The following is a 138,650-nucleotide window of genomic DNA, read 5'->3' on the forward strand; positions in this document are numbered from 1 at the left end:
TGCAGACAGGCGTTGCAGGAGGAGGAGGTATTGCGGTCCCGGAAACTCTTGCCTAGCCCTATTCCCAGCAGGCTTACAGAGAGTACGACTTGTTCTCCATTTCCTTTCTTTCTTTCCTTCCTTCCTTCTTTCTGACCCTCCCTCCCTCCCTTCCCTAACACAAAATGCAACACAACAGCTTAGGGTTTTGGTTTTTGGCTTCTCCTGGCTTAGCTTCACACATTCAGAGCCAAAGAGACAATGGGGCTGGCTCCAGCAGGCGCAAGGACGGCTTTCTTCCCTCTGCCAGCCGTCTCAAGCATCCCGGAAGAGTGCGGAGTGGGCAGGACGTGCCTGCCACCCCCTGGGCTGCGCTATTCCCCTCTGCTCTGCTTCCTGGAGTTTCCCCCAATGTTTAGGGGCTGGGAAATAAAAGACAGTTCCAACCACCACCTTTCACCGAGACACCATGTGAAAAACAAATTTTGTGTGAAAAAAATGCAGTTAAGGAAAAAAGACAAAGATGGAGTTCTGTGGAAACTTCATCTCTGGACTCTGTCTCCAGGGTGCATCCTCCTTCTCCCTGGGCCATAACAAGAGCAAGCCTTTCCACCTGGACCACTGCTTTGGCTGGAGGAAACATGCCCTGCTCACCCTCATGGCAGTGGCACCAGGAGAGCTGCAGAGAGAGGGTGGGACCCACTGCCGATGGCACCGGCACGGGCACGAAGCATCGCGGGACACATCCACACATACTCGTGACCTTTTGGCCAGCTTGGCAAAGCTGCAGGAAAGCAGCGAGATAGAAGAGGCCCTGGGGTTCCTGGTGGACACCAAGTTGACCAGGAGCCAGCAAGGTGCCCTTGCCCAAGGGCGGCGGTGAGTGGTGCCCTGGGCTGCAGCAGGCAAAGCTTGCTCCCTTCCCCTCTGCCCAGCACCGGTGAGGCCATGCCTGCAGCGCTGTGCCCATCTCTGGGCCCCCCAGCACCACAGAGACAGGGGCATACTGGGGAGAGCCCCCAGTGCCCCTCCCCCACCCCTCTGCCCCCCGTTGGGCTCAGAATTCCATGCTGTGTTGACCTGGCGCTGGCCCGGCAACGGCCCCAGAGCCTGCAGGGACGGTGCCGAGCCAGCACCCAGTGGAGTTGGGGAGAGCCAAGCTCTTGCCCAGCACCAGCCATCGGCACCAGGACCCCCTTGGCAGCCTCGCTCGCGGCGCCTGGGCACTGCCCTGAGCCCACCAGCCGGTCCCACGCGCGGCTGCTCCTGGGCGCGTCGGGATGGGCCAGCTAAACTGCTGCCGCGGCTCCAGGTGAGCACCCCCTGCGTGGCTCGGGGATGCGCCGGCACAGCCAGGCCCCGCGGCACCCGCCTTGCCCGTGCCCGATGCTCTCTGCTCCGCAGTGACGACCCTGAGCCCGGGCAGCAGTGCCAGCCTGCCCCGACATCGCCCGAGCCCCGGCTGCGCCAGCGCGTGCGGGTGACCCAGGGCCGTGCCACCAGGAAGAGGGACCTCCTCCTCTTCAGCGACGCCTTGGTCATCGACAAGACCAAGTAAGACCCGCAGAACCCTATCTAGCACTCCCCAGTCTATACCGTCACTTGGTGCTGTTCTGTCCCAGGAGCTGGACTTTGCATTTGTCTTTACTGAACTTCATGAGGTACCTGTTGACCCATTGCTTCAGTTTGTCTAGGTCACTGTTGATGGCAGCATCAATATATCACATAGCGACTGCCTGCCACAGTTTTATGCATTTGCTAAGGGTGTTCCTGTCATATTCCCCAGGTTGTTGATGAAGAAAGTAAACAGCACCGACCCCAGCATCAGCCCCACAGGAACACAATTTGTAATTAGCCAGAAATTAGATTGTAAACCACTGACCACTGTCCTAGGAGATCAAAGAGATCTATTCAGTCAGTCCATAAAAGAATTTTACAGGAATGATACGCAAAATTGTGTTAAAGCCTTGCTAAAATCCTGTGAAACAACAACAGCCACTATTGTTGTAGCAAAGAGAAGTCATTTTAGTGCCAGATGAACCTCAGTAAGTTTTCTGCAACATTCTGCATACAGGCCTGTGGCAAGCAGCGAAAGTCCCAAGGCAGAAGGTCCAGTCAGCAGACAGGTGCTGCCTTTCCCCCACGGAAGGCAATCTCTGACCTCTGGCACCCATCGCTTCTTCTTTGCAACACAGGTTCTACCCTCTGACCACGCATGGCCAGCTACGACACCTCCCTCAGATAGCCTGGAACATTTCTCTCGGAAGATTAATTCTTACTGACCTGGAACAAAACTTTGTTTCTATGAACTCCATGCTTTGCCTTGGAAAAATGATTTTTCCTTCAGTTTTAAGGAGTCTGAAAAAAAGGTTAGAGGACAGGTGAAATTAATTTATTTTTGGACAGAGTGATACGAAAAAAAATACAGAGTGATCAGCTAAGCTTCGAGTTAATCTCTTTATATGAGCTTTGCACATGCCAGACACCTAGATACTGCTGTCCATTCTGGGGACATTCTGAAGTTAGTGATCAGGATTAAGATGTTTCGATAATGAGTCTAAAGAACTAGGTGAGTAAATAATTATGAAAGAGACATCCTGCGTGCAATAGCTAGAAAAGTATGGGGCTTACAGCCATCACCCCTGAAACTGAAATATTATAAGATTTTTTATTATAAGATTTTTTTTTGAGAAATTAATGAACCAGAAATGGATTACAAATGTTTTTCTCATTTAGAATGAAAAATAACTCTGAGGACAAAAATCTAAGACTACAACAGTCCTAATCTCATACATTAAAAGAAAATTTGTGGGGTTTTTCTTCCTTTGCATATCATAAAATATTTCTCTGAAAAAAAAGCATGAAAGAGATGTTGAAACAGTTCAACAAATTCAGTTCTGAATTTGTTAAAATGTTCAATGTTAGGGAACACTGGGAATTCCTAGAGTTCTTTACCAAGTGAAGACATCATTAATCTTAGATTATAAAAGATCATTGTACTTGAAGGAAAATTCCCAGTCATTATTTAGACTCTGGCAAATAACTCAGTTGAGCAAGGCTGAGATTGTGTGTCCTTCACCAAATGTGTGCAATCAGCTTGCACTTTTAAATGCTACTCCAAGGAAATTCAAGCTACCATTCATTATGGACTTTACTTATTCTCAGTAACAAGGAGAAAGTCCATCACCTAAGGCAGCATGTCCTAGGATTTCGGTGAGATCCCTACCTTTTCCTTTGTAATATCAGAATTCCTTTTTCTCTTTTCAGAGAAGGGAAGAATTGTGACAAAATACTGTATATTGCACTTATGTGAGGATGGAAATGAGCATTTCCCTGTCAGCAATGGAGTTCTTCCTCCTGCTAGCTTATATTAAGGTCTTAAATTTACAGTTAGGACACGTAAGTATCTATCAGTATGACAGGCTAAGTTCCAATTACAGTGTGCGGAATGCTGATGTGTGCTGTCAGTGGAGCCTGAAGAGCACTTCAGTTCCCCCTCTATTAAATGCACATGAGCTGATTCTGTTTGTCAGAGAGATCCAGTGCCATTTGAAAGGTCCTAGGATCTCCTGGTTGACCCCTTGCTGCCACCAGGTAGCGTACAGACACCCTCAAGTTCCTATACTCCCTCTGTCATCCCGCTGCGGATGTCTGCGTCTCCCTGTGGCATCTCAGATGGCACTCAGGAACCACTGTGCTGATGGGCTGGTTAACCACATAATCCTCAGATTCCCAGAAATCACACAAAACCATGTTTTCATTGGCTGCAGTGGAAGCTGGCTGCAGTGAAAGTTTATGCACTTAAAATGTCTGTAGATATCTACCCCAAGCATCTTAATGGAGGTGTCTTTGGTGCCATCGGTGTCTGGGCTACCCTAATGCAGAGTGACGGAAGTGGCACTGCAAACATTACCTGTGGTAATGAGGCATCAGTGACATTGGCTTCAGCCACCTTCCACTAACAAGAGCAGTTCCAAAAATAGGCTTACAGCAGAATCACCAAGCAATTGAAGAGAAATCATCTGGGGGAGCATACAACGCAATTCAGCAAGACTGAATGTCAAGTTCTGCACATAAGTAAGAGCAATCAGCTGTATAATGACAGGATGAATAATTGCTATCTCTGGTGTTACAGAAAAGGGTCTCTGAACTACAGTGAGTCACAAGTTGAAAACGATTCAATGTTATGCTGCTACAAAACACAGAACATACCATACTGGGATAGATAAACAATAGTTTTGTCTGCAAAACATATGAAGTAACTCTTTCATTCTACTTGTCAGGAATATGACCTCAGGGGGAGTATTGTGTCCATTTTTGGGCAGTGCAGATCAAGAAGAATGTGGGTCTGTCCAGACAAGCAGCAAGAATGACTGAAGGTCTTAAAAACATGGCCCATAAAGAAAGGTTGAATGTATTAGGACTGGGTAATCTCGATAGGGCTGAGGGGAGAAAGCTTGACATGCCTTAATCTTTTCTGCCTTTGAGAGTAACAAAGTGAGGTGCTGATCCCTAGTAAAAACTTTTGGCCACTATGGTTGATTTCTCCTATGTGTGTGCATCAGGAGCAGGGTCCATGCAGCCAGTTCATCCCTCACTACTGCATAGCTGGGAATTCAAATGTTTCCCCGCCTTTCCTGGCCACGGATAAGACGATTTGGATGCGACATCCTAGTTTCAATCCATCTGTTCTTTCAGGCACTATCAGATGCATAGCTCATTTAACTGACAGCAAATTCTCAGAATAATTTGGATTCCTCGCATTCTGTCATAGCCTCAGTCATCTTTTCTCCTTCCCCACTTCACCCACTGACACAGACTTAGGTATTCATCATGTGTTCCTCACCTCATTCTACCGTGATACAGCTGTGCTCTCATGGATTGCTTGAGACCATTTGGCTGCAAAAGCTGGCTGGCAATCCTGTACAGCTGTAACCTTGGCCCGCTGACTTTCTAATGAAAGCCATGCCACCATGGGTACCAAGGGGAAAACAAACACCCTTTTGTCCATGGGAAGTCTGGCAGGGAATCAGATTCACTTTTGTTTCAATAGCAAATTTCCTTTGACAGCAGCCCTCCCTCAGTCACTCCTTTGAATTTTTTCAGTTAGTCAAGTTGACTGAATAGCCAAGGGCAGAAGAGCTACAGTACTTTGGGCTACAGCTGCTGATTATTTGAAACAAAGAATCTATGAGCAATTAGCAAAGAAAATCTGCTAAAAGAATTCTTAGAGTACTGCCTTACTGGGAGGTGGTTTCATTCCTTGAACTGGTTTCTTTTTCGTATGCACACACATTCACTAGAATAGCCTCAAGCAGTGAGGAATGTCTGGCATTTCTGCTGTCAGTGTGCATGTACCTTGGACTGCGATATTTTTAGCAGTCCATCACATCCAAGTATGCATGAATTCTCACGTAACCTCCTCGTGTGAACAGCTCACAGAGTCAGGGATGTGAGGGTTTATCAGATTAAACACACAACTTGGTTCCTGCTGAGTGTCCAGCAAATATTGAAGATGTGAAGTTCTCCACACAAACACATGCTGCATATTCCAATCCAGGGGCAAAATATGCTGGAAGACTCAAATGGAGAAGAGAAGCAGGAAAGGCTATGGTAGCTGGGGTATGACATAACTCTGCAGCGCAGAGATAAAATTCATTAGACTGAAGACTGCGTGGGGAAAGTTGGATGTTCAGTGAGCTTTAGGCAGCCCCACGTCTTTTGTAAGAGTATCTAAGAAGGTGTTCCTTTCTTACAGGAAATCTTTTGTAAATAGGAGATTTCTGCTGGGTCTGCTCTAGTTGCTTGACCCATTCCCAAGAAATCACAGAATCACAGAATCACAGAATAGTAGGGGTTGGAAGGGACCTCTGTGGGTCATCTGGTCCAACCCCCCTGCCGAAGCAGGGTCACCTACAGCAGGCCGCACAGGACCCCGTCCAGGAGGGTCTTGAATATCTCCAGAGAAGGAGACTCCACAACCTCCCTGGGCAGCCTGTTCCAGTGCTCCGTCACCCTCAGAGGGAAGAAGTTCTTCCTCATGTTCAGACGGAACTTCCTGTGCATCAGTTTGTGCCCATTGCCCCTTGTCCTGTCACTGGGCACCACTGAAAAGAGCTTGTCCCCATCCTCCTGACACCCACCCTTCAGATATTTATAAGCATTTATAAGGTCCCCTCGCAGCCTTCTCTTCTTCAGGCTGAACAAGCCCAGTTCCCTCAACCTCTCCTCGTAGGGGAGATGCTCCAGTCCCCTCACCATCCTCGTAGCCCTCCGCTGGACTCTCTCCAGTAGCTCTTCATCTTTCTTGAACTGGGGAGCCCAGAACTGGACACAGTACTCCAGATGAGGCCTCACCAGGGCAGTGTAGAGGGGAAGGAGAACCTCCCTCCTCCTGCTAGCCACACTCTTCTTGATGCACCCCAGGATCCCATTGGCTTTCTTGGCAGCCAGGGCACACTGCTGGCTCATGGTTAACCTGTCGTCCACCAGGACACCCAGGTCCCTCTCCGCAGAGCTGCTCCCAGTACTCCCAAGTCTGTACTGGTGCATGAGGTTGTTCCTCCACAGGTGCAGGACTCTGCACTTGCCCTTGTTGAACCTCATCAGGTTCCTCTCTGCCCAACTCTCCAGCCTATCCAGGTCACGCTGAATGGCAGCACAGCCTTCTGGTGTATCTACCACACCTCCCAGTTTGGTGTCGTCAGCAAACTTGCTGAGGGTACATTCTAACTCTTCATCCAGGTCGTTGATGAAGAAGTTAAACAAGACTGGGCCCAGTACTGACCCCTGGGGGACACCACTAGTTACCAGCCTCCAACTAGACTCAGCGCCGCTGATGACAACCCTCTGAGTTCTGCCATTCAGCCAGTTCTCAATCCACTTCACCGACCACTCATCCAGCCCACACTTCCTCAGCTTCCCTAGGAGGATATCATGGGAGACTGTGTCGAAAGCCTTGCTGAAGTCAAGGTAGACAACATCCACGGCTCTCCCTTCGTCTACCCAGCCAGTCATGTCATCGTAGAAAGCTATCAGATTGGTCAGGCATGATTTCCCTTTGGTGAATCCATGCCGACTACTCCTGATAACCTTCTTTTCTTCCACTTGCTTCATGATGGCCTCCAGGATAAGCTGCTCCATCACCTTTCCCGGGATGGAGGTGAGGCTGACCGGCCTGTAGTTCCCTGGGTCCTCCTTCTTGCCCTTTTTGAAGATTGGAGTGACATTGGCCTTTCTCCAGTCCTCGGGCACCTCTCCTGTCCTCCAGGACCTCTCAAAGATGATGGAGAGTGGCTCAGCAATGACATCCGCCAGCACCCTCAGCACTCGTGGGTGCATTCCATCGGGGCCCATGGATTTGTGGATGTCCAGATTGCTTAAGCGATCCCTCACACAGTCCTCCTCGACCAAGGGAAAGTCGTCCTCTTTGTAGGCTTCTTCTTTTACCTCCGGGGCCTGGGATTCCTGAGGGCCAGTCTTAGCACTGAAGACTGAAGCAAAGAAGGCATTCAGTAGCTCTGCCTTCTCCGTATCCTCCGTCACCAGGACACCCGCCTCAATAGAAGAAGAAATAAATAAATAAATAAAGCCTTATTTCTTCTTTCTTGGCCGGACTATCTGATAAACAGCCTTTAAGTGCCTTGACAGTAGAAGAAAAACAGGGCCAGCTTTACAAAGAATGCCCGGGGATGTTCAGCTTCAGAGAAAGCCCAGTTTGAGACACACAGTTATCCACATAAGAAGGTGAACTTCAGAGAAGGGGCAAGTTTGGACTGGAGACTTTCTGGAACTTTTTCAACTTCCCTTTATTTCCAAAAGGATAAGAATACCATTTATTACAATGCCAAAACCTAGCAAATGTAAGGAAAACATATAAGAAAATATCCCAATGCTAGGTATAGCTATTTTACTGGTTGAGCCACAGAACAATTTTACCACAAGTTTCCACTTAAAGAGCGCACTGTTTTAAAGATAGGGTAAGAGTCTGTAAACTACTAAGTGATTTTAGATCCCTGAAATTTTGCTGGCCAAGCAGAGGACAATTTCAAGTGCCTTGCATCTTTGCCCCAGTACTGAAACATCCAAAATCACTTGACATGTAAATGATAAAGTCACTGAAAAATAAACAGGCCTGTATTTCACCAGCGTACTTTTGAAAAAACTGATTTTTTGCAGTAAAATAGGGCAGAACTAAATGAGAACCATGGGTCAAGTATTTTTAATTTTTTTTTCATTGAAGTGCTTAATCAGATTTTAAGTACCTAATTTAATCACCAAATCTTGGGCCTAAAGCCATTTGCTGAGTGAAATCCAAGTTTAGAACATAAATACAACGTTCCTGCATAATGCAGCTTTGATCTAATGACTAATAACAAGGAAGGATTCTTGTTCTATTACTCCCAGAACACAAATGAAATGGCTTTTGTGTTTACTTTCTCTAATCTTGATTACATCTGTATGTCTTGGAGGTCTAGGAGCGTAAGACAAAAGTAATTATAATTCTTTTAGCTTAAGGGCTACCCTTGCTTATGGATTCAGAAATTTTAAAAAGGGTTGAAGTGACTTCTTTCCTATTTTTTTCTCCTTTTTTTGTTTAAGTTTCTTTTAAAAGAGAGAATGAAAAAAACGGGGAACAACATGAGCTAATGAGATGGCCAGTGCTACTTGTTTCTTCTTGTAAACTTGTCCAGAATTCAGAATGCATTTTTCCTTAAGAGAGGAGATAAAGTCTTAAATAAATACAGATAACACGGTGTCATGCTACTGGAATTGTGCAGGCTTGTAGAGCAGCCTGCAAAAACACTGTGGAAGAATATGCTGAATGTCTTTCTAGTCCCTATGGTAACTGCTGGAGCAATAAGTTATTCTGAGGACAAGTGGAAAAAAATGCTATGAGAAAAACAGACCCTTCCTGACCACAGCAAGGAAAAGACTTGATCTCTGCAGCCTCCTAGCAATAACGTACACTGTGATTATAACTTCAAGTATGCAGAGATCCAAGTGTCACAAAGGGGATGAAAAATAAAGAGCTGGCTCAAGGCTCTGTGGTTTTATGGTGGGACTTGAAGTACAGAGGTAATTTTCAGGCTGTAATTAATATTTCCCTGCTACTGCCAAGGCTTCCACAGACTAATCTCTCTTCTTTCAGTGTTCCTAATTGGATATCTTCTGAACAAAGTCCCATGGCTCTAAGTAACACAACGATCACAATAAAATTACCACATAGTAGCAGTTCTCCAAATACTTCCTAAGCATTGTAGGTGGCTCTGCTGTTGTTCCTTCATTTCCTAAATTCTCACTTTCTCCCATGACTGTCTCATCCTCATTTTGCTCAGCACCCAACATCAATCATCTTCAGAGATCCAAGCCAGTGCCAGGCATGAGTGGGATTTCCTTACTCCAGGGTAGAAATACCTGTTAGCATCAGCATAACATATCCGCAGCATTCCCATCAGAGCTTACTAAACTGGATTTCTTGTCACAGCATTACCTTATGTGAATTTTCACAGGTGAAAAATATGGATTACTCATAACTGAAAGTATAAAAGATCAGCTTGGTATACTGAAGACAGGGAATCATGTTTTTTCTGCTGTAGAAGTCTCAGAAAGCAGGAAGGAAATGTTTGCAAGGAGCACAGGGGGAAAGGAAGACCTTCTGGAGCATGAATTTTCAGCAGAGAATTGGAGGAACTAGCTGAGGAAGATGAACACCTGGCATAGTAATTGAAGTTCATACATGATTTTACATTTGAACATCATATCTGTACCAAACATTTTAAAACTGTGTATGTTAAATACAGTTTCTAAAAACATGTATCTATTCTCAGCAGCCATTGCCCCTTGAAATATGTCTCTCCTATTACCTGAAAAGGAGGAAGAAAACATGCAGTACACGTAGTTAGTTAAATAGAGAAAATACATTCTTCCTTCCTGTATACAACTTACAGAATTTCAGTAACTGAATTACCAAAGCTTCTGAGACCAGAAGGGTTGCAAATTGCCTTCCACCTGCCCTAGATAAGGTAAACTGCTGTCTAGGTAGTTTTTGACTGATATCTCCTAGGCAAAAATCTGTGCACACGTGCTCCACAACACAAATGAGACGGACACAGCTCCAGGACACATGCAGCCCACTACAAATGCGATGCACAGGTTGACCTCTCCAGGCAGAAATGTACATTTGAATTAGGTCTGGTCCATCCAAAAACATGAGCTGTCAGCCAACTATATGCAAAGTACAGCTAATACAGTAGTCCTGGTATACATAATGCTCTACCAGCCTCCATTGTAGTAGCTATAGTTAGTGGCTAACATAAGACAAATTGTCCTCACAGATCCCAGTAGTCCTCAAATTCCATTCAGTTAAAATTTTCAGGTGAAAAAGAGGACGTGTCCAGGATGTGCCCATGCCCAGCTGGTGAAGAACTCTACCTCTAGGGAATATTAACAGCATGTACCAATTTGCTCGCCAAATCTAGAAATTGTATTTTTCATCTCTTATCACTCATGAGGCAGAAATTTTTAGCCATTTTTGCTATTGTCACTCTTATCTTGATGCAGGGAACCCAAATCCCCCGTGTTTAATTTTGTAGCATTTATTTACTTGCCAGCACCCCTTCTCCCTCATAGGAGAACACAAGTCTCAGAAAAGTCATGGCCCTGAAGAACATTGTTAGCAGCAGCAGGAAGAAGATGGGTGGAGGATCGACTTTTGACAAAGCTTCAAAGCAAGGACATATGCACTGTTGTCACCCTTTTATCTCCTTTCCCCAGTATCAAAACTCAGATCTTGCTACTCTTAGCAGGATGCTTCAGGCATCCCAAACAGCATGAGGTCTGTCAGTGTACCTTACAAAATCAGTGAAAGTCCTTAGGTCTGCAGGGTCATGGGGGAATGAATAGAGTCACTTCAATCACATGAGCACATAATTAATCAGGCAGTAAAAAAGTGCTGGGCTCACAAAGTTGTACTCTTTCTGCGGTTACACTGGACTGCCTCACTCCCAACAAACTGTTGGGAAAGCATGACAAAAGAAGAGAAAGAGGAAGGTCTCTGGATTATGAGACTTCGCTGTTAATTGATATGAGGACTGAAAATATTGATAACATCCTGGGCTGTGCACCCAACTCAGGTATCCAAGTGGAGGGCTGTTTCTCACTCCTGCCTGTGCTGAAGGGGAGCCCTAAGGAAGTCGTCCAAAGGCAGACTGAAGATCATTGCTCCCATCCCTGCCCAGTTACTGCTCCCCACTTGGTCTCTTCCTGGCCAACAATAGGAGAGGAACTAGTGAAGAATATAAATGAGGGAAAAGAAATACAAAGAAGACTGAAAAGAGGTTACAATAAAACAGAAATTGGAAACAGGTATAAGTTAAAAACAAGAAACATTCTAAATAGAGACAGGCTGGCATCAGTTCAAGCTATGGGACTTAATTTAGAACGTCACCTTTGAAAAGAAGTCATAAAATGCTTTGGCTGTATCAACAACTTAAGCCCTACTATACTGTAAAACCTCTGTTTCTCTAATTATTTTTTGCCCATTTTCTCTGTTTTCTTGTGCATCTTGTCATTTCCTTCAGGTCCTATCTCTCATAGATAATTTTTCTCATGTTCAGAAAGGTATTATTTAGACTACAAAAAAACCTTTTTTTAAATTATACTGAGAAGCAATGGTATTACTCTGGATCTTTGACAAGGGGTGAAATTTTTAAATGCTACCTTAATACAACAAAATTATTTGACATGATCATTTTTACTGTATTATAGCTCAAAATAATAACAAGGCAACTGAAAGTGTAGACACTTCCGAAGAGATAAAAATGCTTAAACATTGACATCTATAAAGAGGAATAAATGAGAAGAACTAACGTAGGAAAAAGACGTTACCATAACAAAACAGCCTGGTATCTTTAAGGGGAAATTTTTTGTTGCTTAAATGGGGATAAAATGTTGTTGAAAATTCTTTAAAAAACTTTTATAAAATGCTCTGTCACATAAAACATGAATGATGTTGGCTATGTCCCAGGTAGAAACAAGCTAAAATATCCACCATGAGGTCATAACGATTTCCCAGGACCTCCTTGAAAATGTGAAGTGTGTCACAAGGGGAATTTCCTGGTGAAATGTGTAAATATCTTCAGTAAAGTAAGCAAGGGAGTTAATTCTGGCAGAAGGGGTCTGCTTTGAGTTTTTGAGAACTTGCTCTCTCCTCATGCATCTTTCACTGACAATTTAAATCAATGGATACTACAACTCAAACCACCCGAGAAGAGTAAAACCTGGGGGTGGTAACTTCTTAGCTCATTCCAAACCATAGATCCTGGGCTGCCAGGAACCTCATCCGTCCCTTTTTGGCTCAGCACAGGACATTGTTCAACCCAGCTGTCTACCCTGCTGCCTTCTTAGCCCTTTGCACACACATACACACAGAGGAAAATCTAGCTACAGCTAGCTAGTTTAGAAAAGAAAATTTGTTCCAAGCTGTTATGTTTCTCAAGTGAATATCGGATGAATTCATAATTGTGGGAAGTCTTGAAACATTTCCAGCTTTACACAACATGTTTGTTTTAGGGCTCTGGTGACATCTGTAATGTGTGGGTCTGCTGAGATTTGGAACAGATACATTATTTTCCTCAGCCACCTGGAAGAAAGTAAAACATTGAGAAAAGCTGGTTTATAAGGACTCCCTGGTGTCCACAAACTGGTCTGGTTAATAAGAGAGAAAATATTTCTGATTTTTGTCAACTGCAAAACAAATGGCTAAGCATATAATTGCTGCTTTCTTTCAAGGAAATAAAAACATCGAGAGACTTGTAAGGCTTAAAATTATGACACAGTAGCTTGCCTAGTGTCCTGTTTTGGGGGGACATGAAGGATTTGGGAATGTATTTTTCAGACCTCTCCTGCAAACCAGAAACTGAAGAAAGCAATGCCTCAAACCCGTGTGCAATTCAGTGTTAACTAGACAGCTTTAACAGGAGTTAGAGGAAATTCAGGAGGTTATTTCAAGTTCTTAAATTCTTTTACTGGGGAAACGATAAACTTGAAGTATACACTCGAGAGCAAAAGATCTCTGCAAAAGAAGTGGCCAAGTTCGAACTGCAGCAGTACATGGGTTTTTATCCAGACAAAGGGATATTCAGCTTGTTGTAAATGTCCTTAAAACTAACAGGCAAACTACTTCACATATACAAATATAACCAACCATATCATTTGCTGCAGTCCTCCTTTGCTTCCCCTCAATATAATGAAATGTGGCAAGATACTTATAATCCCCATTTCCTCCCTTGAAAGACAGGCATCTGTCTTTACACTGAGAAGAGGAACCCTGTGTCCTGCAGCCCTGAGCCTGTGAATAGACTGAATGGACTTCACCTACCAACAGTGACTTTGTAGCTGGAGCAGAGCCTGAGGAGATCCTGCTGAGCCACAGAGGGCTCACAGGGCTGGGTTTGCTGCCCTGTTCGTATGGTCGCAGGGCTTCAGAGGGTGGTGGCATCCGTGGCTGGCTCAGGATGGAGCTTCTCTTTCGTAGCTGTCATTTCTTAATGACCGTGTATAATCAATCTTCCTGTATGCAGAGGCCACAGGTAGTTACAGACCAATCCACAGAAACTGGTTATTTAATTCAAGCCTTTAAAGCACCCCTATAGTGCCTCTCAGTTTTGTGCATGCTGTACCACATATTCAATATCTACCTCATTTTTTTTGTTTATGATTCCTCTTCTTCCTCTGTCTTGGAGGTTAAAAAAAAAAAAGAGCCTTCAGCCACAAGGCCTCCCATGTATACTATCCTGGAGGACCGAGGCTGGACATGCACAGCCATCATGTTCTTTATTATCCAAGCAAACTATCCCAGTATATGGAATTGAGGACTGCAAGGGACAAGCCTGCTGGCTGACTTACCTTTGACTTTTGCACTGATAAGCTATCAATAACCAAGTTGCTGCACTATATCCCCAGAATATCAGATTAGCAATCAGGTGAGAAGAGCTGTTTGAGCAAATGACTGTTCCTTGCCTTCTTTTTTGTTCACGAAAATTGAAAACTGACTTCAGGATTTCTCAAGTGGTCAGGGAGAAATTTTTTACTTTCAAAAAGTGTTTTAAAATGTCTTTACAGGCTGACCAGAGCGTTCCCGCATTAAGATATAAAAGGTATTGCCTGATTTTTTTTCACAAATTGACATGAAACGTCATCACTGCTAGGTAAATTAGGTAAAGTGTTTCTTAACTGCTGCTGGGAATAGGGAGGAGATAGTATGTACAGCAAAAAACACTTGTCAGAGACTAGAGATTTTGTCCAAGATACACACATTTCAGCAGCAAATGTAAAAACCAGTTGCCTCACCGAACAGCCTAAACTGCTGGCCAAAAAAAGCTATGTTTGGGTGTAAAAGAGACAACTCTCTGGCCAGCTGTGTTTACAGGCTTTACAACCCCGAGTTTACCTCTCCTTTACATGCTACAGATCAGCTCCAAGACACATATGCTCAGATTTCCAAAGAACTAGATTTTAGCCCTATATCTTCCATAGAAATTATTTTTTGCGTTTCTTTGGAACTATGAAATTTCAAAGAAAACAATCTGTGTCTCTTGTCAAGAGAATATCAAGTTTGGCTGAAGTCTTCATTTGTCTCTGTATTTTAGAGATTGAACGGCAATGATTGAAATATGATTTTGTAACAAATTTTTATGCATTACTAACAAAATTCTTGCATTGCTCTTGTGTGCTGGCCACTGTGTAAGACCAACTCTTTACCACGGTCAGTTCACCTCATCTTTGAAATATCGTGACATTTACATGGCAAGTGCACTTCTTAAAAAATATAAACCAAATAAAATGTTCTTTTTTTCAAGCCTGCGCTCTGCAAAGTGAGCTAGAATATAAAGACATCTAGTTATAACACTAAGAAAATAAAATACGGAATACATTCCTCTCACTTCACCCTGAAAAATCTAAATCTTTATTATCTAGCAGTGTATAATTAGCTACATCTGCAAAACTGCATTGCTGCATTTGAAAATCCCAAAGGTCCTAATGCTATTTCTAACAGATGTGTTGCTGCTCTTACACAAAGGGGAATAACAGTTTGATCAACTTTTCAGCCCACTAACCACCAGAAATACATCAAGTTATATATCCAACATCTGGTGGTGATATCATGTCCCAGTTTGTTTTTCAGTATCTTACATGGACCTAGAACTAGGTCTGGCTGTGAAGCTCAGGAGAGAATTGCACTAGAGTTCACTTCTTATTGCCTTTTCAGAAATGCTATGAAACATGTCATTGAAATGATAATGTCCTTATGAAGTCTATTATTTAGCGAGCCATTTGTCATCCTTGTATCATGGATATAGTCCAGGTATCACGTTTACAGGAAATGTCTGCTTATGTTAGACTCAAAATTGCTCTGCTGGGGCTTGTTGACATGCTTAATTCTTCCAGCTAAGCCCAGTTTGGAGCCAAAGTGGGAGTGAGATGAGCAGACTGGGAGAAAAAGCTAATGGGAGTAGAAGGATTAAGATGAGGATTTAAGGATGCAAGGAGGGGAAAAAGAACAAGCAACCAAGGTGGCAGCACAGTAGAGATGGCAAGCTGAAGGGTGCATCAGAGAAGCGACAGCAGGGCTAGATCCAAATAGGGATTGTCAGCTAAGACAGGAACTACATAGAACTGTAGTCCTCAAGCAGCTCACATAATTGCCAGTTATCCCAGGCATCATCTAGCCCATTGGTTTTTAGGTATCTAAAAAATGCAGACCCTTAAAACTGATTGGCCTGATTGTGTTAACATTTTGGAAAGCGCTGGCTGGAATGCGCTGAGAGTGTGCGGGTTCTTTCTAACAAAAAACTCAAGTTTGCAGGTATGGAGCCTGGCATTGTTTTATTTACTGTCATACAAAGCTTCATCATCCTGATGTCTTGGAGTCGGCTGCACGTCAGCAACACTGCCCTGGCTTACAATCAGCTGTTCTTGCATTTAGAGCAGTCTGGCCTTGGGATAAAGTTGTTCTCAAGTCACTACAGTGACAGAACTACTACCGCTGTGAATTTTCTCTGCCTTCATTCCATAAATATTTAATATTAGACAACACCTAGTTCTCAGCCCCTCAAGTACTCTTCTTCCACTTTACAAGTCATCAAATTACTGTAAAAGCACTAAAAATATAATATCTCAGTAGGGTTTTAAATTAAATGTTAGCAAGTAGATGAAAATTAGCAGTGGCATGCCTTTTCCCAGTTATATATGAAGGAAAATGTGAATTCGTAGAAGTGATCATTTTAAACAGATGGATAAAGTTTACGCTCCATGCTGTTCCTTGGAACAAGGAACGGTGCTTTGGACTCCATGGCAAGTGGATTATAAAGTCCAGACAGTGATGATATTTAATACATAACCTTATTCTCAGGGTGTCCCTTTGGGTTAGTGTAGGTTGCTCACTGCTCAGCATATTCTTTTTTATATATCCCGTTTTCTGTTTCTTAACTCTTATTGTGCATTCTATTAAGATTAATATCCAACATATAGATTTCAGACATTTTTGCAGAACCCGAGTGCCTTAAAGATAAATATTTATTTAAGGAAGTTCCTCCATTTTAAAACAGTTACTTTTGAATATTTTCAAATTATTAGCCAGCTGGAGTGCTGACTTCTGTAGATTCCTAGAACCTTCACACTTGGAATTTGGAACTCTTATTTACCCACAGGCCAAAAAGTTACAGTACCTTGTGAGCAATCACTTTGGGCGTAAATGAACATAGGTGGACTATAGATGGATCTTGTTTAATGTCATTAATGATCTGGATGATGGGGCAGAGTGTACCCTCAGCAAGTCTGCAGATGATACAAAAATGGGAGGAGTGGCTGGTATGCCAGAGGGTTGTGCTGTCATCTGGAGGAACCTCAACAGGCTGGAGAAATTCGCTGACAGGAACCTCATGAAGTTCAACAAGGAGTATTGCAAAGTCCTGCACCTGGGAAGAAAAACCCCAGGCACCAGTACATGCTGGGGTCCACCCAGCTGGAAAACAGCATTGCAGCATCGGACCTGGAGGTCCTGGTAGACACCAAGTTGACCATGAACCAGCGTTAAGGGACTGGAACATCTCTCTTGTGAGGAAAGGCTGAGATAACCAGGAGTGTTCATCCTAGAGAAGAGAAGGCTCGGGGGGCATCTTACCAACATATATAAACACCTGAAGGAAGGGTGCAAAAAGGACAAAGTCAGGCTCTTTTCAGTGGTGGCCAGTGACAGGACCAGAGGCAATGGGCACAGACTGAAACACAGGAGGTTCCCTCTGAACATCAGGAAACACTTCGTTACTGTGAGGGTGACCCAGCAATGGCACAGGTTGCCGAGAGAGACTGTGGATTCTCTGTCCATGGTGATATTCAAAAGCCATTTGGACATGGTCCTGAGCAACTGGCTCTAGGTGGCTCTGCTTGAGCAGGGTTGGAGCAGAGGTCCCTTCCAATCTCAACCATACTGTGACTCTGTGACCAAACACCTGATACACAATATGCACGGCTGATATACTAGCATCAGTAGCATATTTTCAGCTTTTCTTTTACTTTGGCAAAATGCAAAGGCAACCTAGGTTCAAGGTTTCTACAGATATGAGTAAATCAGATCGACTCACCAGAAATTTCACTATTGCCTTGAAACTGTAAAGATGCTTTTTGTATTATAGCATCTAGTATCTGCAAGCACTACTCGGAGAGTTCAATGTCCAGTGATGTTAGAGGAGTTCCTCGAAGGGTGAACACTGGACATTCATACTATCATATAAGATCGAATAATAGCATGACTTCTACGTTTAGCAGCTAACAGTGATCAAAACCAGAAAAGCTGCCACATTTGAAAAGGCAGGAAAATCTTGTGGTGTCAGTGAAATTTGTATTCAAATATCCAGATTCTTTGCTTGAAAGAATACATGCATTTATCTGATAACCCTCTTCCTCATGCTCCTCCTGCTCTCCCCTCTTCTCCTTAAACAGCAGACTTAGACCAGCTATCTACATGCAAAGGTCTGTTGATTTTCAAAGACATCTTGTTCCTCAGTGAGAGTTAGGGACACACATCTCTTTTGTAAGGTCCTACTGATTGTTTCATTGCTTATCTACAGAAATTATTATCCTGTGTTAATAATAAAGTGAACCCCTATTTCTATGAGGGGTTTATATTTTTGTAAAATGACATCAGTATTGTAAAAAGAATTGCCAGTGCTGCACTTTGGGAATGCCAGTGAGGACCTCAACACAGCTAAAGCAAATTACGACAATAATGCTGGTTTTCATTTGGGGATGTCTTCTAAAACACTGTTCTGTAATGTGGAAACAGGAACTGTGGAAAATGTGTCATGCGATATGTGTTTCGCCATTAGAAAAGCAGACGAGCACAGTGACAATTCAAGGAGTTTCCATAAAGACTTAAAAGTTGGACTGCTTCTCCCTCATGCATTCCATTGTAACAACAGTGTGCTTATTCCACCATGGGGTACTTAAATGTACAATGTCCACTGAGGAAGACTGGAATACCACTCCAAGACTCTTCTATACTATTAGTTATGTCCATAGGAAAAATTGTACCTAAGCAGAAAAAACCCCTACACAAAAGCCCCGACCTTAACCTGGTGTCCTGCAACTGTAGATTCTTGTTTCTTGGCCTCTGAGCACATCCTGACAAAGACAACCTGTGGTGTTAATAGACCAGTTCCGGCATGAGGCAGCTAGAAACATGATCTTTGTGATCAAAATCCAGGTCTGAAGCAAATTCTAAAAGAACAACAGGGCAGTGCTTAATCCCTATCTAACCACAAATTCCTGAGATACTCAAAGCGAAGTCACTGTAAGGTTTTGATGTTGCTATTTTTTATATCATGATAAAAATATTAATGTTTTTACTGAACTGTAATAGAACATCTATGCTGACAATTTTAAAAATAAACGACAAACACAGACACAAGAGTTACTAATCAGGAATACTTGTACTTCCTGCAGAACTGGTCTTACCCAGTGCTAAGGCAACTCTTTCTTGTGGACATCCCCGAAAAACAGAAAACTTGGACTGTTTTATGTGGAAAAAGCAAACCGTGAAGGTCCAGAGTTGTAAATAAAGGAAAACCTATGTGGTATTTCATCTTTCATGCCAAGAGGGTTTTCTCTTGCCTCTTTCTCTGACTATAACTTTAGTGGTATTTCTTATAAAGCAGACATATTTAGACAGATTACCACTCATTTGAAAAATAATATATTTATTCTGTGTCTAATATAGTAGACAGCATTTTCTGTTAAACAGCATCTTGATGATTAGAGATCCTATTAGGGATATATATTAATATAAATTTACTTCTGATGTTACAACATCAAGTAATTAATTGTCGTTCAGAAAATTTGTCACAGTGTAACAAGGTCACGGATGATTACCACCCGAATGTTCGTAAAACCACCCAGGCAAACGAGGTCAGGAATTTGAAGACTGACAGAGAGTAAGAGCATCTCTAGGAAATGTCCTACTTAGTTTTACCTCTGCTCAACCCTTTAAAGGCAAATCTCGAATTGAACCTTTTCAATGGAATTAAAGCTGTCAACCCCTTTTAGGGGATGGGAATGAATATGTAATTCATGCCTATAAAGATATAGGTATCTTCAGTGAGGAGAATCTGAACTCAGCAGTGGAATCCTGCTCTTTATTGGGTGCATTTGTGAATGGGGCATCTCTACAACCTTATCAAAATGCCCGTGATGCAGAACTTGGAAGAAATAAACTCCCTACTGAGGAACATTGGACATTGCATGGCTGCGGAAGCTCTAGTGTGTGGAGAAAGTGGAAGCATGTCTCATCTGATCCCATGTCTGCCTGGGAAAATCTAAGGAAGGGAAGGATGACAACAGACTGTGAATTTAATGTTTTCCAGACAAATTCAGGCCTAAGGTTGTCTGAAAGAATAGAAATTCAAATGAAAGATAGGCTTGAAGACTCATCCAACATCTCAGAAAGTTAAATTGATGAAAACTTAATTCTATCTGCTTGTGTATGTCTTGTCTGACAACGATGATTTTAAGTTCACTGGGGTTCAGCGAAATTCTGGGATGTTCTACCATTATTTTCTGTATTAACTGACATTTTTTCTTCAGTTTAATTTTGGGTGAGTAATCTGACATTCAAGTGATTTGAGGATTTAAGGGTATAGGCTATCTGACAGTACTTCGATATGCCCAACTATGGTCTCGCTATTACTAATTCTCCATATGCCTATTTCCATGTGCATGACAGGAAGGGAGACAGAACAGAGAATGTCACTTCTAACCCTTCATCTCCCCTGCAGAGCAGCTGGTGGGAAATGACAGGGACTGCAATGGCATTACCAGCCACCCTCAGTCCTGGCAAACTTCTATAATAATCAGATCATCTAAGACTCAGGTTTCCCTTCTGGTTAAAAGTTCATGGAGATGCTGTAAATGGTAGATTTGTTTTCACTAATCAACCAAATTCCTGTTTGAAATAAAGGCAAAGATAGTAAAAATGAAAAACAAACAGGAAAGGGAAGGAACAGAAGGAACAACAGGAAGCTTTCTCTGAGACAGAAAAGACCACTGGTGAGTTTCAGTAGATTTTTAGAAGACTTTACAGACGCCTGCATTAGTATGTCTTTTTTCACAGATGGTAGACTTCAACATTGAGAGATTAAATTAATTGAAACCTAATCCAAGAAAAACCATCCTCTTTCTTACATTCCAGGCCATCCTGCCTTCATTTAACTGTTCAAGATTAAACCAGACAATGGTTAAGAGATTTTTTCCCCTCTTTCTGGCTTGGTCCAGAATATTTTTTTAGGATCAAGATGACAAATAGTATCAATATAGAATCCAGCAACTCCAGAGACAGGAGGACCAGCAGCTCTGTTAGCCACGCACCCTTTGTAACCATCTAGCAGTCCAGATGGTTTCTTTTGTGCACTTCTGATAAACAGTCTCTACAAACATGTTGCATTCAAACCCTTTTAAATTACTTATTCAAAACACAACCCGTTTTGGTGTGTTTAACAGCAAAACATCCTCCTAAATTCCATTTAACTGCTTGGACTAACGTAGCTTGACTGGAAGAGTTGAATAGCATTTTCTCTCTTTCTTATTCTAGCTTGGACAATTAATTCTACCTCTGACTCTGCTTAAAAAAAAAAAGTTTTATTTTAGTTACACCATTTATATAAAACACACTAAATACAGGATATTGTATACTGACTGCAGAGTACTCCCAAACAGCACATTCCCACAGAGATCTGTGCTGCCTTCGGGTCAGGGAAACAGAATTGTAATGGAGAATAGAAAAGCCAGTTTTCAGTGACTAAAATATGGATCAATATGTAAAAAACACATTACTATCAGATACTGGGAACAAACTCCTATCCAGGATAATACCGTCATGTTAATATCATTAGCAAAGTAGTATACAATTTGGTAACACAGTAATAGCAACTTATGACCTAAAAAAAACCATTTCAGATACTGCAGATAGTCCTTACACTATGGTATTCCTTTCACAGAGGACAGAACTTTCCAGATACCGATGAATAAATCAGCATAAAAATAAAGGCAGGTATGATAGGTTTAGATATGCTGCAGTTCTTGCAAATAAAGAATTTATTATTTATTTATTTTTGTGTACCTTGCACTTAATTTTATGGAAATTTTACCATGAACTGAACAGATGAATCTCTTCAGTTTCCTTCAGGGATTGTTCCACACTTTGAGGAATTGAATAGAGTTGCTCAATGCTCAGTAACTCTTTTTCTCCTCCAAAACTGACTTCTATTTAAACCACCTCAAACAACTCCTTCCTTCCATTTTTCTAATTATTTCCTTCAAAATAACTGTGAGTTGTTGTCTTATTTGGTCACTTCACAATGGTGGTTTTGCAAAAGCTCCTTTAACCTCCGTCATGAAACCAGCCCCTGTGGTACTATAAATGTTCTTTTTCTATTAGACCTACCCCCTTTGATACAATACTTTGGACAGGAATTTAGATCCTTTTTTTAGGTGCAGGGTTGCCAGAGTCATCTCAGAGAGAGGCATAGGAAATATCATACTCGTTGTAGAAATAAGTACATGTAATCACTACAGTCACAGAAGTTTCCTTCCCGCCTACAGCTGGAAATTCGTGTATTCCACAGAGATATTTTAACTAATTGGTTCTCAAGTTTACAAGACAAAAGGGAGGTATGGTACTTCTGCCTGGTTGCCAGAGATTTTACTGAGGGCCTGAGAGAAAAATGTGTTCATGTAAGTCATGATCCTGTGCATGCTTCCTTGGTGTGCTGTGCCAAGACTGATGTAACAAGCTTTGGGAATCTTCACTGAAGACCAAAATGTGCTAACTGAGATCTGAGATAGCAGCCATCATCCTGACAGCCTGGCAAGCTGCCTAGGAGAATTCGCTGTATCTGCTGGGAGGGATATGGATATTCTCTAAAGAGTGAACAGTTTCCTGAATTCTGGCCAAAACCCCATATGTTCGTGTTTACATGGATTTTAATTTCATTTGTAGCTAGGCACTCACAGGGATGGACCCTGTATAATAAAAATGACCTAGAAAAAAAAAATTAAAGTATTTTCTAAGATAATTTCACAAAGGCTTTTATTATAAAATGACAAACCTGATGGTCTCCTGCAAAAGGAATTCCTTCATGGAAATTCTGTCCCTAAACTGTAGTCACATACTATCCCTAGCAATCTAATTAGGAGAGATTTGTAAGTAAATTGGTAATAAATGTTCCTTGGGACACTTCTGTTTTCAGGAACTGCAATATCATTTTTCTGTTTATTCAGTTCTGTTGTACTGGGCACATGTGTAAACAAACAAGAGTCAGGACACGGGCCTGGGATGTTACAGAGAGTAGGATTTCTTTCTAATAAAAATACACTGTTCAGTGCTGTCCTTCTGACTTGAAGCAGACTGATATTATCGAAACTGATCTCCTGATCTTCTATCTTAGACACCAAATTCCTTCTCCCTCTTAACACACAAAACCAGAACTACAGGAATATTATTAGATTATCTGGGACGAAATCCTGGCCCAATGAGGATCCTTCCCAGGACTGACCATGCAGTATTGATGACATTACCACTCCTGCTTAGCAGAGATGAGATTCCAGCCCTGTCTTCTATCTCCTGCTAATGGATTTTTGTGGGATTTCAGAATGAAAAAAAACCACCTAGTTAGATGAAGATAGGAAGGCAAAACAGAAAAATAATGGTCCATTTAGGGAAGCAGTTTCTACAGCACTTTTGCAAGGTCATACCTTATTAAAATCTTAAATCATAAGTGCTTAAATTTTCCATAATCCTGTTGGAAAATCAAGAACATGATTTTAAAATAGCTGAAGTGAGCTGGCACAGTCATTGCTGCCATCAGCTTTCTTTAGACCAGACTTAGAGCTACTGTCTTGTTTGCTTTGCAAGAATCTATGAAAGTGACACTATACCATTTTCTGTAAAGCCTGGGATGAACACTCTAGTTTGTATTATATTACTAAGCAGTCAACCACTCAATGTTTGGTTTACAAAATAAATGTGTGATTGTTACAGTATTTACATTTTCTTTTTCTATTCAAAAATATCCTTTTTATTTTGACAATTTAAAGCAGTCATTAATAAAAAAATAACAAACTATGCAAGCAACTTGTCTGTGTATAAATCTCCAATACTCCAAATAATAAATATTATGGATTTTAAGGTGCCCATAGTCAGATACCACTTCTAGTCGGAATGCTTCTAGAAGACAAGTAAGATGGCTTGCAGTGTTTCTAAAGGAGATGCAAACCCATTACCAGTACTTCTGCATGGACCAAAGAGTTACTCCTTTCCACCCCCTTGCAAACAAGTAATTCTCACAAAACCCACCAAGACTTGTACTTACTTGCAGTGTTAGTTTCAACAGAGACACCAAGGCTTGAATGAACTCAGGTCTTCATCTGTGTCTGAATAATTTTCCAGAGCTGCAGTGGAGTTCACTGGCACTGGGAAGTTCTCACATTTGCAAACCATGGCTGTTCAGTAGGCGAACAAGTCATTTTATTTTCCAGTGGTGCAAATCCAACACTAAAATACACAAAATTCCCAACCACAGCTATAGCTTAATGCAGCCCAAACTTCTAACATAAACATTTTCCTCAACCGTATTTTTCTGCTCTTTCCTAAGTGTGGGCTATTCTTGTTTCAACTTAATTTAAATTAAAGACAGAACTACAGGCTGCAATACAGACGAGCTTGTGGCCTGAAAGGGAAAGGAGAGACAAGATTACCCCTAGGAACAAGCCACCGACACAGTACGTTACTGCAGTGTAAATCCTGACTTTCCTGTCAAAGCCTCTCTCTTAAATAGCGCAGCGAGTGAAGCAACAGCAGCAGATGGGAAAAAAACAAGAGCAACGGCCAGCCTTTTCCCTTTTTGTGAACATCTTCTCACCACAGAAAGGAAGCAGCAGCTCAGCCTTTCTTTCTTTTTCCTTTACTTTCTAGCTCTCCAGTGCGATCAGTCACAGTTCGTTAATTTTTACTACAAGGAGCATCACAGAGGGATTCACCAGTGGCTGCATCAGAATGTCTACACCAGATTAAATAATTTGAAACCTTAGGTAAATTATTTTCTTTAATGAAAATTAAAATAATTAGAGATAAATCTGGATTGCTTTCTAGACTGAGTTTATCTGATCAGTATAATGGAGTTAAATACAAGATCATGTATGGTGGAATAAAGAATGTGACTTCTACTTACAAAATTGGGGACTATAAAATAGCTAAAAGCAGCTTTAGGATCTGGCTGAATATGAATTCTAGGTGTGATTTAGTGAATAAGAGTCATCTTAGACTCTGTATGTGCGGTCACAAAAAATTTTTAAAATAACAAATAAGAAGCATGATCTAGTTTGCAAGTAGAGGTGAGACTAAGGGCCAGGATGAGCACTGGAGTAGCTGAATACTTCACAGAATCACAGAATGGTAGGGGTTGGAAGGGACCTCTGTGGGTCATCTGGTCCAACCCTCCTGCCGAAGCAGGGTCACCTACAGCAGGCTGCACAGGACCGCGTCCAGGTGGGTCTTGAATATCTCCAGAGAAGGAGACTCCACCACCTCCCTGGGCAGCCTGTTCCAGGGCTCCGTCACCCTCAGAGGGAAGAAGTTCTTCCTCATGTTCAGACGGAACTTCCTGTGCCTCAGTTTGTGCCCATTGCCCCTTGTCCTGTCGCTGGGCACCACTGAAAAGAGTCTGGCCCCATCCTCTTGACACCCACCTTTCAGATATTTATAAGCATTTATTAGGTCCCCTCGCAGCCTTCTCTTCTTCAGGCTGAACAAGCCCAGCTCCCTCAGCCTCTCCTCACAGGAGAGATGCTGCCCTTCGTCATCCTCGTAGCCCTCCACTGGACTCTCTCCAGTAGCTCTTCATCTTTCTTGAACTGGGGAGCCCAGAACTGGACACAGTACTCCAGATGAGGCCTCACTAGGGCAGTGTAGAGGGGAAGGAGAACCTCCCTCGACCTGCTGGCCACACTCCTCCTAATGCACCCCAGAATGCCATTGGCCTTCTTGGCAGCCAGGGCACACTGCTGGCTCATGGTTAACCTGTCGTCCACTAGGACACCCAGGTCCCTCTCCACAGAGCTGCTCTCCAGCAGGTCCACCCCAAGCCTGTACTGATGCATGAGGTTGTTCCTCCCCAGGTGCAGGACCCTGCATTTGCCCTTGTTGAACCTCACCAGGTTTCTCTCTGCCCAACTTTCCAGCCTATCCAGGTCATGCTGAATGGCAGCACAGCCTTCTGGTGTATCCACCACTCCCCAATTTTGTGTCGTCAGCAAACTTGCTGACGGTACACTCTAACTCTTCATCCAGGTCATTGATGAAGAAGTTAAACAAGACTGGGCCCAGTACTGACCCCTTGGGGACACCACTAGTTACCAGCCTCCAACTAGACTCAGCGCCGCTGATGACAACCCTACTTACACAGGTAAACTATTGCAGGCTGAAATTCTTTGTGAGAGTAAGAAACTCACTATTGCAATTTACATTATGGTGATGCAGAAGTAATATTTTAAAATTTTCAGTCAAGGCCATATGCCTTTTTAAGATATTATTTGAACACAATACAGTGTTAATGTAAGAGACACTGGATTAATGGAGCTTAGCATGCTGTGCAGATGCTGTATGGGACTGCAGTGACTTCTCCAGGCTTTAAAAGTCTATTCACCTAAAGCAATAGGTAGGAGCTATGCCTGTTTTTATCAGTCCTAATGTGCAAACTCCTTGATCTTAAAAAAGTAAGGCAACAAGTTTCCTGAAAAAATCTGAAGTTCGAATGGAAAATATTTGCTGCTTGCAAGGTGAGATGTGGGGTAACGATAGCGTTCCACTGCAGAAAACAAGGAAGAACATAAGATGCAGGTTTTAAAATCCACATTAACATTTGTCTGCGCCAGAAACAAGCTGTCATTTTCTGACCTCAAGGCAGGTGCTGTTATTGCCTGAATTGATTTTTGATATACAAGAAAATCCAACTAATCCCATGGCAATCTTTAAATACTCTCAATATAAGAGAATAGCCTGACAACTGCTAAGGCTGTATGCTACCATGCCAAACCATTTTAGCTGAAATCTGCTCCTACAATGTCTCCAGTCTGCTGCACTGCATTCAACAAGGCCCTTTCTCCAAAGCTTATTAAAAAAAAATAGTCTTCCTTTTCTATGACAGCATTTGAGGTTTTAAATAAAAGCATTGGTCGCAAAATAACTCAGTTTCACCCAGAGAGAGAGAAAACCCTTGATTAGAACAGCCTGAGTGTTCCCTCAGTAACTGGAATTGTTCTCTATATATGATAGCTGTCACACTTGCCTCCCATCTGTAGCAAGAAGATGGCTTTCTGCAGCAAGAGTGACTTCGGAAAGAGCGAGCCTTCAACTTGGTGTCTCCTTGCAAAGTTCCTTGGAACTGTGAAACCTGTATTATGGAAATTCATAACAGACAGTGCCAAATATGGCATCTAGGTGTGGGAAAAGGAGAGGAACCCCAATATGACCCTTTGGCTAACATTTCCAACTGGATGACACTGAAACCTCCTCCAAAGCATCCCATTCAGGCCTCTAACTAAGACCTCGTTCACCAGCTAGGACCTGCCACTCTGAGCGGTCAGGTTGATGATTTGCCCAGTAAACTTTCTGGTTTGTAGTCTTGAGTTCATATTTATGTCCCTTACCTTTGAAAGAATCATAGAATCACAGAATGGTAGGGGTTGGAAGGGACCTCTGTGGGTCATCTAGTCCAACCCCTCTGCCGAAGCAGGGTCACCTACAGCAGGCTGCACAGGACCCTGTCCAGGCGGGTCTTGAATATCTCCAGAGAAGGAGACTCCACAACCTCCCTGGGCAGCCTGTTCCAGTGTTCTGTCACCCTCAGAGGGAAGAAGTTCTTCCTCATGTTCACACGGAAGCATGGAGAAGAAATAAAGAAATAAAGCATGGAGAAGTAATAAAGAAAAGGTGATCTTCACTGAAAGAAAGGCAATGCCTTAGAGTGGAGGTAGGGGACTAAAAGCCTGCCTTACTACCACTCCAATAAATGGTGAAATTGATCCCCACTGCCTGGGGACTCTCTCTTGCAGTCTATTATATTAAATCAGTTCTCATATTCCTGATGAACTGTTGCACTCTGCCTGAAAAAATTCAGCGTGCTTGATGAAATCTTTCTTTTTTTTCTCCCCACCAAAACAAAGTACTAGCTTCTTTTCCTTTCTCAGGACAATTCCTGATTACCTTTTTCGCTCTGGCTACTTTTTCATGCTAATCTCTATGAAAAGACATGAAGCACTTTACCGTGCTGATGCCTGGAATGGCTGCAAGCCAGGTTAACAACAGACAAATCTCATAAAGAGATAAGTAGGTAATGAGATTTGTTTTGGCAACATAGTAACTTTTTTAAAGCATGTGACTTGTGGGAATGTAAAGTTGTATCACTAAGGGAAGCATCAAATAGGCACAAACTACTGAATGCAACACTTAAATTTATTCCTTTATCCCAGGAATTGCTGTTCTGTTCCACTTCTGAATCTGAACAGAGATATTCAATTCCCAGCTTTTCAGCTAAACACAGCTGGTCAGATCTTTTTGTAATCTAGACATATCTGATCTGTACTCTGCTCTGTCTGTCACCAGGCTGGAATGCTGAAGCGCAGCGAAAGGACCATTCATACCACTGCCGGGTGGACAGCAAGGATGTTGGGACAGAAAACAGAAGGAAAAGGATGTTGGAGGTGCAGAGGTTTCCTTGCCATGTCACAGCAAGCCAAGTGTGAATAAAGGCAAGAAAAGGAACTACTGCACGAAACTAAGCAGCCAGCATAACTGCAAAATAACAGTCTGATATTGCTAGGATGTCTGCTTTAAAATATGCTATTAGCAGACAATGCTGCCTTTTCATGACTCATACAATCTCCTGACTAGGTAAATCAGAATGCAAAGCTGATTAGGACAGTATTAGTATCTAGTAATTTATTACATGTTCAGTAATTTATTGGTTCCCATTAGTTTTAATAATGTTGATTCCCTCCACTGAGAGTCTGACAGACTTTCAGCACGAATGAGATATGTGCATATGGTCATACTGGTTTTTTATATATATACTCTATCTAACCAGCTTTTTTGTCACATATTTGATCTCATTTTTTCTTAATTAAAATTAGTGTAGTGAATTTTGAAATATACTTCACTGAACCTCGCATTGTGGATGAGAGAGACCATGAGAGGATAATAAGCAGTCTTTCTTTCTACTGGTAATTTTATAGCTGTATTATCCTGTATATGGAAAACATTCAATCTATTTTAACAATATGACAATAGAATAATGCAGAAGTTTTGAGAAAATTAATCAAGTATGTCAGTTTTTGATACCTTATTCTACTTTCCAAACTAAAGTCATGGAACAGTCCCAACATGCCTAAAAATCTCACTGCAAAGACTACTGATTTGGTAAATACTATAGGAAAAAACCATGAAACTAGTAGAGGGTTAAAAAGAAAATACAACGAAAAATATTTTCAATCACATAATGACATGTACTATGGCAGCAAAATATTATTTTACAAAACAAAGTTATTGAGTATGGGAGGTCAGTCCCTATAAAGACAACTTTAATCATACTGTAGCCAAGTGATTCCTAGCTGTAACCAGTCAAAAGGAATACAATTCATTTACTCAGTTTATTTCAAATACAACTGAACGTTTCTCAAAATATATCGGTATCAGTGCAAGAGTTTTATTCTATATGTCTAAACTTTGTGTTTTGGTTTTTTTATAACCGTTAGCAAACTTCTTGACAATTAACTGTATTGAACCCTGGCTATAGTCTTGTTTGGACTAACACAGTTATTTCCTGAAACAAAAACTTTTCCTCAAGTCTCTGCAAAAATGTTGTTGAAATTTAAATATCTGTGTATTATTAGATTAGTCTTAGGAACTTAGGAACTGACTATGTCTGTTAAAAGAAGCATGCATTACCCATTTAAGTTACTAGAAAAATGTGTACCAGTACTTTGCCAAACTAAACTTATCTGTATTTGGAGGAAAAAAAAAAAAAAAATCTGATTGCCCTAAAATTTTTATAGAATAGTGACTCAATGCTACCCATCAACATTTTGGAAGAGCAACAGGATATTTCAGCAACCTGCTGGAAAACATATAAATTAACATATTACAGTTCTGCTTTTCTAGATTTGCCTTATGCAATACTCAAAGTCAAACTATAGTGAAGCACAGTCAACTGCAACTTGAAAATGATTCTTAACTCTGCATCTTGGAGTCTACCTTCCACTTCTCCCATTTCACTGTAAGGCAAATTAGAATTATATATTAATTGCAATGATATTGTAACACAAAATGCTTTACTGAACGAAGATGTGAAGAAATAGATGAATCTCAGGTGGATCTAGCAAAGCAACTGTACCAGTGCCCAGAACCCAGTACCCTAGAGATCCTAAGACTTCCACAGAGGATGAGAGTAAGTCAGCAGTTGTTCAAATCCTATGACGGAGAAACAAGATGAGGTAAATAAGAGGGTTTCTTTTGCACAAGAGTCGTTTTGAGCTGAGATTGCATGAAGCTGTATATACATGATTGATTAGGTCATTGTTTAGTTCTCAGAAACAGTCTTGATCATGACATTCCTGCATAAGATAAGTAATATAGATCTCTGATGAAAGCCTACACACTGTAATCTTCCACAAATAGCCTAAACAATACACGTATCGAGAAGAAATCACTCAGAATTTACTTGGAAATGTGGCCCACTTTATTTTAACTGAAAAGCATTCATTATACAGTGCAAACAGTTCTTTGGTAAATTTACTGATTAGAATAAAAACAATAAAGACTTGGTTTTAGGTAACATTAAAAAAGAAAATAAATATGTAAAATTTGCAACATATTACAGCAATATTCTCACAGTGGATACTGAGGAAATTGTCATCTAGCCATTGGCCACTGTTTCAGAAATGTTAAAATCAATGCTGATTCTGCAGACACTGCAGTAAAACTGAATTAGTACAATCCATGATTAATTACATTTTAAACTGTGGATAACGACCTGTTTTTCCTGAATGATTTATGATCAGATGGATGGCAGAAAATAACTCAATATTACACTTGTTTAAGCATATCCAGACTCCTAAGCCCATTTTATATACCATATGAATAAACAGTGAACAATGAAGAAAGCCTCCCACTTTACTCTGGAGGCTGGAGAAAAGGAACAATCCGATATAAGGTACTATTTTATAATGTATAAATGGAAACTCTCCTCTCCTATAAGCGGAAATCTTGAGAAAGTTTATTTAATATAAAACTGGAATAAAAGAATGCAAGTAGTAATCAGCTGGATGTATTACTGCCTTATTTAACTGTTTAGACAGTTAAATTCTATTTGGCTTAGCTCTGCAATCCTTCCTCTTTGAGGAATTCCTGCTATAGGTCAACGGGAGTTCCATCCGAGTTGGAATTACAGGACGAGACATGTGGTTTGGACTCTCAACAAAAGTCAACAAAATACCAGAGTATCAAAGAAATACAGGAATGACAGCCTCTAGGAACCATATGATACTCAAACATGCTCGCCACACACAATTTCTAAAAGTATTAACACAGAAAATTATACAAGCCAAAACAATGTATATAAAATCAATTAAAATATTCTTAAAATATAAATTGTAGTTCCATGTGTACCTCTACCAAACACCTTTAGCACACCACTCACATGTACATATTGCTCCTGCCATAGTATGAAACAAGTTTCTGTAGTAAGCTTTCAAGATACACCAAAGTTTGAATGTGTGTCATGGTATCATTTTATCAAATTAGAAATTCTTAATGTTAGTAATCAGAGAAATTATGTGCCAAGATATTGTAGTGGAACTCGTATTGCTGTGCTAGGTTAGTTATTAGACAGGTATTTGATCTACCTTACAATAATTAGGTATTCAGTCTGTTTGCATAATCTGAAATGTGTAAGATGAGAACGTTCAATTTTGTGCAGATTTCTTTGATACCCAAATGTCTGTTCCCTAAATTTGAACAATAAACTCAGAAGTCAGTGAACTATATAACTAAAGAAAAGCTCTGGTTCTAGTTAGTCCTGTCTTGGAACTTCTGGACAGAGTGACAAATTCTAACACATTAAGTATTCAGGGAGAGAACCAATTCTGAATAAACACAAAAAAGCTGTAAAATGAGGTATGATAGTTGTCCTTCACTGAACATACTATATAATTCGTGGTCAAAAATATGCAGTTTGTAGTCTAAAAAGTACACAACTTTGAAATGCTAGTGTAGACATATACTCTATAATGTTAAACATTTATTAAATGGGAAATAAACTCCATTGGCAGACCATTTTAACATGTATGATAAAAATACTGAGGTAAAAATATATATGCATTAGACGAAACTGGAAAAAAAACCTAAAAACTCAAAAACCTTGTCAGAAAAAGTAGTCAATCCACAATTAACCACGACGCTTGATTTTGACTGTTTTTTTGTTTTTTTTTCAACAGACTGTGCCACAATATAATCAGGAACATATGTCTATTGACGATATGCACAATTAATCAGTAGGAATCTTTGTATACAAAATGGCATGTGACATCTTTTCACATTTTCATAACAGGGCCATACAAATACTTGAGCTGATCTGAGATCAAGAGAAGCACGCTTTAAAATTGGACTGGATGGTCATGTTACAATGACTTCAAATAAATGAAACAGAAAAAAAAAGTTGTCAAGCAATTACATATGTTTTGACAAAAAAGATTATGTTCATTTCAAGATCAAATGCTACTCTGTCATGTATGTTATCCTGGAACAAGGAACACTGTCAATTACATCTGTCATATACATTCAGTTGCTTTTTGTATCTTCCAATTACATTTATTTATATTTCTTTACTAATTCTAGATTTTTTGGTTTGAAAATATTTGTTAATTTTGCTTCTTGAATAATGAAAGGGTGTTCAAAGGTGTCATGTAGTTTTCTTTTTTACCTTGCTGGTCCAGATGCAGAAATGATAACGCGATTCAAGAGAATTTCCATGCATAGGTGGGCTTGCAGAAACTGGCCCTCTACAGCATTGCTTTGAGCACAGCGACCTTGTGTTTTCCTTTTCCCTGCATTTACTAAATAATAAGAAAGAGCTAAATATCAAGTCAGACTGGTACTCAAAAGGGATAGTCAACTCTTAATGCTACTAATTAAAGACAGGAAACAAAGTGTTCATTTTAGAGTAAGTCTCAAGCCCAGTCATTTTGGGTACCTAAAACTACCTGACAGTGTTCTTTTAAAGTAGCACCAGTTTGAGTTTGTCTAACCTGAGAAGTTTAACGCACAATTAACATTGACCTGTTTGCTAATTTCCCTTTCGTTAATTTTTGCATTGTGATTACCTTCATGGGCAGAAAATAAAATGACGCATTATGTTATACTGTTACAGCACCATTAGAATGTTGTAAATCTTGATTTATTGTTGTTGTTAAGACTGTAGTTACCTGGTTTTGCCATCAGCAGGCATTGATATGATTTGAGAAGTATGCACCTAAATTCTTAAAAAGCTGACTTATGGCTTCTTTTTATTAATATTTGGTTTTAAGCAGACGGGACAGCAATCTCCTTTAACCTTCACAGCTGCTTCGCAGTCAGCCGGCGGGCATGAATCTACAAAACAGGTAATCTGACCGACCTGTGCCAGGGAAAAAAGTAACAAACACAGAACATACTTAGCTACATTTTGCAAACAAGAGATATATTTTTCGTATTTTTGAAGCACATTTTCTCATTCATCCTCTCTAAGATCTTGGCTACTAAAATTAACTCCACATAGTTTATTTCAGCATAAACTGATACTGAGAAGGCTCTTTGTATTACACCATCTTTAATGGAGCAGTACACCATTTTATCTAATGTTCAGGCACGAAACTCTGGGATACCAAGTACTGACATATTTCTTTAACTAACTTTTTTAAAATTTCACCATGACAAAAGAAAACGAAAATCTAGCACTGTTGGATGAGCTTTTACTGATTATTATGCATTTGAGTAGACTTTTTCAAGAAGTCTTACTTCGCAGTTAATTTTGCCAGTACAACTATACATCAATAAAAATAAAGATACAATAGAAGTATATTAAAGCTGGATTGAAAACCGGTGTCAAGGGCAGGGGTATCTGAACAATATAATTTTTTGCACGACATAACTGAAGGTCCATAAAAAAAAAATTAGCAGCTATTACTCAGAAATTAGCAGGCACAAAACTTGAACTGCTGTTTTAGGAGCAGAACCTAACACATTTTCTATATCAAAATGGATTTCCACATACTTACTTTGCATTCACACACAGTACAAGGGTCCCTTTTCCAGGTTTCATTGCTGGAATATGATTTACCCTTTTCATCAGTGCAATCAGTTTTACTGAGGTGTGATTCAAGTTTTTTTATCTGAAACCATTAAAAAAAGTCAATAACTGAATCAAAGAAAGGTTTTTATTCGTGCAAGGTATTCTATCTTTTCTCTCATGTTACATAATGCATGATAAATAGTTGTCTAGGTTTTTCTTCTCACTACTTTGTTTTCATAATGCTAAAAGATTGGAAACAGGTAATATGTATGGAAACAGCCTTGAGAAAGAAAACTAACCGAAGATACACCTTTCCTACCACTGGAATACACAACTAGATACAAAGAGAAGCAAACTAAATGTGACGTATATGGAAAGAAAACACTAAACTTTCAAAAATGTCTGAATGAAAAGAAGGTAAAATAAGAAAAATAATTAAAAATGCTTGCTTGGATTTTTGACTGTGTCTGTTTTTTCCTTATTGATGAAAAACAGGGGTTATAAGACTAGTTTATCTTGCTGATTGCATGCTTCTTGGGAACAGTAGTTATGAAGGCACAATCTTTAACAATCCCTCAGTCTTTTTTACTTCCAGAAGGACAGAAAAACTGGCTGAAATGTAGTAAGTCTTAGTTTAACACACCGTTTCCGCTATCAAAATGGGAGCATTGAAGATGAGTACAATGATTAAGTAATACCACTAAAGATGGAATCAAGTTACTGTGCAAATATATGATTTGTACCTATAAATTACATGGAAAAGCTGCTCTGGAGGGACTTAATTATTGTAGGCAAACATTTTGGCCTAATTTGGATTTGTCTGTCCTGTATGGTATACATTTTTAAAACTGAATTCCACTATGACTGAGTTATTCTGAATAAAAAGTTTATTTACGCCACATTGTAAAAGACTTCTCTAAGTGATCTAGATCTTAACTATCTTTACAGCTGTAGTCTGGCATATTACTTCTTATAACGTCTACATTTTAATCATAGTTTTATATACACTCTATAAATCTCAGGATTTTATTAACTCTACAGACAAATTTTTAGAGAAAGACTAATCCCATGTTTAGTACACAATGGTTACACAAGTATTCAGGTTCAAAAGTCAAGAGGGTCTAATCGTAGAACATTTCAGTACAATTTTGAAAGAACATAGAAATAAAGAATAATAACACACCATGTTCTGTGTTGTGTTTTGTTTGAGATACTATGTGGTGGTTTTTGGCTGCAGTGGATGTCTAAATATTAAAAACATAAGAGGAGTGACGTTAGGAAAACATTATAGTTTAAATCTACAATTAGAAATTATCCATTATAGCACCTTACCTGGTTTCTGAGGCTTGAAATAGTTTTTTGCATTTCCAGAACAAATTCTTTGAAGTCATTCACTGCAGGCACGTTTCTATTTTCATGAGATGTGGCATTACGAAAATATTTACTCTGTTTCACAGAACTGCAACAAATGAATGCCAAGTTAGGATTTCTCTTTTTTGGCCAGATACTTTAGAACACTTAGCAAAAATATAAAAGAAGAGCAACTAACAAATGTAGGAACTGTATAAGCCACAACAGCACAGGTGAGGCAAGCAGTTGATTACTGTTTATATAACTAGCAACAGGGAATTTCTTCTACTTTGAAAAATAATCTATGTATTTCATGCAGGGGGACACACAAAGTTGTCATCAGTGACATTGAAGAGCATCACCTTAAATTCACTGGGAAATCTCTTGAGCCTCTAATATGAAAGCAGACAAAAGTGAGTCTTAAAACGTGTTACTTCCAAACATGAAATTCACATTTCGCATTCAGATTCATGGTTTCTCCCTCTATGTGCTCATTAGCAAAACGTGCATTTAAAGAAATAGTACTTTAAGTTTCATAAAGAAACTTTTAGATATGAACATATTCCTGTGTCCCATTTTAACTAACATTTGAAATCAATACTGATCATCGTACACAAAATCTAGAGTGTTTTGCCTACAGAACATTCCAGCTGATATCTGATGAGAGATGTACAACACTAAATCATGTTAACCAATTCAATCTGTTGATGAGGAACAGTTATCATAGGAGCTGTCCATAACTAATAATATATTATTTGGCACCACTTAAGAAAATCTGTATTCAAAACCAAGGATAACACTAATTATTAAGTCACTTATTACATTATGATCCTTGAAACCATACAAGCATTCCTATTTTGTTAGCATATCATCTCCAGAGCTAAGGGACATCCAAAGAATGAACTGGCAAAGAAATCCTCTCTCATATAATAGGGGTCACAATTTATAATCTTTCTGCATAAATTAAACCAGCACTTATTGGCAGGTGTTCAAACTACTTAGTTTCCCAAAGTTTTTCATCTAAATTAAAGAAAAAGAACTCTAAACAACATAACATGCCAAAATTCAAGTAAACCAGCTGCTATTGTACAACAGAAAGTTTAATCTTTCCCACCTGCTCAAGTTATTGAACACGAGAAGGAAAAAAAAGGAGAAAAAAATATTCTCACTACAAATGCAACTTAAATACAACAACAAGCATGAGAACTGATGAGTGTTACAAGACTGAGGTTGTTTTAGCTTTATTTAAGCTATAAATAAGGTATTGTAAATTTACTATTTTGTAGTCCTAATTAGTAATTGGACTGTTGTAGATTTTTGAGCTTCATTTCTGAAACACAGTTAAAGAGCGATTTAAGGAAAACAACTTGCTTCCCAGATATAAGTGTTTATTTTTTCTTGGTTTCATTTTCATTTATTTTAACCCTTCTACAGTTTTAGAATTAGAGGACTAGCATCTTTAAAAAGTGAATTGCTGTTTTCTAAATTTGAAACCTTCTAACATTTCACTTGCAAAGACAGACAAAACATCCTTCTTCAAGGACTACTTCAAAGGAACCTTTCTTTTTTATGTTGTCTATAAGTAAGCTTATACTTTGCTGCTGTCTTCTCTTGTATGAGATCCGAAACACCTGAAAGTTCTGTTACTTCAGGACAGCTTCCTATCTATTAAGTGAAATATAATCGTGGTGTTTCTTCACTGCTATAACACTTGCATGAGTATTTGAAACCCCTGAAATAAATTTACCTGTCTGCATATCCGTCTAGCTGCTTTACTTGCCAGAGTAAGTTGACTGCCTGATCACCTCAGTCAAGTAGATAATTTTATTTGCTAAAAGAACACGTGCTATATGGAAAGAGCTATAATTCAAGATTTGCAGATTCACTCATCATGAACAAAGTTCACAAGAAACGTTTGGTCTGAGCAGAACTCCTTTCATTTCCCTAATTCACAGATGAGTTTTGATTCCCTAGAAATTGCAGGGACCCTCTGTAGTTGATTATTTGTGGCTGACACAATGATATACTTCCTTGCTACAGTATTTTGAGGATTAGGAAGTTATAAATAACACTGTCTGTTGCACTTGCGTTCTCCATTCTTGCTTGGAATATTCTGGTACTAGAAGAAATTCCTACTATTATCACAAATTTTTATGGCGATGTTATGAGCATTTGGTTTCCTCCTATTTCTAGGGGAGGACCTGGCAACTCCGAGGAGGAAAGGAAATAATCTAGCTTGGTTACTGCAGGCACAGTAGGAATGTGGGATTCCAAATCCCCCAAATTATGCTTCATTATTGATTTTTTTCATGAAAACCACAGTATAGTGCTTTTGTTCTTCCTATGTCACTCACAAAGGGTCTTACACAAATCTGAGCTTGAAAAAAAGTGGTTAGGAGATAGGCAGAGGTGTCAGAATGAAATACATCAATCATGAACTTGAGAAAGTAGACACTGGAAAAAAGTGGCATGCTCTTACAAGGAAATCAGTTTTATTCCATTTTGGAAAAAAAGTTTTTTCATACTTCTTTAAAAAAAGTAAATCTCACCTTACTGTTTTGGTCATTTTCATTTTCTTCAAGGGCTTGTCCTCCTGAAAGCTGTAGTCAAGAGAACGCCTTCCCCGAAAGTGATATGAAAATGCATTAAACTGTCCTCTAGTTCTACAGTCTGAAATTAGACAAGAAATTACACATTATAAACTACAGTATAATTCAGAAGTTATAATTTAATATGGTTTTACAGTATATTCTGAATTGGTAGAGGCAATTCATACATTCAGTCTGATCGCTCTCGAATCAGTTTGATAGCAACTGTATATGTCTCAGCGATACAACATCTAAGCCATCTGGATGCAGAGAATTTGATTGTTCAGAGACCAGCTTTTTGGTATGAAATAAAGGAATAAAGATTATTTTCACAAATATATCAGTGCTACTTTAACTATTCTTTTCACTTCTCAAATTTCCACTGTCTTGGCTTTTAATTATTTTCTGCTTTTGGAATGGGGTAATTACATACGGAGGAAAACAATGATAGAAAAACCAGCCTGTTGCTTCCTCATCTACTCCAGGCATTATTATTGTTTGTTATTTTTGGCATTTCAAAGAGAATCTTTAATTAAATCCTGGAGAACATTTGCAGACACACTTTACTGGTTGACCCAAATTTGCAAGATTTGAAGGTATCACCAGTCACTTAGACCCTAAGAATGAAACAGAATGAAAGTCTCAAGCCTGAGAATAATCATACAGAAAAATCTGATCCTAAGAGGATATCTTCATCAGATGAAGTATGTCTTTCCTTCAGTTCATTTTATTTAGCCTTCCAAACACAGTGAGCATTTGGAAGGAGTCCCATTTAAAATAGAAAAGGCAAACAAAACAAAACTGGAACACCACTTTGGAGAAAAGACAATGAGAAAACAGAGGTTTTCTCTTTTCGGTTTGAAGCTTCTGTGAACAGAAAGTTCTAACAGGCCAGGCTGCAGTGGGAACCAACAGCATGTTCAACTGTCAGAAGCAGAGAGTCTGCAAAGAAAACAGAAGGGAAAGAGAAATACAGAATCCCATGGACATACCCCAGCTAAATCTGGTGTAAGGAGAATGAGCCATGAAAGCAACTGAAAAGGGCAAGAAGTTATTTTCCCTAATGCTTCTCTTAACTGGCACCAAAACAAATTTATTCAGAAAGTCAATATCATTTTATAAAGTATTTTTCTGGAATTTAGCAGTAGCTAGATCAAGTACCTAAAGTATTAACACTAATAATTGCAAAAGTTTCAAGTCAAGAAAAGAGCCTCAAAACACTATTGAACTGAGCAACTTGAGAAACAAATGTAAAGTTCTTGTCTCATGTAAACTGAACAAATAATACCATTAGCTGCTCTGTGATTTTGCAAAAATAAGTATCTTGGACTACTTTTAATTGTACTGGACTTTTGCTTAAATTAGACTATTACAATTTCCCTGTTCGAAAAAAATAGTTTGTCCACGGCTTACTATCAATTAAGACAGAAAAAAAAGGCTGACAAAAAAAGGTACAGATTTTTCTTCAGTTCAAAACCGATACCTACAGATCATTCTTGAACACAATTTATTCACACAATTATCGTTCCCTTTTCTTTCCTTGCAGCTTGTCCCATTCTTGAGTAAATTTATTGCCTTCCTCCTATAATAACAGCACCACCAAAGAACTAGATGATATTTACTGCCAACATATTGTTCATTCATCTTGTGTGTTCTGCTGCTTCTCACAATCTTCAGAAACTAAGCTCTTTCAGACGGGAACAGACCGCTGTGTCTGTGAGATGCTTGGCATGAAGGCATTTTTGATCACCCTTAGACATTTCTATATTTAGTACAGTGAGAAAAGGGGTCACACTCTGAAAGGCCACTGGAGAAAGAACTAGTTTTGCTCAGAGGAATCATCTTCTTAAAGCAATCTGTGAAAGGTTTCTGCTATCTTCCTTTCTTTAGTAACTGCTAAGGTCATCTCACATAATATAGATTTTTTTGTGTCTGTGTAATAGCACAATGGCCCATTGTTTTTTTTATTCCTAGGCTGTTTTTTAGAAACAAAGGTCTGAAATCCTGTGAAGGTTTTATCACCTTAGACTGGTAAATATGAGAACCATATGTTCAGTGGCACCTTCAAGCACACAGGCCTGACATTTCTGTAGTTTTTAAAGACTCAAATAACTCAACTTGCCCATTGAACCACTCTGGTTCTTTGTTTCAGTTTCAGGTACAAGGAACAGGATTGTCACTGCTAAGAGGTGCAAGATGGAATGCTCCACTCTCACCTTCAGAAAGCCTAAACTGAGAAGTTTATATCTTTTTTTAAAGTGAAGAATACCTTAACAGATGTGTTAAATCAGAAAAATGAGCCTAAACTTCTGGATTTTTAGCCTACCTAAAATTTCCCCAAGTTAGTTACATCCAGTCCAATTGATTTTCTGCACAAAAACTGAATGTTGAAGAGCAACCTAATTCTTTTTCTCTATGGATGACATTTTCTTCTAGAATCTAGATATTGTTACACTGCAAGAGTCAAGATAATCCATTTGTATACTGCAACCATGTTCACCTCTTCAGAATATCCCCTAAGTGCCGGGCCCTCCACTTGGACCACAACAACCCCATGCAACACTACAGGCTTGGGGGAGAGCGGCTGGAAAGCTGCCCACCAGAAAAAGACCTGTGGATGGTGGTCAACAGCCAGCTGACCTGAGCCAGCAGTGTGCCCAGGTGGCCAAGAAGGCCAACGACATCCTGGCTTGTATCAGGAATAGTGTGGCCAGCAGGAGTAGGGAACGGATCATGCCCCTGTACTCAGCACTGGTGAGGCCGCACCTGGAGTCCTGTGTTCAGTTTTGGGCCCCTCACTACAAGAAGGACATTGAGGTACTGGAGCGTGTCCAGAGAAGGGCAACGAGGCTGGTGAGGGGTCTACAGAACAAGTCTTAGGAGGAGCAGCTGAGGGAACTGGGGCTGCTTAGTCTGGACAAGAGGAGGCTGAGGGGAGACATTATTGCTCTCTACAACTACCTCAGAGGAGGCCGTAGTGAGTCAGGTGTTGGTCTCCCAAGTAGCAAGTGGTAGGATGACAGGAAACAGCCTCAATTTGCACCAGGGAAGGTTTAGATTGGATATTAGGAAAAAATTCTTCCCTGAAGCATTGGCACAGGCTGCCCAGGGAAGTGGTTGAATCACCATCCCTGGAGGTATTTAAAAGCCCTGCAGATGTGGCACTTCGGGACTTGGTTTAGTGGGACTTGGCAGTGGTAGGTTTACGGTTGGACTCCATGATTTTAAATGTCTTTTCCTATCTAAATGATTCTATGATTCTATTTCCCACAAGGATTTAAAATGCACCTATAATGTAAAATGGATAGAAAAAAACCTGGAGTACTGAGCACTCCGAATTCCCAGTCAACAATCTCTCAAAAGCTGGGCAAGGAGAATTAACTACTTAAGAGCCTAAGGGAATGTGAAGAAAAGCACATATAATTTAACTATTGTTTTTATTTGATTATACTTCACTTTTCTGAGATTTAATGTAGTTAATTAAGTTGCTGTTACTGCAAGCATTTGTACGTATCTAAGAACTCCCAGTTGTGCCAGTGGGAGCAGTAAAATGGAGGACAAACACTGAAAATGTCTGAAATGCCAAAACATTTCTTTGAGTAGATGTTTTCACAAAGCAGCTACTTAAAATTTACACAACATAGGAAAAAGACTTTTCACCCCCAACGAAGTCCTAACTCAAAATAGCTGGTTTTGTTATTGCTAAATAAGGCTACATCCCTTCACATTACACTGCACCTCTTAATTTCTTCTGTTGAATAAGACTTTCTAACAAATGATAAACTAAATAGCAGCAAAAAATGTAGTATGTTGGTCTAAAACCCAACAGTAATCTGCTCAGATTGGAACAGATGCATTTTGCATAAAAATTATTTAAACATCTGGACAAAAATAATGGCATAGAAGGTAGTAGATACAGTGACAATCCAGACTGTCACCTCCCAGCTGACACGGTCCAGAATTCTAATAATAAAGATGTTCTCTGTAGTGGACGTTGAAGGTCAGAGACTGATGCTACCAAAACTAGAAGGTTCAGATCACTGGGAAAGCAAATATCTAGATAATTTACAGAACACAGCTATATAAATTGTTAATATATGTGTAGTGATAGCCTAAAAACATGTCCTGTCTTCATGATCTGTACAGGTTTTGGACAGTTCACAGGATGATAAAGGAGAACTATTAGGTTCTTAGCACCAAACCAAAGCAGATCCAACCTGCCCAGCAGAAAAATTGAACAGGACTATTTAGAAAAATTTGAATATTAAAAATATACACCTTTTGGAATACAAAAATCAAAGATCAGTGAGAAAAAACAATTTCAGACAGACTGAAAATCCATGGAAATTTTGATGTTTGAAAAGTAAGGACCTTAAGAACTGATCTGCCCATTAGACTGCAAAGGTATCAGTGTCTTAGAAAGGCACTAACACTCCACAGAAAAGGAAAGGCTCTGACTGTCTAGTTTTGCAGAAATCACCGAGACACCTCCACTAGGATGCTTTCCACCCACGTTTCCTTTACAGTCAATAGACAGAGACACAGGAAGCAGCCTGAACTGTCCTCCAGAGACATCTCTCTGCTGCCTGCAGCATGACTTCAAGAGGCTGAGCTCTTAGCTTTGGGGACTCATTTAGAACTTAGGTTTAAATGCAACAAATGACAGCCTATTGCTTCCCTGTCACTTTTCACTAGGGATGGCAACTACTGGCATGAGACGCCTGGTAGCAAAGACAAAGCACTGTCAAGAGATAAAAGGGGAAACACAAACCCCATTTTTAGAAAGGGTAAAAAGGAAGACCCGGGCAACCACAGGCCAGTCAGTTTCACTTCTGTGCCCAGCAAGATCATGGAGCAGATCCTCCTGGAAACTATGCTAAGGCATGTGGAAAGTAAGGAGGTAATTGGTGAACAGCCAACACGGCTTCACTAAACGCAAATCATGCCTGACAAATTTGGTGGCCTTCTACAATGGGGTCACTGGATTGGTGAATAAGGGAAGAGCAACCGACATCATCTATTTGGCCTTGTGCAAAGCATTTGACACTGTCCCACGTGACATCCTTGTCTCTAAATTGAAGAGACATGGATCTGATGAAGGGACCACTTGGTGGATAAGGAATTGGCTGGATGGTCGCAATCAAAGAGTTGCGGTCAATGGCTCAGTGTCAAAGTGGGGACAAGTTACAAGTGGCATTCCTCAGGGGTCAATATTTGTCGGTGACAGACAGTGGGACTGAGTGCACCCTCAGCAAGTTTTCCAACAACACCAAGCTGTATGGTGCAGTTGACACGCTGGAGAGAAAGGACACCATCCAAAGCGACCTCGACAGGCTGGAGAGGTGGGCCTGTGTGAACCTCATGAAGTTCAACAAGGTCAAGTGCAAGGTCCTGCACATTGGTCAGGGCAATCCCAAGCACAAATACAGGCTGGGCAGAGAACGGATGGATTAAGAGCAGCCCTGAGGAGAAGGACTTGGGGGTGCTGGTTGTTGAGAAGCTCAACATGACCTGGCACTGTGCATTCACAGCCCAGAAGGCCAACTGTATCCTGGACTGCATTAAAAGAAGCATAGCCAGCAGGTCGAGGGAGGTGATTCTGCCCCTCTACTCCACTCTGGCGAGACGCTACCTGGAGTCCTGTGTCCAGCTCTGGAGCTCTCAGTACAGGAAAGACATTGATCTGTTGGAGAGGGTCCAGAGGAGGGTCACAAAAATGATCAGAGGGCTGGAGCACCTCTGCTGTGAGGAAAGGCTGAGAGAGTTGGGGTTGATCAGCCTGGAGAAGAGAAGGCTTTGGGGAGACCTTATAGCAGCCTTCCAGTACCTGAAGTAGGCCTACAGGAAAGCTGGAGAGGGGCTTTGCACAAGGGCATGTAGGGATAGGACAAAGGGTAATGGCTTGAAACTGAAAGAGGGTAGATTTAGATTAGATACAAGGAAGAAATTCTTTATGATGAGGGTGGTGAGGCACTGGAACAGGTTGCCCTGATAAATTGTGGCTGCCCCCTCCCTGGAAGCATTCAAGGCCAGGTTGGATGGGGCTTTGAGCCCCCTGGTCTAGTGGAATGTGTCCCTGCCCATGGCAGGGGGGTTGGAACTAGATGGTCTGCAAGGTCCCCTTCATCCCAAACTATTCTGTGACTCTATAATAGATGAAGATCTCCTGATCTTAAGTTTATGAATTAGAACTGTATTTTACTGATCATGGATACCTGAAAAAGATAAAATATTCTTCTTTTGGACGCAATATAAATAAAAGTACTGTTGTTCTCAATAACATTTGTAATCATACAGAAATGCTGGACTACATTAAATGTGCTACTATTCAAAGAAAAAAGGATGTGAGCCTTAAAATTAGACCATGGAACTTTCTTTTAGCAGCTTGGCATTGTCTGAATTGTTATTAAGCTAATAGACACTGTCTTTAAATGTAAATTTAAATGTAAAAAGATACACTTGAATGTAGAAAGCAAAAATAAACATGACACAACAGAAGCAAACCACAAGAACCTTGTAAAAAGAAAGTTATGTTCAGGCATAAATTGCACCATTTTGGTATTTTGAGGAGTTCTTGGTAAAGAATTTCCATTTTCCTTGTCACAAAAGATCTTGCAGTCTCACACTGAGACTGCTGTCAACACTTTAAAACATTTAAGTCTTCCACAGCATTTACTGCATAGCCCAGTGTTGCTCAGCACTTTCATTGATGGTGAAAGGGCACAACAAGAAGTGCATAATAAGATACAACACTGTAAGTGAAAGTCAGACAATTTTTAACTTGGAATAAAGCACAATCGTTAAAACAAATAGTCGATGGTTTTCTGGAAGCAATGTTACCATCAAAGAGATTAATGTGATCAGTACATTAGCATCAGATGGCATAACTGTTGGTCTTGTCGTAAAATGCAGGAATTTGTAAATATAATACTGGAGGACCATGTATAAATGCACTCAGATTAAGAACGTGTCTTAACTCTTCTAATAAATTTTAGTGGATTTAAACATGTTTAATCATAATTTGTATAAGGCTGTTTTCCTGAATTAAACCAAAAAGAACAATTTCCGATGCAGGAGACATCTTGGTTGCTAACTGAGAACCAGTTAAGAAAAATTGTCTTCCTAAATCAGTTTAGGCTCATGAAGATGACTTGCGTCTTGTCTGAATCACTTCACATTGTTTGACATAAAACAAAAGCATAAAGAAATGTTTTATTTTGGTTTACAAAAAGAAGTGTGAAACTTTTAAAGATTCACAACAGAAAACATTTCAAATTCACCTATTTGGAGCAAAGCCATGTTTCCATTTGAGTCAATATATCTTTGCACCTAATTTCTAGTCTTTTTTTTCTCCTTCTTCATCTCACAAAAATCATTTGGCTTATCCATAACAGTATGCTTATATTTGAGGAAAGAGAATTTTATAATTTCTGTGTTTTGGGTTCAGAACTGAGATATAAAGTCAGCAAGAGTAATCATGGAATTGACTGTTCCAACGTCTGACCACTCTTTCAGTAAAGAAAATTTTCTTAATATCCAATCTAAACCTCCCCTGATGCAACCTGAGGCCATTGACTCTCATTCTATTGCTAGTTACTTGGGAGAAGAGACCAACACCTGCCTCACTACAACCTCTTTTCAGGTAGTTGTAGAGAGCAATAAGGTCTCCTCTCAGCTTCCTCCAGACTAAACAACCCCAGTTCCCTCAGCTGCTCCTCCTAAGACTTGTTCTGTAGACCCCTCACCAGCCTCATTACCCTTTCTCTGGACACTCTCCAGCACCTCAATGTTTTTCTTGTAGTGAGGGGCCCAAAACTTAACACAGAACTCCAGGTGCGGCCTCACCAGTGCCAAGTACAGGGGCACGATCACCTCCCTACTCCTGCTGGCCACACTATTCCTGATACAAGCCAGGATGCCTTTGGTTTTATTGGCCACCTGGGCACACTGCTGGCTCATGTTCAGCCGGCTGTCGACCAACACCCCAAAGTCCTTTTCTGGTGGGCAGCTTTCCAGACACTCTCCCCCAGGCCTGTAGCGTTGCATGGGGTGGTTGTGACCCAAGTGCAGGACCCGGCATCTGGCCTTGTTGAACCTCACACAGTTGGCCTTGGCCCATCGATCCAGCCTGTCCAGATCCTTCTGTAGAGCCTTCCTACCCTTAAGCAGATTGACACTCTCACCCAGATTGCTGTCATCTGCAAACTTACTGAGGGAGCACTCAATCCTCTCTCATCCAGATTATTGATTAAGATGTTAAACAAGACTGGACCCAAAACTGAGCCCTGGGGAACACCACTCATGACTGGCCACTAGCTGGATTTACCTCCATTCATCACCACTCTCTGCACCCAGCCATTCAGCCTGTTCTTTATCCAGTGAAGAGTATACCCATCCAAACCATGGGCAGCTAGTTTCTCCAGGAGGATGCTGTGGGGAACAGTGTCAAAGGCTTTACTAAGGTCCAGGTAGACAACATCCACAGCACTTCCCTCATCCACTAGGCGGGTCACTTGGTCATAGAAGGAGATCAGGTTGGTCAAGTAGGACCTGCCTTTCACAAACCCATACTGGTTAGGCCTGATCCCCTGGTTGTCCTTCACATGCCGATGAATCGCTCCTTAATCTTGCCTGGCACTGAGGTCAGGCTGACAGGCCTGTAGTTCCCAGGACCCTCCTTCTGGCCCTTCTTCTAGATGGGTGTTACAATGGCTATCCTCCAGTCACCTGGGACCTCCCCTGTTAGGCAGGACAGCTGACAGATGATGGAGAGTGTCTTGGCCAGCTCCTCCACTAGCTCCCTCAGCACTGCTGGGTGGATCCCATCTGGCCTTACAGACTTGTAAGTGTCCAGGTGGCATAGCAGGTCATTAACTGCTTCATCCTGGATTATGGGTGAAATGAAATCTAAAGGTAATCTGATATTGTTATTGTAGAAAGGAATAACGCTATGCTTTATAAGAAATATATTTCTTGCGTAAAGCTAGTATTTAAGAACTAGCTTTTTGTACCTAAGAAGTTGTTCTGTTCTTCATATGGAAAAGTATTTTGACTTGAACAAAACAGGAAGGATAACAAAAACAGATGTGTTTTTTCACAAAGCTGAAACAGCTGAGCCTGTGGATCACTTATTAAACTTCCATAAAGTGAAACGAACAGTATTCTGCATTCTAAATTTTAACTTAGGAGGACTTAAATCATAAAATAATCAGAAGCATTTTAAATGTGGAGAATAGTATTTTTTTTCTAAATACACTAACAACAAATATAAATTTGAAGGAGCAAACAAACTATTTAAAGTAAATTTATTTAACTTAAAGTAGATGCTGTTCCTGAATATATGCTGTGCATGTCCTCCACTTCAGAGTACTGGTGAGTCTCTAGTGCCACAGAATGAGAGATATTTTTTACATTAATTGCTTAACCTTGGATTCCCACAGAAAACATCACATCCATGCAAGAAAGCAGTTCAAGCCATGCATACTTCATTTACTCTTCATTAATCTCTGCACAGATTTCAAAAGAGTTCAGAAGAAGGGGATACAGATAGGCAATTTTTTTAAAGAACCTTAATTATTTACACTTTCTTTTGGTTGGCAGTTGTCTAACTGTACTGCATCCAGTAGTAGTCTCTGGTAGTAACATTCTTGAATGAAAGTAGAAGCTAGGCTGTTACATCTGCTCTAGAAGGCTCAGTGATAACGTAGCAATCTTTCCAATCTTTCCAAATCGATATAATCAATGTGTTTGTGAAACTGCCTGCCAAGCTGCACGAACCATGGCAAGGTGAACTTAGCCTGAACTGGTAGAATATGATTTATTGGCTTACGGTAAAGCATTTGAAGAGTGATAACTGATTTTCTCTCAGTACTTCTGGCATATGTCAGGGTTATTTTGAAGAGATGTGGGAAGACTTTGAATTAAAATTACAATGTGTCAACCACATCTAGAGTTTTATAAGCTCTTATAATCTATTTGACAATGGCAAACCTGGTAAATATATCATTTAAAGAATCTGAACAACCTAAAAAAAAAAGACTTGGTAAAAATTAGGGTAAGACCTGAATGAAATGATATCTGGGGGAAACTATTAAGATTTCATTGAAATTTCAAGTATTTATTTCTCCTAGTCTCACATAGATAACTGACATTTCGAGCCAAGTCTTCAAAGGAAGGATATTCTTGGACAGTGATTTATTATTTAAAGAGTTGTTTACTGGAGAAGACAATACAGTAGCCAGTTTTAAAGATAAATTGTGCAATATCTTTGCACAGTAAATCTCTGTCTACTTTTTTCATTTTTAATGATACCCGAGTTTATTCTCACAGTGAAGTCATACTAGTTGGACCCATTCCTCAACATTTACTGTATCCATACCAGCTTGAAGGAACATCCTCCATCGGTTCACAGCTCACCTACAGCCTTAAATTCTGAGCTATATCACCAAAGGACTCTGTCATTGGGGACAATTTTATCTTACCAAAAAAGTTAAACAGACACTAGGGCAAGAGTGTGGTCTCTCTCAGAAACAGAATCCACTGCTTCTCTATTCACGCATATCTTTTGACAGAATATTGAATAGCCTACTCAGCGGTAGCAAACTCAAGAGAATCAGCAGTAGAAGAAATTAAGAACTCAGATCCAGATATCTTTCATCAGCACATCAGTAAGATACTGGTATTAGAGGCTCGGTTCTTACTAGGTAAATCATAAGAGTCTAATAACCGTCAACTGATAGTACCATTATACTCTCTAAAATGAGCAAGTTTTTCCCAGTTAGCAATTTGTTTGACAGCAATTTCTAGATAATCAGAGTTCCACAGAGAACTTCCCAAAATTCCTGCATATACTTTTTCAGCCAGGGCTTGTCATTTGAGTTTTGTCAAATAACAGCACTGTCGAGGAGGTCTGAATGAAGAGAGGTCATTGTCCTACGAAGTATTTTGCTGATACTACTGAAAATCATACTGCAAATCTGTGTGATCCAGAAGATTCTCTTGGGAAGAATCTTCTGAGTATGTCACAGACACAGTGAAGTCTGATGTGATTTTGGCTAAAGACAGGCCATGTGGAAAATCTGTATGTGAGCTAAGAGCCATCATACAGGCTACCAAGCAGCATGGGATTCTCAGTGTCTGTGCTTCATGTAGCTAAGTGAACCATGTTTCTGGAGGAAAAAAGCTTACTTCTGAAGAAAAACAAATCACAACACTGTCCTAACTTTTGAAGGAGATGGTAGTGAACAAGAATGTTTATCCACAACAGGAAGAAAACAGGAAAACAGTTATCTATACCGTGCAATTCTGAAATCTATGCTATGTTTAGAATGTGTCTATTTCACATAAAATATGGAATGATTGCTCACTTAACAAGGGTTGTGACAAACGCTTTATACCTTATTCCCTTATTAATAAGCAAGGAACATTATTCTACCTCTCCCCTTCAAAGCCTTGCAATTAATGAAGACAAAAAGTTTATCACAAACAAATTGTTCAGTATCACAGCTGATCTGTAATGAGACAGAATCCAACCTTTGGTACAGTCAGATGAGCAGACAACATCTCAAGGAAGACACTTCAATAAATAAGAATCATTCTCACTCTTCTTCTTCTATTGGAAAATTAAATAGTAATGCTGTGGTCCAGATCTGAGTTTGTAACATCTTAACAAAAACCGAACAACAGTCAAATATCCTCCTATAATAAAAGGCACAGACACTAAACAAAGTGCACATTAATACACCCAAATCCACCTGCATACAGACCTTCACAGCAATCTTGCCACATCCTGAGGTCCAATTTAGGAATATCTTCACAGCTACTATATCCATGTGGGAATTCAGCCACCTTAAAGACATCATGTTGTACCCTGGTTATGTTGTCACCGTTGTCACACAAAACTCTGGCAAGAGATGTCTGCTTGATCTGAGTCAGCTGAGCAGGCGTGAACACACCCGGGTTCTCATACCATAACCTGTAATTTCGCAGAAAGTTTGCTACTGAAAAAACAAAACATGCAGTTTCCCAGAGATATTGCAATACTGTATTCAGAATGAAATTAATAATTCCATAAGTCCTGTTCTCAAATTTACATTGTATCTGAGGTAGTGATCCAGATCCTAAAATAGAAGTGCTTGGTGTTACTTCAGCCCTACTTGGTGTCCTCCTGACACTAAGAGCACCCAAGTCTTCAACAAGTCCTTTGACATCTCTTCTAATCGCATTTCAATGTCTTGGGTATATTTGGACATCTAAAATGGCACTAGACTACCAAGTTTTGGGTTCTTTTAAGGTAGAGGCTTAAATTGCCATATATTTCTTTCTGCAGGCAACTTCCCTATAGGTTTGAAAAAATTTTTATAGAATTGCTGGGATTATAAGAATGGTTAATCTGTATCTAAATTTATTATCAAGATAAGCGAGATTATTTAATTTACTAAGGAAATTTTTTTCTGTAAAACTATTTTAACGACTATACTAGCTGAGGGACTTCTTAATATATGCTCAGTTAATCCATTATATTCAAGGAGGAACTACTGTGGTTTCAAATAATTTATTTTGGATACATGAAGGGCTAAAAGCCTGTTATCAATAAAAAATATAGATAATACATTACTACGAAAAGCAAGCCAGCCCTTGTAAACGGAAGTGTTTTATGTTAGTGTCCAGGATTTGAAAACTTTTTGTGCTACTCTAACATATAAGAATTGCTCACTGTGATATTGTTTACATCTCACAAAACTGTAAAGTTCTAATTCTATATTGATAGTTTTTTCTACCTATTTCAACCAAAAATAAGTAGGAGTATCTTTAAACTTTACAAAAAATTAGTAACAGTTTTATATTGATCTTAGCAGAATGGTCAACAAATTTTATTTAACCTACTTATTGTATCGTTTTCATAAGGGATTGGACAGTGGCCAATGTATTTCCAAGTACTGGGACCAGAAAAACATTCTGAAATTTCCATCTTGACATGAAATTAGGCTCCCTTCAAACATCACTCCTTTTCCCTGCACAGGCACATTTGTTTTGCATGGGGCTGGCAGCTTTGATCCTCTGCCCATTGAAAAGGCTTTTCAAAGAAATGAGAGTTGTTTTCATTGTACCTAATAATATTTTACTATTTGCTGGCACATTTCTTCAAAACATGTGTACTCTTTGGACAGCAGAATCCCATTTCCTAAATATTCAATGTTTTTCTAAATATTGGGGGGGGGTGGCTTTTGCTGGAAAAATGCAAACAAAGACACACAGAAAAGCAGTATCATTACCCTGTTGTGACACAAACAGGTACCTGTCACCAGCAATCTGGAGCTCATACTGCATATATTTCTCCTTTTACTCCCTCTGCCTCCAGGCATGAGAGGTTTATGTTTCACAGCTTAATCACAGAATCACAGAATGGTAGGGGTTGGAAGGGACCTCTGTGGGTCATCTAGTCCAACCCTCCTGCTGAAGCAGGGTCACCTACAGCAGGCTGCACAGGACCACGTCCAGGCGGGTCTTGAATATCTCCAGAGAAGGAGACTCCACAACCTCCCTGGGCAGCCTGTTCCAGTGCTCCGTCACCCTCAGAGGGAAGAAGTTCTTCCTCATGTTCAGACGGAACTTCCTGTGCCTCAGTTTGTGCCCATTGCCCCTTGTCCTGTCACTGGGCACCACTGAAAAGAGCTTGTCCCCATCCTCCTGACACCCACCCTTCAGATATTTATAAGCATTTATTAGGTCCCCTCACAGCCTTCTCTTCTTCAGGCTGAACAAGCCCAGCTCCCTCAGCCTCCCCTCGTAGGGGAGATGCTCCAGTCCCCTCATCATCCTTGTAGCCCTCCGCTGGACTCTCTCCAGTAGCTCTTCATCTTTCTTGAACTGGGGAGCCCAGAACTGGACACAGTACTCCAGATGAGGCCTCACCAGGGCAGTGTAGAGGGAAAGGAGAACCTCCCTCGTCCTGCTGGCCACACTCTTCTTGATGCACCCCAGATGTTTAAACAGATTTGATATGAGAAAGTTGTTTGCAAAAAAAGCATACAAAAAGGCTTGTGTTACTGTCTACAGGAATAAAAAAGCCTTTATACTATCCTAAGTCGCAATTTTATAACTTACATAAAGCAAATCACATCAGATAAAGTGAATCAAATCTAATTTCCTAATTCTTCCTCTGTTTCCCTTTCACTAGGATGAGACTAATCAGCATAAGTCTTTGTACTGTCACACCATGCAAAAACCAGGATTCTAGGTGCCACAAATTCTGTTCAAATGAGGGAAATGTTGATTTTCAGATTCCAAACGAGTGTGCGGAAAGCATGCAAAAGATCTGACTGCTCTAAGAACAGCAATGACCGTTTTCTTATTTCAGGTTCTGTAGAGAATTTGAAAATGAGAAATTGCTTACAATGTTCATTTAAAGTAATTTAAGAACAGTTATCAAATTGTGTTCTTTGGGATAGTCTGCCTGCTTTTAACACTCTTGGTGCACAGACTGTTTGTACTGAAATATGTACAGGGGTTATATACACAGCGTGCTACTTTTCTAACCTACATTTAAGTAACAGAGATAATGGAAGTGTCTCAATCGCCACAACTCTTTGCCAATAAAATGATTAAAAACCAATGACAGGAGACTAGTAACATCCATTTTTCAGAAAGGTAAGTGACTTGAATAACTGGTAAAAGGAATCTTCTGTTGTTTGTGCTGGCTGTGGAGCTGAGTATGACACACTCACCATAAAAAGTAACAGATTTAAAAAATAATCATAGCTTGTAAGTATGTTTTAAATACATATTATTCATCTTTTCAATTATATATTAGAATCATAAATGAAAATAAAATGCAGCTTGATTTGAAAACAAGACATTGCAACTGTTACTAAGCATCCTCAATTTAAAATTACTTTTGGTTTCCATGGTATTTCAATTTACCTGTCTCCATGCCGAATGCGTCTAAACTGTGTGCTTAACAGACACATTAAAGTTGGCCCCAGTCGGCTCCCTGGAACTAAGTCTTCTACCATTAGAGCAGGAAATAGGTCTATGTTCAGTGGGGAACCATACAACCTATAACGAGAAAACCACAAATATTCAATATCAAATATTATACTTTACCAGTATGTGGTAAAACTAAGGGAAAGAGATCTGAACAACTCACTGTAAAAATGACAGTGACAGTGACATTGCTACATACTTTGTGAACAACCTGCGGGTGGATATGCAAGAAATCCTGCAATGTAAGTTGTATATGTGAGTAACATCATGGGGGTCTGCAAGTCTAGACCACAATTTCCTTTCTCCTAGTGGCTTTCTTCCAATTTCTTAGAACTGCTTCTTTTTCAATAGCTTCTACTTCCTGCCCCTCTGCATGCTTTTTCTTTTACTGTAGCTGAGAATAATTCTCTGTCTTTGACTTTGTGTGGATAAGCTAGGGGTGGCAGGTAGCTGAAGACTTATTTTCAAACACTGATGCCCTAAAGAAGAACAGATTTCTGGTAGTGAAGGATGTCCACATGAAAATACAGTGAACGATATTCCTGTTTGGTTTAGTGCATGGAATCGATGGAACTGAACACGTAAATACTCGCATGAGACTGGCATTAAATATGACCTTACATTAAAATAACATCCATGTTTAACAGCATTTATAAAATGAGACATTTCAAGCTAATAATTTCATGCACACATACAGTTATATTAACTTCTTTTTGTTCACAGAGACGTAGAAGTGGAGAAATTATCTGCATGTGGGAATTGTCCAAACCTATTTCCTGGAACGGATGGAAGTTTCTTAAAAAATCCCTTTACCCCTTCTTAACAAATGTTTTCTTCTAGATAAGACATTTAGTTACTAATTTTGCATGCACGTTAAGATAATTGATTGTTTTTCTTCACCTCAGGCTCACCTGCTAAGTTTCTCCCTGATTTCAGGATTCTTAATTTCATTTTTCAGATCTTCAAAAGTCTGAGCTGAAGAAAGATTACAGTAAACTCTAAAATCATGGTAGGGAGGAATTCCATGATCTCTGCCTCTCTGAATATTCATAGCTGCCAGATCTAAAGCCACAGTACGTGCCATGGAGAAGAGTCTTTCAGTTAATTCTGTATTGAGTAATTGTGATGGGACACGCATCTTACCAGCAACACCAAACAATCCCCTTAGAAGTGGATCAATGCCTCCTTCATTTACAATCCGAAATGGAGAGAAGAATGCCTTATGAAGAGGTAGATGGCCTTGTGGAATAGGTTCAAAGTTTTCATCCAGTCGATACAGAAAAGGATTAATGAGTGTATGACCAAACCTAAAAGCGGCAGTTGCAAACTCATTAGTTATGCCAGAATTAACACTGGGATCATAACCCTTATATTCGCCAAGCATCTTCATGCCTACCTCTCCAAAGATCTTAGGTAGCCAGTGGCTAAATGTTATGTGTTGCATTTCTGCACCAACAATTTTGCGTGTTTCATGATATATTGTGTCACCATCCCAGTGTGGATTGAGTTTCAGTAGCTCTGTGGCAATTCTGTTGTGTTCTCTAAACCACAGCGTGTGGATGCTGGTAAGCCCCAGCTGTTCGTTAGAACGCTGATCACCAGCTAAAAAGCAGGGAATTGGGCTCTCATTTTCATCTCTCATACATTCTGTTGGTGGGCCAGTAGCAAATGGAAGAAGTGGCTTGCCAGATCTCTGTACGATGCCCTGTCTCAGAAGACCCCTTTGACTTGCCAAGTCTCTGATTTCTAGTGCTTCATGGTCTGAACTGCCATACACATTGGATGCATCGATATATGAAGTCAGCTGGTTGATCTGTTCTCGTGGGTACACAGAATTCATTAGGAGAGATGTCATCCCACTTCCACAAACCGGACTGGAGCGTACAAAAAACATGCAGCGTGCACCATTTCGAACTCTGGGATCATTTGGTGGTATCATGATCGAAAAGCATGGAGGATCATTTGTACAAACTGAACTGCAATGCTGACCATCCGAAAACCTGGCCTCACTTAGGGCAGCCACGGTGAGGTCAAGGTCATGGTCAAGAAACTGACCCCACTGCATGAGCATGTGAGTGTACTGGTCATCGGGAGTTATGGTTTCCGTTCCAATCAGAGTAGTTGAAACCAAGCGAGGCATTGGGAGTGCGTACCCATTGGAGAGCCTCTTGGGTTCAATTCCGCGAGGCAAATTAAATCCATTTTCATAGACTGACTTTAAGAGACGTTCAAAGGCTGTCAGAGAAGCACCCCACATGGGATGCTGAAGGTTGTTGCATGTTCCATCGTGTGTCCTGTACTTTTGGTGGAAGCACATATCTGAGCAGTTGTTCACTCGTCGATGGGCTGTGCAGCCTGAGAGATTAGCTATCAGATTCAAGTACTGTGGGGATACAAGGTCGTTATAGTGATAACCTGAAACCAGAAGAGAGACAGGAAGAAAAATCAAAGACTTCATAGACTCATGGTCCCCACAGATCATGAATTGCTTTGAAATGTTATTTTATTTTATTGCATTTTCCACCAGATTAAATATCTCTATTGCTTAACGAGAACAATAATAATCACTTATATATGTAAGGGCATAAGGCCATTTGAGCAACAACCACAATTAAGTCAGGATGGAACTTTGTAAAATGCTAATTCAAGTACAACTTTTACAAAATGTTCACAAAAGGAACTCATTACTTATTTGGTCACTTAAGAAAGCAGAGAGATTTTCAGAAATGAAAGCCTCATATTGACACAAATGGGAAACTTATCCCCATGTCAGTAAAAGCATTTTTGAAAACTCAGTAACATTTACACATATTCCAAGATTATCTTTTGAGACTTGATAATTCACTGAACATTACTATTTTGTTCTGCCTTATTACAGCAAAAGTTGCAGAATTTTAGGAAAAAAAATTCAACAAAAACCACAAAAGAAAATAAGCACAGGCAACATAGCTAAACAGAAGAATGATCTCTAGGACAAGTGGTATGGATTAACTCACATTCACATTACTCAGGACTAGTTTCTAAAGAAAACTGGTGATTGCATAATACTTGACACAGGTTTCCTCTGCAATCTACACCATTCACCTCTGGGACTACAACATACTTCTCATTCTCCTGCATTTTTTTTCTCAGTTCATAGAAAAATAATGTATACAAAATACATACTGTGATCCACTAGAATTATGTTTTATAACTTCAAACTAAGGCTATGTGTTGCATGTCCTCTGCTGTGGTATGACAGCATGTGGAAGGATTGAAGACCATAAGGCTTCCCAGTATGGTGTTGGGTGACTGCAAATACCAGAGCAGTCAGGCTGCGCCTTGTCCATGCTGCCTATTAGGAGTCATTCTAAAAGTGATTTTTTTCTTAGAAACACTTGGGCTTCATTTCAGGTAAAAAAGTCATTAATCTGGGCTATATCTACATTATCTACTTGTGTAGGCCAACAGAAATGTGTCTGTAGAGTGAAATTTTTGATGCTGAGAAAGACATCCCTACTGTATCCATTGTGCAATAGGAGCAGGTTTCCCTCAGAAAAGCTTTGCTTTGTTCTCCTGGACTGAACGTGGCCTTGGACCACATTTTTCACTTAGTTTGAAAAGAATCCTCACTGTTCAAGATCATACTACAACTCACACCAAAGCACGGTAAGTGCAGACAACTGGGAGATTCGCCTCAAGTGGGCCCTGTGGATCCAAAGCACTGGCACACCTTGAGTGATTAATGGATATAAAGTGTGGGTGAGCAAGGTTCCAGCATCCAGGAGAGAGCCCAAGAGGTAGAGTATTTGGCAGTGTAAATGTACTTTTAGCTTACTAGGAGCCATCATACACCACCATGGTTCTTGATATGGAGAACTTGCAGTCAGGAGTAAAACCAAACAAGCAGAATAAAGGCAGAAGGAAAAAAAGGCAACGGTGAGTGTACGGTGGTACTGTGTTCCTAAAGGCTCACGGGGTTCCCATCATGATGGTAATCACTCAAGAATATGAACAGAATGCAGTTTTGCAAGAGGTGCGTGCAGGCACACAGTAGGGAAATGTTCTTTTTAGTCCTGAGCTCCATCCCGGCATGCCTGCAAAGACACCAACCTCCATCTACATTCAACACACAAATTTGTGCTAAGCACATTGGCTCTTTGCCAATTTCTACAATGCAGGGAAGTTTCAAACAAACCACCTAAAGCCCCTCTGTCTTTGCCTTGAAAGGGACTGGACTGCTCATAGCTGCTCAGCTGGGACAGGACCTGTGCTCACGCAGGGGATCTATGTTTTCTCAGCCTCAGTCTCCCTGTACTCTGAGTGGTTTACAAGTCAAAGCAAAGATACTAGAGACCTCGTGCTTGCATTAGGCAAAACCAAACAGTTCTTGTAGACATACATAAATCATTTTATGGAATACTCCAGACTAGCAAAAAGAAAAATAAACCACTGAGCAAAACCATTAAATGCCAGCAGGTAATGCAGCAAAATACACTCTGAGGATATTACTGATAACATCATATAATATGCTGGCTACTAGGGCAGTTTAATCTTAAAACTACATTCAGAAAACATATCTTCTTTATAATAACATTCCTTTATAAATTATCTTAATTCATCATGGAGTTCTTTCCTTCCGATCTTTACGCATGCAGTCTTTACATAAACATTTGTCTGCTGTGGTTATCCTGGTTGCCACCCAGATTTATGAAACCAAGTTGTGAGCAAAACTCGACTATGAATGTTTCGGGTGGAATGACCTTCATTACCAATCTAAAATAAAAGGTTCAGCTTCTCTGTTTAGAAGTTCACGTTGGAGGCAATGTCTCATCTATGGATTAAATTCAATGGATTTTTGAGCAGCGTGAAGGCTGCCATAAATGCCAGTTCGCAGACCCTTAATTACCCCTTGCATTTTAGGCACTAGTCTGGCACTGCTTTCTACAAGGCTGGGCCCTGAGCACTTCAAGTGCTTAGAAGCTGGCTAGCTCAATTCACGTATTATTAGCTATATTTTTTCAAACTGCAAGGAAGATGATACATTGAGTCATAGAAATATTGATTAGAAGGAACCTCTTACCCTGACCAAGCTCCTGCTTGAAGCAAGGTTGTCTCCAGCACTGGATCAGGTCAGCTGTATCCCTGTCTAGTGTGCTTGAAAACCTCCAAAGACTGAGTCTCCTCAGCCTTCCTAGATGAGTTGTTCCAGTGCTGCACTGGCCTCCTGGTGAGAAAGTGTTTCCTAACACCCAATCTGGACCTTCCAAGCAGCAATTTGTGGCCACTCCTCTTGTTATACAGTCTGGCACTGCAGAGGAGAATTTGGCTCCATAGTCTTTCCTTGGGATATTCCAAGATTTTACATTAAAAAAAGTCTCTGAATGGGAAATTGTCAAGTTTCTCAACTGTTCCCAGTGCTATAGTGCTAAATAATACCTTTCATTGGGCTCTGCATTTTGAAATAGAGCCAAATAAGGACAAATACAAGTATTAAAATCTGAGCATTGGGCTGTTTAAATGAAAACAGATTTGTTTTACTATTTGACCTTCCCTAAAAGCCAGGTTTCTATGGATTTTGTAAGGCTTACAAGCAAGCTCTGGTTGTGAACAGAAATTCCAGTATCACAAAGAGTTGCCTGATTTTGCATTCATTAATTTGTATTTGTATGCTTTAATGCAGTTTTTGGAAAACTTTAGGTGACTGAACTTCAGTATTACAAATTCTAGTGAAAAGTAGTCAAGCAATTCTCACAGATTTGATTTCATATATTCCTACTATTATATTCACTATGTTTGCATGTGCATCTAATCAGACAATCAAATTAAATCGGGTTGCTTTTATAACACACAAGCCTTCAAAGAATTTTGAATAACTTTCTGTGGTAAACTATTCATCGCAAATTATTTACTGAGCTTTAATAATGAGAAACAAGCTTCTTTTACTAGCAAATGTTACAGTACTCCACAAAGCTTGCAGTTTTTGGTTTTGCAAATACTTGCCTAGTTCACGGTCAGAGTTAAAGTTTTCGGAAGTTACAATAAATACTCAATTATAAACATCAAAAAGAATATAATAAGTAAAAATATTTCCTCTAGATTTTCAGTGTAGTTTTTGGCTGTGTCCCAAGTCTCAAAAGCTCTCTGAAAACTCTATCATTATTTCCAAATGCTTCATTCAGTCCTATGCCTGAAGCCTATCCACACATACATCTACACACATTAGTTGTATATGCTCCAGCTGGACTTCACGAATTTGAACGTGGGCTTCAATAACTAAAAGTTAGAAATATTAAACCTTGTATTTTTTTGCTATTTATAAAAAGCAGCAAAAACTGTACTTCTCATTACATCAGATCAGTGTTAAAGGAAACAATTAGCTTAGTTTGAAATGCACGTAAAGAATTAGTGGCAAATAATTCTTTGAATACTATCGTGGTACATGCAGAAACCTTGGTCTGTACAGTATACAAATCCTTGTTATATCATCTTTTCTCCTTGCCAAGGCACGCCAACACTAAATGCTTTTACTTAAAGAAACACGAACAAAATACTGCTTATTTTTAAAATATAACAGTAAAGTCTGTTCTACTATGAAACAATGGTCTTAATGAATTAACACACAGGGAGTTAATAAACAGGGTGCATTATGCACTTCAATTATACCAAATTTGACCAATAGAAGAATCTGAATGTGAATTTTTCCCTAATATTTCAACAAGGGGAAAAATAAAAACACTCTACCAAGAGACCTCAAGCAAACCGAGTTACATCGTAACGTAGCAAGGTGCAAACCAAGGACTGAATTAGGCAAACATGTATTTGGTGAAGTTTTGCAGAGTCAAACACTCCATTGATTTCAATGTAACGGTTCTGCAATTGGGACCTAGACTCTGAAAACACATGTCTTAAAGTATACTGACTTAAGAAGGCAGATACACTTCAACACAGAAAAATAAGGAAAGAGTACTGACTTGTTCCATTCAGGTCAACCATTAGACCATCTTGTACATGATCTTGAATAAGCTGTAATGTCCTTTCAAATATTTCCCCAGCTCTTGCTTGCTCAACAGTGTATGGATCCCTTGGGTATCGAAATAAGGCTAGCAAATCATTTGGAGAACGAGGACGACTGATAGATAATTTGAAAAAAATAGTAAGTGTACACAGGAGTTGCAAAATAACAATACCACATAAATCATGTAAATGTTCAGCAACATGATTAGCACTTACCTTGGTTCCTCATCTCAAAAGGGAAGGCAAAGAAAAAAATGTATTTTTATTGAAATAGTAAAATATTAAACACTTAGTAGCAGTTAAATATTTAGTAGCCTTTTAATACACTTTCTCTCAACAGAATAATTGCTGCAGCGAATAGAGATCTCAACAGGAGTGTTTAAACAATAGGAATCCTTGCATGTTAAACTGTTAGTATTCCCAGAACTAACCAGATGTTAAAAATGTCATTTAAATAAGAAAATGGCTTCTTGCTTAGTAAATGTTCCATTATTTTTGTATACACAAAACTAATTTTGACTTTTCAATATAAACAAAGAAGGGGATACCTGTCAAACAGATGCGTACGTGTTGAATTTATTGCTCTGTCAACGGTCGCAATTGCTTCCACAATTGATGTTTGTACAAAAGGATCTCCATTTCGGCTGACATTAGGGACTACAGAAAGAGGAATTCACATGTTATTGCAAAAATGGCCACATGCAAAAAGATACTTCTATAAAATAGAGTCTAGACACGACATCATTTCAGTTGTACAAAGTAAACCCCTGTTCTTTAAGCATTAGTTTGTCCAAATATAAAATCCTTAACTGTTTTGGAATTGTATCACAGCATATTAAAGTAGAGCAAAATTCATTTAAAACAGAAATTAATGTAAGTTTAAAAGTCAGCTTGCTTATATTTCTAAAACAAAATAAAGGGAAGATATATGCATACAGCATTTAAGTCTTCATTTGTTAGTCCTACAACTTCCAGTAAAAATGACCAAAGAAAAAATGAATTATTATTAAGCGTTTTTTTGTGCTGTGGTGCATTATCAGCTTTCAGATGTTGATATCAAAAGCCTGACCTGTATCTAAAGAAATCAATGCAAGTGTTCCCTTTGATTTCAATTAGTACTGAACTAGTACCGAATTCAGTGTAAGAATTTAAAGGGTTTACAGGTATGTGTTACAACAAGCGGAAAATACTGACAGGCTTAGTTTGCCTTTTAGAACACATGCCTTGCATAAATTCAAGGAGATTTCACAAAAAATGAATAAAACACAGAAAAAGAAAATTCAAAAAAACTCACAGAATTTTATATATTCCCAAATAGCTACAGTACATTAACATTGCTCCTCTCCTGAGCTTAGTCCAGTAAGCAACACGCAGTAATTTTAAAGGGCTATAAATGTTTTCTTTATTTTGAACACTACTTTGTTTTCTACTTTAAAAGTACTTAGCTTTTTAATACTACGTTAAAAGTCACATGCTTAAATCTCTTTAACAACTCTGCATAATACTGGAAACTCACTAATGCGTAGCTCCACTCATCTGCCTTTTTATACAGCACTCAGTTGCAACTGGATGTTTGTACAACGTATCTAGGGCTAATAACCTTCCTTTCAGTCTAAACCAAGAAATACCAGATCCAGGGGCAACAGCTAACAATTTCCAGAATGTGTTTAGGTTGGAGAAGTAACACAGGAAGAAGGCTAAAGTATGGAAAAAGACCAAAGCAAATACACTGGAATAAAATCAGCAGATGTACGAAATCAGCTGACATAAAAAACATTGTTTGCAAGCTTTTCATGACTTATTTTTCTTTTCTAGGCAATATTCCATTATTCCTTCATAACTGGCAGCTTAGCCTGTGTCTATATGAGTTTCAGAGTCTAGACCTGGGTAATTAAACTTAACCATCTATACTGTCAAATAAAACAGTGCCTGGGATTCTACAGCTGTAGCTGAAGCCCCTTTCTCTGCCCTGAGACCAGCTGCCTTGGGCTGCTGGCAACGTACTCCCAGCATTCGAAATGGGGCAACCCTGTCCACAGGCAACAGTCCCAATCTGTCCTAATTACCAATCGTCCTCAAAAGTACAGAAACATTATCAGAAAAACTACGTATTTTAAGGAGAAACATTGTTTACAGCTTTGCTACCCATGCTTTAGTTGTTTCAGAGACTGCTTGTGCGGTGTGAACCATCTTAACACTGGAACATTGCAGACTGTAAAAATCCAGTGGCTGCCTACCTTCCCAAGCGCTGTCTACGACAGATGTAATCTTGGTGTTCATTTTAGATATGTGTTTCTCAGCACTATCTTTCTGATTAATGATACCCGTGGGCTGAATCATAAATCTTGGTCAGATGTTAACTATACTGTACTTTATTTTTGTTTGGACTATTTGCTGCCAGTAGTTCACCTTTTAGAGGGGTAACTAATAAAAGTTAAAGTTTCCTGCAAGCCTTTCCCACAATACCATTTTTTTGGAGGGGTGGTAATATTATTAACCTACAAAAACTTAATCCATACACCTCCTGCTTTACACTTAATCCAGAGACTTTTACAAAACAGAAAAGGACAGAAGAAAATGGCAAAAGAAAAGCATCTTTCAAATATTACCAGACATGGCCAGCAAAACCTGCCCCCCAGCTTCTATACACTTGCTTTTATTCTGTCTCTCAATGTTAAGATTTTTGTGCATTAGGAATATTCATAATGTGTTAAAACATTAACTTTGTTTAAAAGAAATGTCGGCATGAAAGTTTTTAGGCATTTACGGCTACGCCATTATTAATACTATTCAGATACTTATAATCTGTCCACTTGTCCTCCTTGCTTCTCTGACAGCTTCATTTTTATAGCAACCACAGAGAAGCAGTATCTGATATCCCACCAGTTTTAAGGAGAAACATCATTTACGGTTTCAGACTGAATGCAGATTAATCAAGGGTAGTTTTACCAATTTTAGGTTTATTGATGCTACAGTTTACAGAAAATTAAATAAGATAATTAAATACTGCAGATTAGCCAGCAACAAGTTTTGCAGTTTGCTAATTTCAGCAGACGAGAATGAGCACTGACACCCGCACTAAGTAAATGAAACTGGTTTCCATTGGGGTTATAGTTCAATTCATGATTTCATTTTTCAGAGCTCTTGCTGATTTGAGATCTAGCTAATTTTTTGTAATTTTTTTTAAACAAAGAACTTTTTTCTATGCATCTCCAGAGTAACTAAGATTAATCAATTTTTACGACTTTTTTTCGTTTGCAGACTTTATATGTATAGATGAAACTTTATCACTGAATGATTCCCAGTCCTGTGATTTTTTCTCTCAGAAATCACCTTTACAGATTGAACTTTATTTTTTATAGAGGACAGCATAGACCGATAGTCTACTAAAAGCAACTTAAGCAAGGGAACATCATTGTTTTATTGATACCATGTGATTGATATCATAGTAATCTATATATCAGGAAAATCACTGATAAATATTTATGAATTTAGTAAACAAAATACAGAACATCAGACTTAAGACTGGGAAACAATATCCAATATGCTAAAGAAATCACTGCTCAATACTCCTTTTTCAATGATACAAAAATATTGTCTCATATTTTCTACTGAAAGACAAAAATCACACAGTTTCCTTAATATTTTCCACCAAAACGAGTCTGAAAAATCAGCAGTTTTACTCCATAGATCAGAAAAGCATTAAGGTCATTCTGTGTAATAAAATTCTTTCCTTAACCACTTTGGCTGCTTTATTACCAAATATTCAGTATTAATAATTGATAACTAATGTTTGCCATTACTACTTTCAAATGAATGAGAATAAGCTCAAATACGCTCTTTTTCTTTCTATTTTCTCCTTTAGTTTCTTAAGATCATTATGACTTCCCTGAACTCTTTCACAATGGTTGCAGCCTAATCTTCAACCAAGTGCTGTAAGTGCCCCTTTAACGATGCCACAGGATTTCTTGTCAAGTTATCCCTAAAGATTAGACTGTGTATTCAACTAGCAAATTCTAATAGGTCCAAATAATCTCTCAGGAGGAAAGCAGTATGACTAATTGGAGTCCAAAGCATTGTTTGTTTTGAATCTTAACTCCTAGAGCCATTTTGGCTGGCATATTCCCATCTTACTCACATATGTGCATAGTTGCCTGAATTAAATGAAGAAAAAAAAATACAGAAAAATACGAATAAAAAACAATTTAACATTTGATTAACATTTTTTGCATCTTACAAATTAAGCAATTAGAATAAAACTAATAATCTAGCTCATATCTCCGATTCGTACACCTTACCGTTAACACTAAGCACCATGCTAACAGAGGAGTATCCTATGGTATTCCGAGCAACACATTCATATCGACCTTCATCAGCTGTTCCAACATCACGAATGGTAAGAAATCCCTCTGGACTAACATGAAATTTTCCACTCTCAGTGACCTGCACTCCATCCTGCAGCAAAGCACAATGTTTAGTTCTTCTAAACACCCTCTGTTTTCAAACCTGAATTTTTGTCTTCTTTTTCTATTTTTATGTTTTATTTTATATTTTTATTTTGTATGCCAATAGTCAAAAAGATTTAGACCAACTTATATAGAAAACTCACACACTGTTACATTGACATTGCCTGTCCTTCTAAATTGTACAGTGTATTTATTTACTTCTAAAAGTACTCACTATTATAAATCAAAGTATTTGAATAATTGTAGGTCCTCACCACATAAAATTCAAGACGCAAAAATAAGATGGCACCTCTTGGGAACATATATATTTTATTTTACTCAAAATTAACCTAAAAAAGATCTCAAGAGCTTTATATGTATCAATTCTTCATGTGCTATTCATTTAGAAGCTATTTAAGGCACATTAAGGTACATTTTCTAATGCTCACTAATTGAAGAGATGATAATCATGAAAATTGAAGATCAATATTAACAACTCATTAATTCACTCTGCTAATTACTTAATTAATTCACTCTTAATTAACTCTGCTAACAACTGTAACTAATAGTTTGATATAACAAATATTGCAGCAATGGATATCAAAGCCACAGAGAAGTTACCACAGAGTTATCGAAACATGTCCTGGTTGAAGTGTCAACCTAACAGTGTCAAAGGGGTCAAGATTACAGTATTTTTTATTGCTTTATATCTATAGTATCAATGAAGGTATGAATATTAATAAGATGTCCACACAGAACTGTCACCAAAATACACAGGCCTTTTAAGATCTACATTATGAATTTTAGGTGGTGTGTATAATGATTTTGCACAACCACATATATATATATGCATGCTTTTATATATATAAAATTCTGGTTTGGTATCTATATACGTGCTCTGTATTAAAGAAGGTTTGCTGATCAAATATCAGGTAACGTTTTGAGACACCAGTCAATAATTTGACAATGTTCACTTTAAATAAAGTCATGAAGAGGTGGAAAGGCCCTTGCCTTTCTGTAACAACCAAACAAATATCTAGTACCTTATTCCATGTAATTACTGGCTCCGGCTCTCCTTGAGCACTGCACGGGATCTGCACATTTGTGCCAACCTCCACTGTCATGTCAGTGGGAACACTGGCAAATACAGGAGTCACTAAAAAAAAAAAACAACATACACGGACAAGGTATGAAATACTTGTGCAAAATATGATCTACAAAGAGGTCAACACTGTTCATCTTTTCTCAGTCACCCAACATTTCTTAATCTATAGCCCTGTTCTGTCTGCAGGTTTTTAGTTGCTTGTAAATTTGCCTTAGAGATAAAATCCCTAGTTCTTGATGTCTGCTTCAGGCTGATTTTAAAGTACTCTTATCTTCTAACAAAAAAGGCTAGTATTTGCCAAAAAAATTTAAGTTCTGCAAATTGAAAGCTCTGAAAAAAAATTCTGTGAATAACCAAATCTGAATAAAGACACTAGAATGAATATCCGATCAGCTTGTCAATTTTTTTAAGTTTTTTTTTTTTTTAAATAGCAACAGGAGAGATTTCTTAGATGATAAAAGCAAAACTTTCCTCAGCTCCTTCAACTGTGATTCCCCCAGCCCGACTTGCGGTTTAAATAGCAACAGGAGAGATTTCTTAGATGATAAAAGCAAAACTTTCCTCAGCTCCTTCAACTGTGATTCCCCCAGCCCGACTTGCGGACCTTCACAGAGCTCCTATCCCCCTGACACTAATAAGCCCTAGACCTTAAAATATCTGACTGAGTTTGGCAATGCGAGTTACACAAAAATAATTTTATTAAACTTTACTCAAGTTCAGTGAAGTTTAGCACTGCTGGAAGGCTATAAACCTTTTCAAAATTGAGTTTTGTTTAATGCAATTTTAGTCAACTATTTTATATAGGTGAAAAAAAAGAATATTTTCACAAATCAATCTCCCAGTACTACTCTTAACTAAGAAAAATCAATGGAATTTTTTTCTGACAAACATTAAGCTCAGGAAGACATTTGAGTCCCTTTCACTAAAATACTGTTTAAAATGAGGTCACTAAGAAGAAACGTTCGGAATCAAATGTTTAATCTCCTCGAATTTAGTTAAACACCAAAGTACTTAACTAAATTATAAATATTAATATGATTTTAATTAATCCGAGGAGTAGCTTACTTAGAATTTACTTGAAGAAAAGCATAAGAAAAATGGAAGGGGTTTTTTTGTCAGCTTATATTAATTATAAGGAATGACTTTTCATTGTAAAGGTCATTCTGCTGTTGTAAACTAAAGTGTTCTTTTTCTGGACATCAAAATGGGATGTTATTAATGTTAATGCATATATATTATTATTTGTGCCAACCTCCACTGTCATGTGGAGGTTGGCACAAATAATAATATATTATTCATATAATATATATACATTAACATTAATAACACCATGTAGTTAACAGCACAGAGTCTTCTAAGAAACTAGCTTTTTCACAAAACATTTTCCCAAGCGCTGGAATACTGTCATCCTCAACACAAACCTCCATTCTTTACACAAAAGAGTAAATCTGATAAACCTCTTTCACAGAAGACAGACTGTTCTAATGGAATGATACTCTGTACAAATACTGATAAGTATCCATACATGTTATTCATCAAAAACCACCTGGAATCTAAAAATAGATGTACTCAGAAATAATGACCAGAAATGCGAAACGTTAGCAATATGCTAAACAGCAACTTTTTAAAACAACAAAAGATATAGCCTCATTTTAACAAGTGTTTATCAAAAAAGGCCATGTTTAATTGTAAGCTTATGTAGTCTCCAAATGACTCTGAATGCAGGCTATCAGGGTACACTGTCTCACATGCCCAGTATATAAATACTAATAAAACACCTTATAATTCAAAACCAGCAACTTAGAATCAGTGTAAAATGCAGCAGAAGTCCTGAAAAAAAAACCTAAGCACTGTTCAAGCTCTATTTCAAATGCTTTTTTAATTCTAAACAAAGATAAACTACTTTGGATTAACATTTTGTGCCATCAAAAATAAGTAATTCTCAATCTTACGTTTTACGAAAAAAACAACCACACACTGTACTGTGTATTTTAGCATAAGGTTAAGGGGGGTTTTTTCAGCAGCTGTACATGGAGAACATACCTCTAGGTTGCACGGTCAGGTATACGACAATTCGCTGAGATCCAATGATGTTGACAGCTTGGCATTCATACTGTCCCTGGTCATGCAGAGCAACCCTGGAAATCCTTAGGGTTCCAGAGGACAGAACTAAGTGTCTTCTGTCAACAGACAACTGGCCTCCTGAAGCACAGAGCAACAGTATTTGCTACTTATGGCAGTGCAGAACAAAGTCCCTTTGTGTCAGAAAAAGGGAAATCCAGAAGATTTTAAATTTGCTAAAACATTGGAAAAAACTCAGTGTCTTGAAAAAAAAAACCTGAAACATTTACTTCTCAGAAGATAAGCATGCAAAGCAAACAAAACATACATATGCACACACTCATTATCCCGATCTCTTCTCTGTTTGTGGCAGAAACAAACATTTTCATTTAACAAGTGTGATAAAGCATCATAAGAACACCACGAACAGGTATTACTGTTCAATTCATATTATTGCCATGTGTGTAAGACACAATTCACTTCATACGCCCAGGCCATGTAGAAAATCCATAGAAAAATACACAGACCCCTAAAAAAACAGGTTATAGTAAAAATTAAATAAAAGGCACATCAGTGTCTGTACCCTGTTTGTCCTTTCTGGACATTTCATTTGATTGGAGTAATCTTGGTAGAGGGAGAAACAGGGACATTGTCAGCATCAAAATGATCAAGAATTCATTAAAAATCTGCTTTATCTACCCTAATTTAGACCTTCGTAAGAGTTGTTTTGCCTGCTAGACCTATTTCACTTGATCCAACTGGCATATTTACTCACTGATAAAGCATCTACTACAGTATTTCTTCCAGCTGGATTTGGCTTAATGCCTTTACAGCCACAACCTGATAAAACGGTCAGCAGAGTGCACCCCAGTGTTCCTGTCAATCCACATTAAGTGACAGAAATGCAGCTACACTGACACCAGCTGCAGGCTGGACTGTTCTGGTTTCTGAAGAGAGCACATCCCACCCAATTTCAGATCTCCAGTTAATGACAGCCATCTCGGTTTCTTCTGCAGTAAATCTGCAGTGATAGGTATTGCCACATGTGATTTGTCTCATATATCTTAAACATTTATTATTAGGAATCTACTATGGAGACGCATGTTTTAGTGACTCTCTTTTACTGAATAATGAAAAATGCTTGGGCAGCTAGCTTCTGTGGGACACACCTTGCCTTTTCTAGCTAAACTAGAAAGAGATGAGCTCTGTTTTCTTCAGAGACTGAAGCGTCCAAACAAATACATGCAATTCCTTTCAATGCCTGAGTGATTCCAAAATGACAGCCAAACTATTCTAGTAGTTTAAAAGTAAAAATGGAACACACTTACCTCCTTTGGTCCAGGCAATAACAGGCTGTGGATATCCTTGTGCTTCACAAGGGAAGTCAACGGTTTGTCCCTCGATCACTGTTTTGTCTTGAGGAGTGACCGTAAACTGAGGTAGAGCTACAGAAGATAAAATAAACTGGTTAAAAAAAAAAAAATCATCTGAAAAATGCATGACTATCTGAAAATATGTACCATTTCCTGTGTGACTTGAATATTGGTGGGAAAAGAGATGCTAATGTGACTCTCTCATACTGTGACTGCTATAGGGCAGAGTTAGGGCAGCCACCTGCACAACAGGAACATCTTCATCACGACACGGCCCTGGTGTCTGTGCAGACCTTTGGAATCTACTGCCATAGATCCAAAATAAGAGGTACTCGTCAAATCAAACACAGGGTGTTCCCTGGATTAAAAATACTGTCTTCTCTTTCTCTCAAAACATCCTCAGTTAAATTGTGACGAAAGTGCAATGTAGTCAAAACCCCCCCGAGCTGCTTATTTTCTTCTTTACACAAAAGGAAAGCAGTGAGTGGAATGTGGGTCAATTTCCACAGTAACACCACAGATTTATCAGTGTGAGAAGTAATTTGTTCAGCTCTCAAAACACAATCATCCATTGTTGAATAATAAATGAACAAACCACACAGACAAGTTGCTTTGTATAGCTTCAAAAATTGAACTCACTAACAAAGCATTTGCAACTTAAACTCTGCCAACTAGAGATCTTAACAGCAGAACAGAAACAAACTTGAATTTAAAGGTTACTCAAAGTGTTTTGCAAATAAAATTTCCAGCATGAAATCATTTGCAAAAAATATTCTCCATATATATAGGAGGCTTTTGATATATTGTTCTTGAAATACTTTAAATTCATACTATTGACATACAATACCCAAATCATTGTGATCACAATAAGTTAGAGTACTTTGACTTTGTTTTGTAGAAAAGCTATCCTAATGCCTCAGCTGGCAGAGTGATAGTTTCCATGAAACTCAGCAGAAAATGTTCCGACATTCACTGACGTGTCTACAAAAGAAAGGCAGCACAGATCTGTACTCAGAACTCCATTTCTAGTACTCCAGGCACAAATTCTAATTGCTGCCCGTCACAGAAAAAAATTAATCCTCCATAAATTTGACACTGTATGTTTATTCCTACAGGCAAACAAAACATAGTAAGAAATAGACATTTCAAAACACCAGTGATTAACTTCTGAGAATAACCAATGAAACTTAACTTTCAGAGAATTAGCATATAATATCTTACTCTAAGTGAAATGTATAGCAACTTTCCTATGAACTACACTAGAGTACTTAAAAGAAGAAACTCTTTATGACTTTAGTTCAGCTCTGGTAATTCAGAAGAAAAAAAAGTCAAAACCACACAATTTAAAGTAATATACTCTTCCTAATGTGTTTTACTCATGTCACGCCTAGTTTGACACTACTCACCTTGGACTATGATGTATGCAGTTGCATGGATATTATCTACGCTGTTAGTTGCGAAACAGGTATACTCGCCACTGTCCTCCTGCTTCACATTTTGTATGTAAAGTCCTCCAGATGGAGTTATCGTGACCCTAGGGTCACTTGGTAAAGGGGTTCTGTCGCCTTTGGTCCAGGTGATTCGCGGCTGAGGGTGCCCGGTTGCACTGCACTCCAAGGTAACACTCTCTCCAACTAGCACCTCAGTGTTTTGTGGGTGAATCACAAAACTTGGTCGGGCTGTGAGAAAAGAGCGATGTCTAAATATCACTTTTAGCTCACATAGCACTAATTTAGCTGAATATTGCAAAAGTTTGGGAATCTATGGGTTTTTTTAATAGCTCTGTCCCAACATACTTCTAATCTCTGTGCAAACACTGCCTTGCTTTAAGCTATTCTAGCTGCAGACATAAATATCAATAGATAAAAAATAAAAGCTCATACAATTTCACTGATATTTTTTCTGAACTCCCATTAAAACAATTTTCAAACATTTCCTTCTCATTTGCTGATCTTTATAACGGTCTCTTCAGAGACACAGACACCGAGGAGACCCAGAAAACAAACAGGCTGAAAACTGTCAGAAGTGCACAAAAAGACAAAACTGACTAAGCCACATTTTAGTAACTTTTCCCAACTACGTGTGTGCGTTGCAGTGACATTTTAAATCTACCTGATGCTCTGAGTGTCAAAACAAAATGTTCTCACAGCAAAGTTTGGAATTTAAAAACATTACAGACCTGGACAGAAATTCAGTGCTTGCAAACATGAAGCACAGGCTAGGCAGAGATTCAGGCTAAAAAGATCCTGAGCAAAGACGGCTGCACAGGCTGTGCCAAAGCTTTCACGAGTGGCCTGTTCGGAAGCTTGTGGTTTTCAGGTATCCAGGGAGAACATTATTGCACTGAGCAACACTGCAATGCAGCAGCCTCTTTTCCTAACCCTTCTAAAACAGCCTAAAAAACTATCATCAAAATTGCGTATTACAATAAAGATCCTAATTAACTGGCTGATTTGTATTTCTGTTCGAGGGATATTATAACATCATGATCTAGTTCTTAAGATGCCCAAACACAAGAAATCTACATGTCAAGAACATACAAGAGCCAAAGAACCTTATTTTTAGCAATCTTCTTATCAAAACAATTCTCTATCTGAATGCAAAATTCAGACTTGACATTTTTACCTGGTGACTCAAAGTATCTTAGAGTAACTTCCTGAGTTTTCACTTCTCCAGCTACATTTTTTGCCATGCACTGGTAAATGCCTTGGTCTGTTTCTTGAGTATTCTGAATCATTAACGTGCCATCATCTAGCAAGTTTAGACGGGAATCTTCTTTCATACTGAGCTCATTACTGTGAAGAAAAGAATCTGCTGGAGTTAAACCTTTAAATCACAAGCACAGAAAACTGCCAAATAATACACCCCCAAACATATTATCCAAAATAACTCGGGGGGAAAAAAGTATTACTGTGTTAAGCAAAATAATAGAACTTTTCGTTTTCTCCAAAAGGGAAGAAGAGGAAAAACAAAAAATGAACGAATTTTGCTTATGCAAGAATTACATCTCCAGAATCAAAAGCCAAAACACTTTTAGGAGTAAAAGCTTAGAGGGGAAAAAAGTGAACAAAATACACATATCTCATTTTCTTTTAAGGCTGTTCTAACTGGCAAACCAATTTAAAATGCTTCTGCTGGAAGTATATTACATAAGTTCAATACTCAAGATGCTTTCCACTAGGAGAGGGGTTAGCGGCTATAAAACCATCTTTGTGCCAAACTCTGTCCAGATTGCTCAAGGAGCACTCATGGTAATTTGTATAACTACTATTTGTACTGACTTGAAACATAAGATCGGGTCCTCAGGCCACATCCTGGAAATATTTCTCTGATATTAACTAAGAACAGTTAGTTGGTTTTACTAAAGGAACTATTTCTCCCTCCATCCTTCACTACGTGATAAAGAAAGCACAGAGGAGGGATGCAACCTCACCCCCTGTGTACAAAACCCAGCCTGACTGCTGATCTATTCAACACACCGCTCAACAGGTCAGTGGCTTTTGACTGAAATCTTGCCATATTCAACTACCTTGCAAAGAGCTTTGCTCTCATTCATGCAACCAGGAAACAACCCAGAGTCAATAATCCCACACCCCAAGCTCAAATTTCTCCTTAAAACTCTTTCATATGTGTCTTCTGAATACATGTTTTCTTTGTTTATTCTAAAAAGTACATGAGCCAAAGAAAATTTTAATGAAATAAATATACCATCCAAGTTCAAGGCTCTGTTCTTGACATACTCCATAAATGCTCCACCCTTTCTGCATGTGGGGTTCTCACTGACATCAGCACAAAGCTACAGAACCAGGACTCTACATTGTTCCATTTTATCAGCAACTAACAGACTAAAATGGTTCATTTACTAATATGAATTTTAAGGGAATATATTCTCCAGATCAGATTCTCCATTTGTATAGGAGCATTATTAAGCCAAAGTCTGCTTAATCTAGTGGTAAACTCACAATTCATGTGTCCGTTGTAAATTCACATCAGTTTAAGGGGGAGCAACGTGCTGCCACGTGGCTGAGCCCAGCGCTGCTGGAGGGAGCCAGGTGCTGGGCAAAGCTTGAGCAGCCACCCTGTAGCAGGCTGGCCCTTGGGCTACTGAAAGATGCACGTCCTTTATAGGCCCTTCCCTTCATCCCCTAAGCATGAGGAGAAGCAATGGAGCAGACTGCCCAGAGAGCTTGTGCCACCTCAATCTTTCGAGGCTTTTATCACTCAACTGGATAAAACAACCTGGTTTGATCCTGTTTTGAGTAGAAGGCTGCACTGGAAACCTTCCGAGACCTCCTCCAACCTGAATTACCCCACAATCCTGTGATATAAGCACTTGCTTGCCCTCCATGTACCAGTCTGGGGAGCCCGGAAATTGATATCTCTCTCCTCTCCTGGAATGGAGCCACACCTCGGAGCAAAGCTGCCTCCAAGGAGCTTGGGCTCAAGAAGAACTTTCTCTGAAACCTAACTCTTATCCAGCTGGAGTCCTTTAAAAAAGTAGCTTTTGCTCTGCTTCAAAATGTAACGCAAACAGACCTGCACAGAGTATGCAAACACTAGCTAAACCCACAAACTGCACGTGCGACACATCCAAGTCGGATTGCCTGGTACTTATCTATAAATGATTTACAGTTTTACAGGTGTGAGCAACTTTGCAGGTATAAATACAGTTGAAAATCTTACCAATAATATTATAGTCATAAATTAATATTTTCTAAAGTTATCGGCTTTCAGTGTTTAGAATTACTAATGAAACAGATAAGGGCCGTTATTACTTCACATACCTCTTAATTATAATATGTTCCTGCTGTAACTATTCCACGTATTAGCATGTAATATGTGTGGACATGCACTCAGAAATGTACACACACACACTGACAAACATACTTACATCAAGATTATCTCTTCCTCTTTTTAACTTACTTGTTTCGAAGCCAGATAATTTCTGGTTTAGGATTGCCTTCAGCTCTGCAAGTGAAATACACTGTATTCCCTGAGGTAACGTCCACATCCTGAGGCTCTGATGTAATTCTTGGCCTCTCTGTGTCAACAACAAAACGTATAGTGAACTCTTACTTGTTTTAAGACTACTAAAGAATGGTAAATAAAAAATTTCCATACACCTTGTATAAAAATATTTTTCACGAATGTTTTAACTTAAAATACTTATATGCTTAATCAGGATTAAACGCACTTTTCCCTATGCAAAAATGACCGTGGGCTTTCTGACCTCCTCCATTGTTCCTTAGGACCTTTTAGCAGACTGGAAATGGATTGTGCAAATTTGTACCAGGTTCTAAAGTAGCTGTTTTATTTATTTGAATAGAGGCTCAATTTGCTTATGAAAGAAAAACTTTAAAGCAGCAAGCACAAGTGCCATTTAAAAATAACTTCCTCTAGATAAGCATCAGTGCCTAACCTGCCTCCTACAGAATAAGTTGTCCAGCTTGCTTCCTGCAGTTTCCATATTCAGGCCCCTTACATGTGCAGAGAGCTGGTGGGATGCCATGTGAATTATTCTTGTACCAAATGCTCTTTTTACTATTGTTTTCATGAACCTTGTAGACACTCACGATCATAATTCTCATGATCAGAATTGTATCCAACACATAACCAAAAGGACAATTTACTTCTTTTATATCTTGGCCTCATCACATGCCTGGGCAGGCAAATGCCCATAGCTTGATGAGGAATCTGCATTTTGATTTCGGAACAGCAGAGGTGCGGGGCTGAGCCCCAGCGTGCCCCCGGGGCCAAGCCTTTGCACCCCTTAGCTGAAGGAATACAGATGAACAAGAGGGCTATAATAAAAGTGATTATCCATTAATCCAGTGACAGAGGATTTTGGTGCCTGTGCAGGGCACTCCTTCTAAGTATAGCTGAGTGAAAAAGAAATTCAGTGGCCCCACCCCGATTCCAATAATATCAACAATAGTTTTAACAATAAGGTTTGTGAAATCAGGAGCAATTCTACACAGCTTCTTTCTTCCCCCTCCCTTGTACAGAAGGTGATAAAGGACATCAAACAATATTAATGTAACACCAAAGACCCTAGCTGACAATCCTTTTATGATCAAAACTGAAACACAAAAAACCACAAGTAAACCCTTTCCAGATAATTACATTTAGTTCCTGAATGAGAAATTTCAAACATGGCTATATTTGTTTCATTAAAGACAGGCTGAGGGGTAAAAGCAATCAGTTCTGTCAGAAGCAGACAAAAGCTGAGAAGGAACACAGAGAGATTTCTGGAAATACCCAATATTTACCAGAGGTGGTGAGTGTTCTCGAATAGAGCAGAGAAAAAAATTCTAACAAAACAAAGAAAATACAGTTTAGGTACATCTGACACATTAAAAAATTCAGCAGTAAGTGGCAAACCCACCACAGTTAAGTTCTTCTGGTGTTATAGTGGCCACTGATCTTCCCTGGATCCTTCGTGGATACTCACAGGTAGCTGCAGCCTGAGCATTACCCGACTCCGCATACGTCTTCAAGAGCTCCGCCAGCCACAGGATTTCACAGTCACAGTGAAGAGCGTTTGAATCCAAACGCCTGCACAAAACAAGAAGCGGCCACAACACCTGTTAGCAAGCTCCGACTATTTTGTTAGGATCAGAACGGTTCTGCAATACCAGCAGTACCTGCATCTGTGAACACAGGGGCAATATGGAATACAGGTGATGGGTTACTTGCTTATATGCATTCTGGTAGTCTTTATTATAAAAATGCATATTATTTTTACTGCACAGATAGGCCTGTGTTCAAAATAGCAAGCATCTAAACAACATTTCCTTTTTTAACTCCAGCATTCAGTGAGTAAATCAGGTTTTATTTAAATGTTATACATACTTTGATTAAATAAGGAGCTCATTCCATTCCCCACATTCTTCTCTGTTTAATGCTTATTACTGTAGTAACTACACAGCTAACCTGACTTTTTTACAACTTCCTATTCTGCTGATCAGGCAACTCAGACAAAGGCCCACAGTTTTATTTAAGCATTAAGCTCTTGTTGCATTCAGTGGGTCAGTGATTTTGTAAAATACCTGCCTATTGCAGATAATGAGAGCCCATAAATTCTGTTGACTTTCTTTCCAGTAGTGGAGTGCCCTGTTACTACGTGGAGCACTACACTTTCTGGTGGCATGCCCTGTAGGAAAACAAACATTAAGTACAGAAATCTGTACCATTAAATATACCTATATACAAATTGGAAATACAGTTGCATGGCAAACCAACCTCAGTTTGGTATATATTTGGGAATCTTAAACTTTTTTGATCATTGTGCCTTTTAATTTTTTTTTAACCTCTTGTACAAATGCCCAGATATGCTTTCGTCCCTGTTCTCCTACAAAAAACAGGCAAGAACAAAACCATTTTACAAGCTACTGTACTAAAGTCTCCCAGTATATCAGATGTTATTGGTAGAATTTAAATCTGGAAAGAAAGATGAGGAGCTACTGGAAAGAGTCCAGAGGAGGGCTATGAGGACAGTGAGGGGACTGGAGCATCTCCCCTACGAGGAGAGGCTGAGGGAGCTGGGCTTATTCAGCCTGGAGAAGGCTGCGAGGGGACCTTATAAATGCTTACAAATATCTCAAGGGTGGGTGTCAGGAGGATGGGGCCAAACTCTTTTCAGTGGTGCCCAGTGACAGGACAAGGGGCAATGGGCACAAACCAAAGCATAGGAAGTTCCGTCTGAACATGAGGAAGAACTACTTCCCTCTGAGTGTGATGGAGCACTGGGACAGGCTGCCCAGGGAGGTCCTGGAATCTCCTTCTCTGGAGATATTCAAGACTTGCCTGGACAAGGTCCTGTGCAGCCTGCTGTAGGAGACTCTGATTTGGCAGGGGGGTTGGACTAAATGACCCACAGAGGTCCCTTTCAAGCCCTACCATTCTGTGATTCTGTAATGTGACCTTTAGAGATAAGCTGTCCCAGGTCAGAAGACACCAGGTCGGTCTAGCCCACTGTCCTGTTCCACTAATGGCCACTATTAAAACCGCCCTTTACCTAGATATTATGTGAAGAAGAATCTCTTTCTGTTCACCTGAACTCCTCAGGACTTTCAGGGAGGTATGTGTGAAGCAGCTACTATGGAAGGTGCATTCATCATCAAAATTTACTTTGTTCCACCTTTCACCCACAGTTAACGGTGTGGTTTCACTACTGCCTTAAACCAGCAGGACCACCTTCCTGTTCTTCCCCTGTTCTTCCCTGGCAGAGCTGGGGCTGTGACTCACTGTGCTGCACACCCTCAGCAGTCCTCCCAGAAAGCGGGTATGCACGCTTGACCGCCTCTCTGAAAATGGCAGTCTTGGAGAGTGTAAAGGATGTTTATCCTAAATCAGTGAAGATCCAAAGTGAGGGACAGAAAACTCTCTGAAAGTCACCCTAATAAATATGGTACACTTATTGACCTCAAGTTTTCAAATGCTACTGAGGGACTAAGAATCCTCTCATTTTCCAAGTTAACGGCATTTCAAGAACAGCTGGCTTCTGGAGTTGCATTTGAAAGTAATATATTCTTAAACCACCAAACACCTTTTCACAGCCAGGTTTGTATCATCATAAAAGAACAAGTAAAACAATTAAAAGAAAACACCAAAATAATCAAACATTGAAAGAGATCATAGAAAGATCATCCAGTAAGACACAGGCAAAAGGAGCAGAAAAAACCCTCAAAACAAAAAAAGAGAAAGATCCACGTATATTACTTAGTCTACAAAACAAGACTCTATGATTACAAATAATTCCAAGACAGGAAACAGACAAAAAGATCTAGTCAGTCACTGAAGAAGGTAGAATATGAAGAAATGGTCTCAATCTATATAGGTAAACAACTGGAGCACAGCTTAGGAAAAATTATTTAATATTTAAAACTATTACACATTGAAAGGCATTTGTAAGGAAGATAAAAATTGGAAGATGAGATACAGTATAATGAGATTACTTAAACTTGCTTTAGTTCAATACTTAAATTTACTTACAGTCTCTTCATAGATTCTAAGTGACTAAATGTTCCAGGAATCAAATGAGCTATTCTGTTGTTATGCAAAAATCTGTTAAAAAGCACAGAAGTATGGATGAAATAATTCAGATTTTAAGACATACTCATTTCATTTACATTCTTCTGAAAGACTTTTAAGAGAAAGCAATTTTGCAAAATTTATATCATTGAACCTTTTTCAGCAATTCATTGGCTGCTGCTTTTTAAGTGGCCTCCAAGGTATATTTGGTGTGTCCATATGGGGAAAAAGAAGCCATAAGAAGACAAATTAATCCAAAGACAGGGAGTTCATAAGCATTCACAGGAGAACCACCCCCTTACACCCCCCAAAAAAGAGAAGTCATAATCTAAATCTTCTACTTCTTCATTCACAACATTTATTTTAGGTCAAACATAGATCACAGCTGTTTGGGAAATAGTTTTGAAATAGAAAAATATACTACAGGTAATGCTTACTTCTGCATGCCTCTAAGGTCAGCCTGACCAAAGTGTTCTTGCAAAGACTATGGAGTAATTACAATAAAAAATTTAGATTAAAAATAATCTATGGGAATGACAAAAATATTATTTTCTAGTTTCATATATCTAATTGAATTCAAACAAAGAAGCAAGTTCACTTCTGAATCTTACCCCAAGAAAAACAAACTTACAGCCTTTCAAGTTTTGGAAGATGGGTAAAGGATTCAGGTTCCAACGTTTCTATTTGATTAAAGTGCAGATACCTGAAAATATGTTAAACAAAAAGAAAAATACTGAAAGTTTTCTTCATGAAGCTGAAATATTGTAAAGCATTTGTTATTGTCTACACGCTGTTCATACATGTGAATGGTGATAGTGGTGTAGTGGCTCAACTTTCTTCTGTTATCATCTGAATTCCGTACTTGAATCTGAGAAATGCAAGACATGACAAACAAGAAGGGTTTGCAGACCACTACGTAGTATGTGCATCTGTGTGTGTTTGTACATATATGTGCAAAAAAAAAAGTCTGAAACCTACTTCAGTAAATATAGATGGAAACATGAAAATCATGATTTTTTAGAGGAAAATATCTCAGCTTGTTTAGAAAACATCTATGGTTTCCAACAGAATAGCATCTTTAACAGGCAAATGTTTTCATTGCTAACACACTGAGTGTAAATTTCAAAAGATGCTGAGAAGTAACCTGCTCTAGTCCATGAATACTGGCAATTAAAGCTATGAACACTCTCAAAAGCTCAAAAAACAAGTAAATTCATAATATAAACCCAAGTTTGACTGAATTGCTTTTAGACAAATTGGTTCCCAGCAACTGGTGTACAATTAACCACCACAGCTGTGCTCTGTTTGATGCTCTGTTGATGCTTATGTAAGCTCTTAATATCACACAGCAACAAATACTAGACAGCTATTAATCCTGTGAAACTGAAAAAGTCTACTGTAACAAGATAATTAACCAGATTATTAATCTGTAAGTGCTGTGGAAGTGGACAGCAAAGGCAGGGTTAATCCAGACTTGGCTGTGTTATGGAGGTACTCCATAACCTTGCAGATGACAAAACAAGAAGTAATTGATAAGACTTGCACAAGGAACTGTGAAAATGATTTCTAGACTTCAGATCCTGATTATACCTAAATGTATCCAAACCTCCTAAAGATTCCTATTTGATCTCTGACAAACTCAGGAACATCTGGAGAACATGTATATATAGAAATCACTGTGGGCTGAAGAATGAAAAAGCCCATCATTTAAAAATGAGAAAATCTCAGACGCCAAAATCTCCTGAAAAATCAACCCTCCAGCACGAAAAGTGAAAGGACATGGGAACTCCCTTGTGCTGAAGCGCTGCACGTGCTCCGCTCCCTGATCAGAGCTGAATGGTTGCCGTAGGGAGCAGAAAGCGGGAACAAGCGGTGATTACGGCAGAGAGCCGTTGCAGCGAGCCCTGGAAGGCGCGTGCAGCGGGGAAGCCAGGCACGTGCCTGGCAGCCGCCCAGATCCCCCGCCAGCAGCAGCACGGCCGGAGCGCGAGCCAGCGAGTGATGCCAGGGAGCAATGAATGGGGACCGCAGAAAAAGCCAATAAATCAGCACGGATGTGATCAGGCACATCAGAGTGTCAGGTCTGCTTACTGCCAGCGCAACGCGTGGCCACAAATTGTAGTGAGCATAGAGTATGATCCTGTTTGCATAAGGAAACAAGAAATGCGTAATCATGCTGCGCCTGCCAGTCTTCCTCTCCCTTTTGAAAATACAGGCCAATTTCACATAAATTACGAAGACAGACATCTCAAAGGCAGATATTTCCCGCAAGGTTCCTTTGAATTGTCAGCACAGAGGAGAGGGACCGCAGTCAGGTCCAGCCCTGAGGAAGGACCGGCCATGCGGTCGGTGGGCAGGCACAGCTCCCCGGGAGCCAGGGCTCTGCCCGCTCACCTCCCCAGCATTTGGGAGAGGGCAAGGCAAGGTGGGGATCACTGCAGTGAAAGATGACAAAGGGAAAAACTTGGCACAACTATAGGGTTTGTTACTTCTGAAGCAGCTTTGATTTGGGAAAAATTTAAATACAACACTTGCAAATGGGGATTTTTTTCCCTTTTAACTTTGCTAATTCTTCTTGCATTTCATGATTCATGAGTGCCCTGCAAATATATCTCCTCATTTTCTCAATAAACTAATCTCTTGTAGTTCTTCGGTATTGACAAGGCAAGATTTGTGCGTACAAGCAATACCTTTTACTACAGCAAGAAGTAAGTTAGGGAAAAGCAGGCACATTGAGGCACACGATCCCTTCTTCAGGTCCATGGATCAGAGATAAGGTTAGCAAAGAGCAAAAACAAGAGGACACCTCTCCCAAATGGTTTAAGTGATGTATAGATCATTAAACTCAAAGCAACAGCTCATAGCTGCTGCCTAGTATTCAAGACTACAATAATTACAAATGTAAACAATAGTTTATGTGCCTGAAAACTCATTTCTTTTTCCAACCAAATTCATCAAATTAAAACAATACTTCTGTTATAAACCTTGTCTTTTTTACAACCTTCAATCATCACAGATACAACTAAAATAATTCAGACACTGAAGCATATTATAACAATTAATTTTACCTCATCAGAAATCACGCTACCTAAACTATCTCAAAAAATCAGATCTTGAAGTCCAACTGGAAAATACTCCTGACTGCTTCATATGACAAGATATTTGGGTTTTGCAGGTCTTTAAATTATGACCTCAAAAAAGTCCTGAGCAACTTGTCAGGCAATTTGTGAACAGAAGGAGGTGTTAAATATGTGGACAAAGTAACTAGCAACACGTGTAATTCTCAAAAAAGAGATGGAGAAACTGGACTGCTTCGTAAGTAAAAAGTATAAAAAATCCTTGGCTTTACGACATATACTTTAATCACTTTTTATCACTTAGGTTTATCGCTTACACTCTTTTCTTGTATGAACCACATTAATGCTTTTCTTAAGGATTTTTAATATTTTAATTAATATGAGAACTTTGGGGGTTAGAAATCCACTTTAAAGGTAATGATATTCAGGAAATAATCTCACACTGACATGTTTTTATAGGCATCTTTTATGTTCAGAATATAAAATGCTCTTAAAAAATCTAGTATGATGTGATGAATTTTATATTAAAAAGACTTTCATGACGTAAATTCAAAGAAAAAGCATGCAAGAGTGATTTTTAAAGACCCCTGTGTCTTCCTTTTTCAATTCTGAATTCACTATCAAGGATGAAACAGAAGGAAATACTTTAAGAAAAAAATGTCTAAACCAAACACACCTACAGGAAGATAAAGATTTGATCAAATAAGCATGGTACAGATTTTCTCTTTGTTATTATTAATTTTGGAGGATGAACAGATACAGTAAAATCCAGTCCCAGTGGCATTTTTCACAGCACTAAATTTACAATTATCTTCTGAAGCATAATCTTTTTGTAGAGGATTACTTTATCATATATGCCAATTGCTCCTTTCTAATAGTATCTCCACATCTTTGGGGAAGTACTTAAAATCCATTAGTACAGCAAAATATATGTTCTCAATATTTAAATAGCATGTTTGCCATTTTGATGATTCGAAAGGCAATGAACAAACAGCATTTTCCCACATTTATCAAAGAACTTTCCCTACCCAGGGCTATTAAAAGTAGTAACAGGCTTAAACCCCAAAGAAAGAGATTTAAATTAGGTGTTACAGTAATGATATAAAATACTGGAACAGGGTACGTAAGAAGATTATTTAATCCTCTCTTTCAAGAGTTTTAAAATAAGACCAGATAAATATCTGTTTCCAGCCATCTAGGTTAGTTGTCCCTAGCTGATCTTATTTTAGAATAATAAGGACGTACTTCTCAACACCCTTTTTGGCTTGCTTGCTTGTTTATTAATTAATTCTTTTTCATTATTCCTTACCATATGTATTTTCAGCAGCAGTGGGACTTTAATCAGGCTCCACTGCCTTAAATGTGCATAACTGCTCATACGCATTTATGGAAAAAACAGGAACTCTTTGTAATATAAAACTTAAAATTCTGAGCAACAGTTCAAAGCTACCGAAAATTGAATTGAGGGAAATAAAATGAATATAACAAACTGCATCACTATATGTAATATAACATTTTTATCTATTATTTTCCCCCAAACATATACATATATACACAAACTACAGCATAACTCTAACAGTTTATAAAGAGCAAAGTTAGTCTGTTAACACGAAAGTTAAAGAAAATGCATAATTAGTATTCCACTAAGATTAGGTAAACAGATTTACATAATTCCATTAGTGTTTGGGGAACCCACTAGTTAAGGACTGCAGAGAACACCTGTTGTCCCTGATACATACAGCTCTTAATCTGAGATCTCAAAAAATATAGCAGATCTTTTGAAGAAAAGCAATGTACACACATCTGGAAATAGACTGTATTCAGAGCTCAATCTCGGGATCCAGATACAGCAAACTCGTGACCTCCCAAGCCAGCTATCTGTGACATTTCAGGCGGGATTCGCTTGTCTGAGCACAGGCATAGAGAGACATACAGAGGTTGTCTAAGCACAAGCACAGAGAGGCAGCTTTCGTTGCCTTTCAGGTGCTCTGGCTGCCTTCCAGCTGCTGTTCTGATAAAAAGCAAGCTTCCTGCAGGTTTGTGTTGTATTTGCCAGGTCCAAACACACATCTTGCAGATTCAACAGGGTCTAAACTGGTACTAAGCAGCTCCTTTTCATCATCTGAATTTCTCCCTTCATGCCCTGCCATGACTGAAGAGTTAGGTGACGAAATATGTATAGGTCAGTGCTTGAGCATCTAAAAGTGCCAAGTTTTTTTCAGAATTTACTCTAGCACTAGAAAGTTTCAAGATCTGATTCAAAGATCGTATTCCCTTGGCAGAAATTTCCAAAGAAAAGATATTTCTACTACATCAGCAGCTAAGAATTCTGCTGCAGAGGTTTAACAGGATCCTGCCAGCAGCAGCAAATACTGGATTTTTTCTTCCCTTATATATACAACAGGCCTCCTAAATCAAACTATATTTACAGTTTATCTCAAACCCCACCCCCCACCAAAACAAAACCCGACCAGAAGTGCTTTTCTGTTCAGTTAAAAAAATTTTAAAAAAAAAAGCAACTATCAGTTTCATTCTGCTTTACTGGACTACAAGAAAATACTATGAATCCAGTTTTCTCCTGAGATCTGGACTGCAGTATCACCTTCTGAGAACTCTGCTAAGCATTGAGAAGAGCCTTCAGCTGAGTCAAGACATCCAGTAGCAAAATGTGTTTGATAACTTGAGGCCATGGAAGCCTCAAATGCGGAAACATTGTACTGAGTAGTCAATGCAGTCCCAAACTGAAGTCAGAAGACTTGGGAATTTGTTCACAACAATTAAGTTTTGTCTTGCGAGCACAGTCTTTCTCCAAAGGTAATGTGATAAAACAGACCCTGTAGAGTCAGAACTCATTTTTATGCTAAAGATGTATAAATGACAAATCTCTCGCAAACTCTCACAAAATCCAAATCTCAATGAATACCCTCTATTAAATGTATTTCCAGGCCTGCCACTGGCTTCCTGTGCTCCCATTTTCCCACCTGGCAACCCTTCTTTTTAAGACTTGCCCTGGAGAAGGTCTCTAAAAGAAGCGACCTTTCTGATGTGCCCCAGCAGGGCAGCAGCCCTCCCCGGCACCTCACCGGGGCAGCCGCTAAGCAGGGATGTGCCAGGCTCCACTTCCATATTTCCTAGCTAGAAATGGGACTCAATCTTTGCTTAAAACTTAATTTCACACAGAATAATGTTGATGTCTCAAGTTAGAGCTTAAGCTGATATAGTTGATATCACTGCAGGCAGAGAGGCTTAACAGCAACCTAGTGGAAAAGAAGGAAGTGGAAAAGAAGGCGTTAGTATTCCAAAGTGATTTATGTTTCTCAGTCATAACATAGATGAACAGGAAATAGAGCAAAAGAAAAAAGGACAACTGTTGCCACTTGCAGTATATCAGGCTTGTGGCGCATGGAAGAATATTATTTTGGAAGCATTAGTAATTCAATAAATGGGCCTCAATATCTCAAATTCTAGACAGAAAATAAGAATTGCTATTAGCATGCAAGTAAGCCCTACCAGTTGCAGTCAATATGCTGCAGTAATCATTTCTAGAGTAGGAATAAGAGAAAGGCTTTAAGGAAACAAATTACATTTATATATGTTTGATAATTGTCACTTCTGTTTTGTATAGAATCTCTTCCTTCAAAGGGCATTTATTGCCCTCTAAAATGAGCTGGTATGATATGATGTCATACCCATCTGAAGTGTCATTTTATTTCAGATACACGCTATGTCCACTAATATCCACTAGACGTTTATAGTAACAAGGAAACTGGTACATATCATACAAAATCTGTAATACACTGATGACTGTCAGGAGTTTCAAAATATATGTTGGTCCTAGAAGAAAGATGTTCAGCCCTCAAAATTTATGTGCTACAAAATTCATTGGTCTAGCACTGTTATTTGGCAGCCATACTGTGAAATAGCTCTGAATTTATAGCGCTCTGTTTTTCTAAACATTAGCACAATGAATATATAGCAATTCTTTCCGATTACAAAAAAAAAAAAAACAAACTTAAATTTCATACAATCAATACAATCAGTTTTTGTTATGCTAATAACTGCATTTTTCAATCTTTTTCAATACAAGTCATTATGATGTATGGAGGAGTATGGTTTCAATCATTCTTTCTAGAACACATTACTGAAACAACTACCTTACAAGCAATGAACTTTCTTACTTTTTAAACATCTGTATACAGCAATGATTAACAGATATCAATAATGCTAAGGTTTTAATTTTAAAAGCTCTTCTAGTTTTAAAATATAACAAAGCTGAGTTAAACTTCAAGGGACTAATTCAGCTTTAGTTATGCTGGCATAAAACAGAGTAACTGCTGCAGTCAAAGGAATTGCAATGGTATAAAACCTACAGAAACAAAATCGGTCTCTAAGCAATACACATTTTCAACATTTTCTATGATAATGCTGCTTTCTTTGTCAAAGCCATGTAACAATAGGGACACTGGGAATGCAAATCACAAATAAAAGACAAACACAGAAATGACGAATTTGACACAGAGATCAATTTTGGCTTTCCACGTGCAAATGATTATGGGGCTCTCTGCCTAACAACCCAGGGAGGGCAGCCATGCAGAGTATGCAGGCGGGATGTACGGATCAAGGCGTGCACTTTTCCCCTGCAGGGGAACCATGGAGATGACAGCACAGAAGAGAAAAGGCACTTACAGTTGTTCTAGAGAGGCAAGTCCTTTAAATGCTTGCCTGTCAATTGACTGGATTTCATTCTTGTACAAATAGCTGAAACAAGAAATAATCAGTAATATTAGTACACAAACAAGAGCTACATGAAGGTGGAAAAGAAGAATTAAGTTGACACATGAAGACAGTTTTTCAACTACATATTAGAAAAAAAATACAAAACAAAACCTAAACACATACACATAAAAATACTTTGTCATTGAGAATTCATCCCAAATGTCTGCCAGGAAAGACAAAAGTTTGGGGCCTTGTAGGCACTGAGGCTGTCACCCGGGTGGTTTGGGCTTTCCAGTGCTCACTCATTACTTACTCTTTCTTTGCCTCTCAGTTTCTTGATGGGCTTGCCAAAAGTCAAAATAAATTCAACTTAACAGGACAGAATTGCATCAGGAGGGCCTTCATAAGAACACACTGGGGATGCCATAGGCCTTTGACTTTCTTTAAAATATCTCATCTGGATACTGGTACAAATATTCAATTATGATTGAATTAGTCTCTTTACTGGACTTGGAGAACAAACAGTGAGAATTTCTGTAAATCCGCTTGTGTCCCCTTCAGAATATTTACAAAAAAATACAAGCTAGAATATTTGCAGTGCACCCACAAAACAGCACTGTATATTTGTTTATCACTGTGTAGAAGATGGACATTAGGTCCCCATTGATACTCTATAATCTAAACAGAATAAACAAATGTAGAGTACCAGTATGTTCACTTGTGCTGTCTATATCCTTTCTACAGAATAAAAACAAATCAGGATGGATCAGTGTATGTGCTCTAAACGATGACACATGCTTTTAAGGATGGTTTAGTGAGAGGGTGTTGGAGAAAAATCACACAGTTTAGCTGATGACCGCAGTTTCTGCATGGAGGCAGCAAATGAAAACACTGTTGAGGTTCAGTGTCAGTCACTCTCTTTTTGTGTTAGGTTAGGAACAGGTTCACAGTAAGCACTTTCTCATAATTATCTGACAAACTGTCTGAAACTCAGTTAATCGGGCACAGATTTCTGTGAAAAAGGGGTGAAGAGAGTTTGGACCACAAATGGCTTTATTAGCAGGCATTTTATTAGTAGTGGTTTTGGCTTTTCTATTATTACAGTTTCAGTAACTTACTGGAAATACTGCATAATTCTTTTGATGCAACACATAAAATATTAGTTCTGCTGGAGTTGGTGGCAGTTTTTACACCAACTTGACAACAGGCAACATTTCACAATAGGCCCTAACATGGAAAAAATTTGTCAGTATCTGATGTTCAACTCATGACGATTTTCAGGGACAATATGGAGCAGTTTCCTTCCCTTAAGTCTAAACTTACTTTTGCAATGCATTGCTTCTTGAGATTCCAACATAGTAACTACAGACACTCAGGTGTGCTTAATTAACATAGACGTGATTCTGAACAAAAAGCAGAGTTCCTCCGATAACAGAGTAACCAGAATGCAAAAATTTCTGAGGTTTCTAAAACGCTCAAAATTATGAACAAATTGAACTGGAAAAAAAAGTCATATGAAATTACTGTAAAACTTGCATATTACACATTTTGGACATGGAATTAGTTTTTATTCTAGTCAAAAAAATATTATTTCACAGGTATTCAAACATTTGTTTTGACTCAGATTTACCAATTAATTTGAGGATCTTGGTAATTACAGTTTTGTCTTTCCTTAATTTTCCTCCTTGTATGATACCACATTTCTATCTTATTTTCCAGTGAGAATTTTAAACGCACAATTTTTTCTCACTCCTTAGAAAATTTTAAGGATTGAACAGCTAAAGCGTTATTTACTTTTCTTAATACACTCCACTAGGCAGTATGGAAATTCCTCTTATTCCTGAGTACTAAACTTCCAATCAGACCAGTGAACCCAAGTGGGCTAAGATGGTTTTAATAAACTTAGTTAAGTATCTCTTGTGGGCACATGAATTTTCACCCAAGAAATCTGAATTAACCCAATTTAAAAAAGTTATAACAGAATCACTCATGTAACTTTTATTTACTTCAGACAAAGTAAGGCAGAGTGAAAAACAAAGATGAACTAGAGAAAGACTGGGAGAGGTCTTTTCCAACTTATGATTTGTTTTTCAGGACACTTAGATGACCTCAGTCCATCATGTCGCGCCTCCACAGAGAAACCCCAGCAGCCCCAGGACTACAAAAACTTCTGTCCTATGACAGATGTGTTAACCAGACATTCATTTAATTGTGTAGATGTTTCCCCGAGGATATTAAGAGAAAGAAAAATACATAAATATTTGCATAATGAAGAGAGATATGCCAGAATACAAAATACAAATAAGTAGCACTCACAAAAAATATTTGTCATTCTAAAATGCTACTGTGCCTAACAAGCAAAACTTTGTAAATACTGTACTAATCTATAACAAACCCATTCTCAAAATTTATCCCAGTTACATTAGCAGAAAACAGATTTAGAGTACAACTGGGGAAAAAGTAATTTATGATTTAATTTACGTAAAAGCTTCCTCACAGAACTGAACCATTAGAATTTACAAAGAATGAATAAACAGTGGATTAAGATGACAAAGGGATATGTTCTGTTAAGACATTAAATTATTTCCTGGCAATTACTACTAACTGTTTCCAGAGAGTTAAAAAATTAGATGGCTTTTCTCCAGAAATACAAGCGATGCTGATAGGGGTCAGAGGTACTGGTCATATACTTGGGAAATGAACAAATAAATAAGTAGCCAGTTATCAGAAAAATAGAAAAAAAGTATTTTTAATTAAAAAGTTTGCTAGATCCCCTATGAGGATAATTTTTATTTGTTTGTTTTTTTTTAATGGACTGTATTAAAAGTCATGTGATTTAGGGAAAGTAAGATCCAGAAATATTTATTTGGAACTGAAGGGGAAAAAAAGGTAAAAAATAATAGCAATATCTGGCATTGCAGAGTTAAACCGGACAAGTAAATAAACACAGCAAAGAGATTTATATAGAAACATAAAGGAGACAATGGAATTAGCAACATGAATTGCAAAGAAATGAGATCCAGAATCACTGGAGGTGTTCAAAGGACAGAGTAACATGGCCAGGACAGCAACAGCGGCAGAAAGCACAGAAGGAAACGTGACCTAATCCCATTTCTGGAAGGGCAAGGTCAGCAACTCAGCACTTTGGCAAACCTGCAACGTATCTTCTACCACTATTACTTCATTCACCAAAGGCAAAACAAACCTTGCATGTTCCCTTTTAGTATTTCCAAAACTGATACATATCATACAGTCTTAATTTCTATTTATTATATACTTTTCACGATGTTGTCATGTCCAATTCCTCACCTCCCCATTTCTTGCTAAGTGAACAAGTATCAGTGTTATTGCCAAAGTTATTTTCATTCTCCATTTTTATTTCCTTCACTTCCTTCACACTAGCTTCTAGTTTAGTGCTCTGTAAACACCAATTACCTTCTCTTTATCTGGGAAGGTTTTTTTAATCGCTAACATATATTTTATATTTTTCCATATCGCCTCCCTAATTTATTTCTTTTTAACTTAACCTCATTTTTTCCACTGCCAAATCTTTTAGTATTCTACACGTTAAAATGGTAGTATGGGTCTACCTTCAATTCCCAATTATTTTCTCTCTTGGAGAATAAACTGTTGACTTTCAGGATCAGGAAGGATTATCCTACCAAGCTTCCGCCTGCATCTATATTATAAGGTGGTGAAGCTTTTCTTTCTCATCTTTCTGTACTGTCAGCTCTAGGCAGTAAACTGAATAACTAAAAGGAAGTCAATTAAATATGTCCAGTGTACCATATACTTCACATACACATATACATATACATCCTGTAAAAGAAGCAACAAATTACAAACATGTTACGAATTATTTTGCTCATATGACAACAACTTTAAAATTTAGACAGGAGTGTTTACAGTACCATTTGCAGAAGGGGGATAATAAGATCTGAAAAATTATTCAGAATTACTGAAGTGCAGAAAGAAACTATATTATGGATGGGATCCGAGTTACTAATGCCTTTGTGATCCTTACTAAAGAACCATACTGCCAGCACTAAGTTATATGAAATAAGACAGACAGACAGAAAGGCAGAAAGAAGAAGTATCTTCTTGTTTCACAGCAAAACAATAATAATTACATTTCTTTCTTTCCAACTTTCAGTATATGAATTCAAAGACAAATTACCACAAACAGTACAGCAAGATCATGCAAAACTGTTTATAGAACTGTCAAAATTTCAATTACATAAAAAACCAGATAACAAATAAAAAATAAGCTTCAAAAATCTTATCTGCATAATTTTCTTTTTATAATGTAAAGACCAAATTTTACAATTATGAATTTTTAATGCACAGAAAATTGAGAAAATATTACTCTGTTAAAATTCCTTCTTCAGACAGACAATTCCGAACACATACATGCCTCAAAACTCTACACTTAATTTCAGAAAGAAATAGTATAAAGAAGCATTTGAAAATTCTAGGGTTTCTTTGACACTTGCTGGAAAAATGTTTTGTCTGAAAACACAAAAACTGATCTGCAGCAGAGATACAGGAATGGACCTCGACATCTATCCCTCAGAAAATGGCATATTTTTTTAAGAAATATACTGTATTATGTTTTATACTTACATATTTTATCTATAACTATATAGTTACAAATGTTTTTACACATAGTTATAGATTCATATTTACTAATAGGTATGCATTTTATATTTATATACACTTCTATTATATTTTGCTAAATCAAAGCCACTTAGAAATGACAGGTTTTCTAAAACTACTCAGCGAATTACATATTTTCAGAACCATCTGCAATCCAGTACTTGAATTCTCATAAGAACTTAAGTAACATCGTGGACCAATGACTTCATTTTACGAAACACAACAATACAAATTAGGTTTGCAAATATCCATAGGATCAGATAATACAAAACCTCAATTATTCCAGACAATTTGGCTTTATAATATTAAATTCTGAACAATATTTCTAACTTCTGTACAATCTCTCCCCCCTAATTTCTACTTCAGTTGATCCTATTGGGGAAAAAAAGGTCTGTTCTGTTCCCTTTGTTCCACACAATACAGTTAGCACGTACTGATTGAGCTGGAATTTTCACAGCTGAACTGTATTTATTTGGTACATTTAAGCCTTCTGTATTGATACCTGAAAATGGACCAGCATCTTTATAACTCTAAGGCTATACAGTTTAAAGCCAAACATTTACACCACACCCATTTAAATAGGCAAAAAGATCTTCCTGAAGTTTATTTTAGCAAAAAGAGGGGTGGGCTTTGAAGAAGATCTCTCTGCAGTCAAACGAACTACCACATTGAACTTTATATTCAAATTTTCCAGGGAACAAGAGGAAAAGATCTTCCTCTTAACATTACAGACATATGTAAACATCACTACACGTATATGAAAACAAATGATAGTTCTGTTATCTCTTTTCACTCTTTTCTTGAAATGAACAGAATGCATAGTTGAGTTTTAACTCCGGTTTACTACAGCTAGGCAAAGGCAAGCATGTGAAAACAAAGAACTAACAAGAACAAAGCAGTATTTCGGCACAGCTGCTTACTATAGAAAGCTTAGCCATCCTGAATTAGTAGACCTTACGTACTCCACTGCCAGATTCACTATACAAACACACCTTGTACCAAATACCATCATCATGGACTTTAATAATTCATTAGGGATAATCTGTTCAATATTCTTTTTCCTCCTGTTCTATATAGCTTAAGCAATTTTGTCACTAAAAGACAATACACATAAAAATGAGACCAGGAAATGTAATCAAACACAGCTTGGGAAAACAGGTACTGTGTCTGCACAAATTTATGTGATTTTTATTTTCCTCCCTTCTCCCGCCTCCTTAGAACTATTGAGGCTGCAATCTTGAAAACTGGATGGAAAATCAAACTTCTCAGTTATTTCCAAAACAAAGTCACCATTTTTTTTTGTACAGTGTTCAAGAAATGATCAATAGTCCAAGACACAGAGTGAAACTTTTCTACATGACACGACATAAGGTGGACTCTGGAGACTAGAGTTGAGAATCCATGACAACTTACTACTCAGCTTTAGTCTTTTATACAGATAAAAATAACATTTTTGACACCTTTTGATCATTTTCATAATTAATACACTTGATATGTTCGTTAAAAATGGGAGGAGCTAGTCTTCAAATATGCAGGGTGCCTGAAGATATAGAACTTCTGGCAAATCATATAGGTACTTTTCTATTTTGTGTTTGATTTAATTTTTCTCTTATGAATTTATACTTCATTCAGTGAACAATGTAAGAGTAATTAGAAACTTATATTAAGTTTCTGCAGACACAAATCTTGGACTAGATGCTTTTAAATTACTTTTCAAAACACAAACTTAAAAAGTACCTGTATGAAGGTTTCAGTGAACCTTTAAAGAGATGACTTCCTAAACCTTTCAACGTATCCCTTTTTAAATTGTCTTTTAGGTTGCACATAGTAAACTGCAACTAATAAGTCCTTTAAAATCTACTGCCTACAGATATCATCATCTTGCACCAGCAAATCTCAAAGCACCTACTTATAAAAACAAAGATTCACAGCTGCCAACACCCCATATATTAATTTCACAGATTTTCAAAGCTGTTTATCCTCTGATACAGTGAGTTGGATCAAAACACAATCCCAGATAAAAACACTTTCCCATTGAAGAAGTTCAGTTATACATTGATGCAAAAAGTGACATTTATTTAACTTACAGATATTTCAGATTTTCAAGGTCTTCAAATGCCCCACTAGGTATTCTTTTAATTTGATTGTTGTTTAGAAGCCTATAAAAGGAAATAAAAAGCTGCTTATTTTAACATACAGGAACACTAGGAAAACAAAATTGTAACAAGTGTAGCATTAAAAAGAAAACTTACAAGAATAAAAAAATAAAATGCTATATCCCCTAACAGTAACTGTTAGAAGAAAAAAACTGACGTGCTTACAGCTGCTCAGCCACTACCTTGCAGGAGAAAACTCTGAAAAAATGAGACGGAAATAAAAGAAAGAAAAAAAAAAAAAAAAGGAAATACTGTGGCTTTTTGTAGGTGAGATGAAGGTGAAGGGAAAAAAAACTTGGTTCAAAGTCTACACACAGGACTGAAAACGGTAAAATTTATATTAACAGAGATGTGTCATTAGCAGGTGCATTAAAGAGACTTTTCCTAGATGCTTCTTAGCAATATTCAGTGTACTGGGCCCCTTACATAATACAGGAACACAACTGTCTGTATTCATAGATTTGCACTCATCCCTCATGCAGCAGTTTTACGAACCGACAGGAATTCAAACTTCATGAATCCTGTCTTTATCTGGGATTTGTGGATCTCAGATCAGTAATTTGGACAGTTAAACTTCAGACTGGATACCTGACAGAACTTGGTTGCACAGATTTGGACAATATACCTTTGGGGGAAAGTCCTATCATTTCTTTAGTTGTGAATATACAGTACATGATGTCTCAAAACATTTGTTATGTGCTTGCAGGATAAATAGATAATAGTGATCCAAAGATCACCAATACCACTAGCTGTGTTCTAGAAAACAGTCTAATTTGCAATCATAAATTACACACATTTAAAAGTAAAAATAACTGTCCATTTCACTCCTTCCCCATGTCTGCTAACATATTAGAGAAGAAAAACATGCATGCATTTGTTTCAGAATTGATGTTTGAACAAATGACAGAGTAGATACTAAGTGAAAACTACAATACACATACTATTTGCATTAAAGGTTTGTAAAAAGTCTTTTAGAAAACATGGACTTTTCTTCATAAACATATGGTAACAAAAATGTCCATAAAAGGCAGCTCAGCAGGAACAAAACCTTCCTACTTCTGCCTGTCCTGGTGAGCACATTAGAATAGGAAAACTCAAAACATTAGTTTGTCAAATATTTTGTAACTGCAACACATTTGCACATCTGAGCCTTTGAACAGCTTTGTTGAAACTCCATGATTTAGTATGTGGTATTCCACCAAAGTCATCTAGCACAATTCAGAAAAAATTATACAGTAAAGGTCTGTATTTTTCATACCTACAATTAAAGAATGTTAATAAAACATTAGGTTGTAAATAATTTCCTTTTTATTTAATGGACATATACCTGGGTTTGCTTTCAAATACTTTGGACCTAAACCCCACTACCTTCACCTATGTAAATATTACAGCTGAAATTTGTGAGACTACTTACCTGTGATAAGCGAGCAAATGTGGCACACTGTCACACTAATCATATTAAATCAAAAGGGGAAAAGGTCTTAGGGTTGAAAAAGAACTTACAGTGTGTTCAAGTTTTTAAGCCGTCTAAACTCTCCAGGCTGGATTTCTTTAATCCTATTAAATCTTAGGTCTCTGTAGAATAAAGACAGAAGAATCATATTATTAAAAAAATCTATGTATTTTTTCATATGAAAAACTGACCTAAACACAAGTTTTTTGTGACCATCATGACCAGCCTCTGCCCGTAAACCACAGCTTTTGACCAAAGGAGAAGGAAAACCAAATCCAAACACCGTATGACAGACTTAAGCAGAGGACTGCCCAAACTCAACCTCAGCGGCCAATGCTGAAGGCTGTGTCTAAGTTGAACCAGTGGTCACGAAGGATGTTCTCTTCCACAGTGAAGCAACTTGTAATGGGATGTTGAATTGTAGTTCACTAAATTGAATTGTCTCCATGTTTTAAAAGCTGCTTATAAATAATACAGTAAATAAAAATGCTTGCAAACAAACAGATATAGAAAAATTGGGATCAGAAAAAAGCTCAGGAAAAAAACAGACAGCTTTCAAGACTTTTGAGCTACTCCATTCTTTTGTTTTAGGTAAGGAGGCTTAAGTGCCTTATGATGTCCTGCTTTTAAGACCTTTAAATCCAGTTGCCTGAAGCTACCTATTTTCTTATTTCATTTTACTTTCTCTGTTTAGTTTCCTGTTACATCGATAGCTTAATAAGAACTTCTCCAAGAAGGGGGAAACTCCAATTTCTCAAGCGAGGTGCTACAAAGCGAGTGGAGGCAGGGAAAGATCTGGACCAGCGGCAAGGAAGGAGGGCGGCAGGTCTGTCCTCTTCCCCAGCAGCAGGCCAAGGGCACAAGGACCTTATAATGTCTGGCAAGCGAACAGGAGGGAAGCAAACAGAAAGTAAGTGAAATCCGAAAGACTGCGATCACACTGATTGCTCTGTCCTTCCTAGAGCACACACTTCTCAATTGCTTTCAAAAAGTTGGACATAAACATGCCATAACTTCAATCGACAAAACCCAGTCCCAATTAAAACACAAATATGCACTGTATTTTAACATGTAATACTAGATAAAGAAGTCTTTTCTTGATAAAGATGTCTCTCTGGAATTTGGTATTCAGTCAAGGGAAGTATAGAAAAGCAGACAAAAAGTCAGCTGCATACTAATCCCCTTTAATCTCACTGACTGAGGTTGTACATAACAGAAGGTATAGTTGCCTGAAGTCTTTTGCAAAGTACCTACTTAAGCATCATTCCTCATGCGTCAGCCCACCAGGGCTTATTCAGCTCTGGAATAACGGCCTCAGAAGGACTTTTTCTACCTAAGTGTTTTAGGATGTGGCCTACTGTTCATTGTAAGGAAAGGATTAGACATGTGGTTCTGTTTGCATTACACTCCACCAAAATATTTGATCAGTGACTAGAATAAATGAGGGATGCAAACTGCTATCCCTTATTTAGATGTGTGGTTACACTGCCTGTAGACATACAGGACGGCCCCCTTACTCAATTCCCAGCTGAACTGAGGACTTCCAGATTTAAAAACACAAATTGTCATAGCTTGGATTGGTTCTTTACAAAAGCACCTTCTTCAGTTACAGCTATACGGCATTATGTTTTGTTCATCACTCACACAAAGAAATATTCACTTGTCACACATGAAACACATCTGTCCCTGACATGAAAGAGATGCCGCCTGTGAGTCACCGAATATCAGGGGCCGAGATTTTCTAAACAAGCATTGAATGTTGTAGCATGCACTAAGAGAAGACGACACAGAAGATCCCTCTGTAAGCAACATTGGACTTGACATTCCACTCTGAGAGCTTTTTCTGGATGATGTGAAAAATTATTGTGTTTCAAGGAAGCATTTAATTTTGATTAAAATAATCAAAAGTGCAAAAATCCAGTATTCATTAATAGAATATTGAAAATGAGTATTTTTCAAAAGCCTCAAATTTATCTCCTAAACAACACAGGACTTCTGAAAATTATTTTTTTCTTTTTAAAGTTCTAGAACTAAAAATAAATCTTTACTCAAAGTAGGCATAAACAGAATGCAGAACGTCTTTTTATATATAAAAGAATATCCACTCATCCATATGAAAAGCAAGCCTATTCCCTACAGCAAAGCAAAGCTGATAAATAAGTACAGAACTTTCATGAATGTAATGAAGGAGCCAATCCTCTGAGTCAGCATCAAAATGAGCGCCCTTTTGATTTGTCTAATCTATTTTGCAGTAACTCACTAGGATAACTAGGGATCAGCAACATCAATCAAAATATTTTATACTGGTTTACTATTGCTGCATATGGTGATATTTTATCCCAACTCATGACACAATTTCCTTCTCATATGAAGTTAAGACTAATTAATACATCATGTTTGAAACCCTACCCATTTGTTTTCATTCTGCATAAAGGTATTAAAAAAGAGCCGTAATAAAACATAGCACCAAAATTTTCTCTAGAGCCCAGTTTATTTGGTATCTGTAAGTAAAACGTTTCACAAGGAAGCTATGATGACAAAAATAAATTTTTATAAAGATTAATTATATGTTCTGTTTAAAGTTAGTACTACAATTACACTAAAATTGGAGAAAAAACATTGTTAATCTTACTAAAATGTAGGATTACAATTTTGGTGCATTTCTTTAAAGAAGACCTCTTTCTTCAAAGGAAATAACACTTCTAAGTGTTAACTTGAAGTTTTTTCATTAATTTTGCAGCACAAAATCCCCCAAATAAAAGATCACAAGTGCTCAAAGTCTTGATCGCAAGTCTTGACCAAAATAAAGAACACACAACCTCTTTTGTTCTCTAAATTAATATAACCATACTTCATGAGGTATTTCTTGTACGCAGAAGATAAAAGTTATTAAGTCAAAATTGCTGTAGATTTCGCAAGAAGTTGTTCTGAAAAACTGTCTTAATTTCCTTATGTAACAGGATAATAATCCAAGCTGATGAAGGAAATAGAGTATGCATTGAACACATTAGTTTAAGGGGTTTGATACAGGTCATTCGCATAAACAAACCAGAGAAATATGATTCAGAGGAAATTTCTGTAAACCAAGTTATCAACTGGTAGGAGAAAAGAGGATAAACAAAGACTAGTTAATGAACTAAAAGTTTGTATCAAGCAGAATTGGGCAGAAATCTGCCGTAAATTATTAAATATTTCAAGACAAGGTTGCTAGAAGAAAAAATAAGCTTATAAAGTTTGCCGATGTTGGTGTATTTGGTGTGGCTGCAAATATCCTGGAAAACGTTTGAGAGTACAAACAAGCCTGAAGTTATAAACCCCCGAGAAGTGGAAATAACTGAACAGCAATGAGACAGGGAAGAATCAGGCAGCCACCAGTTCTTTCAAAGCCAATTAAGGTTTCAGTAGATGAGGAAAAAGTTTTTAATAAGCCTCAGTCACCACTGCCATGCCACTGTAGAAAAAAAACCCCACCCATACTAAACAGGAGCACCATTTCTCCCTTTCTCAGGCTTGAAATGTCATCCTCTCATAGTACAGACCTCATGTCCAGCTTATGAGAACCAACTGCATTTCAGGGGACAGAAGAGCTCAGAGCAAAAGCACAACAACCGGAGAGCGGGGAAACATGCCCTCGGAGAGGGAAGGGCAAGAATAAGGACTGTGTTAGACTGAGAAATGGGTATTGGTAGCTCAAGCAGATTTTTACTATCCAGATCTTCAAAGAGATTTTGTGTTGCTGAAATAACGTGCGATTTATCAGCATCATGAGGTTTCTGGTCCCTTTTTTTCAGACTAATTCCTGCCCAACCATGCTGGCACATGATCTTTTACTCACAAAATCCTGTTCCTTCCCCATTCATTTCCCTTTCACCTTTTTCGTTGTTGTCCTCCACTTTGCTCTCACAGACTGACTGTTTCCTGGCTGTACGCTCTTCTTCAGGGCTCAGCAAACCCGACTTGCACCGAGCAGCCAGAGTCAAACCAGCAGACTGAGGGAGTCCATCCCAGCTGCTGACCGTCATTTTTCCCCTTCCTAATCTCTAAACAATAAACGAAACAACCAATAAAAATTATGCAAACATTTATGATGATGGAATGAGATTTTAGGGCAATATAGTAACTTTTGCGTAATAATCCAAACCTAAATGTCATGCATTCAGTTTTTCAAATAAAAATCTAGTATGCGTAACTCCTAATTCAGATTGTCTCCTTTATTATCTCAGTGAAACAATTTACCCCTTAAAATTCTACCTAGACAACATAATAATACTTTTAAGGAAGAGTATGCTGCTGCTGCTTTCTTGTATCAAATTCTCTTAGCTTGTGTTCCTGTACCTAAGCATCTTCCTTCAGAGAAATTCTGCCTGACGTCCCAAAACACTCAGCTAACAGTGTTATCTCTTAGCTCTCGTTCTCAAACACAGCCACATGTATATACATACATAAAAAAAGAAGAGTCGTTACAACGAAAATGAACTTTCCCTTCTACATAAAGCCCTAAAACCTGCCTTTCTGTCAATTCACAAAAACATCCTAAATCCTAATGGTTCCTATTTCCCTCCTTCTTGCCACCCTCCACAGCTTAACAATTGAAGTTGTAAAAATATGCCCCGGCCATGCAGACTTTCACAGAAGCTAAGCCCATTGCATTGAAGCATTACGTCTCCCCTGAATAACACAAACAAGCCAACATGTCGTGATGCCTGGTAAACGGAATACTCTCAGGATTATTTTCCTGGCCCCGCGTCATCTGCTCTGTGCTAAATCATGGAGCGCAACCAGGAAACGTTCGGCAGAGCGCGTGGCTGCGTAGGCCAAGAACGTGCCAGGGAGCACGCCAACAATTTAGCAACTGGACGCCCCCGAGAGCCGCACTCCAGCGCCTGGGAATGGTCGGGGTCCCAGGGCACAGCGCGCAGACGCAGGCCGAGAAGGCTGCCAAGCTGCACCCAGCAAACAGGCTGCACACACACTGCTGCTTAGCAGACTTCCTACACGCCGCTCTGCGAATGAGGCTGTACGAAAATCTGTACGATCTAGACGTACAACATATACATAAATACAATATGTCTATGTTTTCTTTTCTGTGACAAAGCAAATGAGCTGTGCTGCAGACACTTTTTGTCTGAACAAAAATAAATTCTGCTCCTGATAAATTCTGCATTTGAACTAACGGCATCCATTTGTCTCCCCCCTTTAGACTGCCCATTCTTAACAACTGTAAACTATTTCCATTTTAGCATTGCAAATTAAGTTTTAACAATACTTTTATCTAATTAAATACAGTAAAAACTTCTAAATACATACATACCAAAAACCATTGCACAGCTGTTACTGTCCCATACAACCCAATGCTCCCGCGGCAGCTCCTGGCACTCCAGAACACCCTATTTAAAGTCTGCACTGACAGTGCGCAGTAATGAAAACTGTGGGTTCTCTGTTAACACATCATGATGGGGCTAGGCAACATTTGGGCCCATAATTGCAAATTTACAAAATAATATTTTACAAATTAAATAAAGCAATAAATACTAAAAGGCATTAATAAATATTTGGAATATGAATATTACACAGGATACACAGCAAACAATGAAGTTTCCAAATACAATGACCTTAAACATCAAGCAAGGTACAAGAAAAGTTAATTAAAGAAGTTTCATATCACTCTCTGTGTGAAATGCAGGAATGCCTTTTAGTGAAGGGACTGTTTTCACTCAGAGCAAATTGTGCACTGAAATTGAAACTGCAACTTTTTTATAAAAAATACATTAAGTGCAGTTTCCTTTATTCTTTTGTTTTCTAATTATTTCAAAACAACATATGGGGAGGAGAGTTAAGGCTTTACATTTCATTACTTTTATGAAAGATTAGACTTGGCGTACTTTAATAATCTTAATTCAGATTCCTTTTTGCATATGTTTGACTTTTAATCATTCTGTTGCTTCATCAAATTAAGAAAAATCATAAACAGATCTAAACCAAACTGAATTTAAGTAGGGCTGCCAAGACAATGTTTTGTACCCCTGTTGTGCACCTCAAAAGGTGCCAGCCTGTGGATCAAGTTGTGGATACTCAGCACCAAAACGAGCCACCCCCAGTCACCACCCCACTGATGATAACCCATTTGATAACCCACTAATCAGCAGCTAATACAAAAGGTGTTGTCCTAAGCACGGCAAATGGTGAAGTTCTTTACTAAGAATTGCTGGAGCAGCAGCAAGGAGGAGGACACCAGGGCTGCTCCTCTGCTTGCTCCACCCCAGCCATGCCCTTCTCAGCTCTGCCTGCAGACTGAAATGGCTTTCCATTTTTTCCAATTTTAATTTGTGTCAGAAAAAATGACCATGACACAAAAACATTATATTAAGATTTTTAAAACAAAAACAAAACCAAAAACATGTTAAGCTACTGCTCTATTAATAGCCCTAGTCTCTACATAGACACACACAGTTAGCCAATTCTAACATGGATATAGAAACACTGATGTGATGATTTAATTAAAAACATTTATCTTGTGACATAACGTATGCATGCAAAGCATACCATCAGGGCATTAGCAAAGAACTCTACACGTCACACTCACATCTGACAGAAAGGCTGCAATACAGAGATTTCAAAGCTAGTACCACAACTACAAGTGTTCTTGCCATTTTTAAAGGTTATGCAAGCTTTTTATTATACACAGTCTTCTATAAATTAATTCTAGTGCACTTAAACCCAAGTGCAAAAGCTTTCAGAGCATCAGCTTTAAATATTTCATAAGAGCAAAGACAGCTGAAAACATTCAGAATTTTGGTCATCCATCTCCCATCGCTCTGGCTGCAGGATGGAAAATAAAGCAGAAATAAAACTGAAGGTTCATTTGCTAGGGTGTAACAATAAGACTTACAAAACGCAACATGAGGAAATAGTTTCCAACTTTAACAGCTAGCATCACCAACATACCTCACAAACAACGACATGTGCAGAATCTTAGACTAAAGTAAGAGAGATAACTTAGTTTGCTTTTGACACATTTTGTTCTGTTATTAAAAAATGCTTGAGAGAAGAACTCTATACGTAAATGGAAAACTTTCGGCACATTGCGTCATTTTATCTCCTGTTTGTGGCCCTCCTGATCTTGATGAAGATCAATGCAAAAACAGGCTATCAATCCTATTTCCCTCTCAGAGTGAAAAATAAACTATCAATAATACATTTATTTGTTACTGCTTTCACTGTTGAGGCTGAGCAGGACAAGTAGCTAGTCTAACCAAGCATTCATTGCTTGTACTAACCCCAGATAATCCTGTGATGTGAGATTATGTCTTAGTACTTTTTGGGTAGACTTACTGTTCCACACGACCTATATTTCCGAACTCTAGAAGATCCCTTTAATAACTGGCTAATCTTCGAGTGTTTGTCACATGTCTTTCTTCTCCAAAAATGAAAATATTCTGTTACTTTGCTTAATTATGTTAGATGAAATCAACAGAACAAACTAAACACCATGTTACACTTACACAAACTAAATTTGCTCTGGAGGACTATTTTCCAGCATACCACTCTCAGATATAATGGATTCTAAATCACATTCATGCTAAGAAACACTGCATGAAAATCAGACTAAGTGAAACAAAGATTATATTCTTTATTACTTTAATTTGACAAATTAAAGGGAGGCAGTGGCTTTGATTTGGTAAGAATCAGCAGGAATAATGTAAACTACTTTCAAAGGATGGATTTCTCATTGTTATAACATCCTGATACTGAGAGATATAAAAAGCCCAAAAAAGACGTACATGTGAAAGACAATGCACTCTTACTCATCTTGTTCATCTGTAAGGCTAGCTACGAAATGTTAATTGGCAACAATAAGAAGTGCCAAACCAGAAAAATAACTTTCGCTCAGCTGCCTGATATATACTAAATCTGGAAAAAAGTGTTAATCTCCTTTTCCTTTAAAAAAGAGGGAGCAATTTAACAGATAAATATTAGATTCGCAGATCTATTAGATTTAACAGGTTAAAATAATAATCTAAGTTAAAGAATGACCCCTGCATTTATAGTTTAACTCCCTTTAGATGTTTTAATAAGGTACGGATTGTCATAACTGGATCATTCTGCCATTGGCAAACTCAAAAGAACAGAATAAGAAAAACACATTCATTTTTTCTAACCGTTGAAGATTAATTATTACCCAGCAGAAATAACCTATACCATAAATGCCAAACTACTATGTTTCTCAACACAGAACAAAAGATCTGCAAATGCCAGCAAGACTACATTGCTTATGTCTACTTTATTCTTCTTCTTTTTTTATTCAAGGTCATCCCAGCAGGAAATGAAAAACAGCCATCAGCATAGTAAAAACATTCAAACAGAGCAGAGCATGAAAATTGCACAAAAGAGGTTATATAATCAAGTCAGTGCAGTAACTGGATGATGTCAATGGCACTTTAATGCTGCTTTAACTGTAAAAATGTGTCACTTTGCTGAACAAACAAAGAGAAGGCCACTACTTTAAAAAAACAAAACCAAACCCCACTTTCAGCTATAGCACTACTTATAGTAATCCTCATTGCAAGCAGTGTAACATTTTCTAGAATACCAGAGAAACCAAGATTTGGGTTTTTTTTTTTGCCCGGTTTTAAGATTTAACCTTAGTGATTCTTTTACAAACCAAATTACATTATTCTCCTTTTTCTTGGTAACTCATTTTCTGGAAGAAATCTTCCACAGTCTAATTGCTAGATATGTGATTTTGTCTAATTTACCTTGAGAGATTTTTATTTTCTGTACCTCATCACTTAGCATATACAATAAAGCCAATACATTTTCAGATGGGAAACTAAAACATAATCGTTAGATGGTGAGTGTGTATTATAGTCAACAATAGTTTGTATACCATAATTTTAATAACAAATGTAAATGGTAGGATCACAAAAATATTGGAACCTGTAGAACTGGATGCAGACCATTTGGCAGTACTCACCTTGGTCGTAAACCCATGCTTATGAAAATAAAAAGAATCAAATCTGGATAATCTATAAAATATCTAATTAAAATAATACCCGATTTGGACAAATACATAAGATTTGTTGAAAGGGACTTTGAGTTTATAAGTCTTCAAAAAATACATTTATCAGGTACAGGTTTGGTGAATGGAGAGCTTACGATACAGCCTTCTCCAAGATTTGTTTTAACTAACAATTATTTTGCCATTAGAGTTGAAAGGAAAACATTCAAATGTGAACTCAACGAAAAGCAATACAGTATTATCTTACTAAGTCTGTAGATCCCTCTGCTGCCCTTGTTGCCAATTTTTCCAACCAGCTATGCAGTGCCATTAATAGGACTCAAGTGGGATTTGCTGGTTCAAAGTTTTAGGCATGTAGGTTTAATTATCAAGAATTATACATGGAAATTTTACTCTGGCATGATCATGGCTCTTTGTCTCATCCTCCTTCAGAGTGCTCCAAAATCCATCCACTGCAGAAATCCTGTATTTTGAAATTAGAAATTTTATCTTAAAATTATTTCTAGTTCTCATTCTATCTTAAAAAAAACACCCAAACAAGAACAAAACAAAACCAAAACACACAACCAAAAAACCCTCCTTTGAACAGTAGAGATAGAATTCAAAGAGATGTAGACTTAAGCAACTGCTATTTCTGCAGTCTGAAGAAATAATAAGGAAAGACGAAACCTGTCTTTATTCCTCTCAGGGGTATGTATTTCTAAAAACAAACAATAAGGTTGTTGACAGCACAGCCATATGATTCATTACTGATTATTTTTGACAGAAGTATCCTTGGGAAAGGGCTGCTTTCTTGTCCTGCCTTTGTGCCGTGCTCAATAAAACAGGGCATGATAGCTGTGCATGAGTGCTGTATGTGTTGGTTAAGGTCTTGGATCAAGCACAGAGTGAACTGATGGCTGGCACAATCTGTATTGTAAAGAGCTACTGATACATTGAAATATTTTAGAGGATTAGCGACAGTTGGAGATTCAACCTCTTCTTGTTTCCTTCTCAATACTTATTGTTTCAACTGTACTTTTCAATTAAAAAAAAAAAGTTTCTCCTCTACAGTAGGCTAAAGAAGACATCAAAAAGGGAAGACAACTACTTTATGGCATACCATGAACCACAAACAAATGTGGTAACAGTTTAATTTGGTTTTGTAGTTAACAGTCATGTGAATTACTACTGTGAAAAACCCCACAGAAGTAGTGCTTTGACGCTGTAGTTATAAATTAAGTCTTCTTCCCCCTCATCTACCATTTTGCAAAATAAATAATGTTTCTGCACTTCTCTGTCTCACAGGGATGCTTAAGTTTAAATTCTACATCCATGAAATAGTGATATTCCCAGAGGAAAGAACTGAAAGCCAGAAAGAAACATTATCATCCCCTGACCTCCCACACAGGACAAGTCACACAGCGGCAGAGAAGTTCCTGTCTTAAGGCAATTACTGCTGTCAGAGCAGAACCACTCCTTTGAGAAACATATAAAACTGTGATTCAAAAGACCATATATCAAGCAAAACCTAAAGCAAGTCATTCTGGTCATTAACTATATTCAGTGTCAATAACGGGGCAGTGTAACCCTGCATCCAGCTTGAGTGTGTTTATCTTCAGATTCTGCTCGCTAGAAGCAAACAGCTGTGAGGAGTAGCATTGACTATTTTTCTTAAGACAGGTCCAGAGGAGTTAAGCACCAAAGTTCATACATTAATTTTTTTGCAGCAGCACTTTTTAAAGACTAATTTAAAAATCCTAAAATGCCAAATATGGCTGGGCAGGAAAATACAATTCTTTTTTACAAGGATTTTTCCAATTTTGTTCTTTAGCTGATTAGGTCTTTCTTTCCTGACAGGGAAAATGAGCAAATGAGTGTGCATATTCATAAAAGAAAATATGCACTGATAGAGAAGAGTCACCCGCATTTTACCAGAGTGACAGAGGTCAGATCGCTTCTTAACCCTCCTTCTACCTTTGATATATCAACTCCTCTCCTACAGAAGCACCCAGCTGGATAACCCCATGCTGGGCAAGTATCAGTGGAGAGCTGAGGGCAATGAGCTCTCAGCAACAGATCCTACATCTGAAAACAGGGATGTGAGCAACGGTTGGGAAAGAAGTAACCAGCTGGGCGAGTAAACTTAGCATGGAAGTGTGATTTCCCCATCAGTGCAGTTTTAGGGGCTTTTGCTTCCTCATGGCAGGAAGCCTCACTGATACAGTGCATGTGAGCTTACAATGTATTTATTATATCAATAAATAACATCCAGCATCTACAATGCCAATGACCTTACCACAGAATGCCAATTTTGTCTCCTTCAGTTCAAAACGAAGTCTTGCAGTACAAGATCAACATCAAGCCAAAGGATGTGGAAAATTGAAGGAATTACTGTGTCTAAAAATAACATCTAAATTTGACCCAAAGGCCTTTATTCATTGTAAATCTATGTGTCACTCTTCCCTCTCTACTAGACGGACTTTATCAGAACATATTCCCAACCGTTATGTACTTTCCAGTTATTTCCAACACAGCGATTGCCGTATTAGATTCAAACAGAATCAGATTCTTGTTCTTATAGAACGTCAAGCAAATTTTACTGTTTATACGGAAAGCACTATGGACTTGCATAAAGAGTAAAAACAAAAATTCAGGTACTCTATCACTTTGCTGCAGCCTGGTGTCTTGGTTTCAGGCAGAGCGACGGCTCTTCCTTCCGCTTTGTGGAAAATCCCAGGTCACCTCACTGAAAAAGCTGCAGCTCTTGGAATGGTATTTTCTGCTTCCTGAGGTTAACAACAGGCTGCCAGAGCAGATAACTTAGCTATTTTCTTGCTCTGCCTCCAGCTCCTCCTGCTCCTGGCAAAGCAGACTCAGAAGAACTCGGAGTGACGGGGCTGCTTCAGGACTCCTCTGCTATTTATCTCCTCGTTCCTCATCAGCGCAGACAGCCTCGGCACAGGCATCTGCGCGCTCCTGTCGCTGGGGAGAAGGAAGCTGCTTTCTACCTATGAAGAGCAATGGAAGTGGCTACCAGAAAAACACATTCAACCTTAAAGTATCCAACTGTATCACTTTCAGGGAAGGCAATCTCTAGGAACAGAGATTGTACCTTCCTTTTTCTTCTTGCTATGTCCACCCTAACATCAATATCAAAATTATAAACAAAAAACAACTAAAGCAATTTTAGGGCTGCTACTCATTTCCAACTCCTGCTTCCTACTCATTAGGGAATAAGTTACCTTACTGAATGCATCAAGAGAATATATAAAATATTAATCATAAATATTATGCTTTATACATTTTTACCATATTCGTAACTGGAAGCAATCAACACCCACCTAATTTCACCTCACATTGCAAAAGCAGAACTGAACTATACAAAATGCCTACAAATTCTTTCCCTGCACCTTCCTTTTCTTCTTCTACCTCAATTAAATCTGGATTGACCAGATAAAAAAAACTCGGAAAACTGGATTGCAGCAAATTATAGATGTGTCTGAAATTTCCAAATAAGTGTTGCTAGTCTTGTGTATGTTTGTTAGTTATTTTAAATTCCAGTAGCCTCAGGAGATCACATCTATTTGGCTTTAAATCATGCACCCTCTTCCTAGCAGTTCTAATATTGGCAGTATTAAGTCAACAGTTAATTAGAAAGCACTTCTCAATATCTCTGTAATTGTTTCATCATATTAATAAAGTACTAAAAATACCAGAAAAAAGCCTGAAACAGTTTTAGACAGAAAATGTTTTTACACACTTAAATGTTGTCCTAAGGCCAAAAAGTTCATTTCTAAGTACAAGTGAAGACAATCCTGTACTACTTCAGTCTTCACAGTTTAATGCCATTTTTAAAGATATAATTCCATCCGATTTTTCCATTTTGAACATGTTTCAACTGACATCCTTGTTTTCATCACCCCGTACCAGTTACAAACTAGTTGTTACTCAGGCCGCACCAAGACCGTTTGGGCCACGTGGAGAGCAACCTCACGTGCTTCCCAGGACACATCACGGCTAACGTGGACTCTCAGGGGGGTCTTCCTAGCCTTCCAACAGAAAGAAAAATGCTTTCAGCCACATGCATGTGCAAAAAAAGGGGGAAAGTTAAAACACCTGATTAGTCTTGCCAAAGTAGCATGAAAAAAAAATAATAGAAATGTCTCTACAAGATTAAATTAAATACAAACCTGCCTTTTAAGAAAATCAGATGGTTTAAAATATCCACATAATAAATACCTAGCGTAACAACTCAACAGATGGGAGATTAATTAAGAAATTAATTTGGGAAAGTTAAAATCGTAAACTTTTCCGACATGAGACATCTGCTCTTGCTGCTGGGTGGGAGTGGCAGGCCCGGGGAAACGCAGAGCCGGGGGCAGGTGGCTCTGCTTCCCTGGCAAGGATGGACAGCGGAAGGGGATGTTTTTCTGCAAGAAGGCCTCAGCAGGGGCATTTACAGTCCTCTGCGCGCGCTGAACCTGGCCCTTCAAGTTGTATCAGAAAACTGGCTTATTTTTTAGAGCTTTCCATGAGGGCAGGCCTACTTCGGCAAGGCCCCAGGGGCCGGTTACCGGGTTCCCTCAGGAAGCAGTTCCTCCCCTCCTGCTGCCTGCCAGGCCACTTCTCCACCGCAGCTAACACAAGTGGCCGCGGACATCACAGGCCACAAAGTCAGGGAAATGATTCAGAGGGAAACCAAATGTTTTCCCCTTGTTTGTTTTTCAGCTAATTCTGAGAATCAACTTAAGAGACCAAGGGCAGGAACGAGAAACTGCTGTTGGCACCCAGCTGCCAAAAGAAACCCAAGTACCACTCACAGGGTACTTCTGGGCTGGGTTTTTTTAACTGCAGAGGCGTTCAATCTCTATTTTGTAAATTAAAACAGGAAGTTGAAACAAAGTAAGTAGGTACATACTAGCATTAATATACTAAATAGAACAGCTACTTAAATACATTAGACTTACTATTTTCTTTTAATATACAGTATAGTCAACTCAAAAAAGAAGTCCGAGTACTATCTGCAGCCAAAAGTTAAAAAAAAAATAAAATCTTAGTTTCAGTAAGCAGATATAGCTACTAATTACTTTTCAGCTTTGAATAACAGATTCTTAGAATGTTTCTAATACCCAAAAATACATATTTACACGTCTCAGAAATGTATAAGCTAATAGTACTCCACTTGACTAAGACCACTACCACACATACGGCTTAAAAGCCAGTGAAAAAATTCTTTCCCACAAATATTATTCACCAAATTCTAAGTTTGCCTGAAAAAGAACCCTCTGGACCCACTCTAAATTATCATTGCTGTAAGACTGGTCAGAAGCACAAATATACCCTCTGATCCAGAGGTACACAAGTGCCAACTTATGGCTGGGATTTCCACAAATACTTAAGACACCTTAAGTAGAATTTAAGAGGCTGAAGAGTGTAAGCCACAAACTGAGTACTTGACTTCTTAAGCGCATAAATTTCTCCTGGTAAAGTTTCCTCAGGCATCGATGTTGTGCTACTACAGTAGTGTTGTAGCTGAAATCTCTCCGGAGAGATTATACACTTGCTCTGGTCTCTGGAAGGACAAATCTTTCCCATGTCCAAACCCCAGGGCTAAGGATAAGGCTGAGCTGAATGGACATTTTATTTCCCACCCGCTGAAGCTTTGTCACTATGTAGTTAAAAACAACAGATTCATGGAACGGAAGAGACACCAACCAAAAGAAAAAAACCAAATTTTAAATCCACAAAGGTCTTCAACAAGTTTTTCAAATCCTTATGCTATCAGAAATATCTTACATGCAGGTCCAGATCTCAGAAAGAATTTATTTTATGGGCATCTACCATCATGTCCAATTATCTCCAAAGTTCAAAGTTAAAAATAAAATAAATAGATCTTTTATACAGATATTACCAGTACAAAGGTTGACACTGAACGCTGGTTAATATTTTTTTATTATAAATCTTGCTTTCTGACACTTAATGCTGAACTGTTCAGTTGGAAATCTCCAATGAATACTATGTCTCAGACTGTTTCACAATTTAGGCAATATTTCTTGTTTCCACTTCTTTTATGCAATTCTTCACATGCGAGCTGTATCCAAAATGTTTAAGGAAAACAGCAGATGTCAAAAAGAAAGCATCTACTCCAGAAAGAACATGAAGCTGACATAGTATAAAACATCTCAGAAAATATGCAAATCATAATAGGAGGATTAGAGGATCTTCTGTCTGTTTTCAAAACTATAGTTTACTGACTCAAGAATGATGTTTCGGCATGCATCAAAATCTTAGAAATTTCAAGTGATTTAGCTTATTGATAGACCACTCAGGAAAAAGAATATCCTGAGTTTTAAAAATTGCTTTAAGTAAAGTGTAGGAGATGTTTCTATACTAAGAGAGGACCTTTAATAATTGCCTGGTAGCAATTATTTACACTCCTGACAGCTACGTCTTCAATCTACACATGCTTTATCTATACATAAAAGTCTAATGAACGAACATTTTAATTGATTTACTTTAGCTGATTCTACCCCCTACATAGGTGCGATTACACTTACTTAAGCTTTGCCCAGCCCTGTAAAATTAGATCAGAAAGTTAACAACTTGAATCTGGCCAGAACAAACCACCTACTCACATAACCTAATTGCTCTGCAGCCCTTTTGCACCCCTGCGGTTCTTCTCGCCCGACGGAAGTTTGTCATTTCTCTGGCACTTTACACCAAATGCCTGGGCCTTTTCTATCGGAGACAGAGAATGTTACCCAAGTCAAAGATCTGAATTTTATGATTCAGTTTGTGTTTAAAAAGTAACTTAAAATACTCCTACCTCTCAAATTTCTCAGAGTTTATCAAAATGTCATCAAACTAAAACTTTTTTCTTGAACCCAAATTACTTTTTATCTCAAAGAGTGACAAAATATCCCTTAAAATGCATCCTGCTTCGATAGGCAGCTCCCCAGTAGCAAATCAATTGCTGTGTTATTTTTTATATACATATGCCACACCATCACACTGCTGCTCCACCTTTTTACATTATCTTAGCAGACAATGTAATGTGGTATTTATCTGTATTTATTCTGAGTTTTGAATGGCTCACTAGAGTTACCTGTGTACCACATCACACACTGCCCCATGTATTTTCCAAAATATTTTTGAAAAATTAAAAAAAAGAATTCCTCACCCACTTTTAAAACAATATAAGACTTTGATTCAGACACACTTAAAAGATTTGAATATTGATGACAGATTTCATCTGATTATCATGAAATTTATCTGATTATGATGATAATCAGTCATTAAATGGAAGTCACCATGAGATATCAAAAAGTGAGATTTTATATTGAAGTGGCCAAACAAAATAATGTAAAACCAAAATATTTACCTTCTGTAGAGCACGGTGAGCCCTGGACAGACACTATAAGCCTCTGAATCTAACTGTTTGGAGAAGTCTGCACTGAATTTCATGCTGCCCCAGCTATGACGCTCACACTACCTGGAGATCAGTCAAATTAAGCATAGACTCTCTTATTCTGTATTTTTGCTCCTACAAAGGAAACAGGCAGCCATACGGCTAGCCAAAAGGCTATTAAATCCATCAGTCTGGCCAACGCAAAGCAAATAACTTGACACTTAGCAGCCATCATCCTGCTTACCAAAACCGGTCATTAGTTAAGGTAATGCTGTGTACAGAGTAATATTCTTTTCCTTTTTTAGACCAGCCAGGCAATGAGCAGACTGTTGTAATAAGTGATTTAAGGGGAAAGAATGCTGCAAGAAAATGTTTCCAAAAGATCCGGGAGTGGCAACTGGAAAGAGAATAAAAGAAAGTCCGACCAACAACAGATCACAACAAAGAAGGGAGCAATGTCCTCGTCATTAAAACTAATTTTGGAGTTAAATACGTATGCTCATTGTTTTCCTTAGTAAAACTTAGGAAACAACTCAGAAAAAAAACGAGAGCACTACATTGCCCCAAACTTCACAGTTTTCATTATACAAACTTTCACAAGGTTCAAGCAGCCGTGCCAGGCACTGCGCTAACTCTTCGATGCCCTAATCTTTGTAAACACAGATTAAACAAAAATACATGAAGCTGAGAGCCCACACTGGTCTCTCCCTCACGGGTCTTTCTCAAGAAGCCTGAGAACCTTTGTTACTGGCAATAAATCAACCATTCATTCAATTTTCTTTTTCAAAGAACCACTTCGCTCTCATTAGAAACAGTAATCATTCCATACCGAAAAGAAATCAAATTTGGTAGCCTGATAAGCAAAGCAAGGAAAACGAAATATTTGAGTCAATCCATTCCAGCTCAGCCAGCTCTCATTGCACCATCTCTTTGGATTGTCTTGAAACTCTGCCTATGTTTGCAATAATAAAGTCCGTAAAGCTATTTTTGTTTCGTTTTTTTTTATGAAATCCAAATGGAACAAATGATAAAGAGAATTTGGCTCAGTTGTTTCCATTTTACTGTATATATATATATACGTACATACACATAATATGTATAGCATGTATATATACATAAAAAAACACAGACATACACACAACTATTTAAAATATTAACTTTTTTTTTACATAAACTTCTCCAGAAAGACAAGCAGGTATAAATATTTAGCTTGTGACATATAGATTTTGAATGTCACCTTTGTAAATGGACCTTTTCTGTAAGTGAAGACTTGTCCTATAAGGCTGTAAACACTTTGGTTTGCTGGAAAGAGACTCGGCAAATGTCCAAGCCCAGGAAGAATCAGAAGCCTGGGGATTTTTCATGTGTACAAAGCTTAGTATAAGTTCACATTTGCAAGATCAGAACTAGAGTGTACAAAATATTTGATCATAAAATAACACATGAAGTGCGGAAAAATACTGTAAACAAACTACAGTAAGCTTTGAAAGTCTCAGAAACTTAAATCCAAAAAGAAATAATTGAAAAAATACCATTCTAATAGATGAATCAAGATGGGTGAAAATTTACAGTTTGTTTTTCAATTGTTCAAAATAGAATTGGGGCCTGAAAATATTAATCTAGTATTTTCATTTTACCCATTATACACAGTAAAATATTCCTGTTAAAGGACATTTTGCAATTCAAAAAATAAAATATTACGCAATTTTACACATCACACACTATTTCTCATCTTCTTTTGTTATTTTCTGAAGTTGTCTGCTATGTTTTCATGTCATAATAGCAATTTCTTCTATTATACGATGTTGTTTTCTTTCCACAGCTTCCTTCTATCTTTATCCTGAGCTCTGTTCTCTTCTTTACTGTCTATATTTTCTATTTTTCTTTTCTGCTAAACTTTCAGCCTTTTAATTTAAACTTAGTTGACTTACAAGCGAATCTATAAGCACACATGGGCAGTCTAACATTTGTTTAATATCTAAATGACCAAGTTTTCTGCTGGCTAATGACATCCCCATGTCATCTCTTAATGAGCACTGGCCTCACCTAAGAGAGAAGTCAGTAAGAGCTACTCAGAAAAATGGAAGAGGTTGGAATATTTATTAGTCATATTTTTCTCTTAGGCATGTGTTTACCACAGTGTTAGATGAGACACTCATCTCCTTGTGTCTCAGATCCAGACCTTCCTGGTGATGCAAGGAATAGGCATCTCCCTGTTGTTTTTCCACCAGCCTTCTTTGGGAATCAGGAGAAAAAGAGTACATTTACTCACGTCCAAGCATCCATTTCTTACTCTTTCCAATGAGTAATCCTGTGTTTGTCTCTGCTACTTAAAAATTTCTTACTCAATGTCTCTCACGCCCCTAAATTCCCCAAAGTAATGACGAAAATTGATATAACTCATCACTTTAATTTTACTGTTCTTTGGGAAAACTGAGTAACAGCAGAGGCACTGAAGCTATCTATTAGCAGAATGAGGAAGATGGAAGAATGTTTAAAACTGTGATCTTTCAACTGGGGACCTAGACAACAATACCGAGCAATCCACTGATTTATCTAAACTTCATCATAGCTTTCTAAAACATTTCAGTAGAACAAACGAAAAAATCTTGTGCTGGCCACAGCCCAAACTCCCAAAGCTTTGGGAATTAGCAGACTATCTTTTGAAAGAGGTAGAAAGCAAATATCCTACACAGTCCAAATGAGCACATAAAGAGATGTTGGTAGTAAATTATGAATTTTCATAATGAGGGAAGGTCAACAGTAGAGTTTCACAGAGCGCTGTGCTGGGTTCTTTTGGGCTTGTTCAGCCTGAAGAAGAGAAGGCTGAGAGGGGACCTAATAAATGCCTACAAATATCTGAAGGGTGGGTGTCAGGAGGATGGGGCCAAGCTCTTTTCAGTGGTGCCCAGTGACAGGACAAGGGGCAATGGGCACAAACTGAAGCACAGGAAGTTCCGTCTGAACATGAGGAAGAACTTCTTCCCTCTGAGGGTGACGGAGCCCTGGAACAGGCTGCCCAGGGAGGTTGTGGAGTCTCCTTCTCTGGAGATATTCAAGACCCGCCTGGACAAGGTCCTCTACAGCCTGCTGTAGGTGACCCTGCTTCGGCAGGAGGGTTGGACTAGAGGACCCACAGAGGTCCCTTCCAACCCCTACTATTCTGTGATTCTGTGCTATTCAATTTATTCATCAGTGGAACAACAAAGAGAACAAAGTTTTGCTTATGATACTCACCCATTTTAACAAAGTCTGACTCGGAAAAACAGCAGAAGGACCTTTGTGGTCCATGAATGGCTATTAAAATGCAGACCTATAAAGCATATTAATACAAAGTAATGTATACGGAGAAAAACAAACTTTACAAATAAAATTGTGGGCCTAGAACTGATCATTACTACTTATGGACAAGATCTTAAGCTACCCTTGATAATTCCATGAAAACAACAGTTCAAGATAAGGAAATATGATTTGGGGAAATATTGGGGAAGGAACAGAAAATAAAAACAGAGATCATCCTAACGCTGTTCTATAAATCCCCAGTTAGCTCACATACCAGATCTGTCCACGCAAAAACTGGGGAAAGTCTTAATTCCCTCACCTCAAAACACAGAGTGTGGAAGGAGCAAATTCACACGCTGAGATGTTAAAAGCACCGACACTTCAGTTCAGAAGACTCCGCAACTTTAAAAAGAAGTTAATGGAGAAGCTTAGGATCAAAGGTCGTAAAATCATGGCTGGCATTGAGATGACAGAGAGGGATCGAGTATTCACTGTCTCTTCCAACAGAAGAAGTGGGGGACACCAGTGGAGCTAGCAACTTGCAGGCTTCAAACAAAAGAACAGCAACTTACACCATGTAGTTGTGTAGTACTCCTTGTTACCAAAAGTTATGAGCGGAAGCTAAATTAGTTGAAAAAAAGAGGCTAAACTATTCATGGGGAAGAAATCCATCAAGACTTACGTATAATATGGAAATAATCTTTAGCTCAGAAAATCCATAAGCTGCAAATTATTATAGGGATGAACGACTAAATGCTGCTCTATGCTGTCTACTTGTTTATAAGCTACACTTTCAGTCACCCTCAAAGAACAGATAGTAGGTCAAAGGGATCTTTGGGTTTACTCACTAAGTACATCTTTCTGTAAATAAATACATATTTAGCATTTTAACACTCAAATGTTAAGTATCACCTCTGAGGGTGACGGAGCACTGCAACAGGCTGCCCAGGGAGGTTGTGGAGTCTCTTTCTCTGGAGATATTCAAGACCCGCCTGGACAAGGTCCTGTGCAGCCTACTGTAGGTGACCTTGCTTCAGCAGGAGGGTTGGACTAGATGACCCACAGAGGTCCCTTCCAGCCCCTACTATTCTGTAATTCTGTGATTTACTGGTCAAAAATACATCTTAGTAAAAAAGATGAAAGCCAGAAATTATATTTATTAACTGTAACATAAGATGATGTATTCCTCTGATGACAGTGTGTTAAATATACATTAAGATACTTGCAGGAGACGACGGGTATCATTTTACTCCACATGTTTTCCCATTCTTCAACAAAGAATTTGATGAGGGTTAACTTGCTGCTGAGATGACAAAAACACTTTCCCACTGGTGGATCTAGTGATTTGCAGACAAGTTCTTGAAACAAAGACTTGTTGGAGCCTTCTACTGCATCCCTCAGCAGCTTTGCCTGATGTCCCCCAGTAAATGCCAAACACCTCGTCGATGTCGTGCCCTTCTGTTCCCTGCTAACAACCAAGCCCATTCTGCAAGCTCTGCATATGTCTCCTCAACACATTCATGCCTTGGTCTTGGCCCGTTCCATCAGCACCACATACAGATTGCCAGGGAATGACTTTAGCTGGATTCACATCCTACACATCCTCCACAGCTGCTTTGCTGGGGAGGTTTGGTATCTTTTGCAGTATCCATTTGATTTGTTGGTACTCAGAGAATAGGGCTTAATCAAGGAGAAACACTCTTTTAGCAACAATCAGCATAATTGAAAGTAAGTTACTTTCTGCATTGTGTATGACTCCTTAGCCTGATTTTTGCAAGTAGTTTCTTTCCAACAAAAATACTATGAAAACCTTCTCTTCCAAAAAATATTTTAAGCTTTTGTTTAGACAAATAAATATCAACATCTATATATGGATGTTTACTCCTTTTACTGTCAACAGAAGACTAGCCAACATGCTCATGCTGGAGAAGGCTGGAGAAGAAACTGGTGAATAAGTAGCAGGTCAGTTCAGCTGCCCGAACAGCGGTGCCTGCTGTTGGTTTAGATGTCCTAGCCTGTCTGAGACATCTGTTGAGAGCAAGCAGTTATGACATAGGCCCTCTAGGAGACCTGCGTCCTTTTCGGAGAAGCAACTGGAGGCTAGAAATTATTTTTGCGTGTGAATTCAAACGGTGCTAGACACTATAGTTAGCTAATGAATCGAGTTCTAGGTGTCACCCTTCGGGTGAGTCCTGCTCGAGGCACTATGGACTATATTGGCAAAGTTGCTACTCACTAGAAGGGAAGCTCAGACATCAAACATGGCTGTAGACTCCTGTGTATAGAGACCTAAACGTAGGTGTTACAATCTCAAATTGAATTCTGCACTTGGTCATAAAATTTCCATGAAGGAAGATGTAAGATATTTTTTATGGAAATAATTTTGTGTTTTCCCCCGCTTTGTGTAATTCAAACAAATCATCACTGGCATCTAATGCAGTTTTCTGACCAGCCAAGGGTCTGTTAAGATCTGTGTTTGCATTCAGTTATTCTCAAACACTTCCAGTAAATCTTCAGTATCTGTTCTTCTTTTTGGAACACTAAGTATAGACACACCTCTATCTCTCAACTAAAACCTTATACCAGTGTCATATCTCAGCTACCTCCTATATGTAAACTGATGTTCAGCAGTGATCAAGCTTACTCACAGTCCATATTTGAGACTACAGTCCTCTGTCCTTCGCAGTATTGAGGTGTATTTATTTGCTGTCTTAATTGCTTAATCTGCTGGAAAATTTCTAAAAGGGTTTCAAAGATCTGATCAGAAGCAAGGATTCTGCATTCTTCAGATGAGAATGGGATGGTGGTCTGCTGACTGATAATGCATCACTTGCAAACAGTAGATGTGCAAATAGCATGCATCATTCTGCTATGACAGCACTGACAGAATTCATAAATTTCACCCATTTCGTTTCCTTAAATGCCTCTATGAAGAGGCATAATGTTATCACAAATCAATACTGAAATTCAAACTGTCATTATGTTTCCATTACCCTTATCTCTTTGATAGTTCATGTACATTCAGAACAGATGTGTGACTTGTGTAATTCAGGTTTTTTTCTTAATTGTATTAAGATAGATGCTCTTGAAAAGCATCAGTAATGCTTTTCACTGGCAGTGTGAGTGTACATCAGATTCCACAAAAATTCTCATGGAGCTGTGAAAAAAATGTGCTTCTTATACAGCTGTCGAGAAACTCACCATAGAATTAAATAACTTATGCTTTCTGCTTTCTCTTTGGATGGATCCTTGACACCTACACTACAAACCAGAAATATAAATAAATAAATAGGTACACACTATAAACTATGCAATTTGTAGAATATGTTGAAATCATGTACACAAAAGCAGTAACAAGCAACAGTGAGATTGCTGCTTTCAATTTAATTTCACTGACTACCTTCAAAAGCTACTTATCTGGAATGACTGCAATTTGAAAAGTCTTATTAAGGTCTGATCACTTAAAATTATACTCAGGTATTGAAAAGGTGTTTTATTCACAACAGGCATACAGGAGAGCCAAAGCAATAATTACCCGTACCAAACATTGTTACAAGTGACTTGTATCAAAATAAAATTTTCTCTTCAATAATTTGCATGCCATTCTTAGTGCAAATCAAGTCCACCTTCTTTTGTGACAATTCTTTTTTGCCAGTTTTTACCTTTTCTGCTTACAAGAGAACATTAGTTTCTGCTCTTGTTCAGTCTGAGAGCCAGCTGCAGTGGATGCAATTATGCTTGTACTAGCAAATGTATGCTAGCAAATGTATGCTAGCAAAATATCAGAGAGCATCCAGGTGCCGCCAAGAAAAACTCTGAACAAGCTTTAGTATTGGTCTGGGTATGCACAACTAGTCCTGTAGACAGGTTTGGATTTTGGTCATGCTTAGGCGAGACACAAATATTAACACATTGCATAGATACTCAAAAGACCCCTGTCAGAATTACAAACACCATGAACTAGAAATGGCTGCAAAAGAGAGAAATCCCATAAATAAATGTAAGAATAGGATGAAATTCAGGGAAGAGAGGACAGCAATAGTACTGTATCCAGAATTTTACATTCCTCGACCATTTAAATGGTCTAATGCAAATATGTTTCCGCAATTTCCTTGAATACTTGATCACTCCATGTTTATTCAGAGATGAAAGGAAACTTCCAGGACCGTACTTAAGACATGAAGTGGTTTTGCAAACTGCTTTGGAGATGGGTCTCCATTCTTAAGGGAGGTCAGCACAGGACCTACTGGCTGAGACACCGGCCCTAGTTCTACAGAGTCCGGGCAATAATCTCATCTTGGGTGAAACCACGTGCTCACACAAGGCTCCACAAGCACTTTCAAAGCTGGCAGAATTCACCCTGCAGAAGAAATCTAAACCGTGGATCCCGGCCTGCAGCAGGGAGCAGGGATGTGCCAGAAAGTGGGGGAAGCAGGAGAGAGTGAGAAAATGTACAGCCAGAAGTAGCACTGGCAAGGTCAGTAACTAATAACGCTATGAACAGTTTTCAAAAGAGAGCCTGAGATTAGGAGTAGACATTTTTGATATGTGGGGAAAAACATTTGGCTGCACTATTGGTCTGGGCCCCATGCTGTTTTAATCCATATAACAAATTATACATGAAGTAGAACAAAGTCAACTCAGCTTCCAAAGTGGGACAGTTTTCACAACCGGTGCTCAGCAAAACCCAGTCTACCTACACACTTATAAATAAGGAAAAACTTATGGTGATTTTTTTTTTTTTTTTTTTTTTTTTTTACAAAATTAGTTTGCATGGTCTATTGGTGCATTCAGGAAGAAATAAACCAGACAAGAATGTGGAATTTACCAATGCCAGTAAAAATGGGCTTAAGCCACCAGCAACACACTTCACAGGATTTCGTAAGTCCATGTTTTAAAGGGGAAGGCGTTCATTTGAAAATAATTATTTCTAATTATTTAGCTATCAACAACACTACTAAAGAAAATACATGTAATTATACAGACTCCACATGAAAGACAAACTGTGAGAGTCAAACAAGAGATGAAATAACTGCTTCTTAGTTTCATGCTTAAAAAAGAAACTATTCTTGGGCATAGAAAGCCTGTGGTGGGTGATGGGCTGCCTCCATGAAGCATAACACTGGTGCGCAGAACCGCAGTTCTACATGGCGGTAAGGTAAAAATGAGTGCTAAACCATCTGGTAATTCAATGAGTACCTCAGACATAATAATTATTCTGAAAGTACATCCTACAGCTAAAGGTAGGCAATATATGTACAATAGGTAAGCTATTTATGTATAATTCGTAACTTCAAACTACTGTCTAATAAATAAATTGTACCATTGTTCTTTGTCCCAGAGATTCATATTGCCTGACTGTCTTCTGTCCCATCTCCTCCCCATTCACAGCCATTCAGAAGAACTGTAGCAGGAGTAACTGTGCATTTACAGACGTAGTATTACTTTTTTTATTTACAACAGTCCCCTAGTCAGCTGGTGAAAAAGCAGAATACCCATTACCAGATGACAAGTAAGGCCAGCATTGTGTTTTGAAGAACGCTGGTCATCCACAGGTGTATCTTGAGAACTACTGTTCTTTGTCAAGCTGAAAAAAAAATGTTTTTAACTTCTCTTGCATTACTTCTGCTACATTGTAGCACTTGCATTATACCAGAATGATAACTCAGATTTGGGATACTGGGCAATGCGATATATTAGTGGGGTCAGATGAGTATAATGCTTGCATTGTTCACACGTTCTCCTCTGACTCACTGCAAGATTATAAATACCCACCGTAAGGGGAGCTCCACCCTGGCTAGGTTTAATCTAATACTTTCTGCTGTTGCAGGCCCTTCTACCTTTAACACAAAACCAAGCTAGGAAGACTTGACTCCATACGCTACGCTTTTTTTTTTTTTTTTTTTACATTTAAGATGATTCACAAAATCAGCTTTGCACAGTTTCCTGTAATCTCCAGGCAAAAGGTGTTCTGTCAAAGTACTTTGTTTCGAATGTAAGAAACATTAACCACCCACTTCCTGCGCTGTTCCCTAAAAAGTTTACAAGCACCGCGGGATGAACCCCCTTTCTGCCAAACGGCCGCGCTTCTTGCCAAAGAGGGACTCGGTTCGCGCTTATTGACTGTACTCCTCGCATTAAATAACGCCTGGAACCTGAAACGCACCGAGGCTTCACAGATCCCTGTTGAAAATACCTGACAAAGTCACAAGTCGATTTATCGCAGGAGGCCCCGCAGAAAATTCCCAGGGCGCAGCCGTGCCCGGCGCGCCCGGCTGCGTGTGTGCGGGGGAAGGGAAGCGCCGGGGCCAGCAGCCCCCCGAGCCCCAGGCGCGCCGGGAAGGGCCAGGACCAGCAGCCCCCCGAGCCCCAGGCGCGCCGGGGCGGTCAGTGGACCTCACCCGCTGCTCATGGTAAACCCCGAAACAACACAGCGTGTGGTGTCCATTCAGATCTTCGCATTTCTTACAGGCAAAGATGGCCGGAAAGGTCACTCTCAGTAAACTCCATGCGAGCCGAACAAATTTTAACCCTTGTCAACGCTGAATTTTATTACCAACACAGCCCCGCTCAAAACAGCGACCGGGCCCTAGGGGAGCGTGGCCGGGCACTTCAACTGACACATTAGCGCCCGGACTAAAAAATGGAAAAGAGAACTGTGAACTCGCACGTCCTCCGTCCTTCGCAGGGACCCGAGCCGAGTTCGTCCTCGGTGCGCCCGGGGCCTGGGTCCCGGTCTGCCCGCATCCCCCCCACCCCCGAACCGACCGGAGGGTGCCGCGCACACGCCTGCCGCTGCCCCCGCCAGCCGAGCGTGGCTCTCAGCGGGACACCAAGGCAGCAGCAAAACTCTGCTCGGGCCGGTGCAGCCGGAGACAGAACGCCCGCGGGTTATCCAGAACCTCCGCCTCTAACAGCCCCCGCAAAACCCGCGGCACCGGCCAGACCCCCCCGCCCCCCGAGCCGGGCAAGGAGCGCGCCGGGGCACCCTCACCCCGGCACCAGCCCCGCCGAGCCCCGGGCCGCCCCGCCGCCAGCAGCCGGAGTAGGACGGGGGGGAAGCCGGGGCCGCCCGGGCAGAGCCGCCGCAGCCGCCAGTCCAACCCCCTTCCCCGGCCGCAGACAAAGGGCCGAGTCTCCGCCGTCCCCCGGAGTGCCTCCCACCCCAGGTATCCCCTCCCTCCGGGCTACTCACAGGATGGTGGTCTGGGGGGAAACGGCGGGGACGCTCTCCAGCATCAGATGCATGCAGCGCACCGTGGTGCGGAAGCAGAGGCAGCGGCTGGGGCACCACACGCTCCCGCGCTGCGGCGGCGGAGGGGGGGGCTGCGCGGCGGCGGGGGGGGCGAGCCCCCCGCTGCGGAGCAGCAGCAACAGCAGGAGGCAGAGGCCGGGGGCTTCGCGCCGGGCCATGCTGCGGGGCGGGAGGAGGAGGAGGAGAAGGGCTCCGGCGGGTCCACGTCGCGCCCGCTCCGGTCCCCGGCCGCGGCTGCCGCTGTTCTCGGCGGCGGGACGATCCCGTCCCCCCGCGCAGGCCGGGGGAGGGGACAGCGGAGGGCCCGCCCCGGCCGGCGGCGGCATGGGCCGGGCCGGGCTGGGCTGGGCTGGGCTGGGCCGGGGGGCCACCCCACCGCGGAGGCTCCGCGCCGCCACCCGGGGCCAGGGGCCCGGCCGCCGGGCTGCTGCTGCTCCCCGGCCCTCGCCGCTGTTCGCCGGGGAGGGAGGGGTGAAGGTACCCCCTGAGGCGGGCGGCTGCGTGCACCCCGGGAGAGGAGGGGGGGAAGGGGAAGCGAAAAAGGAAGGGAAGGGAGAGGAACAGAGACAGAAAGCAAAGAGACGGAGATGAGGAAAAAAAGAGCACGGGAAGAAGGGAGTTCGACCAACTGAGTCCAACTCTGCCCCGGTATGAGGTTGCCCTACCCACCCCTCGGGCTGCCCCTTGCACTGCTGAGCGAGGAAATTCTGCCGGGTTTGCCCTGAATTGCATCCAGCTGGTGGGTTTGGGTGGGTGCGCGCCCTGGCAAGGGAGTGAGAGGACCGCCGGAACGTAACTGCACTTCCAGGAATGATGGCTGCAGCCGTAACTCCCACGAGCTCAGCACTACCTCAGAACAAATCCAGCGTGAGAACACAAACCTAGCTTAGCTTTGAGATTTCTAACGTTGCCCTACACACGTTGTTATTCTTCTGCGGTGTCAGGTCCAAAGCAGACAGATACTTTCTGTGCAACCCTCCCCATGCTTTGACTGTCCCAGGTGAAAACGCTGGAATGTCATTTCTGTGCTGACAATAACAGTGATCATAACTAACCTATTAAGTGTAAGAACAACAGATTCCCTTACAAATGACGGGTGTCAGCAGGCCCAGTTCCACCCCAGAAATAAGCCATGGCACTTCTGCAGGGTTGCCTGCACTCCTTTTTTCTTCCAAGGAACAATACAGAGGCCATTCTTGCCTAAAGCTTAACTGTAGTAATTCTCACTCTGCATCTCACTGTGAAAACTTGGTTTTAGCAAGGGAGTCAGGGAATAACTTTTGTTTTTTAAACACCAAGTCAAATACCTCATGCAGGAAATCAGAGGCTGGAAGTGTGCTATGCTGGAAGTGTGCTAGGCTGGAAATCACTGATGGGCCCAGAATCAAAGTTTGCTGAGATGAGTCGTTATCTGTAACTTACTTTCTGCAGAAGTCCTGTTCGACTATGCCTTTCCTGAGTCACTGTGTCAGTCGCTCTTCTCTAAAGCGAGACATGACTACTTCTGTCTTCAAAAGGAGCTAGCTAATAGAAGCATAGAGGTGTTTTTCTTGTACTAAGGAGTCCTGAGCCTTTTAAAACATCCTTCAACCTCCCAGTGAGCTGGAGGCTGGCTAACCAGGAGCCTGGAGAGGCTGCTGAGAGTTTACAGAAGAAGAAGGTTAAAATTTGTATCACCTCAACGCCAATCCAGCAAACAGCTGCTCTGTGTATCCCTTCCTCTGCATTTGTAATCAGTGTTGGGATATATTCATATCTTCATCGGAAAATTGTATTTGTTTCCTGGTCCAGCAAAAGCTCGGACACTTTTGACCTACGAAGTGCCAGTGCCGGCACAAGTCAGTTTTTGCCCCGGAAATGCCACCCACATTAGAGCATCTTGGTGGTTGTAAATCTGTCATCCTGCAGTGCCCCTACTAAAAGCAGCAGAACATCTGAGGTTAGATAATTAAACACAGTAACACAGAGATATCACTAAATTGGGATGTTTGTAGCATTTAGGAAAACATGATGATAGTTTATTTTATGGCATTTTGGTGCTTTATGATACCTATTTTTAAAAATAAAGTTCATAGTCAAAAATAATTACATTTTCTATAGGACATTCAAACTGTTTTGAAAAGTTTTTAGCATTTGAGGACTTGTTAGACTATTATACTATGCATCGGAAGTATCTATGCTATACATATGTAATTCTGAGAGTGAGATTAGAAGTGCATAGATATTTTCACTCTGATTAGCCAATTTAGCCTTAACATGCTATATAGCATTCCTGCCATTTACCTGAAGTCACATGTAACCTCCAGGCTCTTGGTTATTTTATGATTAATGCCTCATAAGTCATTTTAGTTTGACTTTTTTCATGCCCTGTGGCATCCAGTAGAGGATGAGGTGGCATGCAATTAGCTCAGCACTAGACACTGGGTAGAATATTAATGCTTCTAATTAAAATATTATGCAGATCACCTTGACATTCATTGAGATGCTGAGACAACAGTCAGTTCCTTTCTTGCCAGTGCACTGATTAAAGAGTCAAGGTTGCGTTTTCTGAGGCCAATAGCTGCATCTTGTTTTCAGTCTATAAAATGTTTGGCAGGGAGGAGAAAAGTATGGGTAGATTGAAAAGTCTTCACAGAGGTGAATAAGAGGATCCAAAAAAGCTTTCTAGAGATTTTCTCCAGTAGTCAAGAGGGAGTTTAAAAGATGCTTAGAGAGCGGGTTATAAAGGAAGACCATTTTACTTAAAGCTGCATAGGAAAGGTATTTACATTATTATGTGTTGTAAGGCAAGCTAACTTTTGGAAATGCTCACAGATTCTTAGCTGTTCTTCGCAAATTTTCTGGAATAAGAGTTTTCATCCTGAGATTATGACTTATTCTTTGAACTAAATAAAGTAGGAAACTTGTGGGAAAATGTCTTTTATTAAGTAACCAAAGGCTTTTTTAATGTAGTTGCACAAGGGAGAAGGCAAATTTCTGATGTTTCCAAAGTTTTTTATTTTACAAGCTCAAATCTTTTCTATTTCTTTTTTTTTAATTCCACAAAGAGTTTTTGTGTAATAAAATAACAGGAGCAAGAAGTTTGTCATAAGCAAGCTTCAGCCACAAATTATTCAGGGCTATTATAGCTGAAATCAATGAAAAACAGTTCGGTGACTTCAGTAAGTAGAAAATCAGGCCCAAAGGCTTCTTCTGTATGATCATTTATAATATTCAGGAAATTGTAGTTCTTAGAGATTGGAGAAAAACTTCTGGTATTAATTTAATTTAACTGTTGGTCTTCTGGTCCTTGCATGTTTTTGCTGCTGAAAATATAGATATCACTCCATAATTATGCTTCTCAATAATCTTGGCATCCTTTTTGGCTTCTGACACCTCTGTTACAGTTTAAATTTAGAGTTGTCTTTTTTTTCTGGTTTATCTACTGTTATTTTCTTTTATAAAATGCACTGCAAAAAAACCTGTATCATGATTTTAATATTGATTGCCTACTAAATTGGTGGCAGGCAAAGTTTCTCGTAAATAATATTTCCAAATGATTTTGATATATCTTTCCGTTCTTAGCCAGTTTTCATACAAGAATTTTTACAAAATGTGTAGGGTCATTTTCATTGACCCTGCGTATAAATATCCATGGGAAAATTTGTCTTCTGTTTCTGATTTCTCTAGATAAAGTGTTGACCTAACAAAAAAGTAATATATTTATGCTGGAAATGAGAGACCCTTCTTTCTGAATGCTAGGAGATGTGCTTACCTTATAGTTAGATTTAGTGTAAGTCTCCATTTGCTTTGAAAAGTTTCCTACTTACCTCTCAGATTTTTGTCAAATACTGCCACTTACTGGTTTAATTCCATACCAGTAATTTAGTTTTATAGCTTTTGCTTTGCTGAAGTAGTATTTTTTTTTTTTTAAAGATCAAAGAGTTAATACTTCTATCTTTTGTTTTGCTAAAAATTCAGATGTAAGAAATATAAGCTCAAATCCTCTTCAGTTTAGTTTATAGCTTCATGTTAACTTTGTATCTCTGGATATAAAATGAGGCATTCAAGATATTTCAATATGTCTTTGGATATCTGACAACGGAAACGCTTTGCATTGACTTTGGCAGATACAGTATCATGATCTAGTTTATTACTTAGGACTATTTTGGTCAACAATAACAGTAACAGACAGAAGGAACAGATTGTCAAAATAACTGACAAAAAAGCACCATAAAAACTTACATTTAAAGTGTTTTTGTTATAATATACCAGCACAGGACTCTCAATCTTAAACACGTCTGATCTTTAATTTTTTAAAGGCAGAAGCGAAACTCAGACTGGTTTTGAAAGCATATAATCGTGCCTTTTATTTCTATTATATATGCAAAGTGAATGCCATGGAGTAGCTGGATGGCATGTCAGCAAATGTGCTAAACTCAGGGTACCAGCTAAATCATTTATTTAAATTCATAAATGCTTGTTCATAAGCTTTTCTTAACTATCTGGGAAAGCGTATGCTATACTGAAATACATACTTCTTGAAATACCTCGTGCTTCTTCATAGTCAGATCAGTCAGAGGCAACATAACTTCTCTGACCACAGGCATTCAGAAGTTTGTAACTGCTGGCCCAGCAAAGAAGATTGAGGATGCTGTCTCCACAGCAGCCAGACTCGCATATACTTCTTCGTCTCAGGTGGGAAAGTGATGTTGTTGATATCTTTACAAGCTCCCATTCTCCCTTCCTGAGTATAATACGAAGGGGAAATTACTTCTTTACTGGTTACATTACGAAAAATGTTCCTTCCAAGTTCAAACAAGAGTATACTGTTCTCTGGAACGTTTCAGGGTATCTTTAATTGCCTCATGTCTTGCAGATCACCTGAACATGCATTGTTAGTTTCTCTATAATTAAAATTTCCTGGGAATGGTTCTGTATAAACTGGCAACAAAAGAGAAGGTTCTCTTCCAACGTATCTTTGAGTCTTTGCATCAGCCAGGCTACCTGGTGCTAGTGTATGTGTCCAAGGAAGGATGCCTACCATGTCTTAACTCAGCCAGTGTAAGTTACATGTGCCAGAGATTTTGGTTCTTTCGGACAGTGTGTTTTAATGTGTCCTCTCTTTCAAAGAGAGAGTTGGTTGGGTCTAGATATAGGAAATGGACCTTGTTAACCCATTATCTGATATTTAGGGAAAATCCTGTAAGTTTTGTTTTTTAGTAACTGTGCATTATGGATCTATTCGTTACATCTATTAGCTTTCTTTTTTTTACTGTTTTTTTTATGCCACACAACTATCACAATAACACAGTAAGGGTAAAACACTGACCAGCCTGTATTGGCAAGGGAAACCAGGCTTGAAAAGTAGGTAGCGAAATAGGATAACCCACTTTTAATCTTTCTAGTTTTATAAACAATGTGCTAGAAGAAGAATATGAAATAAAAACGAAAAATAATATTAAGACCTGCTCTGGCAAACTGCTTAAAGTATAGGAAAACGCAGGTCCTTGCTCAATATCCAGCCAACATACCTAGTGGAAGAGTTAGACTGTAATGGTAAAGGAAAATATGAAAACTCACTGAAGAGTCTTTCCCAGAGGAAAGTGTAATCAAACCAATAAGCTCCTGGTTTCTCACAGAGTAATTTTCCGTAGTGTCAGTATAACGGGAAATTGGGTGTTACTCGTTTAATCCCTTGCCTACATTGAGGAAACACCTCACCCAGAAGAGATTCCAGGCTATTATTTGTACTACAGCTGTGCCTGGAGGCCTCAGCCAGGCTCAGAGCCACCCGGCCACATGTTTTACAGACATTAATAAAAAACAATGACTTCTCTGAAAACAGAGAAACATGGTAGGACTGTACCCATTTCCCAGATTGGTACCATTGGCATCCTCGGTGCGCTGAACCTGGGGGCCTGGCTGCTGAGGTGCATGGCTGGCCTGGGAAGAGCAAACCCGGTCCCTGAGGAGAGCGAGCTGCTGTGAGGAAAGCTAGGGCACCCTGTGAGGACAAACAGCCCTGCTTTTAAGCTAACTGGCATTTCCAGCTCAGCCTCAGCCGAGCCCGTTCCCCACAGCCCTGCACAGCCATTCCGGGGCTGAGTCAGACCTCAGTTCCCAGCAGTGGACCTGATCCCAACCCCAACCCAGTGGTCAACAGCCCAGCCTAGCCTTGGACTGTCCCTGTCCCAAGGGAGGTGCCTGATGCTTGGGGCTGGGGGCTGCCCCGATGCCCATGGCAGCCCTGCTCCTGGCTGAGGGGTGGAACAGGCCCTGACTGCCAGACCCTGCCCTGACACTCTGGGGAGCCCCCGCTGCTCCTGGCCATGGGGATGCCAAACCCTAGGATGGGTCCTATAGGCAGGGTTGGACAAGCCCTGTTGAACTCTCCAGAGCACTGTAGGTGTCTTCAGTGTTTAATTTCAAAAGAATGAACATCATCAGGAGAAAAGTAGTCAGCAGATCAAGGGAAGTTGCTTTCCTTCTCTGCTGGTGCATGTGAGGTCCTGCATTGAAGGACTCATTCCATTCTGGGCTCTCCAGATCTAAGCAGATGATGAGAAACAGGAAGACTCCCAGCAGATGACCACCAGGATGTCCAAGGGCCTCAACTACATGATCTACGAGCACAGGCTGAGGGATCTGGGCTTGTTTCATCTGGTGAAGTGGGGGCAAGGTATGACCCACGAGCAACCTATGACACCTTGAAGAGAAACTAGAAAAACCCAGTAAACAGTTCTTTGCAGTGGCAGATGACATACATATAGCAAGGTACAATGATTTTAAATTGTGACTTCAAAAGTTTAGGTTGGACATTGGGTAAAAATATTTTTCACCAGGATGACAGTGTGACACTGGCATGGATTACCCAGAAATGCTATGAATCCTCATTCTGAGAGATTCTCAAGATTCAATCAAAGCCGTAGCTGATCTGAGATAGTGCTGGCAATAGTCCTTATCTGAGCAGAAGGCCAGCCAAGAGGCCTTCATACATCCCCTCCAGCCAACATCTCTGTGGTTTTGTCATCAGGTGACTTGCCCTTTGGAAATGCCCATCTCACCCATTAACAACAGTGTGAGTCTAGGTCACTAACTTCAGTAAGATGCCTCAGGAGCCTAAAAGGTGAGTCATTAGCAACTTTACCAGTAGGACACAATCTGGGACAGGAATGGTCTGCTCTAGTCATCATGGCCTTATCTTCCAGTGAAATGCAACAGTTCTGGAGCAAAATCAACTTACCATAGCTTGATTACAGTAATAGTCAAACAAAGGTCTTTGAAAAACCAGAAGTAATGTCATACTTTAACAGGACATGCAGAAGAAAAGTGTATTTTTTTCTGCATAGGTTTTTATGTTTAAAAATAATAAACCAGAAAGATACTGTTCCTCAAACTTTCAGGTCAGATACCAAAGTATGCTAAGAGGCAAGAGGGTGTGTTCAGCTAGGTTGCCTGAGATTTAGGCTATCAACAGACCTCCCTCAACTCATCTATGTTTTTCTGGCTGATCAAAGTCAATAGGACTCTTCAACTGGGGTGGGCTAGCTCGGTCCTGTTCTCTCCCTCAGGGTAGTTTTGATGTCCTCTAATTGCTGCCTGGATTGCCTAATTCCTGTTTGATCTTTCGCCTTTAGTCACCTTTGATGTTCGGTTGTTGTTTGTTACAGGATCTCTGGTTAGGATTAGACAGTAAGACATTCCTGCGAAGGGGAATACAGACAAGTACGCACTAAAAAGAGGACAAAACAAAAACATTTTCTTTGCTCCAAGTGGCTAACCTTGTTATGCTAGCAGTGAAATCAGGGGCCTTGATTTGTAACTCAGGTTATTGTTTCATGACTAAAATTTCATGTCCACCATCTATGCTCTCTTTCTACTGGCCCTTGAATTTTAGAATAACCTATAAGAGAGATAAACAGCCTTCCCCAGTGCAGGGCTTAGAAAGGATAAGCAAAACAGACAGCCCCCCTCAAGAAACAAATGGAGAAAAAACACTACTAAAACCTGCAGCAATACTGTTTTGCATGCAAAGCAACACAATTTTCTTCACTTTCATGGACAGTAACTATATTCTCAGCAATCTGTGCTGTACATCCTCCACTAACCATTCTGTCCTGCACTCATCCACAAAATGGACATTTGGCCGGTTTGGTCTTTGTTTCTTTTTGCATAGCCTGTGGAAAACAAAATGATTCCCATCCAGTTCTGACTGCCAGTGATGATAACTTTAAAATATGGCTGGGTTACATGAGTTAAGGTTCTATTGTTTCTCTTTATCGTATAATTTGAAACTTTAGTTAGTTGGAAGAATTTTAGAAATTTAGCAAATTTTAGATTTTTTTTCTGTTTATTTTTCTGGTCTTTGTTTTTCTTTCATTATCAATTCTCATTCTATTCCCCTTGCTATCTCTTTTTTCTAGCAGAACAACAGCTGAAAAAAAAACATGTCAGGAAGGTGAGGGAGGAAGGGTTCCTTTTTTTAAAACTTATTGGTTTTTTTGTTTTATCACATACGGGAATATTTTAAAATACAGTGCCATTAAAACATTGCATTCATTTGAAATATTTTGTAGTAAATATATATTATATTGCAATCTGAAACTTTAACTCCTGTCATCTCTCTCCACTGAAAAAATGAAAATATTTTTACTGTAAAAATGCACCAAATGTCTCTGACCTGACAAATTGAACCAGTAGCAAAATGGCATATTATAATTTGCACAGTATTTTTTCAGTTATGTTGAAATGTAATTGCATTGAAATTCAGTTAGTTAAAGTCTAATCCAGAATTTTGTGGAGAGAGAAACTGACAAGAAAAGACCTTGTCCTCTGTAACAAGAATCTGCTAACAGACTGATAAGTTGACTGACATTTTAGTGAATAATACTAGCCCTTACAATGGAAAAAAGAAATCTCGGTAGCATTTAGAACACCATGACGAAAACATACTTTTAGTATTTTAAGTTGTAACTTGTGCAGAAGTGCAACAGAAGCACCAGAATTAAAAGGACACAGTCATTAATTCTTCATTTCAGACTTCCTTTTTCAGACTCCTTCTTAATGTTTTCTCTGCCTTTTCAAGGCACAAATTTTTTATATCTTAGATCTAAAAACTAGAACATTAGAAGGTACTTGAGTGAATCCTAATTCCATTTTCTATTTTTGAGTCATGGTGCTCATTTTATTTGATTGTTATATATTTGTGTTATGAAAAAAATATGGAGGACATTGAAAGCCAGTGGCACAGGAGCAGAAGGGTTGCTTCTTTGTGTGAAGGCTGGGGCCTGGAGGAGCTGGCAGTGCAAGGGAGTAATAGCAAAGAGGGTTCAAAAAACTTCCTGAGACCAAGGGGCCTAAGCAAAGTCTGAGTCAGTGACTCAGAAAGTCGTCAGTTAGCTTGGAATTCAGGACGTGCTTGCAAGAAGCACATGAGGACATCTGTACAATCTTTTTTATTTCTCTTCTAGCTACTCTGAGCCTTCCCTGTTTAAAAATAAAACCCCTGCTTTTGCTCAAAACCTTTTTGTGTTTCAAAAATCTTTCTGGTCTTTGGAGAGCTTACTGTGAGGAGAACACCTAGGCAGATCCTCTTCAAAGCCCAGCTCAAGACCTTGTCACACATTTTGAAGTCCTGCTGGTTAAAGTCATAGTTTCTCTTGACTTCAGTGAGATTTTGAGGGCAGGCATTTGGTATGTTTAAATCAGATTACTTAATAAAGGAGTATTAATAAGAAGAAGTACCATATATATTTTACCTTTTATCTGTGGACTTGTTTGTAATCAGCATTTAACTACGCGCATCAGATTCCTTAGGAAATAGTGGGTGAATTCAAATTGTCGTTTGAGAAATCAGGGTTTAGCCAGGATTTTCAAACTGAAGCATGTAAAACCAATAATTTTTCAGGTCGCTGAGCACCTCTGTTCAGACACCTTCTGATCATGTGTAGACAAGATGCACCATGGGATGGTTTGCGTGATCCTTATCTACAGATAAGATCAGGTCAGGTGCAATGCTAGCAGTCTCACCTGAATCAGCACGTCCGATTAGAGGTGCAGCCTTCACCTTGAATATTGCTATTGCTTCTTGCTTATTTACCCACCCACCCTGGAAAAGATTCTCTTTTTATGCCAGTCAGTTCAAAATGGCTTATAATCATACACAGTCATATGAGTTATGATTACAAAAACTTAGCAGTGCAGCAGATCATGCAATATCTGGTTTTAAACATACCACAATTTTGCTCTTAATTTTAAATATTTTGCATCAGCTGTCCTCCATTAAATGAACTGCTTAAAAAGAGCACTCCTTTCTTTTCTATGGAATTGGTTCTTCCTCCAGACAGTGTATTCCAGACCTGCCTACTGGGATGGAAATTCAGCTTAAGTTATTTTCAGAAATTGTCCTCACATGTATTCTGATAACTGTAGATGGTGAAAATGAGAAAGGGTGGAATAACTGAAAGTAAAATTCAGAAGATGAAAACCTTTTTTTTTTAAGAAAGTAGCGTATTACTAAGGAAGTGAGAATAAGAAAAATTGACACCTGACAGAAATAAGTTTCACATGAACAGGCTTGGATTAGTTAAATTTGCTGCTATTACTGTTGACATGCTAGTTTCCTGGGTGGAGCAGCAAAAATAGATTTTACTGTGAACTTTTCCTTTTGCAGTTCACTGAAAGGATTAGTAAAATGTGAGCTAAAAGCTAAAGTTCTTTCCTGGTCCAAGACGAAAAGGCTCTCATAATCCATCTTTTCTTAAGAAACATGAAACATGAAGTTTTGGGGTATCAGGATTTTTAATCACAGGAAATTCACATTAAAAATGTGTCTGGGTACATAGACATGAGAGGTGAGTAGGTACTGTGTCATGTGTAGTCAGAAGCGCTGAAATGTCTGTTTTAGCAATAAGAGTTAGATATTACTCAGAGTGGAGACCTCACTTCTGCCTAGGCTTAAACGTGTCTGTTGGTGGAGGTGTTTACAGTGATCTGATTGAATATGAAAGGGGCTCAAACATCTTGGGCAGCAATTTGGGCAAAGCCTGAGGGCTCTGGGACCAGGGATTTTGTAATGTAGCACACTTCACAATTTAAGATTATGTTCGTGTATGCACACACTAGTCTTTTGTGTTAAAGTTACAAGAAAACATTAAATCTGAAATTTCATGCATGTGGAGAATAAATCTCTTTAGGAATGGTGTCTCAGGCAAGGGCAACATGGTTTGTACTGAGAAAGATTTAAATGTGTAAAAAATCTCAAAACCTGCTTTCATTTTGCTGCATCTCCTTAATGTGTAAATCCAGTAATGACTTGTGCACTTCTGTTCTCTCTTTATAAAAGCCATAGTCATCAAAGAATGGAGTAGAAGCAATTCCATATGTGAGGAGGGTCACTGAATAGCTCATTCTATATAAACCATATTAATTACTAACAGCACACTGCTCATATCCTATTGAGTATAACATGTTTACTTATATTAATTCAAGTAACAAAACTATTTAAAAATAACCACACCAGCTCATGATCACCACAAAAATGGAGAAAACATGCAGCTACTTGTACTGTTCCCATTATAAGTAATCGCTGCATATAAACTGATGCCACATTTTCATGACAAAAAAACAGAGAAAGGACCTAAACTAAGAGTGTTCTCTACAGCGTAATTTGAAGCAGTTAGTGCTGCGGTCACCGTAGTGACCTCTCTGCTGCAGCTGCTCGTGTCCCTGAAGCTGCTGTAGGTCTCGCTGCCCCTGGGTCCACGCAGTGCCTGCAGCCCCAGAGCTACTGGCAGGGCACAGCAGGACAAGCATCACCAGAGGAGTCAGGAGCAAGGGACATCCTCACATGAGGATACGAGATGTGACAAAGAAGATAACCTGTCCTTCAGGGGCATACTCGCTCTTTCTTTAAGTGTCAAATGCAAACTGGATGCTTGAGCAAAATTACAGGTGCCCACAAATACAGGTCATGCAACACTCACTGTTTTGAGGCTGGAGAGAGAAGCTTGATCGATAATCCTAGCAGTATAGTTGGTTGCTCCTCAGACATGTACTCAATGGGAAGTGTGCGCGGCCCGAACATTTGTTATGCAGTAGGAGACAGAGCTGTGTTTGTTTCAGTAAAGCATCATTTGACTTCTCAATGTCACAAAATTACAGAATCACAGAATCACAGAATGTCAGAATGACCCCAAATCAGGGTCACCTACAGCACGCTGCATAGGACCTTGTCCAGGTGGGTCTTGAACATCTCCAGAGAAGGAGACTCCACCACGTCCCTGGGCAGCCTGTTCCAGGGCTCTGTCACTCTCAGAGGGAAGAAGTTCTTCCTCATGTTCAGACGGAACTTCCTGTGCTTCAGTTTGTGCCCATTGCACCTTGTCCTGTCGCTGGGCACCACTGAAAAGAGTTTGGCCCCATCCTCCTGACATCCACCTTTCTGATATTTATAAACATTTATTAGATCCCCTTGCAGCCTTGTCTTCTTCAGGCTGAACAAGCCCAGCTCCTTCAGCCTCTCCTCATAGGAGAGATGCTCCAGTCCCCTCATCATCTTTGTAGCCCTCCACTGGACTCTCTCCAGTAGCTCCTCATCTTTCTTGAAGTAAGGAGCCCAGAACTGGACAGAGTACTCCAGATGGGGCCTCACCAGGGCAGAGTAGAGGGGAAGGAGAACCTCCCTTGACCTGCTGGCCACACTCTTCTTGATGCACCCCAGGATCCCATTGGCTCTCTTGGCAGCCGGGGCACACTGCTGGCTCATGGTCAACCTGTTGTCCACCAGCACACCCAGGTCCCTCTCCACAGAGCTGCTCTCCAGCAGGTCTGCCCCAAGCCTGTACTGGTACATGGGGTTGTTCCTCCCCATGTGCAAGACCCTGCATTTGCCTTTGTTGAACCTCATCAGGTTCCTCTCTACCCAGCTTTCCAGCCTATCCAGGTCACGCTGAATGGCAGCACAGCCTTCCGGTGTGTCTACCACACCTCCCAGTTTGGTGTCATCAGCAAACTTGCTGAGGGTACATTCTAACTCTTCATCCAGGTCGTTGATGAAGAAGTTAAACAAGACTGGGCCCAGTACTGACCCCTTGGGGACACCACTAGTTACCAGCCTCCAACTAGACTCAGCACCACTGATGACAACCCTCTGAGTTCTGCCATTCAGCCAGTTCTCAATCCATCTCACTGACCACTCCAGCCCACACTTCCTCAGCTTCCCTAGGAGGATATCATGGGAGACTGTGCTGAAAGCCTTGCTGAAGTCTAGGTAAACAACATCCACTGCTCTCCCCTCATCTACCCAGCCAGTCATGCTATCGTAGAAAGCTATCAGATTGGTCAGGCACAATTTCCCCTTGGTGAATCCATGCTGACTACTCCTGATAACCTTCTTTTCCTCCACTTGCTTGATGATGACCTCCAGGATAAGCTGCTCCATCACCTTTCCCGGGATGGAGGTGAGGCTGACCGGCCTGCAGTTCCCTGGGTCCTCCTTCTTGCCCTTTTTGAAGACTGAAGTGACATTGGCCTTTCTCCAGTCCTCGGGCACCTCTCCTGTCCTCCAGGACCTCTCAAAGATGATGGAGAGTGGCTCAGCAATGACATCCGCCAGCTCCCTCAGCACTCATGGGTGCATTCCATTGGGGCCCATGGATTTGTGGACGTCCAGGTCACTTAAGCGATCCCTCACACAGTCCTCCTCGACCAAGGGAAAGTCGTCCTCTTTGTAGGCTTCTTCTCTTACCTCCGGGGCCTGGGATTCCTGAGGGCCTGCCTTGGCACTGAAGACTGAAGCAAAGAAGGCATTCAGTAGCTCTGCCTTCTCTGCATCCTCCGTCACCAGGACACCTGCCTCATTCAGCAGCAGCCCCACATTGTCCCTAGCCTTCCTTTTGCTGCAGATGTAGTTGAGAAGCCCTTCTTGTTGTTTTTGACATCCCTTGCCAGCTTCAATTCCAGGTGGGCCTTGGCCTTCCTCGTCACATCCCTGCACTCTCTGACCACATTCCTGTACTCTTCCCAAGTGGCCTGTCCGTCTTTCCACATTCCATGGACCTTTCTCTTCCCCCTGAGCTCCGCTAGAAGGTCTTTGTTCAGCCATGCAGGTCTCTTGCCTCCTTTGCTAGATTTCTTTCTCAGGGGGATGCACCACTCCTGAGAGTGGAGGAAGTGATGTTTAAACAGCGACCAGCACTCTTGGACCCCCCTGCCTTCGAGAGCCCTGGCCCACAGGATTCCTCCCAGTAGCTCCTTGAAGAGGCCAAAGTTAGCCCTCCTGAAGTCCAAGGTTTTGATCCTACTTAACGCCCTGCTTCCTCCACGCAGGATCCTGAACTCCACGTTGTCAAGAATTTCTTATTTTTAGATCATAAAAGCAGGACACTTGAAGTTAATTTAAGATTAAAGCTTCTCAGTCTAAATCATATAGCAAAAGGAGTAACATTTTCAGACATGGCAGAGCCCAGAGCCTAATGCAAAAGAAAATAATAAGGGCTAGTATGGGAATTTCAAAAAAACAAAATGGCTTCTGAACAACTTCCACTAGACAAGCCTGCATCCTCCACCTCCATCATATCGTGCAACGTTTTTCTTCTTGAAGTAGTTGTCGTACCATACCACAACTGTTCCTATCTTTTTTGTTACTTTCTGTAGCTTATATGCCTGCATTTTTGATGGTCTGACTCTGTTCTGTTTCTTTTGCTTTTTACTGACCCTGTGTACTACTTCTGCGGCTTTTCATTCTTCTGTTCTGATCCGTTCCACAGACAGTTTGGCTGATCATGCTCTTTGGAAGCATTTGCAAGAGGACTGATTTTCAATGTGTAGTCAGTGAACCCCAGACAATCCACAAATTATTCCTAACAGTCCAGGAGAGGTAGTTAAGAAAATCAGGTCTACTGTCGGCAGGTTTAAATGTTCTCTTTAGAGATCAATGCCTCCAATGAAAAAAGTATCTGCAGTGAAAACTCTTGATCTAGACTTAGATCTGATTTTCTCCACAAAAAGTGTTAAATGAACAATTGATTGCGCACGCCTCATTCCACGTCATCCCTCCCTTTATGATGGAAGTAACATTTCTCAGTGTATAGTAGTGACAAGGCAGAGCTCAGAGTTATTTGTGAATATTGTTATATAGGGCTGTGAGGATGGTGAGGGGACTGGAACATCTGTCCTACGAGGAGAGGCTGAGGAAGCTGGGCTTGTTCAGCCTGAAGAAGAGAAGGCTGAGAGGGGACCTAATAAATGCTTACAAATATCTCAAGGGTGGGTGTCAGGAGGATGGGGCCAAACTCTCTTCAGTGGTGCCCAGCGACAGGACAAGGGGCAATGGGCACAAACTGAGGCACAGGAAGTTCCGTCTGAACATGAGGAAGAACTTCTTCCCTCTGAGGGTGACGGAGCCCTGGAACAGGCTGCCCAGGGAAGTGGTGGAGTCTCCTCTGGAGATACTCAAGACCCACCTGGACAAGGTCCTCTGCGGCGTGCTGTAGGTGTCCCTGCTTCGGCAGGAGGGTTGGACTAGATGACCCACAGAGGTCCCTTCCAACCCCTAACATTCTGTGATTCCGTGATTCTCTGATTCTGTGATTCGGTGATTCTCTGATTCTGTGATTGTTTCTGCCATCATTTTTCTCTTTTTGATACTACTGAGGCAAATAATCTTACTAGTGATCTTAAATAAAAATACCAGAACTGACCAAAGATGGGAAGACTGATCAGCACAGAATTGTTACATTGTGCATGAAGAACTTGATGATATGACTGACTAAAAAAAAGGCAAGGTTAAAGATTGCTTACAGATAATAGATTTTTTTTGTTATATTCCAAAACTTGATCAAAATGTAACAGTTGATGACAGGTCTAAGAGTCGTCAGTGAACAGGCAAGAAAAAGGAAAATGTAATATGAGGATGTAACAACATGGAAAGTAGTTATGTGCAATAGAAACAGAGACATCTAGTGTTAATGTTTAATGGTTGAGGGAAAGGCTGTGGGTGTCATCTACCTAAACTTTAGTAAAGGCTTTGACACTGTTTCCCACAGCATTCTCCTGGAGAAATTGGCTGCTCATGGCTTGCATGGGTGTACTCTTTGCCAAGTAAAAAACTGCCTGGATTGCAGGGCCCAAATAGTTGTGAATGGTTGTGGTTAAATCCACCTGGTGGTTGGTCACAAGTTGTGTTCCCCAAGGCTCAGTATTTGGGCTAGTTCTGCTTAATACCTTTATCAATGATCTGCATGAGGGGATTGAGTGCTCCCTCAGTAAGTTTGCAGATGACACCAAGTTGGGCAGGAGTGCTGATCTGCTTGAGGGTAGGAAGGCTCTGCAGAGGGTCGATTGATGGGCTGAGGCCAACTGTACGAGGTTCAACAAGTCCAAGTGCTGGGTCCTGCACTTCGATCACAACAACCCCATGCAATGCTACAGGCTTGGGGAAGAGTGACTGGAAAGCTGTCTGGTGGAAAAGGACCTTGGGGTGTTGGTCGGCAGCTGGCTGAACATGAGCCAGCAGGGTGCCCAGGTGGCCAAGAAGGGCAACGGCATCCTGGCTTATATCAGGAATAGTGTGGCCAGCGGGACTAGGGAGGTGATCGTGCCCCTGTACTCGGCACTGGTGAGGCTGCACCTGGAGTACTGTGTTCCGTTTTGGGCCCCTCACTACAAGAAGGACACTCAGGTACTGGATCGTGTCCAGAGAAGGGCAACGAGGCTGGTGAGGGGTCTGGAGAACAAGTCTTATGAGGAGTGGCTGAGGAAACTGAGGCTCTTTAGTCTGGAGAAGAGGAGGCTGAGGGGAGACCTTACTGCTCTCTACAACTACCTGAAGGGAGGTTGTAGTGAGGTGGGTGTCAGTCTCTTCTCACGGGCAGCAAGTGATAGGACTAGAGGCAATGGCCTCAAGTTGTGTCAGGGGAGGTTTAGATTGGATATTAGGAAGATTTCCTCATCAAAAGGGTTGTCAAGCATTGGAACAGGCCCAGGGACATAGTGGAGTCACCATCCCTGGAGGTATTTAAAAGTTGTGTAGATGTGGTGCTTAGGGACATCATTTAGTGGTGGACTTGTCAGTGTTAGGTTTACGGTTGAACTCGATGATTTTAAAAGTCTTTTCCTACCGAAATTATTCTGTGATTCCATGATTTTATGATTCTATGATTTATAAAGGCATTTCTTGCGATACTAGGCCCAGTAGCTCAAGAAGCATGAAGTCAAAGACAGTTTGAGAAAGATTAAGTCCGCAGGCGCAGAGAAGGGCCTGTTGACCACAACAATGGAAAAATGGTCTTATGAGACCAGAGCAACTGGCTCATATCCTTTGGTAAAAGGATTTCTCAGAAGAAATACTAATGTTGTCAGGAAACGCAAGCAGGGAGTGGGCATTAACTCCTTCAGCTACCGCTGATCAGCTGACTGCTAACAGAGAACACAATGCTTTTATGCACCCTGCATCATACTAGCCCACTGGTGCACTGAACTCTCTAGCTCCATGTGCCCATTTTCTGGTCACAGTGGTCCATTTTACTGGGGATGAGGTGACAAAATTATGGGTTTATATTTGCAGCTAATATATTCTTTATATTTGATGTACAGTGATTTGCCTGCTTATCAGGATAGAACACTGCCGTGTTTAATCCTTCTGTCCTGTAGCTCTGGACTGCATACAAATGCAGTTTCATATTGCAAGAACATTATGTCATGCATTTACAGAAAATTACTCAGATCTAATACCAGAAAAAATTTTGTAATTATATTAGGTATATGTGGTGCAAAAATGTACTGTTGATTTTCTGATGAAAGCTGCTAAAGGACACT

The 138,650-nt window shown here is 39.5% G+C and overlaps 1 protein-coding gene across 4 annotated transcripts; it reads right to left on the reverse strand.

The window, feature by feature from the left end:
• Nucleotides 1-30,321: 30,321 nt before the first annotated feature.
• On the reverse strand, nt 30,322-121,092 carry PXDN (peroxidasin). 4 transcript variants are annotated; one of them, XR_012763257.1, is made up of 24 exons: nt 120,792-121,092; nt 93,956-94,027; nt 92,384-92,455; nt 85,611-85,682; nt 78,479-78,550; nt 77,809-77,880; nt 75,200-75,369; nt 73,738-73,855; nt 71,440-71,609; nt 70,221-70,493; nt 68,770-68,886; nt 67,424-67,582; nt 65,319-65,431; nt 64,129-64,285; nt 60,379-60,487; nt 59,788-59,945; nt 53,746-55,249; nt 52,772-52,906; nt 49,615-49,823; nt 37,811-37,931; nt 35,244-35,370; nt 33,898-34,011; nt 33,067-33,257; nt 30,322-32,697 (listed from the first exon to the last, which is right to left on the reverse strand). XR_012763257.1 is itself a non-coding variant. In XM_075414765.1 (23 exons), the coding sequence occupies exons 1-23, from the start codon at nt 121,007-121,009 to the stop codon at nt 33,135-33,137; spliced, it is 4,455 nt and encodes a 1,484-aa protein (XP_075270880.1). In that variant the 5' UTR covers nt 121,010-121,092; the 3' UTR covers nt 30,322-33,134. The 4 variants fall into 4 exon arrangements, 3 of the variants coding, with proteins under 3 accessions (XP_075270880.1, XP_075270882.1, XP_075270883.1); XM_075414765.1 differs by having other exon boundaries at nt 30,322-33,257; XM_075414767.1 differs by lacking the exon at nt 85,611-85,682 and having other exon boundaries at nt 30,322-33,257.
• Between the last annotated feature and the right edge of the window lie 17,558 nt (nt 121,093-138,650).

The sequence above is a fragment of the Opisthocomus hoazin genome, chromosome 2, assembly GCF_030867145.1.
Source record: "Opisthocomus hoazin isolate bOpiHoa1 chromosome 2, bOpiHoa1.hap1, whole genome shotgun sequence".
In the NCBI taxonomy this organism is placed as follows: domain Eukaryota; kingdom Metazoa; phylum Chordata; class Aves; order Opisthocomiformes; family Opisthocomidae; genus Opisthocomus; species Opisthocomus hoazin.

Excerpts from the sequence above, each read along its gene's own strand:
- PXDN (XM_075414765.1), bottom strand. The coding sequence starts at position 121,009 with ATGGCCCGGCGCGAAGCCCCCGGCCTCTGCCTCCTGCTGTTGCTGCTG. Across the intron at positions 78,551-85,610 it reads CTTGCCTCTCTAGAACAACT|GTATCTGCACTTTAATCAAA; the intron begins GTAAGTGCCTTT and ends ACATATTTTCAG. Across the intron at positions 73,856-75,199 it reads ACCAGAAGAACTTAACTGTG|AGAGGCCAAGAATTACATCA; the intron begins GTGGGTTTGCCA and ends TTGTTGACACAG.